Source organism: Mustela nivalis (assembly GCF_964662115.1).
Source record: "Mustela nivalis genome assembly, chromosome: 17".
Taxonomy (NCBI): Eukaryota; Metazoa; Chordata; class Mammalia; order Carnivora; family Mustelidae; genus Mustela; species Mustela nivalis.
In genome coordinates this window covers 38,018,580-38,161,521 of record NC_139036.1, presented here as the reverse complement: position 1 = coordinate 38,161,521, position 142,942 = coordinate 38,018,580, and the positions used below count along the sequence as shown (strand labels likewise).

Sequence of the window (142,942 nt, the reverse complement as noted above, 5' to 3'; positions counted from 1 at the left end):
AGGCAAAATCCCGGTCTTGCTTCTCCAGTGTGTCTCCCCCCCTGCGCCCCAGATGCACCCGCTTGAGAAGACTCTCCGCTGCCCCCCGCCAGGCAGAGGGGTGCTGCCACAGCCATAGCACCTGGCCACCAATACCTCACAGCTTAGACTCCGCCTTTTCCATTCCAGCTGGGCTCCGGATCCCCTTATGGGGGCGACGTTAGGATCCTCTTGGTCTTCTGCCACCCCACCAGCCTGGGGAGGTGGCCAGCTGCTCCTTATCACACAAGCAGATGCGGAGAGACTTGGAAAGGGTTGATAACCCACTTATTTTCTCCTGTTGCTTTGGTCATTATTAGGAATTTGTTAGGAGAGAGGGACGGGCAAAGGTATACCTTTAAGCTTATTTAATAACCTTTTTATTGTGTACTCCTATGGGCACAGGAGCTGGGCAGGCAAGTATAACTGTGATGCAGAGAAAAGGAAGAACACAACTTCTATGGGAGGCTGTTGCTTGCAGAGAAAGTATCCAGGAATATCAGGGCTGGAAGGCTTCTCTCTTACATAGATGGGAAACTAAGGCCCAAGGTCCACAAGGCTCAGGCCATCTTTAATAAGATTTATTAAGGAGAAAATAGGAGTGTTTGTTCTTAGCCTCCAATCCTAATTGAGTGAAGCAGGGAAAGGTGGAGTCTGGGGGACAGATGGGGGGGGTGGTGTCCTCCTACAAAAGGAGGGCAGGGAGCCCAAAACAGGATCCAGGACCTCGGTCCTCCCTCCCTCATGCTTGGTGATCCTTAAGATTGTCCTTTCCTCCCCAGACCAGGAAGACAGAGAAAGAGGGAGATTGGCCTGTCCTCTTCTGAGCCCAGAGCCTCACCCGGGGGGAACAACACTGAGGGACAGGAGTTCTCTAGTTCCTGTTAGTTCTGTTCCTTTAAGTTCTGGTGATGTGCTGGCCAAGTCCCTTCTCCCCTCAGTTTTGCTACCAGCGAAATGGGGTCGCTGTCCCTGCCACACTGCGTAGGCAGTGTGGATGGCCTAGGAAGATCAAAGGAGAGGAGGGCAGAGGCCAGGTTCTGTGTCTGGCTGCCCGGAAACAGGTCCCTCCCCGCCCTCCCAGGGCCGGTCCCAAAGAGGCGTCTGGAAATTGCACCGAGCCAGCCAGTCTGGGAGGGAAACAATCGGCAGCCCCGACGCCGGGATCCGCGGACACAGAGCAGCTTTGCGGACGGCGGGGGCGGGGGCCCGGGCGGAGAAGGCGCGTGTCGCACGCACTCCGGGTCCCCACGGGTGGCCGCGGCCGCCCTTCCTCCCGGCGCTCGGCTCGGCGCGCGGCCCGCACGGCCCCAAGCGGCCCGGGCGCCCGCCGGGCGTTCCCCCTCCCCCCGCCCCCCGCTGCCTGGCGTGTGGCCCGGGGGGGCCGAGCCGGTTACGTCCGGGAAGGACCAGCCGAGCAGCCGCGGGGACCCGGCGTCCGGCGGGCAGCGGTCCCCGCCCAGCTCCGGGCACGCCTCTGCGGGCGCCACGTCCCAGCGCGGGTGCGGTCCCCGGACGCGACGCCCTCTCGGGGCGGGGTGGGGGCTGAGGTTGTGGGGAGGCGGGTCCCGCGCCCGCCGCGCTCCTGTCCCCAAGAGGGGGCGCTTCCCGGACCCCCTTCACCGCCCCGACACTCGGTCAGCTGAGAGCTGGCAACTTGGGGGCCAGAAGCAAAGCCAACCGGGAAGAAGGGGCGCCGACGACCCGAGCCGGGGCGCCCTCCTCCACGGCCCCTCCGCTCGGGACGGCCGCCCCTGCCCCCGAACAAGCCAGAGCTAGCCCGTGAACTGTAGGATGACCTCCCACGCGGAGGAGGGTGGAGAGAACCTCCGGGTCTACCTTGTGGCTTGCGGGATGAGAAACCCAGGTCCCGAGAAAGGCCCTGACTTGCTCCAGGTCCCCACTCTAAGTCAGCGCCTCGCCCACGTCTGGTCGCCCAGCCCAGGGCCCTTTCTCTGACACCCCGTACCCTATTTCAAATTAAATCAAATCCACCCTTGGGCTAAGGACAGCCAGACTTTTTGCCAAGAGTGGTTTGGCTAAATTAGTGAAATGCCAGACAAAAAAAATGGAAGGTTTCTAATAAAAGCTGTCTCCCCCGGCGGGGGTGTTCTCGGCGCTCACCCACTGTCTCCAAGGATCACCTGCTCAGCCTTGACATAGGCAGGCAGCTCACTGCGGCAACACCCCCGCCCCGCCCCCCCCTCCTTTCTTGCCCCACCCCCTCCCCACACACAATGGCATTTTCTTCTCTGGTACCTGGAAGGGGCAGAAATGCCCAGCGGCCTGATATGACCCCTTGCCTGTGTGGTTTTTTTTTGTTTTTTGTTTTTATTCTTCCCCCTCCCCTTTTCTCTACCCTTAGAAACTGGCCAGGGCTGGGCAAGTGGGGATAGGAGAGGGATTTGGATCTTCTACTGTCTTATACCTCTAGCTAGGGTTCTTGCGTTCTACCCATTGCAGATCTCAAACTGTGATTACATGTAGATGTCCCTTGGTTCCCAGTCTTTACCAAGGGCTAATTTAACTATTGTCCAAACACACCAAGGCATGGTTTCAAACCACACCAAGGATGACTCTTTGCTTAAAAGTCCCACATCAAATGTAGCTCCTCCTAGATCCCAGGCCTGTCCCCCTGACTGTTCAGTGAGGAAATGGCCAGCTGCCCTGTGATGGTAGATTATAAAACTTGGCTCAGTCAAGGCTGTCTGGGTCAGGGTAACCCAGAAGTGGAACCAAGAACCCCAGCTCAAAGTCTAGATCACCTTTAACATGTGTGGGATTAAGCAAATTATTCAACCCCTCTAAGACTTTGCCTCCAACCCCACTCCCTCTTGGAGAACCACTCTGTCTTCTCACCTATTAGGAAAACAGCATCTCATCTCACAGCGTAATGACTGACCTCAAGACACTTTTGGGTTATTGATCTATACTCACAGAAGGAAGAGAGGCACTTCTGACCTCCCAGTCCTTGTCATACTTGTGTGTATAATGTATATAAAGAATTCTATGTCCCTGATACCAGTTCTGTTGAGGGTTTGGGAATCCTGGGTCTTCTGCCTCTTTGTGTATCTCAGCCATTAGGGCCCAGTCCTGGAAGAGAGACTGATGTCATCACAGACTTTTAAATAGGGAAGCCACCTTCAAGATCATGCATCCTGACCCCCCCCCTCTCTCTTTTTTTTCTTTTAAATATTTCATTTATTGGGCACCTGGGTGGCTCAGTCCCTAAGCGGCTGCCTTCGACTCAGGTCATGGATCCCTCAGTCCTGGGATCGAGCCCCGCACTGGGCTCTCTGCTCAGTGGGAAGCCTGCTTCTTCCACTCCCACTCCCCCTGCTTGTGTTCTCTCTCTTTCACTGTCTCTCTCCCTCTGTCAAATAAATAACATCTAAAAAAAAAAACCCACAAAGATTTCATTTTTTATTTGAGAGTGAGCAAGAGAAAGAGAGAGAGATCACGAGCGTGCACAAGTGGTGGGAGGGGGGATGCAGAGGCAGAGGGAGAAGTACACCCCCCACGGAGCAGGGAGCAGGGAGCCTGATACAGGACTCGAACCAGGACCCTGAGATCATGACCTGAGCCGAAGGCAGGCGCTTAACCGACTGAGTCACCCAGGCACTCCCACTTGCTCTCTCATTTTAAAGCCATTCCATAGTCATTAATATGAATATTGAGTATCTACCATGTGTTACCACTGAAGACTGTTCTCTTTGCTCAGGCTCACAGCGGGACTAGGAGACAAGTCAGACACTAGTTATAAACAGTGTGAGAAGAAGTGTGACAGTCATGTGCAGGGCATAGTCAGGACCAAGGAGGGACCAGCTCTGCTGGGGGAAGAATCCAATATACAGAGAAGGTGATAGCTGAGCTGGATTTTGAAGGACAAATGGTTGGCCCAGAAAGGTGGGTTGGGATAGAAGCTGAGTTGGGACTCCAACCCTGTTTCCTAGGCTGGCTGGTGCTCTTTCCTCGAATGGCCACTCTTTCTATCACCCTGAGACGACTCCCTAGGGAATCTGAAGACCTGAAATCCCAGCTGCCTGACTTGGGGCACCCATGCCGTAGTCTGGGAAAGGTCATGATGCTATTCAGCCTTGACCCTGCATCCATCGGCAAGACCAGACCAGCCTGGGCAACAGAGGGAGGAAATAAGAGCCAACCCATCCATCAGACAGGCCATGCCAGGCAGCAGTGAAGATTCGAATCTTTCAAATTCTTGGCATAGCCTGGAGGGAACCCAGGGTCTCATTCTGTTTTGCCTGGGCAAGGGGAGGAAGGAAAGGGAGGTTCCATTTCTTTCTCTACTCATAGGCACCAGAAGTATAGCCTGGTGAATCGAACAGTGGATTCTTGGTTGTCTGTGTGTGGCTTTTCCACCAGAGGGGAAACTGTTTCTCAGACTTCCTGGTCCTTGCCATCTGGCATGGGGTGCTCAGAGGAGGCAAGTGTTTTGGTTCAGGACAAACCCAACTCAGAATGGCAACTGGCTGGGTTAAACGTGCAATTATAGAACAAACATCCAATAAAAACTTAGTTGGAGCCGACTGCTCTTTTTGGATTAGTCTCTATATTGCTTCCCTTCCTTTAAAATATGAATGAATTGGAATTTTTACATTATTTTAAAAAAGACCGGCATATGAGCACTGGGTGTTATACGCAGCTGATGAATCACGAAACTCTACCTCTGAAACTAATAATACACTCTCTGTTAATTCATCAGTTTTAAATAAAAAAAAAAAGCCTGGAATAAGAGAAATATGCAAGCGAAAGGATGAGAGAGGAGTATTACAGGGAGGTCTTGGGACTGACTTCTTGAGGGGCAGAGCCACAGCAAGGCCGTGAACTTGCAGGCTGGTTTCATGGCCCCTTCACTCTGGGGGGAGTCAGTTTCCTTACCTAGAACATGAGAGCTGAGGACCCAGGACCCCGAGATCATGACCTGAGCCGAAGGCAGATGCTTAACCAATGGGGCCACCCAGGCGCCCCTACAGAATTCTGACTCTTGAACCTTCACCTGCCTGATTCCGTCTCTGCCGGGTGGAAAACAGTGTATCCTGGTGCCATCTCGCACATCAATCTAGAACGCCAGACTGAAGGAATATGGCCAGGGTGGAGAAGCAGAATTGTGTGCCCAGAACCCAGACCTGAGTGAGTGCTTGCAGAGTAGGGACAGGGAGGATGGTCTCAGGGACAGACAGAGGGAGGCTCTTGGCGGTGGGTGGGGGCGTGGCTAGAGGGAAGAAGGGGAGGCAGAAGAAGGACTAAGGACAGATCTGCCTGTGGCTAGTGAGGAGGCCTTGATGAAACCTGCTTTCCTGTCATTTCCACAAACTGTGGTTCAACTCATGTTCAACCCATGGGGCAGCTCTTGGGATCCACCAGAGTGGGTCCCCCACTTCTGGGAAGGGTTCAGATTTTCCCTTATTGGTGTCCTGAGCTGAAGTTCCCAGCTCTCTCTGGGACCTGTCCCCAGGATCTAAAAACTTGGATCCTAAAGAAGTGGAAAAACCCAAAACCCTTGAAAAGGGTTCTGTTCTTTCACTCAAGACAGTGGGTGTGAGTCCTAATAGACCCAACCCAAACATGTCACATCATCCCCAAATACATAATTCTGCTCATTCTCCTTGTGGTGGGGATCTGGGCAGAAAGACGGGGCTCCCCCACGACGAGGAAGGTAAATAAAGGAGTCTTAATTTGTAACCAGCTCTTGTTTGAAGTTCTAATTTTGTAGCTTGCCAGGGTGAGCATTATGTTGTGGTCTAAGATTGGCTGGCATCTTATTTGCGAACCCAAGCCGCCGTCATTCACCTTAGCCAGCCTACATTCCTGTTCTTTAAACGTTCTGTGGCTCCAGGGCTGCCCTGGACTGCCATTTTCCTAATGAGTTCGCTGGATTTTAATCTACCACCAAGATGGCCACCGGGAATGGGTGTCCTGTCACGTGGGCCCCGAGGAAGACCTCACCAAACTCAGCTGTGAAGTCGCAGCCCCAGTCAGAGAGCAGCTCGGTGCCATCCTAAAACTAATTGTCATAAAGTCACAACCAGAAAGCAAGGAAAGTCCTTTCTGCACACAGAATACCCACGGTTCTCATTTTTCAGGTCAACATGCCTGACTCCAGGGGAGTGTCCCTCAGTCCTCTGACAGGAGAATCTCGCATTTGTCTGCTTCTGGCCCCCTGATTGTGGTCACTTCACCCCTGAGGGGCTGCTGGGGACTGTGTTTCTGCATTCACCCTATGGGGACCCCTGCCCCTCTGCCCCCCTGCCCCAAATATCAACACCTATCCATTTCCCCAAGGTGCTTTGTGTGTGTGTATGGGGGGTACTTCCCAGGGAAAGTCTTTGGCTTGATCTGTGCTCACCCACTCAGGCTGGCCACATTCTGTGGTTACCATTCCTGCCACCCCACATACAACGTTACGGAACATGACTTACCTCCATTAACTCCGCGCACAGTGGGCGGCATGGAATCCTGGTCTGCGGGGTTGAGGTCCTGAATGGTTTTCTCTTGCCTGGTCTCCCATTTCCCATCAAGTCCATATTAGTGCCTACAACACAACAGGGGCCTGGGACAGGTTAGTGGTGGCCTTAAATTGGGTTCCCTGGAAACTGATTTGGGAGCTGGAGGCTTACTGGTCACCCCACTGCTCCTTTTTTTTTTTTTAAATTTTAAAGATTTTATTTATTTATTTGAGAGACAGAGGGAATGAACGAGAGAGAGAGAGAGAGAGAGAGCACAAGCCAGGGGGAGATGCAGAGGGAGAAGCACACTCCCTGTGGAGCAGGGTGCTCGATGCTGAGCTTGGTCCCAGGACTCCAGGATCATGACCCAAGCTGACAGCAGATACCTAACTGACTGAGCCACCCAGCCACCTCTCTCTCTCTCTCTCTCTCTCTCTCTTTTTTTAAACAAGCCCTCAGATAATGATGTTGGCACAGGCCCTGTCTTAGTCAGGGCTCTACTGAAGGAGACAGGAAGACAGGAGGAGGTATCTCCCTCTCTAGCTGCGCCTTTATCTTCATATCCATCTGTATCATCTATCCGGAGATTTACCACAACAATCGGCTTGCACAATTGCAGGCACCAGCCAGATGAATCCAAAGTTCAGCAGGCAGGCCCACAGGCTGAAGCTCCAAGGCAGGAGCAAGCACAGAATTTCTTCTTCTTCAGGGAAACCTCGATGTTGATCTTAAGGCCTTTCAACTGATGAGATGCGGCCCACCACATTAGCCAGGATGGTCTCCTTTACTTAAAATTAATTAACGGTGGATATTAAATCGCATCACAGCAACATCTAGATTAGCATTTGGCTGAATAAGGGCACTCTAGCCTAGCCAAGTTGGCACACAGAACTAACCATCACGGGCCCTGTGGCAGGAAGGGCAAACCCATTCTCGGAATATGTGTTGATTCCAGTCATGATTAATTGTTGCTTCATCAATTGGAAGGCATCCAATCTAATCAACTTGTCATCAAGTGGCTGGTTGATTTTTTTGAGGGATGGTGATGCCATGTTAGGGGCATGGCATTGGTCTCTGAGAGATTTGTTCGTAGTAGCAGGATGAATCTTGGGAGTGGGAGCCCTTGCTAGCTGGCCCACTTATAGCTTTCATTAGGTACTCCCGTGGGTCTCCATTCATGCACCTGTTGAGTGAGGACTGGGCTCACCAATGTCAGGGTCTGGTTTATGTTCACTGGCCCGGTATTGGGTCTACTTAGTCGTGTAAATGCATTAACCATGGAGGAAGCCCAGTGATGGGCGTTAATGTGTAACGTGAAGATCTTCACATCTCATGCCCCTTCCCACAGGCCTGCCCCCCCATTTCATTACCATCCCTCTTTGTCCCTGATCTTTCAAACTTCCTCTCTCAAGCCCATGGCCAACCAGTCAAGCCATTTGTGGCTATCCATGTCTCCAGTATATTCCTACCTTGGGCTATTTTTCTTTCCACACAGAGTCAATGCCCAGGTCCGTTGCCAAAGCTCTGCCTACTGGGAGTTTCCCTCGCTGCTGTTTTTCAGGATCGCCCAGAGTAGGACCGTTCATAGTACAGGCAATGTCTATTCCCAGCTTGCATCCCGCAAGCCCGCTGATCTGTGAACCAAGCTCTATGCTTCCCCCTCTACCTTCTAATGGTCATAAAAGACCCTCCAGCCCCACACCCTCTCCCAAATAGCCACCACACATGTGAGCTGAAGGCGAGGTACCAGTGTCAACAGTGGTGGCTTGCACGGGGTGCTGGGCCACATGCCTGTGTAGCTTGCTCCCACATCTTACCCATGTCCCCTGTTTTTGCCCAAGCGCACTCCTGGATATATAATCTTTGCATCTTAGAGTGCTGCTAGGCCCGTGTGACTTTATGCATTGGTGGGTCTGACAGCACTGAGCTCATGAGGGAAGGTTCTGGCTGCATGAACATTGATGGGCATGGTCAGGTGTTCTGTTCCTACCAGGATCCAGCAGCCTTCCAGAAGTTGTTCTGCAAAAGGTTTCTAATGATCTTACACTGATGGCACGGGCCCGTGTCTACATAATTCTCCTAACGGGGTTTGCCATAAGCTCCGCATAATTTCTTCACAGATGCCTCTAATGTCACAGCTGTAAAGCCCTCACCCGGCAAGGGGTAGGCCTGCTCGCACCATGGCCTGGACCTGCTGAAGAACCTTTCCTATTCCAGACCCCGCTCGAAGTTGGCCTCACTCTGTGCCATCAGTATCACGAGCTGAAGTAGGATGGCTCAAGTATGGAAAGATGCCTCCAAAATCCAGAAGGGCTTCGTACGCATTAAGCTTATTTTTGGGGGGTGAGAAGTGCAGGAGGAAGTAATGTGCCCTTTATTTCAGACACCCTGGATCGCTGGGCCTCTAGACATATCACTGGTCCTGCAGGTGCATAAATTTTAAGGCTTCTCACCCTCTGGAGTATACATGTCTTAGCAAAGCCTCAATGTACTTGCCGCTTCTAGCCCATTGGTCTGGTTAACATGATATCACCAAGAGTCGGTCACTTCAGTGATGCTCTCCAGAATGTCAGGTAGGTCCCTTTGTACCATATTATATCAGAGGGAAGGGGGGGGTGGCAACACAGGTAGGGGGGAGGGGGAATTAGACCATAATGTGCACGTTTATCCGTCTAAATGAATGTAAATTTTTCCTAATTCCCTTTGTCAGGGAGGGAGAAGAAAGCATTCAGTAGATCAGGGGCCATAAAGCATGTGCCCAAGGCCATGTCAATCAGCTTTAGCCAAGACACCACATCTGGCGCCCCATTTTGTTTTTTTGCTTTGGCATCCTCATTTGGTCCATTTGAGCCCCCTAGGCTCTGTCTGGTTTTTGCAGGGACAGATTGGTGAATTTAATGAGGCGATCTTGGAGACGGCCGCTCCTGACATGTTCTGTTAATTCCTTCTTTGCAGATCACTGCCCCTCCCCCACCCCCAGATCTGACCCAGCCCTTCATTATGATCCTTGAACTCACCTCCTTCTGATGCTTGCTGCCATCTGGCCTCTGTAACCTAAGGATCCCATCATCCCCATTGCTGTTGGGGAGTCTAGTCCAACCTTATACACGCTGCAGGCCTTGAACCCAACCCAGAGGCATGGCGCAGCTTCTGTCCGTATGTGGCGGCTGGGTCCTGCAACTTCACGATACGGAGTTTGGGTCCTGAGAGTCCAGTCCACGCGGTCATCTGAAGGGGGACGTTTCATAGGTAAGTACTGGAGTCTAACAGGGACCAGAGTAATGAGGCACTGGCGAGTAAAATAACCAAAAAAACAAAAACACAAAAATACAAAGAGAAATCAACAGTATCTAAGAATAGCAGATAAAAGGACCAGCCACTTCCCCTAATACTGAGATAGAGCCCTTAAGTGGGCTCCCCAGGGCTGAGACCTTTATCTCATCAAGAGGACACAGTCATGGCTCATCGAATGGCAGGAAAGTCATCTTGCTGAGCAGATGGGTCTTGTGGGAAATTTGCCCTGCAGTACTCACCAAGGTCTGCCCTCTGGGATGCCTGGTTTCCCAGGCGTAAGGAGGTCAGTCACTGGAGGCAGTCCATGCTCTAGTGTCTGAGGGGGTTGCTGGGGAAGCTGCTGGCCACTGGGTGTGTTGACGGCCTGGTCTTAGAACCAGACACTGGGGAAGCTGCCTGGGGCCACGGAAGTCAGAGGCTGGAGAGACTGCGGGAGCCTGCCAAGAGATTCACCCTAGAACCAGGAAGAGAACCCCTTTCTCCTGCAATGGATAAAAAATCAATAACTGGCCCAGGCCTTTTCTCCCTTTAGCAAGGCCAGTGCTTCCCTAGCTGGGTTGTGACTTGACCCCCATTACTGGGCTGGAGGCCAGGGGAAGGGAGGGGTCGATCCAGGGGGGTAGAGATCCACATTAGCTTTCACCAAGAGGGGGACGTTATCCTCTTGCCAGGAGGGGTGGACCACTTCTGCACTCCCAGAGGGTGAGAGGAAATCTGGAACTTACTGGACCTAGATGTCCCCAACACAAATGTCAGAGTCCCACCCCTTCCCAACCAGGGTCGGGACCTTGTCATAGTGGCTTCTCCGTGGATAAGAATTCAACGTTATCTGGAGCTCTGCTGCTTTTATAAGTAAGTCTTGGGCCTGATTTTCAGCTTTTCTGCTTGCTGGCCACAAGAGACAAGAGTTGCTTCTTATGACCCCAAGGCAGTTAGATTTCTATTGCTGCATAAAAATTACCAGAAGCCGGGGTGTCTGGGTGGCATAGTCAGTTAAGTGCCTGACTCTTGGTTTTGGCTCAGGTCAAGATCTCAGGGTGGTGGGATCAAGCCCCATGTGGGGCTCTGTGCTCAGTGCAGAGTCTGCTGGAGATTCTCTCTCTCTCTCTCTCCCCCTCTCCCTCTGCACCTCCCCCTGCTCTCCCTCTTTCGCAAATAAATAAACAAAATATTTTTTTAAAAAATTACCACTAGTGTGGTGCCTGGGTGGCTCAATGGGTTAAAGCCTCCACCTTCAGCTCAGGTCATGATCCCAGGGTCCTGGGATTGAGCCCCGCATTGGGCTCTCTGCTCAGCAGGGACCCTGTTTCCCCCTCTCTCTCTGCCTCTCTCTCTGCCTACTTGGGATCTCTGTCAAATAAATAAATAAAATCTTTTAAAAAAAATTATCACTAGCAGCTGCTTAAAACCCCATCCATTGATTATCACACAATTCTGTAGGAGTCTGGGTGGGCTGGACAGGGTTTTGCTCAGGGCATGAGGTCAGCTATGCCACGAAACACAGCATGATTGTAGGAGTAAGATTTCATCATAGTGACATGGCAGGTTTTGGGGATTAGGATATGGAATCCTGGGGGGCCACTTGCAGACTTCTGCTGATCACGTTCCTGCAGAGTCACAGCCCTCCCAAATACAAAATACGTTCACCCCTCCTCCAGGTTTCCAAGGGTCTCATCCTATTACAGCATCAATTCAAAGTCCAAAACCTCATCTAAGTATCATCAGCGACAAAGTCCAAACTTGCATGGTCCACATCAGACACAGAGGAGTTCCCTGAGTAGAACCCATTCAGAACAGCTCCTGGGCACAGTTTCTCTCCATCTATGGCCCCATGCAACCGAAGAATGAAGTTTCATGCCCCCCAACGCTACCAGCTTACAGGGCGAGACAGGCATCGAACAACAGTTATCGTTCAGTGCCAAAAGGGGGAAATGTCTCCAGTCCCAAGAAGTTTTAGAATCAAGTCAAGCAAACTCTGTTAGGGTTCAGGCCTGGGAATAATTCTTCACGGCTCAGGACTCTGCTCTTTGGGCTCTGGGGTCCGCCCTCTGAGTCACTCTTCCTTTTCCTCATGAAAGAGAGCACGTGTTTACAGAGTGTTTACCGACCTGCTTTCCATCAGTAAAATTGGGGGAAGCCAAAAGCTTCTTTCGTTTTCTGTTTCTTCCAGTCCATCCTCATGGTGTTTCTCCAGGCATAAAGTTTTCAAGAACCGGTGGGCTTTGCCTGGAATGCCCAGGGATCTGCTCTGCTCTGTTAGACCAAAGGCTCTCCCCACCGATCTTTCTGGAATGATCCCCTGTTTGACTTCTGCTGGGAAGGCTAAGGGGCCACACTCCCTAAGCTTCCTAGAGCTTCCCTGACCCCAGTTTGGTTGAGACTATGAAGCATACCCTCGATAGAGACTGAATTGTGTCCCCCTGAAATTCATATGTTGAAATCCTAGCCCTTGAGAAGGTAACTTTATTTGGAAATAGGGCTGTTGTAAAGGCAATTCTCTAAGATGAGTCAACCTGGAATAGGGTGGGCTTTTAATCCAGTATGCCTGGTGTCCTTATAAAAGTGCGACTGTTGGATACACGCACAGGGGAGCTCCACGTAGAGATGGACCAGACATGGGTGATGCTTCTACAAGCCAAGGAAAGCCAAAGATGGCCGGCAGCAGGCCAGAAGTGGAAGAGAGGCACAGGACGGATGCTTGGCTTCGGAAGGAAGCAGCCCGAGGACACTTCGATCCTGGTTTTGTGGCAGAGGCGATGCATTTTTATTACCTAAGCCGCCCAGTTTGTAGTCCTTCATTGCGGCAGCCTGGTACGCTGATGCCACCCTTGCTCTCCTGTGACTGGCCTTTGGGTCCTTCTCAAGTAGGCAGAGAGGCAGGCAGAGAGAGAGAGGAGGAAGCAGGCTCCTCGCGGAGCAGAGAGCCCAACGTGGGGCTTGATCCCAGGACCCCAGGATCATGACCCGAGCTGAAGGCAGAGGCTTTAACCCACTGAGCCACCCAGGTACCCCTTCCCCTTAGTTTCTTTCTCTCCTCTTGCACTTTAATACAAGCAGCAAAAAGAGATAGGACTTGGTCTAGAAAATCTCACTGAAAACACTCAGGTTTATTGTCTTGTAAGTTCTGTTTTCTGTATAGCTGCAAGACACAGTCCTGCTAAGCTTTCTGCCGCTACAGGACAAGAACTGCCCTTCCTTCAGTTTCAATGATATACTCCTCACCTCCTCCTGAGCCCTGGCCATCAGTGTCCTAGCGGCCAGGTTTCAGGGTGCTGCCCAGGGAACACGGTCTGCAGGACTGTAGTAGCGTCGTGGTGGGGGTGGGGTCAGTGTACCTACACTCATGGTGAGCACAGCACAGTGGCAAGACTTGTGGAATCACTGCGTTGTACACCCGAGACCAATGTAAACCGTGTGTCACCTACAATTCAGTTAAAAACACAACACAACAGAGCACCAGCCGTGGCAAAAGCCGCTGCCTCAACGCTGGGTGTGGAGTTACCCTTCAGCACACGGGGTGGAAGAGATAAGCTCATGCACGGTCATCACGGGAAGTCATGGCAGGGACTGGGGAGCCGCTGAATACATCTGCTGTTGTTTGGACAAAATAAGAATTCTTTGTATTATATATCCTGCAATCGCATTTGCCATGAAGCTTTTTCTTTTTTTTTTTTTAAAGATTTTATTTATTTGACAGACAGAGATCACAAGTAGGCAGAGAGGCGGGCAGAGAGAGGGGGGGAAGCAGGGTCCCAGCTGAGCAGAGAGCCTAATGCAGGGCTTGATCCCAGAACCCTGAGATCATGACCTGAGCCGAAGGCAGAGGTTCAACCCGCTGAGCCACCCAGGTATCCCTGCCACAAAGCTTTTTATTACACACTTTTATCAAAGATTAAAAAAAAAAAGAGCCCAGGTTTTATGGAGATTGAGCCTTTCTCTCTCTAAGGCAGCTCAGGGTCGGACTTTTCCTCCTGTTCTTCTGACCGGCAGTGTCTTTAACATACGTATTTTTACTAAGAGTCTGTCCAGAGCAATCTAGGCTTTTTCTAGAAGCTCAATTCCAGGGCCAGTCCCGTATTTTTAGATATTTTTGTCATGGCACTCTGCTTCCAAGTACCCACATCTGTTTTGCTTTTAACCGCTGTGTAACAAATATCGCAATGGATTTAAACAAGCCAACATTGACTTTCCTGTTTGTCTTTCACTGATGATTAAATACCACAGCCGTCCATTATGTTTCCTTACTCCGTGAGCCCACTCACCAATAACCTTCAGCTTCTACTGTCCTTAGAACGAGCGCTTCCCCCAACCTCCCGAAAACCTGTGGCGTCACCCTCTCCCCACACCAAGTGCCCCCCTTCTCCCAGCTCGCCACTAGTGACAGTTGGAACACTTGAATCACTCGCGCGGGAAAGCGTGTCAGTTCCACCTACCCCTGGTGATGGGGTCTTCAGCACCGGCTCCCCAGCGAGGGTCCCAAGTCCCAGTTTAGGTTCTTTTTCCCTCAGTCAATCCTGGCACCAACTCTGTCCAATCAGGCTCCTTAGGAACAGACTTGAATGCTGAGAATCAAAACCTGGAGAGTGGTCTGTGAAGTAGGCTTGGGCCAGGGTCAAGTTGGACCCAGAGGTGAACTGATTCTGAAAGGGGGAGAATTTGGATGGTGCCCCACAGCATCTGTTATGATTATTGTCTTCTGTACCTCCTAATAGCTAATATTTGTACTTCATATTGTCTATTGCTGGTTCGTAAATTACTCCCAAACTCAGGAGTGAAGAGTAGCAACCCATCATCTCATGGTTTCTGTTGGTCACGACTCTGAGCTCAGCTTAGAAGAGCATCTCTGGCTCGGGTCTCTCGTTAGGTCATCAAGCTGCTGGCTTGGGCTACAGTCACCTCTCAAGACTGCTGTGGCTAGCGAACCCACTTCCAAGCTCACTCATGTGGCTGTTGGCAGGCCTCAGAAGACCACTTCCAAGTTCACTCACGTGGTTGCTAGCAAGCTTCTGTTCCCAGCCACGTCCTCCTTAGGCGGACTGTGTTTTCATGACAGAGCCACTGGTGATTGGAACGACAGAGGCCACACCCAGTCCTTCCGTAACTAATCTTGAAAGTGACATCTGTCCCTTTGGTCATATTCTATTCTGTAGAAGCGAGTCACCGAATCCAGCCCAACCAAAGGGGAGAGGACCCCACAAGGGCATGGACATCAGGAGGTGGGGATCACTGGGGCCATCTTGGAGCTGCCTGTCACAGGCACGACCTGCCAAACACTGAGCTAAGCTGCATTGCTTCATTTAATCCTCACCATGACCTTGAGGGAGCTGCTATTAATATCCTCTTTTAGCAGATGTGGAAACAGGCTCAGAATGGTTAAACAGCTTGTTCACAGCCGCACAGATTATTGTGTGGGAGAGGAAAGATTGAGGCCCGATTTGTCTGTGAACAAGCCTGTGGTTCTCTTGTACTACAAGGTATTCCTCAATAACATCGCTGGAAGGATCTCCGGGAGGAGAGGTACCGGTCAGGGCTCTTCAGCCAGGCATCGCCTAACTCGGGAAGTTCAGCAATAAGGCTGGGAACACAGAGGAGCAGGCCAGAGGCCTGGCTGGAGGGGATCTCTGAAAATCAGTTGTGGATGTGAGGAGACCTGCCTTCCCTTCCAGTTGGCAGCTGACTCTAAGTCTGGACTGGAAACAAAGGGAGCAGGAACCTAAAAACAAATGAGCTATAACCCTTATTCAGATATGGCCAGAAAAGGTAAAGCTTCTTGCATAAGAACTATGCAAACTTATAAGCTCTTAATAACTGCTTGACCTAAATCCAAAGGCTGTTCCAAGTTATCCACTGCCGTGTAACAAACCACCCCAAATGTTAGTGGTTTACTGCAATAATAATTTACTGCTGGTGATTCTTTGGATTGGTGGGGCAGTTATTCTGCTGGTCTCACCTGGGCTCCTAAGCATGCATTAGACTGGAGGGTCAGCTAAGCTGAAGGCTCTGCGATGTCCTCACCCACGTGTCTGGTGCCTTGCCAGGGACCGCTGGCACCTCTCTCTCCACACAGGCGTCATTGAGTGGTCTAGCCTGGGCTTCTGGTCTTACTGGGCAGACATGTTCTAGGTAAATAAAGGCAGAAGTTACAAGACAGCTTGAAGCATAGGTTCCAGGCCTGGCACCCCATTTTTCCCATTCTACTGGTCAAAGCAACCACAAGACAAGCCCAGATTCGGGAGGGTGGAGAATGGCCACACTACTAACTGGGAGCTTACTGGGAGAAGTTGGGGGACACACCAAGACAGGGTGGGAACACTAGGGCGTGAGACCCATCCAGGGTCATTATTAATTCCATTTACAATGGAGGCCTTGAAAGGCAGTTCTATTTGAATCGCATTGAAGTACAGTTGACCCTTGACCCACATGGGTTTGAACTGTGAGTGTCCACACATAATGTGGATTTGGGGGAAACAGCACAGTACTGTAAAGGTATTTTCTCTTCCTTTTCTTCTTTTTTTAAGGTCTTATTTATTTGACAGATAGAGATCACAAGTAGGCAGGCAGAGAGAGAGGATGAAGCAGGCTCCCCACTGAACAAAGAGCCCGATGTGGGGCTCGACCCCAGGACCCTGGGATCATGACCTAACTGAAGGCAGAGGCTTTAACCCACTGAGCCACCCAGGCGCCCTGTATTTTCTCTTCCTTATGATTTTCTTAAAAACATTTTTTCTCTAGCTTATTTTATTGTAAGAAAACAGTAAAAATGAGTATATAAAATATGTGTGAATTGACACGTATGGGTCTGCCTTTCTGTCCACAGAAGGCTTTTAATAGAATAGTTAAGTCTGGTGCCGGTGGGGGGGGTGGAGTCCGAAGTTATACACAGGTTTGTGACTGCACCCACAACCCCCATGCTGTTCAAGGGTCAACCGTGGTCCTAGTTACCTGATTCTGGTAGTGAGTCACAAGCCCCACGAGAAAGGACTGCACTGTGCCCGCGATTTGAACCGTGTCCACTGCAGGGTGCTGGAATGAGCAGTGGGCTAAGCTGTAGGAAGCTTCAGAGCTGGGACTTAGAAATAGAAACCCGTCAGACTTAAGATGTTGGATGTTCCAGTTACAACAGATTTTGTATGTAGTGAATGCAGGCTGCCGGTTGGAATAAAACAATACACATATACACTGCCTTAGAACAGGATTCTTCAGGGTGCCTGGGTGGCTCAGTGGTTTAAGCTGCTGCCTTTGGCTCAGGTCATGATCTCAGGGTCCTGGGATCAAGTCCCGCATCGGGCTCTCTGCTCAGCAGGGAGCCTGCTTCCCTCTCTCTCTCTCTGCCTGCCTCTCCATCTACTTGTGATTTCTCTCTGTCAAATAAATAAATAAAATCTTAAAAAAAAAAAACAGGATTCTTCAGACCACAGGTAGGACTTAGGAAAGATATTTGCCTTAAATTTTTAATTCATTTATATAAATAAGCTTATAGATCTGCATATGGATTAGCTGAGTAATGAGAAGATACGTTTCTTACTGTGGGTCATAGTCAAAGTTTGAAAGTCACAGATTTAGCATCTACCTGGGGTGTATGTGTATCTAGTCTATATCCAGGGGGGAAAGGTGTGTTAACCTCACTAGTCCGCGTGATAAGATGATAAAAAGTGAGAGTGGTATTCCGTGATTTGGACCTTTCTGTTCCATTCTAAGAAGGTTTAAACAAAGGGAACTTGAGCAGTCAGAGTGCTTTCCCACATCCTTCACTCCCGGGCGGGAATCCTCAGCCTCCTCAGCCTCCTTAGCCAGAACGAAACAGGGTGGATCCCGAGCTGGAATGGCCCCGGGCTATGGCGGTAGCTCCCAGCGCCAGCCTCGCCCAGCATCTCACCACCTGACAGTGTATCAGCACAGTATTTGTTTCTTGTTGAGTTTCCTCCACTTGGGACAGAAGCTCCATGGTCTCGTTCACCGTGTGAATCCCCACTGGCCAGATCAGTGCCTGGTGCATACTAGACACTCAACAACCATTCAAACATTCGTGTGCTAAACGAATGAGGGAGTGAACAGGGGTGGGTGTAGGAAGAGAAGCCTCCGTCCCAGGGGTCCCAGGGCCATATCTTATGATCCTTGCTTTGCTTCTTTCCTTCCTTTTTTTTTTTTTTAAGATTTTTTTTTTTTTTAAATTTGTCAGAGAGAAAGAGAGAGCACAAGCAGGCAAAGGCAGAGGGAGAAGCAGACTCCCCACTGAGCAAGGAGCCTGATGTGGGACTCGATCCCAGGACTCTGGGATCATGACCTGAGCTGAAGGCAGCGGCTTAACCAACGGAGCCACCCAGGTGCCCCTGATCCTCGCTTTTCACGGAAGGTTCTCCGCTAAGCTGCTTCCACCCAGGCTTTCTGTTCTTTAGTCGTGATCTTTTCCTCAAACACTTGGATATGTTCAGATCGCGGCTCAGCTGGCCAGAGTGGCATTGCTGAAACCCACCACCATGGAGCCCAGTGGCCCCAGCTGATGAGAACCTTTCCCGTTGACTCTGGCCAGCGGCCCTGCAAACGGGTCTCCCTTCAGATAGAGGCCGTCGGCTCTGTGAGCTGGGCAGGCCCAAAGGCCACAAACAACAACAGGTCAGGACTGTTCACCTTGCAAAAAAAAAAAGGACAATTCACTGAGCAAGGAGAACTCAAAACGCTGCTGACAGAGGGTGAGAAGGAAAGGAAGAAAGACACACAACCGATATGGCTTTTTTTTTTTTTTTTTTTACTTTGAACATTAGCATTAAGTTTTGTTACCGTACACATCCAAAGGCCCAGCATGTCAGAAATAATCATGAAGTGGCACACCTTGTACCAGAGTCTCACGAGAATAAAATAGACAATGCTACATCGAGTGGTTAAAAATACACAAAAAAGTAGTTTTAACAGTCTATAAATTTTTTATACTTAAAATCATGATTGAGTTGAAATAAAAAAAAGTGCATTTCAATTGCTAAAAAAATAATATTGGTATAGTTAACACGGGGGGGAGGGGGGTAAGTCAGTACGTTGAGGGACCTGACAGGATGCTGGAAGAGATGACTCAGGGAAGCGAGGCTAGCTGGGAGATGCGGGGGCGGGGAGCTTGGTTCTGCCTCGTGGCAGCTCCCTGGGGCCAAGAGCTCTCCTTTCCCCACTATCTTCTCCATCTGCAGAGATCCTGTCTTACCTACCTGTCACCTCCCCAACTCAAAGACTCCTCTACACTTTGCAGCAAGAGAGGTACCTGCCCTATGCGAGCGTCCAACTTGACCTTCAATTGCGTCTTCACAGAGGTAGGAGAGGGACGCTGCCCCCTTCTGGACTTGACACAAGTACCCCAGCCGCGTGGCCTGAATCCTTGGGACCTAGCAGGCGGAACAGGGACCAAGCAGCTTCTGTTTTTGTCAAACTCCTTTGGACAAATGTTCAACATTCAACAACGAGCTTTGTAAACCTAACGCTAAACAATTCCTGGCAAGCAAACGGGATTTTCTTTCCTTTAAGAAATGAGGAAAAGTGCAAGTGATTTCAGTACTGTTGGGGAGAACGAAAAGAAAAATGGACAAGTTACACACCTGGCCGCCTGTTCCCTCAACCAATCACAGCTTCAGTTTTGCTCTTTGTCACGTGTGGGAGTGGGTCGGACTTGGCTGGGGCTGGGGGTGGTGGGGAAGGAGCCGGGCAGGGATCTGGTAAAGAAGCCCATTCGGGGTGCCGATGCCCCCGGCCTCTACAGGGTAAACAGTGACGATGGGGGTCTGCCCTCAGTTAGGACCAGCAGGCTCACTGTGAGGAAGATGTTGCCAGGAGTACAGCAAACCTCGTGGTCAGAGTGCCCGTGAGGGTCAGGAGCTGCAGGACAAAGTCCCGGACAGAGAGGGAACCACACACTGAATTCTAGCCTGGAGAAGCAGCTGGAGCTGGGGACCTCCCATGTGTCAGGATGCAGGGTCGGAACCCTCCCCCCCACCCCGAGGACTTGCTCCCCGGCCTACCAGACCTGCCCTGAAGCGGAGGGGAGAAGCATTTCCTCTTTCCTACTCTGGAGTCGGCCCCACTGCCTCTCCCTCTCTGAGATGTGGTCATCCCGCGCTGCTGGTGGGGTGTGTGAGAAAGAAGCAAGCAGGGCTGCCGTCCTTCTGTGCAACCGAGCCCCCAAAGGAGGGTCCTAAGCTTTCCATCTCGGGGCACTGTTGTTTAAAGCAGCTCATTAAGATGCCTTAAGATGTCACAAGGACCTGTGACCCACTCGCCTGTGTTTATTTGCATCCTGAAGGCTGAGCAACTACTGGATTTAGCAATAAGGGAAAATGTCTTAAAAACGAAGCTCAGAGCCCAGAGCCCAGAGAGGATATTCGACTTAAAAGCGGGCTCTTCCTACGGTTGAGAATAAAGAAGCTAAAGGACTTTGTTGCTCTCTTGTGGACAGAGCCAGTACTGCAGATGGAAGAGAATCACCCTGCCCGGACCCAGACGCAAAAAAAAATGCGGACTGAGACCGATGGAAGATGGAGAGGCAGTCAGCCGATTTTCAGAGGCTGCAGATCTGTCCTTTGGGATATATCTTTAGGAGTAAACACCTAAATCGTGCCACAGTCGCTTTCTTTTTCCCTTTAGAAAAAAACTAACAAGTTGGGTCATCACGCACAGAAAGGGAGTGTTAAGAGATTCTAAAAGAGTAAAATATTTCCCAACTTTCAAACAAAGTTAAGTGCAGCCTTGAGTCCTCTGCAGGATGTGATGTGACATGACATTTCTGCCCTTCTGGTCACATGGTCCCTGCTCTCCTGTGAAAGATAGGCAGGGAAGATGCCGGGTTCGCTCAGGGCGGGCAGGAGATTCAGAAACAACTGGGCTCTTTGGCACATCCGAGTCAGAGAGAGGCTCTCCGGCTGACCCAAACTAGCAAATGCAAGGAATAAACTTCCTTCTGAAGTGAAGCAAAATGCGGCTCTCGCCCCTTCTTACCCGGTTCCCATTTCCTACGTGTCCCCAAAATTGTTAAGTAGTCTGTAACATCCCTGATATCTCACCGGAGGAGCTCGAATAGTGTGAAAGGAACATGGAACTAGAAAGTGGAGGGGACGCTTCTCGGGGTCCTGTGATACTTGCACCAAGCACACCTGATCTTAGAAGACATGGAACAAGCCAACAGTCTGTCTCAGGGATGTGGCTCCCCCGAGTGTGAGGCCACCATGCCTCTCCCCAACCTGCTGAACTGCCTGTGACTTCAGGGAGAAGACACATGTTTCAAAGTAGTTACTTTAGGGAGCCAGCTCCAAGAAAAGAGGCAAACCTCTAGGTCAGTAACAGGGACCATCAAGGCAAAGGAAAGTGGAAAGGATTTAAGCCATGTAACTCTTGTTACTTATTTCTGTAGTCTGCTTTTTTTTTTTTTTTTTTTTTGCATTCTGTAGACTGGCCTTTCAGTTTCAAATGGGCAAGGAGGCCTTCGGATGTCTTGAATTTATTCATCATCAAGCATAACCCAATTCTCACAATTTTGCACTATCTCACCGATTAACGTACTGTCGCCAGGCAAAAAGGGTTAGGAATTTATTAACAGCTGCCTTCATGGACTCCCACTTTGTGTGGTTATTAGTCTTGAAAACCTGAGTATTAGTATTATTAACGTTAAGAAGAAAGGGACATGGCATTTTGGGTGAGAAAGGAACAATTATTGACTAAGACCCAAATACTCAATAGCTTTCGTTCATGTGAAGAAAAGAAAATGCAACCCAAGTTCCTCATTTTAAAGAGTTCTATTTGTTTTTAGTGTTGGAGGAGAACCAAACAGGACCAAGGAACCCACACAACACCACACACGTCAGTTCTGACTGTGAAAGATGAGCCGAGTGCTACAGTGGTTTATTGAGAAGGTGATCCTATCACACGGAGAACACGCACTGCAACCCCCTTTTTATTACATCCTTCATATATTATGTATCAATCACACTTTTAAAAATTAATGAGATGAGAACAAGTCGAAAAGAAGGTAACTGGAAGTTTCTGAGGGACAGGCGGATGAGAGAGGCAGGTCGACAACCAGTAAAGGACTTCTGATTAACCCAGAGAGCAATTTCAGACTCATCTGACTCCACTAGAATTATGGATATAATCTTCCGGAATGTTTCTGGAAGAGAGAGGGCATGCAGGAGCAGCGCAGGGCAACAGCAGCATTCGGGGTCCCTTCATCAGGAAGGGGAGGCGTTCAGGGAGACCCACCATGAGAAGAAGCTGTTCAAAAGAGGTGCTCAGTGACCTTTCATTTTTAAAGGAGCATCTCGTTTCTGATGAAAGGAAAGAGAACGAGTTGTAAGGATAAAATCTTTCATCATTAGCGATGGAGTAGGTCCAGAAATAAGATCAGAGCAAAAGCATAAAATGTCATTTAAAAGTGACATGGGAAAACAGAATGGGAATAGGTCCAGAATGCCCATCCAAGGGTCTAGCTACTTTGCAGAGCCAAACCAATGGGAATAATAAGGGAGATTTCCAATACTCAGGAGAATGAAATAATCAGAGGTAGGATTCAGACCAGGGAAAGAATGTTCTGGGATGCTGGCTTTTTGAAGGCACTCAAGAACAGAGTGAAAGACTGAGCTGCAGTGAGCTAACAGGGGGGTCGGGGAGGGGGTGGTCAGTGGGGTGGGGGGAAGTGTGGACTCATTATCTGTCACAAGGAAATAAACACAACTCCAGGAACGTTGTGACAATACATATATTATCGAGGAATACATAGAGTAACAAGGTAGTAGAAATCCACTTTATAAGTAGTTTCTTACAACAAATATAGTTTCTGCTTAGGGAATAAGAAAGAGAAGTCTGTTTTCTGGATATGCCACTCTGCGAAACAGCTGTGACTTCAAATCAAGAATTGGATAAATGGCACATTATCTGGTTCTTTAGACAAATTTACTGAAGCTAAGGCTTCAGAGTTGGGACAACCAGGGAGTTTGCTTTTCCTTTGAATCTTGCAAAACCTATCCTCTAAGACAAAAAGATCTGATCATAGAGTCTATAAAAAGTCTAGAGAGTATAAAAGTAGAGAACTATGAAAGTGGACATATTGATGGCAACTTTTATGGCTTCCATAGAAAGTGTGGGGAGGATCTCTGGTTTGCTTTATCGAGGTAGTGTCCAGGGCTGGAAGGCCATTGTCATTGAGTACACGTGCTACAGGTGACAGGAGCAGGGGAGTTCGGTTGTTCTTATTGCATAAAAATGCCACTCTCTCCAGTGGCTTAATGACCTTTCGTTCCTGAAAAGAAATGGTCTTTTGGGAAATTTCCCATCTTGGTTTAGGCAAAAAGAAATTAGAACCCAGTATCTATTTGCTCAATTTTATCGTCTGAAGGATTCCAAGGGAGCGGGTTTTTGTCACGGTAGAATAGTTGCTAAAATTCTTAAGTGAAACTTATCCCCCTTTTCAGGAGCCACTTCCTGTACCGTCTAGAACAGCACGAAAATGTTCACCATGTGGCTCATACAAGTTGTTTCTTCTATACAGTAGCTGAAACGGAAGGGTTTCCCTAACTTTTGTTTTCTCCTTTCTTCTTCCTCTTCTCTTCTATGATAACATCCCACCTACCACTCTGCTTCACTGACTGAAATCTGCAAGATGGGGAAAATAAATAACCATCGGCAACGGATTTCTATGTCTGCCTGAGCTTCTCAAAATGTAAAACCTCCAGTGATGTAAAAGAGAAACACACATATCCATTCGACAAACAGAAGAACTGAAAACAATTTCAAGAACGAGAAAATTCAAAGTCGACAAGCATCTCTTCAGTGGGCTTTTTGCCTTCAGTTAGTTTCCTAGGGACAATCAAATTACAGGGAGCCTTCTAACCACAAATGAAAAGGTACTTCCAACAAAGGTAGTTTTTAAAAAGATCGTACAACCACGGTCATGGCATGCTCAGTCATTAATTTAGACCAATTCACGTAAACGGTAGACTGTGGAAGTAAAATAACTGATTTGCAAAGATTTCTCGGAACTCCCATAAAGTCTTATGTGGAGCCTCCCTGCTTGCTAAAAAGAAAGAATCAAATCACAAATATACAGGGAAATGAAGCCACGTGCCTTTAAACTGCTCGTCTTATTTTTTTCATTTAAATTTAAAAAAAGTCTAACTCAGGATGAGCCTACCTGACTCGATTTGAGAAAGCAGCATGCAGTCTTTCGTTAAGGCTAAGGAAGAGTTTATATCTGAATGATAAATCTATGAGAAAAGACTAGAACAAGGAAAAGAAAAAAAAAAAGTAATGTCAACTCAAGAAAGTCCTTGGGGAATTTTCCTCCAGTAAGCCTTAACCCTACCAGCAATAGAAGCCTTTGAAGACAGTAAAATCAAATAATGAGAAAAGAGCCTCAATTGGATATCTATATAACGCTGAAGTGTGGCCTTGGTTTGTCTTAAAAGACAAAGGTCAGAGAAGGGCTGGGAACTCAAACCCCTCTATGGTTCTTTTTGTCATGAACAGATAGCAAGCAGGCATGAAGTTCTCAAGTCACAGGGAGCTGTGCTCACTGTCGGAGGGAACACACCAGAATGCAACTCTCATCTTAGTGAAGGACCCCAATCAGATTTCCAACCCTGAGTGTGAGTCTTAAGCACGTTCAACCTGATGCACATATATGTTTAAGGCTTAATCCTGCAGTTCTTGGGTTCAGAAACATAAATGTTGCAAATATTCTTAATGCATTTCATTATTTATATGTGATATATGACACTGATGAGGAGTCATTGTGTTCTGAGCAGTGTTCCTGAAGACCACAAACCCCAGGTCAGGGAAGGTATACCTATCTAGGGTTTAAAAAAAAAAAAATTAGAAGCTTCCACATTGTTCCACAATACATTTCACTGTGAATTGTATTATGTGATGATGCTGATTTAAAAAAATTTTTTTTGACTTTTTTTTTGCTTCTGTTAAGGGTGGTGGTGATTATTTGCTTAATACTGGTTTTCCTATGTAGTAGGCATTATCTTATGGCTATATTCACTTGGATGAAAAAATCAAATAGGACTACCTGAATTTTCCAGTGTATAATGATAGTACACTTCATAAAATAGTTGATTCAATGGTCTCAAGTCTAGAATTCAGAATTGTTGCCCCAAATGGTAAATGTATGTAGAACAAAATAAGGTACTGTAACCAATTAACAGCTTTAAAAAAACCATCTTAATATCATAGGTTTGGCCATTAAGTAATGACATGTCTACATGAAAGTGTAGATCCATCCACAAACCTGTCAATGGAGTGGGAAGGAGAGTGTGGAGGAAAGGGAGGCAACCACTTTATAATAGTCACAAACAAGAAATTAACTTTCCTTACTGGTTTGGGTACCTGGGTGTCCAAAAACCGTATACAAAGTTTTAAAATAACATTCTTTAGAAATTACATCCACAAACAGGAAGAAAAGTAGGTCTTTGGATACTTTTCTGCCTCATTCCAAAATTTTCCTATGCTCATCATAGAACGAAAGGCAATAATCAGAAGGAAAAAGTGAGGAAATCTAAAACCAAAAACCTAGTAGAGAATGTGGTATTTACAAAATAGGGTCTTGACCTCACTTGAGAGTTCCATTTTTTCCTACCACAGAGCTAGTCAGCCAGAAAAGTGCTTGAGGCATATCCGCACATTTAATATTAAAAATAAATAAAAGCCAGGGTTCTGATTTAGGCAATGATCTAAGCACCTGAGGAAAGAAAAATGAAGAAATGTCCAGATTAAAAACACAGAGGGAGGGAGGGAGGGAGGGAGAGAGGGGGGGAGAGAGAGAGAGAAAGAAAAGCAGACCCAGCTTTGGAACTCAGTTCTCTGAAATTAGAAAAACAAACCCAAAACCAAAAAACACAATTTTCAGCTATACTGACTGAGTCTAGAGAAATCGGATCAGTTAAAGATGAGCAATAGGTTAGCCCTTCTCTTCAGCCCTTCCTATACAAGCTCCTGATCAATCATGATCTCACGGAGCTTCCCAAACCTGGAAAAGTAAACCTGTCTTAGAGGCATTAGAGACGCTGCCCTCACCACCTGTGGACACTGCTGTCACATAATTATCTGCAGAGAACAGGGCAGCAAAATGCAGGAGTTTTCTTTCCCTTGCTACAATTTAAACTGTGAGAGAACAGCTCGAAGTTGTGGATACAGCCGGTGAAGAGACATATTTGAAAAGTCATAGTCAGTTTGTTCTCATCCCAACTTCTCAGCTCCTGGCAGCAACATCACGTTTGTGATTTTAGTGTACTATTTTTATCTGGCCACAACAATTCTAGAAAAACACAGCAACCTCAAAACGAGCAGTGTATCGTGAGACTTCCATTCGTCCTCGCCACAGGTAGAACACGGGCAAGGCCCGGGGACAGTGAGAAACAGACAGGACTCAGGACACACAACCCCCACTGCTTCCTCCTCCTGATGGGGAACAGCTTGACTCGGGTTTTTAAAACCTGCAAAAGCTTTGGGTGACTTCCCCGGGGAAAGAGGCGACTCCCTGCAAATCATTCCCTTTCACGTGGTGACCCCACCGAGTGAAACGCGGAGGCCGGGAAGGGGCATGTCAGCGAGCCTAACGCACTGACACTTGAGTGTGGGGCGGAGATCTGAAAGCAGAACGTCCTCGGGCAGAAACCTGGTGTCTGGAGACCCTCTCGGATACAGCTAGTCTCTGAAGCACCTTTGAGTTGTACGGATGTAAGAATAACTTTGAACTATAGAAGTTATATGCATCTTTAAGAATCACATTTTGCTGATTATAAAAATTTTTTTTCTATTTTACAACATAGGCCCAGCTACACTGAAAAAATTACACCGCTTATTGAAATACATTTCATTTTAGAAACAGACCACTAAAGAAGTCTATACAAAAACTCTAAAATAATTTCTGTAGTAAAATAAAGAGTGCGTTAGGAGAGCTACACAAAGAAGAAACTTCCCGTCTTTCTCTCTAATGCTGGATAGACTGGGAAAGACGGCCGGCTCCGTGGCGAAGCCAGCACCAAAAGCTGAAAAGAATTTGTTCGGATACACAGTGATACAATTAATGCTCTGGGTTAATCTCACAGCCTTCCCGATTAGTACAAAGGAAACCAGGCCTGTCCCCTCTTTGAGGAGAAGTCCGGGATATAAAAGCAGGCATACCTCATCAGCTGATAGGAAATTATAAAATTCCACAAGTCTGAGTATTTGAAATTTATAAAAGTCACCAGAAAATGCCAGCAAAGTGGCCTTTAGTTCGGTGGTTCCCCTGGTTTGGATGACCGTTCCCTCCGCGAGCTCCAGGTAGTCTTGGCGTTCACCCCCTTGGCGCGGCGGCTCGCCCGGACGGTGAGCGGCTCTCGGCGGAGGCCGGGGGGTCTGACAGCTCGGGAAGAGCCCGCCAGCCCCGTCTCCGCACCCGCACGCGGGCGCCCGGCTCACGGACAACGCACGCGGGGAGAAGGGCGTTAGTGATGCTGCGCTGAGCTGTTCTTCTCGGCCAGGTGCCGCAGGAAGTTGTCCTCACCCTGGCCTCTGTGATTTAAGGGCTCGCTCTTAAAGAGAGCTGGAGGCGGGGGGAGGTGGGGGACCGGAGGGATGGGGAGGTGGTGTGGGTGGTGGGGGTGGGGGTGGATGTGGAGGTGCGAGAAGGGGTGGGGGATGGGCCGCGGGGGGAGAGTGCTCACGGGAGTCATACTGATCGGAGGGGTGGGGGTGGCGGGGGTGTTCACCACAGACGGAACTGGGGTCGCCGGGGACGTCGTAAGTGGGATCTGGACAGCAGGCGGCACGTTCACGGGGCTGGTCACCCGAAAGCACTTCTCCTTGTGGGCCTTGAGCATGTTGGAGAAGCGGAACCGCTGGCCACACACGTCGCATGGATAGGGCTTCTCGCCTGTGTGAGTTCGGCGGTGCCTCTTCATGTTGGGGCGGCTGGTGAAGCTTTTGCCACAGATTTCACAGATAAAGGGTTTCTCTCCTGAGATGAACACAGACACAAAAAGATTAACATAGTGCAGGGTAATTAAGCGCTCCTTCTATTCCTCATCCTTAATGGGGAGATTAGCACTCCTCTCCCTTACGCCATGTTATAGTCCCCAAAGTGTTTCCTGAAGTTGGGAATTAACAGGTAAGATCAGATAGGAGTAAAACTCACATACAGCCTACTATGGGAGCACAGTTTAACAACAACAACAACATCAAAAAACAAAGAGGCATCTAGGTAGTGATCCTTCACATCCTACACGAAGAACCCTTCCAATCACCTTCCTGCCTTCAAGGCAGCTAAAACCGGGGGCCTGTCTCTACCTCTGAAACTTAGGCAAAGTCCATCTGTTAGCCGCTTCTGAATTCCAAATAAAAGAAGGACTGCTAGAAATGTCCTGTGGGGCAAGCAAGTCTCTTCCGGTCAACTTGCACATAAGCCTTAGCGTGTGGCATACTTTCTGGTGTTGGACTTGGATGTGCTGGACGCCTCACCTGCCACCAGGCCTCCCACACCGTGGTAGCTCCTTGTGAGAGAGCCTGTGAGCATTTCTGCAAACAAGTCCTTCATTCTGTGGGACTAGCTGGCCCATCTGAAGAGCACCCAGCATTCCAGGTGCCAGCCTACTCACTGCCCCCAAGAGATTCTGGCAATGCAACCTGTCCCCACACCACGCCTAAATGTCCACGGGTGTGGGGAGGGCGGGGACGGGGGCTGCTGGCCCTGGCTGAGAAGCAGGGGGCCAAGGAGCCACAAAAGAAACGAAATTCCAGAATTCTAAAGGCACTGAGGGAGGATATAAGGGCTTCATTTTTGGGGCTCCTAACTTTTCTTTGGACCGTGAAATGGTTCCACGGCCGGCCTGCTTCTCTACCCGGGCCACAGCGGGAAAAGAGATTTTTTTTTGTTTTTTAATTATTTTTTTATTAACCAAGCTTTTTTTTTTTCTTATTTTAAAGATTTCTTTATTTATTTGATAGACAGAGATCACAAGTAGGCAGAGAAGCAGGCAGACAGGAGGAAGCAGGCTCCCCGCCGAGCAGAGAGCCCGATGCAGGGCTCGATCCCAGGACCCTGAGATCATGACCTGAGCTGAAGGCAGAGGCTTTAACCCATTGAGCCACCCAGGTGCCCCATGAGATGGTTTTTGAACATGAACTTTATACGGAATGCTGCAGTTAGCACCTGTGTACATGTGTGTCAGGGACCACACGCCTGTACTGATTAATTCCTTTGTCAATTCTCAGTGCACGGCGCTTGTGCCTTTACCGTAGCTCCTGCTGCGAGAGGCTGTTCTCGCCCCGGCAGAGGCTCCCCATCCTTCCAACGGTACCCTCGCTCTGCTCCGTACAGTAACAGCTGCCATATGGGGAGGCTTCCTGTGTGCCTGGTACCCTTCTGCCCACTTTCCAGCTGTGAATTCTGGTGATTCTCACAGTGACAGCCCGTATGAGGCCGTTGTTCCCACTTCTATTTACTGATAGGAAACTGAGGAACGTGCCTGAGTTCTACAGCTGGAGGAGAGCTAGGATTTCAAGCTGCCGTCTCGTTCTATCCGGAACGTGCTTCTGGAACATCAAACATGGCACTTCACAACTTGATGCTTTGGGTGCCCCACATGCATGAGGGAAAATGAGATCCCTACTGTTCTCCACCCAGGGACCCCTTCATACACGCTGTACACGAGCAGAGAACACCTCTTCACCCATGTCGTGGTCCCTGTTCTCTCTGCCTTTGGAAACGGACAGCTCCCGCTGCCCTCCTTCTCTGAAAGCCAGAATTTTCCTCACTTCCTCAAGAGACTGGACTGTGCAGTCAGGAGGGATCAGTCTCGTCTGTAATCACCAATACTGGTTCCTGACATATTTCTGTTCTCTTTCAGCTTTTCTTTATTCAATCACTACCACTGCTAGGCTCTTCACTGTGATTCATACGCAACTTCCTAGATAACTTCAGAGCCCATCTGGTTTTCCACCTTTTATTTTTTTATTTTTATTTATTTTTATTTTTTTAAAAGATTTTATTTATTTATTTGACAGAGAGAAATTACAAGTACACTGAGAGGCAGGCAGAGAGAGAGAGAGAGAGAGAGAGAAGGAAGCAGGCTCCCTGCTGAGCAGAAAGCCCGATGTGGGACTCGATCCCAGGACCCTGAGATCATGACCTGAGCCGAAGGTAGCGGCTTAACCCACTGAGCCACCCAGGCGCCCCTGGTTTTCCACCTTTTTAATCTGTTTCCTCCAATTACCTAAAAACTTTGAAATCTCAGGGTGCCTGGGTGGCTCAGTGGGTTAAAGCTTCTGTCTTCAGCTCAGGTCATGGTCCCAGGGTCCTGGGATTGAGCCCCACATTGGGCTCTCTGCTCAGCAGGAGGCCTGCTTCCTCCTCTCCCTCTGCCTGCCTCTCTGCTCATTAGTGATCTCTGTCTTCTGTCAAATAAATAAAATCTTTAAAAAAAAACCCAAAACTTCATATCTCTGGTTAAGCAGAATTAATTAAGTCAATATGGTATATGAAAGCGCCATTGAAAACAGTATTACGAAGGTACAGAAATCTAACTACTAACATGAAAATCCATAATCTATTAAGCTTATAGTCTATTAAATAAAATGGGCAAGTTATGAAAATGCACACATGGTATTATCCACTTTAAGTTAAAAATAGGTATAGAAAAAACATGGAAAGAACAACAAATGTCAGTGATTCTCTCTAGGTAATGGGATGATGACTGATGTTTTAAAACCTTTTTTTAGGCTTATGTGCACTTTCTGTTTCTCTCAAATAAACACACTTTACTTGGATAATACAATGTTTTAAAAGCATACCTGTTTGACAAGCTCTCAACTCTCCTCCCCCACCCCGGGCTCTCCAGGGTTAGTACTCTTTACTTCCAACAACTATATGGAAACCGAGTCAAAGGACTCACTCTCTGAATTAGCCTAATTGGAGCAAACACTCTCACCCAACTCACTAACCACCTCTCAGCACACCAGGCCCTGCGTCCACAAACAGGATTCACTAAGCTTGCTGAAATATATGGACATTAACTCTCTGTTGCATGTTCCACCCTGGATCAAATTCAGGATCTCTCTAACCATCGCCCCGTTTGTAGTCTTCTAGGCTAATAATGATTTGCCACAGAAAGGCCAAAAACTATTAGAACCCACCTACCACAACCCATGGGTTCAAATTAAAAATGGATTTTTTTTCTATTGCTTAGTCATCTTTTATTCATTTCCTGATGTCCTACCAAATTTCCCACACTTGTTGTTCCAGACGTAAGCCTACAATCCCACTTACCTCTAACTCTCACTACTCATTCGGCCCCATCCCCTGATTGTACTAATGAGTGATGTTAAGGTCTCCTTGAGACCTCCAGGTAAGCTTACAATGAGGGTGAAACAAGGAAAAATAAAAATGTAACATTTGCAATCCATCACCTGCATGACATCCCATTTTAAGAGCTTGGAACGGGGTGGCTGGAGGATACACTAAAACTAAGTCCATCGGGGTAACTAGAAAAGGACCTCGATCACCATCAATACACCTAAGGACATGACCTAGTTGCCACATATAAAACCAAGCTGACTGTAAGAAGCAGGAGTGTAATGCGTCTGAAGAATGAACGTTACACATGAAGGCAGAGATGCTACAGGAAGACACAAAAGAACAAGAGTCTGTCCGGCTACCTAGCTGTCTTTTGCACTGTTCAAAGGAACAAGCGATCTGGCTTCCAGTCTACTCAGTAGGAATATCCTTGAGCCGCGATCAGAAATCTGTGTATGTATATATGCAGCCGAAATCTCTCTAAAGCCTTTAGCTTTAAACCCATTTTGCAAACTGCCTACTGGGTATTTCCACATGAATGTCCCATAGAGGTCTCAAAACTAGCAAGTGCAACATTAAATTCATTATCCTACTTGGCAAACCGGCTCCTCCTCCTACCGTTCTCTGTCTTGACAAATGGCATTCGAGACCCAAATCTGGGACTATCCCTTGATTCTTCCCTTTCACACCACCTTTATCTAATTAGTCCCCACACTCACCTGACCCCATGGTGTGTGTCGCTTTCACTGTACCTGCTGCCGTCACCTCAGTCCACGCCATCACCCCCATTCCCCAGATTACCGCCACGCCCACCTGACTGCTGTTGCCGTCTCTTTTCTTGCTCCCCACCTCCCGGCCCACCCTCTACCCTGCAGCCAGAGTGAACGTTCAGAATCGGGTTATAACCTGCTCAAAACCATTCAAGAACCTCCCACTATCCTTAGAATAAAGTCCAGACTTTTTTACGTGGCTTATGGGTTGTTTTGGTGACCTGGCACCTGCTTACCGCTCTCCAGTATCAGGTCTCATCGGACTTCCTGCCCAGCCACCCCCATCCACCAAAGTCTAGCCAACTTCATTTAGTTTCATGTACTTGCTCCGGGCTCTTCAGGGAAGCTTGCGTGTCTACCCAGCCTGACTGTGAGCCCTGTGAGCCTGGGGACATTTCGGTCCTGTTCACTACAAGAGCCAAATTTAGTAAGTTCTTAATGTTTACAAATCAGTATTTGTTGATTCTGAGATATACGTTCCTGGGCATACGGACATCTCTGACACGGACATCGGCCTCACACTTGATGGCATGCTGTGTTTGTTGGAGGCATTTCCTCGGCAGTGTACAAATTAGGTTTGTCTCACAAGGGATGGCTTATTGGATTTGAGGACGGATGGTACTCACCACTAAGATCACTCAAGTACTTTCCTCTGCTGTAATGCCCTGGCCCTTCCAAACTTCTGATGATAATTTAGCTTCTAACATAGATTTTTATTCAGGCAAAGAACATGATGACCAAAGAAATAAGAGTTCTGAACCATCTGCCACTCAGCCTTTCCACTGTAAATTAATCAATCAGCAATTTCATCTATATGTCATTGAGACGATTTAACACAGATCGATCCCTCTGAGCCTGATCGTTTGAGTGCACTGCCTCGTCCTGGAAGCTGAGACCCAGACTCTAGAATGGTGCGTTCTGCTCTCCCGATGTCCTGCCTATCCCTCCATTTTATGACTTGCTACGTTAAATTATGTTCAGAATCATTAAAATATGTGGTTCTGGAGTCAGGCTGCCTTGGACAAGTTATTTAATCTCTGAGCCTTAGTTTCCTCGTCTGATAAACAAAGCTCACAGCAGTAGGCAACTGCAATAAGTTGAAAATACAAGGAAAGCGCTCAGCGCAGTGTCTGGCACACAGCAGACACTCGATGCATTGTAGCGTTTCTGTGATCATGATTAGGATTATTACCACCTCTGTCCCTGTCTCTGGAGCAGAAGCTCCTCAATGGCAAAAACCAGGTCTGAATTCATCCAGGCACTTAGCGCTGTACCTGGTACGAGGAAAATCAGCAATTACTCTATGCAGAAATCACGCCACATCCACAACGTCCTGGCAAACCCTGGCTGAGTGCTGGGAAGCCTCCCTAGACAGGGTCTGCCTCACTTTTCCTTGACTGCAAAGAAACAGCCCAGTCAAGGGCAGTTCCTGCAATGGCCTTCATCACCAACAAAAATACCTAAAGGTGATTACTTCCAGCCTCAAAAGAGCTATCTCTTTTCTTCTTCAGGGCTAACCCTTCTCTTTGTATCTTCCCAAGTACTCCCGTCATCCTTCTGTAACACCAAGGGACCAGAGACCCAAAGAGGCCGCAGTGAATGGGAGAGCAGGTGTGCCCAACCCCACTGGCCAGCCACTTTCCCAATGTATCATGAGCAATATGAAAAGGCAGATGACAAACCAGGGGAAAGTACCTTAATATTGGTGTGGAACAAGGTCCAGCATATGTAACTATATGTAAGGAGGTAGTAGAAACAAAACAAACAAAAAGCCAAACACTATAATGGCAAGGTGAACACGAAACAGGCACAGGTGATTCCAGAAGGAAAATACACGGACATTCAGTAAGCGCAGGAGAGAACGTCTGATCTCACTTAGCAATGAATTAAATGCCAACGAACACAGTAAGAAACCATTTCCTACCTAGCAAGCCAGCAAGGGTATTATTTAGCATTGGAAAGGGTTGGGGAGAAGGGTGCTTTCGTGCACACCTAGCACACCTAGGATGCCTATTTTGCAATATATACCAAGTCGTAAAAATGTGCACCTCTCCTAATAATCCCATTTCCAGGAATTCATCCTAAATGAATCATCATGGATGTGTTAACCACAAAGCTATTTATCCAGTATTATTTGTAACAGAAGAAAAACTGCAAAAAAGAATCATCTGAATGTCCAGTAGAGAACTGGATTTATAAAGTGGAAAAAATGTCCTTTACTGTACAGGACTATTGTAAAGGTGACGTTGACTGTAGGAGGCAACATATGTAAAGCACTTAAGGCAGGGCCTGGCATATATGTGCATAATAAACAATGGCTATTATTACAGCAAATTTACCATAAGGAATATTATACAACCATTAAAATGATATTGCCCTTAATGACAAAATACAGTCAAAAGGAAAAGCCAGTTACAATAAAGACCCAATTTTTGTTTTATGTCTATATACATTAATAAACATTTATGTACAGTATCTATTTATATGTGTTAAGAAACTATAGAGTTTTCTTAAAATGTATGCTGTTAACAGTAATGATCTTTCAGTGATGATAATTTTTGTTATTAACTTTCGCATTTTCTAATAATATATATATTTTTAAAGATTTTATTTATTTGACAGACAGAGATCACAAGTAGGCAGAGAGATAGAGAAGAAGAGAAGCAGGCTTCCCACGGAGCGGAGAGCCCGATGCGGGGCTCGATCCCAGGACCCTGGGATCATGACCTGAGCCGAAGGCAGAGGCTTTAACCCACTGAGCCACCCAGGCACCCCTCTAATATATTTTTTAGTAAGTACGTACTACTCTCTTAATGAGAAGGGTGTTAGGAGGCTATATTTCTTTGGAAGAAATAGGAAGTATTGAGCTTGCCTCTGGTCAAAGAATATTTAACATAAAATTTTATTCAACAAACACGTCAGTCACAAGATACTCTGGTTTCACATTATGGCCATTTCAGGGTCTACAGAGAGAAGGACGAAGGGGAAGGAAGGAAGAGAAAGAAAGGCAGAAGGAGAGAAGAGAGAACCGGGAGGAAGCCGTCCAGGAGAGGCGCAGAGAAGAGGAGGGCGGGACGGGGGTGTCAGGGCTCCTTCCAATTTCCCGATGTGGCCAACATCAGGGGGCGCCCACTGCGTCCCAAGCATCATGTGTGAAAGTGACACAACTTGCCTTCAGAAAAGCTTATTTTTCACCTAGTTGCACAGTTTCCTGCTTTACAACAAAAAATCGAATCCTAAAAGTGACTCGGAACTAAGAGCCTGTCCAAGAGCCACCAAGTTTTAAGAGGAGAATTTGTTAATTACTCTGCTATATCGGGCTGTCCATCCACTTAGGCTTCCGAGTTCTCATTACCCTTTAGAGTGTAGCTGATTTCACTGAGCTCCTCTCATGACTCTTCATCTACGGGAATCCTTAAAGTCGGAGGGTGCTCTGCTCTGAATGGGAAAGAAGCCCACCAGGCAGGCACTTTTCTCTGAGCTTCAACAGAAAAATGGGAACCAGAGCGACCCAGCCAAGGCAGAGTCTTCTCACCTCTGGCTGAGCAAAGACGAGCAAGGACTAAGCACGCTCACCTCCCGTGGTTCTTTCTCGCTCTGCCACTCCGTGGACTGACACGATGTAGAATCCTGTGATTAGATTTTACTCAGAAACCTGAAAATGGGTCGTACTGTTCCATTTGTACCAAGACAGCTAAGCCCAGAACACCAAGTCAAGGCTGAGATGGAACGATGCAGTGTTTGCCTGGTGGAGGGGTGGGGTGGGGTGGGCACCAGGATTGGGGGGGGATGCTACTACTTCAGCGGGGTCCCTGCAAGCTGGGCAGCCAAATGCTTACAAAGGTCCCATCCACGCTAGGAAGCAGAACCCCCCAGAAATGAACAAAATGGTTAAAATGTGATTTAACTTCATCTGACGGGAATTGTTCTGGAAAAGTGGTAATGTGGGGGAAATCCAATCCGATCAAACTTTAAGCATACTGAGAGGGTATTCTGTTTAAAGCCGTCAGTGTCCTTCAGCTCTGAGAAGTCCAGAAGCCTTTCCTTTAAAAAATACCACATGCATCGTGCACAGTGCACATACACAAGACAAGGGGCACACAATTTTAGGAGATCCTGGGCCCTAAGAAAAGGATCCAGCGTCTTGAAGGGACCCCCCCAGTTAAAAGGCACTCACAAATAATCCTTCCTTTCTTTCTTTCTTTTTTAATGAACAGAGGGATGAAAGGCCAATTTTTCAGGCTAATCATTCTGGATTTTTATACACCAGATTTACTTCAAGTCGAATTTGCCCTTAGAACGCATGTTTGTGCTTTCCGTTTTCACGCAAACAGACTCACAGGCGATGGTGGACAAGCGCTAGAGACCCGGTGGCACCGCCCCCGGATTCTTACCAGTGTGTGTCTTCATGTGCTCGTCGAAGTACTGCTTCATGTTGAAGTCCTTGCCACACCACTGGCACATGAACTGCTTGTGGCCGATGTGGATGCTCATGTGGGAGCGCAGCTGGTACTTGTACTGGAACCTCTCGTCACAGTTCTGCATGGGACACAGCGGGGACTCCTGAGGGCCAAGCGCAGCAGCTTCCCTGGAGCCCCCCCTACAAAGCCTCCGAGATCAGGCTTCTCTTTCGTCCTTCAAACAGAACCTGCTGTGGCTGCTCTGGCTCTGCTCTCTTTCTGCCGCTCGGTTATTCGTAAAAGGGGAATTTCCCCCAATAATTAGCACTGTAGTCACACCCAACTTCTTCCGATTCCCGAGGGAAGGAGAGTAACTCCTCGTGTGTCTCTCCTGGGCTCGAGTTCGTCTGAGAGGGTTGACGGCGTGGTAACGATGACCCTCCTCTACCCGGCAGTGAGGGAACATAGGGCGCCCGGAACACGTGTCTGGAGGGCCTCATGCCTGTCCTACGCACGCCTCTCCTGCACTGCAAGCCACGAATACATGAGCTTGCCCCAGGCCTGGGGGAGCAGTGCTCCTTACCTCGCATCTGAAGGGCTTCTCTCCAGAATGCTGCAAGGAGTGCACCTTGAGAGACATGCTGCGTTTGAACGATTTTCCACAGGTTTCGCATGTAAATGGCATGTCTTTCGTGTGTGCTGCAACACAGAATGCACCGTACTCAGAATAAGGCCCCTGAAAAGCCCACGCCGGGAAAGACTCATGTCCCACTGCAGGGGACTCATGCCATCTGGACTTTCTACTCTTTAACCTGTGAGGCCTTAATAGCAACGTTCTGAAGAGAAACAGAAATAACAAGGTTGGAAAGGAACCTGTCCCGGGCCAGTCAGTGGTGCGGACGGAGGACAAGCCGCAGTTAGTTTTGACAAGTTGGAACGGGTTAAAGAAGGCCCTTCCTCAGATCCTGCCCCATCCGAAGCATAAAACACACCAAAGAACAAGGACAAATTATAGGCGTGAGAGAAAAGCAGCAGAAGAAACTTACCAACCATGTGTTTCCGCACATGAGCCATGGTATAGAATTTCTTCTCACAAATTTCACAGGAAAACTTCTTTTCTGCATATCCATGGACGATCTTGATGTGCTCATGAAGGGACCAGAGTTTCTTGAATGATTTGTTACAGGAAACACACTGAGCAGGATAAAGAGAAATAATCTTTATTTACAGGGGCTTGCAGAAAGCCGTTGCTGCCTACTGGCTGACGAAATGGGTGTGCTTGTGATTCGCGGCACGAGGCCCGAATCCAAACAGATGCCAGTCCTCCCAGGAGCCCGGATGCCAACACCAACATCTGTACATTCTATTTTCCAAGACGCATCTTTTAGAGACGCTCTGGGAGTACGAAAACAATGGCCAAAAGTAAGACAAAAAAGAAATGGCAAGTTCTGCTAATGTAAAAGACTTGATTGCTTTCATCAAATTAATAGTGTACCCGTGGAGAACTAAGTTTTGAAAAATAAATGGATTACGCAGAGCAGCTGCCTCCTACACAGGTCGTTATGCAGTTAACAGGTGTTTATCAGGGAATACAAACTAATTTTAAACAAGCACAAATAAAAGCGAGATAAAACACATATTAATGGTTATAGATCTGTGGAAGTAGAACAATATTTCTGTACGTTAAAGAATGCATTTGAAGCCTTCCTTAACATGCATTATTGAGATTTTATTATATTTTCCCATATCTAATTTACTCTATGGAACACATCCCTCTGGCAGAATTTCCTGTAACTTCTCAGCCGTCAGTGTCCTCCTCCCCTTCCCCGATAGCCAGCCCCAGATCTTCTGTCCACGCATCTACAGGAAACACACGCAACAGTGCCTAGAGTTCCTTGTATTATGAATCAGTAATAGTCTGGGATATCAGGCATAAAGTGTATCAAAATAAAGTGCTTCTGGTTAAAGCAAAATGATACTAGAAAATTCTGGGTAACCACCACCTTGGACATATTTAGGGGAACAAGTTATTCATGGGAAATAACAATCTCTGAACATCAGTCACTTCAGGAAACAAGGACTCTGAGAAGAGTGAAAAAAAAAAAAAAAATCAGCCTCTGGTTGGACCTGCTCGAGAGAACAGACCTACCCCTACCAGCAGGCAGGGTTTCAGATTTTCCTTGTTACTGGATCACCAGGATCATAAGGAGCCATATATGTATGAACAAAGCAGTATTCTTCAGGAATGTAAAGGGAGCTTTTTCAGCAGAATCCACAAAACCTGAATGTGAGCTAAAGTGCCTTATGGTGAGCAACAGTGATGAAAGTCACAGAATGAGGATGTATTAAATGTTTTCTTTCTGTAACTTAATAAAGCAAATTTAAGTTTAAAAAAACAAAAACAAAAACCAAGGCGCCTGGGTGGCTCAGCCGTTAAGCAGCTGCCTTCAGCTCAGGTCATGATCCCAGGGTCCAGGGATCAGGCCCTGTGTCCAGCTCCTTGGCCAGCGGGAAGCCTGCTTCTCTCTCTCCCACTCCCCCTGCTTGTGTTCCCTCTCTCGCTGTGTCTCTCTCTGTCAAATAAATAAATTAAGTATTTTAAAAAACAGAAAAACCCCAAAACCCCACAATATGGACATGGAGCTATCCCTCTCATCATCAGGGCCCCAATCTCACCCCTAGGGTGCAGCACTGCACCACACTCCCCTCGGACTGAACTGTCACAACCAAGTCCTAACCAAGCAAGGGAGCTGGAGTTTCTGGAGGGTCTGGGCACTTCGACTCAGCTTTTTTTTTTTTTTTTTTTTAATTACCCAGCATGTAAGAGACCAAGTCACAACTGATGAATCAAAAAGCGGTGAATTTTTAGCAAACATAATTTATACTGAAGAAATCTCTTTAAAGTAAAGCAACGATCTCAGCTGTTGATGAAAAGCGAGAGGTAAAGTCAGAAGGAAGGAGAGCACTCCAGGTCAGGCGCACTCCAAGAAACAAACCCAAACAAAACAACTGCATTTTTCAAAGGAAGTTTGGCTTAAATACGGCACAACACATGTGTATTTTACACATCTTATGGAGACAGTAACAGACTTACCTTTTATAAATATTCATTAACACGCATTCACAGGTATAAACCAACGCAGCTCAACGTAATATAATTCACTCGACATCATATAATTAACGCACCTCTTACCCTACCGCAATATAGTCCTTTTGAGACATCAGCCTGGTTTGAAAACCACATTCTGTTACCTTAATAATACTGCACAGAAGCATTACGTAACCCTAGTGCCAGGTGGGCAACATTTCCAACCAGCTCAGCCTCGGTTTAAAGTCTGCATACTCCCATGGGCTCAGCCTCTTGATAAATTTAATGTTGTCATCTCTCCACTGGTAAGAGCAACTCACTCCCGGAGATCTTCCGTTTTCACTGGTCTGAGTCATTACGGTTTTTGTCCCCAGCCGCTGCACTAGAATCTGGCGTCCTTTCAGACCTAGAAGGGGACCTCTCTCTATTCCTGACCTTCACTCAGTATCTCCCACCTCGGCACAGAAGATGCCAGAATGAACTCTATATTACACGTCTCATGACTGTGAATCTCAGTGCAAAGCCGGTGTTGACTTTACCTCCCGGGCCATCAATCACCTACGACAGACTCCCCCTTCCAATGTACCTGCGTTCCCACTAGTCCAGCGTCAGGTAAATGCAATGCTTTTGAAAGAAAACGTTAAGCCTGGGTTTTCAAAAGACCCAAAGCAGGAGCTCTGAAACAAGATAAATCGGTGACCACTGTCCCTTCAGCCTCTACGGTACTTATTCTCTTGGGCTGACGCCTGATGCGTCTGCACAGCCAGGTGCTATCCTGGGAAGTTTGCCCTCTCGGTGGTGAGACCTACCTGAATATTTTTTTCACAGTCTGTTTGCTGGTGAAGGGACAGCTCACTTTCCAGGACAAACTTCTTGCCACACTTATCACAAATCTGCATGCGCCTGTGAGTAACGTTCATGTGCTTCTCCAGGTACCAGCGCGTATTAAACACCCTGGGGCACTTCTCACAGGTCAGAGTCTCTTTCTCTTCGCACTTAGCTTTCTGGACGGGCGCTCTGGGCTCCTTGGCGGCCCGTTTCTTACGCTTGGGCGGCTCTGCGCTCTTCCTCCTCCCTCTCGTAGTCCTGGGAGTCGGGGATGCGGTCGCCGCAGCCACGGAGCCAGCCCTCCTGGTTCTCCTTTGGGTGACACTGGCCTTCTCCGCCGTCTTCTCCTTCTTCTTCTGCCTTCCGTTCTCCCCGTAGTCGTTGCTGTCATCGGTGGCCTCTTCCTCACTCTCCTCCTCCTCCTCCTCACTGCTTGTCTTAAGAACAGGAGTCTCTTTGGACTGAGAAGAGACACCCTTTTCCCCTTTAGATACATTTAATGTTTGATTATTAAGGTTTACCTCCACTATGATCTGCTCCCTTTTGTAAGAGACCTCCTCCTCCTCCTCCTCCTCCTCCTCTTCCGTGTCATCGGAATTCTCCCGGTCTTCTTTGACAGCGCGCACGTCAGACACTGCCCTTGGCTCCCTGAAATACGGCTGTTCCTCCGCTTCGTGGAGATGGGGCGTGCTCATCTTGGTGTCCACTAACACCGAGTAAGGACTTCCTGACTCCCTTTTGTACACTTTGGTGGACAGGTCAAGTTCTTGGTTGGCACCATGATAAAAGGTAGGCGGCACTGGAGCACGACGGCTGTCTTCCTGTGCCATTCCTGCTGCAGGCACGGCGCAGCTGTCCCCCGGCCCCTGCCGAGAGCTGGCTGTGTGGCTCATGGGTCAGGGGCCCGAGGGAGGACGCAGTTCAGACTGTAGAGAAATCGCTTCAAAACAGGGTAATTATTAAGATTCCAATCTTTTTCCATCCACAAAGAATCACTCAAATGGGGGAAAAAAAAAAAAAAAAGGTGTTCCTGGAGGCTGTATGCAATTCTTCCAGTGTGGCAGCACCAAAGCGTAAGTCAGAAGGTTTGGTATGACGGCAAGAGCAGAGCACTAGTGACTTTTCTTTTGAGGAGAGCTGCAGATGACTTGGACCATCTTATCTACAAAGCAAAGCAAAGAGGAAAAAAGGTCAGATACCACGATTTCCTTCCCACAGCATGCACGTACATCATTCGATACGGCTGAAAAGGGCGCGACTCTTTGCAGAGGCAATTCCTGATCCTTGCTTAAAGGGTTCAGCGCGGACCATTGTTTTACCGGGCTGCTGGTTTACTATATTCAACACCATTTTGTCAGAGTGTAGACTACAAGATAGCAGGAGTCTGTCTGTCCCGCACACTGAGCCACCCTTAGAGCCAAGCACTTCGTGGGTGTTCGGTACGAATCTGATGACAAAACGGACAGGTACTGTCCCCTGGCATTCATTATGCTAGAGGCTACAGGATGAGCTGATATGGCAGAATATGTGGTCTCTGTCCACAGGAAGTTTATAGTCTTGTCATCTAAACAGGTGTCCTAGGTGATACACGCAAGAGCTTTCCGCTGGCTGGCTTTGTTTTCAACACCAGTCACCACTGTCCACCAGTTAGGGCTCAAAGAACCAACTGGCTGTGAGCTAGGCACTGTGGACCAGGGAGACACAATAGCTAGTTGACGTAACTACAGAAGAGACAGAGACTGTCCGTGGCCTGAAGTAATGTATAATCTCGGGGGAGGTATTATTATAGATATTACTGGGTTCATCAGAGTAATTTCAAAGCTGCTAAGTATTTTTAAGTTTGTCCCATGGCTTAAAATCCACTCACTAGCCGGGGAATTCTTCATGTGTCTGTTGCACAGAAGTCTAATAAATTCTAAGAAACAGTAACCATCAGGTTGATACAGTTCCAAGAAAAATGAAACCATCCATTAAATAAAAGAGAGAGAGAGAGAGAGAGAGAGAGAGAGAAGGAAATAAAAGAGAGAGAGAGAGAGAGAGATAGAGAGAAGGGTGCCTAACTTGCTTTGTGCCGCGGCTCACATTGCTGTTTGGCCAAAGACCTCATCCCTGAGTCATGACTAGTGCTGCGAGCACCTCCCCCATCCAGCCGACAGAAGGAAGGCAACCAGCACTCACTGAGGGCCTGCCCCATGTACCAGCAGGCAAAGGGGCCTCTCCTTAGACCTATTTAACAGGTTCTTAAACTCATTTTTGATTTTATTTATTTATTTTTTACCAAAGTAATCACTAAAAAAAAAAAAAAAAAAAAAATGCAGCAAAGCGCACATCGCTGTCCAAGTCATATACCCCGCGAGGTTTGTAGCAAGAAGAGTAGCCCTCTGCCGATTCCATCCTATCTCATCCCGTGGCCCAGAGATGAAAATGTTCAACTACTTTAGTCCTCCTCCCCAGTATTTCCTCCCACTTTTTTTTTTTTTTTAAGATTTTTATTTATTTGACAGAGAGAGAGAATGTAAGAAAAAGTGCACAAACAGTGGGGAGAGGCAGAGGGAGAAGCAGACCCCCTGCTGAGCAGGGATTTCCCAATGTGGGACTCGATCCCAGGACTTTGGGATCATGACCTGAGCTGAAGGCAGAGGCTTAGCTGACTGAGCCACCCAGGCGCCCCCTCCTTCCATATTCCTAAACATGGTTATATTTCTATTTCTTGAGGTTTTTCATTTTAAGATGTTACTGCTTGTCTCCCACCAGTTTTTCTCACCTGACTGCCCCCAGTCCTCCCTCCATCCTCCTGCGATAGTTCTACCATAGCTTCTCGGTAAGTCAATACTTATTCTTACATCATGACGACTCTAACATGTGGTCCCCAAATACTTTGTCATTCCCCGTTACTATCTTCTGTTTTCTTCATCCTTATGGATTTGCCCTTTTGAAAAAATGATTTGGGGCACCTGGGTAGCTCAGTTGGTTGAGTGTCCAGCTCTTGGTTTTGGGTCGGGCCATCATCTCAGGGTCAAGAGACCAAGTATCAGGTTCCGTGCTGTTGTGGAGCCTGCTTGGGATTCTCTCTCTCTCTCTCCCTGCCACCCTTCTCCCTACTTCTACCTCTTCCTTATAAAAAATAAATTAAAAATTAAAAAAAATATATAATAGGGGTGCCTGGGTGCCTCAGTGGATTAAACGTCTGCCTTAGGTTCAGGTCATGATCTCAGGGTTGTGGGATCAACTCCACGGGGAGTCTGCTTCTCCCTCTGCCTGCTGCCCCCCCTGCCTGCATCCTCGCTTTCTGACAAATAAAATTAAAAAAAAAATTAAAAATAGAAAAATTAAGAAGTGATTTTATACTTTCATTTCAGTGAAAGTTCGGAAAGTCCTGGTGATAAACGCCGCCATGCTTTACTTGACATCTGCAGATATATTTGTACTTATTTGTATTTATAAATAAGAAACTCATGCCTCTAAGAGGCTAAATAATTTGCCCGGTATTACATATCTATTAAATGACAGAAACAGTGCCCAGCCCAGGCCTGCCTGACTCCACAGCTCATGGTCTGGCAAGGGCTACTACTCTTGCTACTCTGGCAAATGACACTCTAAAATAACTTAAACTTGGTTGTCCCTATAACCACGTATCTTTCTGCACAAATCAAAATTTCCCGCCTCACACTTTCAGTAGAAAGATCTCAGTGGCTTTCAATTCTGCTTAGCCTTATTTTTGCCTGTGCCAGAACTTCTGACCCGTGGAACTAATCTAAATTACTACAAATACCATTAAACTTACTCACATTAATTATCTCAAATTAAGCAAGGGAGGAGAGACAGTAAAATTCAATTAACCAGCAAAAGCTAGGAATTAAACAAAAAGCAGGAAGACAAAGAAAAATAACTGAGGGGAAATCCTCTGTGGTCATAATGAATGCGTTCTTCCCAAAGACCTCTGGGCTCTTAGCCTTCAGGGCACGTGGCAGGACTGCGTGTTCTGACCTGGTCCCCTCCCCGCAGCTGGGTGGGGCCACGTGACTACTTCTGGACCGGAGTACCTCCTGAGCAGGAGGGGCGCGCAGGACACGGCATTTTCTCACCAATGAGACCCTCTGGCTCTCTTCCCTCTGCGACAGGGACCACCCATCTTCAAGATGACAACTGCTGTCACTGCTCTCCACCCAGGTCCCAGAGTGACAAAAATGACCTATGGGCTATGTGCGGTACAGTGGATTTTTTTTTCTTTTTCATTTAATTTTACCCAGAGTGTGTTTTTAAAACCTCTGAGATCTTACGTTGGTTAGTACAGGCCTCTCCTAGCTGATACAGACAGAACCCAGGAGTGGGTGTTGCCTTATCCAGAAAACTCACACACATGGCAAAGGCTTAGGAGCTGGTGAAAAGGGGCCAGGAAACAGGTACAGGAGGCTAACAGGACAGCAGCGGTGAAATTCTCGGGGAGACTATCCCCTATTTCTCTCGGAAGCTAGAGAGCTCACGGCTCTAACAGGAAAACGCACTGTGACGGCAGCGTGTTGGTTACTATTGGCTGTATCTGACAAATCATTACACGAAAAGGACGAATTCAGAAAAGAACTGATCGGTCAATAATCAGGATTAAAGGAGTTCAGAAAGTTAGCGATTTGTAGAGCTTAGAAGCAGATGCTTAATAAAAATAGAGGAGGTCTGGAGCTACAAATGCTGACTAGAATTTGGTCCTGAGGCAGGACCCTGCCGAAGACGTGCTTCTGCAGAGACGGGTAAAAACCGCCCAGTGGATTAAGGCGGCACCCGGTAAAGTAGCTTTTCTCAAAAAGAGACATGAGGAGGTTCTCTCCCCAAAGCAGCTTCTTAGTGTATTTGGCTACAAAGCCCATTTCTCTAATGTGAATTAGTCCAAATGCTATTAGGAAATGGGGAAATGATGTCAGTCTAATAGTAAAGTCCCCTCCGTTAACATGTGATTTCCCCCTGCAAGTTAATATTTAGAGGGATCAAGAGAAAGCTTTCTCACAATGAACAAGACAGCCTTAGCAATACATGAAGACTGGGAGAAGAAAGCTGAACATCCTATTTCTGTACCTTCCTTTAACACAAGTAGTGGCTGGTTCACCTGCTTTGTGAACCACTGATGCAAGCCCCGGGACTGGGGAGTGGTTTGGCGCCCTAGCATCATCTAGCTAACGGGGTTCTTCATGAATATGTACATGCATACAGTACATGTGTCAGCTATCTCAGTCCTCAGCTAGACAGCACACATAGCATTACTAAGTGAAAAGTTAAAAAAAAAGTAAGAAAACATTAAAAAAAAGTTTAAAATTACTAAGTAAAAAGGGCTCGATTCACAGGGGAATTTTCTACTTAATAAGTTAGAAAATAAGACTATTCTTTCTTTTAAAAAATTTATTTCATTTTATTCTTTTTTAAATGATGCGCACATATATGCCTTCCCATATAAACCTGAGACTGGAGTCTCCCCCACTGTCACAATCGGGGAAACTCACGGAGACATCGACAAAGCACACGGTCACGATAGGACATGCATCTGTTCACTTTGAAACACACATAGGCTTTCTGCCCACATTCTGCTTTCTTCATTCCATCTTGGCACCTTTTCCCTTATCTCAGTTTTGATGATAATCTTCCTTTAATCTCCTTCCAGAAGATTTAAACTATCTCCTAAGAGCACAATTGAGTAAACTGTACAAAACCAAAAGCCCATTAGGGAAATCAGAACATTCCAGGTTTCATTATCCAACTCTTAATGTGTGCCCTCAGTTCTAACTGACTTATTACTGCTCATCTTAACTTCCTTTTTCAGAGTACTCTTTAGGTGAGTACACAGAGCTCAAAGAACCTGAAAGTGGACAGAAGCTGCAAATAAGAAATAACCCTCACTGATATCTGAAGTTGTTCAAATTCATTTCTCTTTGGTATTAAGTTCTTAGAGATCATTTTCTCCTGCTTCTTAAAATAAATTCCAAACCGAAGCAGGTCATTCCTTAGTGGCTTGCTATAATTAATGTTACAGAACTTGGGAATGTTTGTTAAGGGGTATACAAATTGAGAAGCGACAGAGCCTAGCACTCTATATGCCTGCCTGATCAGCTACTGGGAAGAAAATATAATCTTAAGAAAAAAATTAGGGGCACCTGGGTGGCTCAGTTGGTTAAGCTTCTGACTTCAGCTCAGGTCATGATCCCAGGGTTCTGGGATTGAGCCCCGCGTTGGGCTCCTTGCTGAGCAGGGAGTCTGCTTCTTCCTCTGTCCTTCCCTCTGCTCATGCTCTCTCTCTCTCTCTCTCAAATTAATAGATATAATCTTCAAAATAAATAAGTAAATCTTAAAAAAAGGAAAAAAAACTAGAAAATATAATAGCATATTATAGATAGTAGTAAAATACAACTTCCAGAAAGTGCTTCTTTCTCATGCCATTTTTTTCCCCCCAACGTGGACAAATAAGTTTACACAGTCTTCCAGAATGTGTATTTACATTTGTCTTAAAAGAAAACCAACTTTGTTCCCTGGAACATTTTAACAGTTAATTTTTGAGAAGTCCAGCAGTTTTCTTTCTATTAAAATATACCTATACATCCTCCTCGTATGTCAAGAAGACTGTATTTGGGGTGAAAGAACAGCTCTGTAAAGCGTATCACTCTGCTGCCTATGCTCATCCCACTTCCACCAGGCTGTCTGCCAAGCTCGAAATACTCGTGCACGGCCAGACTGCCCTCCTGCTGAGGGTAGAGGTTTCCAAAGTGCACAACTGTCCATGAGGATCAGGCCAGAAGTACAACTACCAAGAGAGGGAAAGGAACAAGCAGGGAAAGAGAAGTGCATATCGGCAAAAATCCCCCCAAAAAGATCTACTAGGAAGAAGGGGCAGGATGACAACTGGGTCTGTGATAATAATGGTCTGATACTTTACTCAAAGCTTTACAACTTTTGCGGAAGGCTACTCACTTCTTACTAGGAAAGTATGTTAGTGACACGTCTGCAAGTAACAACTAACCTCAGAGTCTTTGGACAGTCACATAACTATTTAACAACTACTATACACTCAAGTAAAAAAAAAAGTAGAAATCTGAAAGTTGAGAAGAGAAAAATCACACCTAGTTGGAGAAATTGGGAAAAGTCTGAAGGACGGTGTATTTCAGAAAAGCGTGAAGGACAAATGTATATATGTATATTATATTACATGTAATAAAGTAAACACACAAACAAGATAAAATAAATTAAAAATAAGTAAAAAATTTTGAAGTAGAATTAAGATAAAATCAGCACAAACCATTTTATACTAAATATTCTATCAGTACTGACAAAAACAAAAATTTAAATATCTGAATTATAATAAAAATTTTTTAAAAGATTATTTATTTGACAGAGAGATATCAGGCTTCCCACTGAGCAGGGAGCCCGATGCAGGGCTCAATCCCATGACCCTGGGATCATGACCTGAGCTGAAGGCAGATGCTTAACAACTGAGCCACACCAGCACCCTAATTTAAAAAAAATTTTTAGAAGAATGTGTTCTTTGGGGCGCCTGGGTGGCTCAGTGGGTTAAGCCTCTGCCTTCAGCTCAGGTCATGATCTTAGGGTCCTGGGATTGAGCTCCGCTGGGTTCTCTGTTCAATGGAGAGCCTGTTTCCACACACCCCCCCCTGCCGCCTGCCTCTCTGCCTACTTGTGATCTGTCAAATAAATAAATAAAATCTTTAAAAAAAAAAAGAATGTGTTCCTTATGAAATAATTATTTTACTTCTCTACCTGGTAATTAAGGGGTTTAAAACTCATATCCACACAAAAAGCTTAATTTTTTTAAAGATTTATTTGAGAGAAAGAAAGAGAGTGAGTGAATGGGGTGTGAGGGGCAGAGGGAAAATGTGAGAGAAAAATCTTCAAGCAGATTCCCTGTAGAGTGCGGAGCCTGACCTGGGGCTGGATCCCAGGATCCTGAGATCATGACCCGAGCTGAAATCAAGAGTCAACCACTTAACCAACTGAGCCACCCGGGTGCCCCTAACTTTTTTTTTTTCTTAAGATTTTATTCATTTATTAGAGAGGAGGAGAGGTAGAGCGAGAGGGAGAAGCAGACTCCCTACTGAGCAGGGAGCCGGATGCAGAACTCAGTCCCAGGACCCCAGGATCATGACCTGAGCCAGAGGCAGACACTTAACCGACTGAGCCACCAGGCACCCCTAAGTTTTTTCTTAATACAGCAGGTTCTACTTGTCTGAAATGAATGAAATCTCACTGTGTCCTTGTCTTTTTCTCAAGAAGAGCCTCTAAGAGTAAGACAACTTTCAAGACACCGACACTGGAAGTCTGACTACTTAAGATCCTAAACTGCTCCATAATTTTAACAAGTACAGTAAGAATCAATCAGACCTTTCTGATCTCGTTCTTGTATAGAAAACGAGCTATATTATTCTGGCAAAGAATGTGCGACCAAACAGTCTTAACGATGGGACCAATAACTATAGTTCATTTTCAGCCCAAGTTCTGGTAATGTCAACCCTTAAATTTTACCGATCTGTACTCAGTCTGCCAAGTTGAAAAGTGGGAGCCAAGAAAACCAACTGCCAAACCGGAAGCTCAGTAAACCGTACTCTCCGATGTGCCAAGTGCATACGGCAGTGGTGGTAATAATTTGCATTTACATGATGCCATGCAGTCTGCACAGAGCACATCTAAACATTTATTAAGTGCCTACTATGTGTTCGGAAATGTAGGAGCTGGAGCCATCAAGGTGTGCACAGGTCTAACGAGGGAGGCAGACACGAAACCAGCAATCACAGCACAGTGTAGTCAGGACCACTACTGAAGAGCACAGCCCAGGGGTGAAGGGCACACACTAGAGCCCGACCACCTGCCCTGAAAATCTGGCTCAGACACGTATCAGAGCTAGGTGGCCTTGGGCAAATTATTTAAGCTCTCTACGCCTCATTTTCTGCATCTGTAAAATGGGGATAATAATTGTGTCTGCCTCATGGTGTGTTACTGGGATTAAATGACTGATAAGTATAAATGCTCAAAAGAGCACAGTTAGGTTTCTTCATTAAACACACTTGCCTCTACATATCAGGTACAGACGCAGGGCGGAAAACAGAACGGAAGACTGGTGTAAAAGGTGGCAGAGCTATCAGAGGAAGTTTCACAGATGAGATAAAGCTGGATGGAGCTAGTTTTAAAGGACAAGCAGAAGTCAGAGAGATGGAGAAGGGAAGTAGGCAAGTTGCATGCAAGAAGCTCAACATGAAAAAGACAGGAATGAAACCACATAGGGTTTTGTATGTCTCGCTTAAGCATCACCACCCTACAAAGACTTGGGACTGTTGTTCCTATTTCAAAGCTGAGGCTCAGTTTGTTAACTTTGCCCCTGTCATTGCTGGTTAAGTGTTGGAATAAGGGCTGGAATTCTGGTTTTTTAACTCCTTGTCCTAGTTTACCAACCTTCTTCTATTGAGCTAACATAGTAAATAACAACTACTTCAAGCAATCTACTGAGGCCTTGAACAGAAAAATATCTCTAATGATACAAAGTAAAAAAATTCTAGACTAGGGTTCGAGGGTCTAAGTTAAACCTTAGCTAGTGAATGCCCACCTCCCTCCACAACGCCTGGAATGTTGGATTAATTCACATGGGGGGGGGGTGCCTGGGTGGCCCAGTTGGTTAAGCATCTGACTGTAGTTCAGCTCATGATCTCGGGGTCCTGGGATGGAGCCCTTCCTTGGGCTCCACCATCAGCAGGGACCCGGTTTGTCCCTCTGTCTTGGCCCCTGCTGTGTTCGTTCTCTCTCTCTCTCATAAATAAATAAATCTTAAATGAAATTCACATGGATACATTTCAGTTTCCAGAGTGACTCATCAGCACTTTGTGTTTCACAGTAACCAGTCTGACCAAGTAAAGATTTAAATTATGTTTCTGTTTATTTTCTTGCAACAAAATTGTTAGTTTCCAAGGAAGAAACCTAAATAAAATCTGTGGACTTTAAACTCCAGGTGTAAAGGTGCAAACACAGATACAAAATTTACCGCAAGAAAAGTTGTGTCACAAGATCAGTAGCATAAAACGTCCTTCAGTTCCAAAGGGGAGCACAAAATCAACCTGGGTTGCACTAGAAAAGCTACCAACACAACACGTGGGAGTCAACTCTACAACAAGCAAAACCTCAGACGACACACATCACTGCACCATATTTTAGATAAATATTATAAAATGTTCTCAGATGCCTATACTTTATATAGCTGAAAAATACAACTAATTTTAATGCAATCTCACCTAATACAATTTCATACAATTATTTTTTAAGCAGTCCATCTAATCCATTCTCTATAAGAAATGGAACTGAGAAATGCCTGTCACCTTCAGTTTTAGACAAAGCTATTATAAAAATAGAATTCCACTGTAGATTTTTTTTTTTTTACACATGCATTTAAATGAGACTGCCATTGTGTTTCCTCACTAATACATAGGAGAAGCTAGGAAAAAGAGGACAAAGAGGTACTCCTCCTAAGGTACTACCTAATTACCTTCAAGCATCAACAGTACCCACATTTCCATAGAAGACAATAAAAACGAATACACATTACTCATCACAGTGGCTTAAGCAACCTTAACTTTCACCCCTAATCCCCTAGGGCCAAAGAAGAAATCAAATACTTAAGTAGGCTACACTGCTGGGCCTCGATGATCATGCAGTATATTCAGAACACCTTTCCATTATTCAATTCACAAACGTCATCTACAGATAGGAGAATATAATTTAAACAAAGGAGTTCTTTTTAAAAGAGTAAGAGTTTTGCATTACTGCTCTCTTTTCCATTAAAATCTGACAAAGTCCTGGCTGCAGGAATGCTCAGATGAAATTCTGTGCCCTTAAAAACAGTCAGAACATACTCACGAGATACATAATCTTGGAAAATCTCAGTCTGGCCTTGACTGAAGTTGCTTTATGGAATGCAACTAGCTAAGGCACTAGTCTGTTTTCAGAATGGGTATCTACGTGAGTACCCTGATCATTATTTAGTGATACTTTGCTCATTAGCTTTATTAAGAAAAACCGGAGACTTAAAAGGCCTTGTGAATCTTTCTTCACACTGTGGCTACCTATAATGTAAGCCATTAGGAGAGGCCTATCTATATGGCAACTGACAAGATCATCATGAATAGGAATAAAAAAATTCATTCAGAAAGTGACAATAACTGAGAAAGGCCCTCATTACATTCTTATATTTTACAGAAATAAAAATCACAAATATTTCAGACATGTAAACAACATCAGGATGCTATAATTTACATATTAGACCTACCAAAAGACAGTTACTGTTTTCTTGGAGGGTCCCTGGGTGGCTCATCAGTTAAGCTTCTGACTTTCACTCAGGTCATGATCCCAGGGTCTTGGAACCGAACCCCAAGTCTGGCTCCCTGCTAAGAAGAAGTCTGCTTCTCCTTCTCCCTCTGTCTCTCCTGCTCATGCCCTCGCGCTCTCTCAAATAAATAAAATCTTAAAAAAAAAATTAACACTTGGGAAAAAAGTTTAACTAAGAGAGTCTTCAACCAGCAAAAATATGTGACAGCAGATGAGAAAGTTTAAACCAAACCATAACCCACCCAAAACATGGTCAATGGGAAAGAACAAATGCTAACATACCGCCCGCCTTTTCCTTCCCATAAGTCTGTTATGTTACTCTTTTTAGCAGCAATTCTTGAACTTTTGAGAATCTTTGGAAAATTAAAAATCTTCTCCCCCAGAAAAATGAACACACAAAATTTTACATGCAATTTCAAGGAGTTTGCCTATTTCCAAAAACCCATCCATGGAACCTTTAGGGATCCCAAAACCCCAAGCTAAGACCTCATATCAGAGAGCAGATTTTGCTCTTCCTTATTTGTAATGTATATTTAGAAGAAGTATATAAACTAAGTTTTTCTCCTCTTCCTAACCTCCTTCCTCTCAATCTCTACAGCTCATCCATGATCACAAGTGAATTAACAGTTAAATGAGAAAACAGTGATGAATAACATTATGTAAAATAAAAGATCTTGTATGAACCCCAATATGCTAATTAACCAGGTATAAGACTTTGGACAAAGCAATTGATTTCACCTAGTTTCCCCCTGTAAAACTAGAATAACAGTACCCACATTGGGTACTGTTATAATCTGATAACAGATCTGATATAATCTGATAACAGGCAAAGCTTCCAGTAGTTGGGGGAAGGGTTCACTGCTGGCTCCTTTCTCCTTCTTGTTTGAGAAACTCTTTCTTAAAGAAGTTACAAATTATGGGTGGCAAAGCAGAGATTAATGTAATTTTAGGGTTTGTTGCACCCATTTTTCCATAGTGAACATGACGTAATGAAGATGAAAAAAGGCCAAAGATAGGGAAGGGAAAGTAAGTTTGAAAAATGAAATGGGCAGGGCCATCCAATTGGCTCAGTCCCTTAAATGTCCAACTCTGGATTTCAGCTCAGGTCATGCATGATCTCAGGGTTTTGAGATCAAGCCCTGCACTGGGCTCTGCACTGAGCATGAAGCCTGATTAATATTCTCTCTCTCCCTCTCCCTCTGTCCCCCATTCACTCTTTCTCTTTCCTGCCCTATAAATAAATATATAGAATGAAATGGGCTAAACAGACACACGAAAAGATGCTCAACATCACTCATCATCAGGGAAATGCAAATCAAAACCACAATGAGAGATCACCTCACACCTGTCAAAAGCACTAAAATTAAAAACACAGGAAACAACAAGTGATGGCGGCGATGTGGAGAGAAAGGAACCGTTGTGCACTGCTGATGGGAATATGAACTGGTGCAGCCGCTGTGGAAAACAGTGTGACAGTTCCTCAAAAAGTTAAACATAGAGTTACCATATGACCTAGCAATTTCACTCTTAGGTACAGTCAAGAGAACTGAAAATCAATGTTCATACAAAAACTTGCATATAAATGTTCATAGCATTACTCATAATGGCTCCAAATGGAATGCATGAGTAAAATGTGTATCCATACAACAGAATATTATCAAAAAAAGGAATGAAGTACGGGTACAAAGTACAACATGGGTGAATCCTGAAAACATTATGCTAAATGAGAAAAGCCAGACCCAAAAGCCTACATGTTGTATGCTTCCATTTCTATGAAACGGTCACAAATAAGCAAATGCATGGAGACAGGGGTAGGCAGGAGAGGACGGCTAATGGATTCCAGGTTTCTTTTCGGGGGAATAAACATGTTTGGAATTAGACACTGGTGATGGTTGCACAACCTTGTGAATATACAAAAACTACAGAACTGTACACTTTGAAAATGCGAGTTTTGTGGTAGATGAATTCTATCTCAAAAAAAAAAAAAACACACACACACAAAAAAAACAGAGAAAACAAAATAGGCCATCCGGACACTAACAGTCTCAAGGTGGTCTGAAAAAATAAGATTATCTGAAAATTATGATAGTTTACATAAAAATGGTATTACTGGATGGTGAGGCAGGCCAGAAACTCAGACCTGGGCTCTAATAGCAGGGATACAGTGACACTAAGCCAAATGGCGACTGTGCTCCACATGGCAAGCCAGGCTCCATCCCCTTGCCAGCCCTGGGTTTCTGCACCCATACAGTTCAGGGGCTCCCTTCCAGCACTGACATTTACAGTTTGTGTTATTTGTTTTCATTCTTTTGCCGAAATCACCTGCTCACCTACTGCCACGCAGTCCATCCCAACCTTTTCTTTTCATTTTTTTTTCTTCCCAATCTTTTCAACAAGAGAGGGCTGTCATACACTCCCCTCTCCACCCCTGGCTTCCCTGCACATTCCCAGGGAGCACTGCTTTTAAAATATTGTCTCAGAATTTGCATTTAGATCATACTTTTTTATTTCTTACTAACCAAATATTAAAAAAAAACACAAAAAACAGCCATCTAACTTTTTGGTTAGACTGTCCAGCTTTGCCATAATTTCGATTTGATTTTTGAACATTAAAATGAGCTTATTGGGGTGCCTGGGCAGCTCAGTCAGTTAAGTGTCTGCCTCTGGCTTAGGTCATGATCTCAGGGTCCTGGGATTGAGCCCTGTGTAGGGCTCTCTGCTCAGCGGGGAGCCTGCTTCTCCCTCTCCCTTTTCCCCTCCCGCACTCGTGCTTGCTCTGTCTCTCAAATAAATAAATAAAATCTTTAAAATCAGCTTATGAATCTCAGGTTGGGGATGCCTGGATTAAGGGAATATATTATGTATGGTCTTGAAATAAATATGATACAAATGAGAACAAGCCCACAACCTTACCCATGGTATAGGTCAGGTTTTTCCAGAAACAGTTTTTCCAGAACTGGGTCCACCACACTTTCTCCGGGGGTAGAGACATGACCACACTTAACACCATTCCTTGGACGATTCTATTCAGTCCTTTGCCTTAGTAAGAAAGCATTTAAGGCAAGATGCCCAACAGGATGTGGAAGAAATCCATGAAGCCTCAGATACTGGCCAATATCCATTACTGCCTTTTCCTTTTTTTAATGGTCCTTTTTTTTTTTTTAAACATACCTTGCAAGCTGAAAGAAATACGACCAGGTGACCATGCCACAACTACATCAAAATTAAAGGCAAAAGCGATGGCACTGAGCACAACTTTACTCAGTAGAGGTGCTCCACACTGGATACTGGCAAATGGACCCAATGTCTCCCTTTTGGAAACAGAGCTGAGCACAGAGAAGTGGGTGGCTAGGGCTGGGGCTGTGACGCTCACCGCACTGCGTTAGTTATGAATCTCACACGACCGTACATCCAGCATCTCACAGTCTTGGAAGTGACTGGACTCTGTTCACTAACCCTGTTATTCAAACACAAGGTTTAGTTACGAAAGCCCAGATCTCTTTTCCTCCAAACAGAGAAATAGCCTTTGATTTTTTTCTGATTATAAAGGTGACATTTACAGTTAAAAGGGGTTTATACAGTAAGCATTTTTAGAGACTTATTTATTTATTTCGGAGAAAGAGAAAGAGTCAAGGGAGGAGGGAGAGGGAGAGAGTCTCATGCAGACTCAGCACTGACCATGGAGCTCCATGCAGAGCTTGATCTCATGACCCTGAGATCATGACCTGAGCCAAAACCAAGAGTCGATGTTTAACTGAATGTGCCACCCAGGGGACCCCATGAAGCATTTTCTGTCTGATTCTCACACTCTACTTTTTATTCATAAGCTTTGACTATCACCTACATACAAAGCACCAAGAATCTAATATAAGAAGATATTAACTACTCATTCCTTCAAATAATTACTGTGTTGGCCTTAATCTTCACAATCTTAAAATGTGTTTGGAGAGCAAGCAACAATGCAGAAAAAATAAGTCACAATTGCCAAATAAAACAAATGCTATTTCTTTTAAAGGTGCCATACGATTATTTAAAAGGACAAGAAGGATGTTGGATGCACAGACTATGGAAGGCCCTGTGCAGGGCATGAGAACTGAGCTAGGTCCTGACAAATGGGAAGAATGTGAAAAGGCAGAGAGGAAATTAAAAGGCAGGTGGAGGAGAGGACTGTGTGAGTGAAGCTGCCATCAGGAATAAGCGGAATATATTCTGGGGAGTGATCAACACAAAGGCCTAGCCAAAGGAGTCCGGCCAGGGATTAGGAGGCGATAGCCTTGTAAATACAGAGTAGGGACAGAAAATGGAGGGCTCTTACAGGGTGCCTGGGTGGCTCAGTGGGTTAAGCCGCTGCCTTTGGCTCAGGTCATGATCTCGGGGTCCTGGGATCAAGCCCCGCATCGGGCTCTCTGCTCAGCAGGGAGCCTGCTTCCCCCTCTGTCTGCCTCTCTGCCTAACCTGTGATCTTTCTCTGTCAAATAAATAAATAAATAATAATCTTTTTAAAAAAAAAAAAAAAAAAAAAGGAGGGCTCTGATTGCAAGGCTGAGAAAAACACACAACACCAAAGGCAGATGGGCAAAAAAGGAGAAGTCAACAGAATTTGCTTATTAGATGTGATGGATAAAGAAAAAACTAGAACAAAGATGATATATACAATTTGAATTTCCATTCCTACAGCTAAGAGGAAAACACAGGTAGGAGAGGAGAAATGAAAAATATAAATAAGACAATCAGCCTCAAATTCAAAGAGAACATCTCTTTCGCACAGTGGCTAGAGAAGCCTTTTGCTAAATACTGCTAAAATTCCTTTACAGTGACAACCACTGCCGAAAAATTAAGGTCAAACCTCCTTCAAGGTTAGACCCCTCACCTTACCTCTCTACTCTCATGTCCTTCCACATCTCCCCACAAACCCTATGTACCAGTTTTAGGGTCTACTCAGAGTTCTCTGGGCATCCTAGAATTTCTCTATGCTGGCCATTAGTGTATCCTGCCCCATCAGCCAAGAATGCCCTTATCTCCCTCCCCAACAAGTGAACCTAATTTTTCACTATTCAGTTCAAACACTACTTATTTCTTCCTGAAATTCCCAGCCCTATTACTTCTCCTGTATTTGTAACTACTACCTCTAGTATCATTATTCATTCTATTTTGTATAACAATTGTTTACATGTCCATATTCCCATTGCCAGTGATTGGTGTAGAGGCAGGCCCAGGACCAAGTTTTGGTTAGTGAAATTTACATGGAAGTCAGCTGGGAGGCTCCTGAGAGAGACTTCCAAACTCTTAAAAGGCAAAAGAAAGCAATAACAACCCCCCGCTGGATGCCCTCTTGTCTGGATATGATGCCTAGATTGGAGGCGCCATCTTGCACACAGGATGGGAGATGGCCAAAGGATAAAGTAGACATCTCCAAGACGGCAGAGGAGAAAGGTGGAAAGAACGTGGGCCCTCGATGATGTCACTAAACCAGACTTTAACCAATCCTAGACTGAGGCTTCTTGCTACTTGTAATGACACATTTTCTCTATTTTGAGATTATTTTGAATTGGATTTTCTATCAGTTGAAAAATGAAAGCCTCCTACTTGATACAGTCACATTTAAGATGCAAACTAGACATCTAAGTACAGCTGTCAAGTTATCAGTTGGCTAGAAGAGTGTGGAGATCAAGGGGAAGTCAGGCCTGGAGGTGAATATTTGGGAGACAGCAGCATACGGAAAGAATTTAAATTTGGGGGCTGGGACAACAGGGTAAGTAAAGAAGACAAAGCTCTGGGGCACCCTCAGGGCAGAGGAGGCCGCCAACAAAGAGAAGAGAAATGAACACAGAGGAAAAAGGAAACACTAAACTGCGGAGCACAGAAGGCAGGATATAAACACCTTTTCTCAAGAAAGAAGAACTGGTCAGCTGTAGCAAATGCTGCACAGCGCTGAGTAAGACAGAGAAAACTGACCACTGAATTCAGTGGCTTAGTCGCTCCCTCACCTGCAGTCCCCTTTGTCCTTCGGGAAGCCTCGTGTTCCCTGGAAAACCAGCAGTCTTGAGTTAATTACAATACTGGCTCAGGGCTCAGGTTTGGGCTGGGTTCTGGAGCTCTCATTCCCCAGCGGGGGTGTGACCAGGAGGGAATGGAAGCTAAGGAAAAGAAGCCAGAGGAGTCGGAGTCAAAAGAAGGAAAAGGTCTCAGTTTGGTTTTTGAGAGATGGGAGAGACTTTGAGTGTGTTTGAATGCTTGTGGGAAGGAACACCTCTTGGCACAAAGAATCCATCAAAAGAAAACATTCTGCAGTTCATTAGAGTGGGAGGTTAGTTCGTCAGGCTTTTAAAAAATTGTTTTTCAGAGGAAAGGTATGATAAAGCCACAATCTTTAGCTCCACCTCATTTCAGAACCCAAAGGGAAAAAAAAAAGGATGTTACAAAAAGTAGTGATAGTAAATAGTAAATGAAAAGCGCCTAATTTTCTCTTGGTTATACTATAAAGATGGTCCTAACATTAAAACACAAACTCTAAGTACTAAACCACAAAGGTATCAAAAGCAAAGGAAATTTGTTACAGAGCTACCTAAAACCATTTGGCATACCGTCCTAAAACACTGTCCGTCTTCGATACTTTCTCAAATCTTAAGAATTTTTTTCTTTGGGTCTTACTGAAGAAACGTGTTGTCTGGAGATAAGCTTTCTATATACACTTGTGTATAACAACCACATAAGAAAATATTAAAACATTTTTATGTTCACTTCAGGAAATTCTTAAATTTAAAACCACTCCAAGTTAAAATATGACCACTTCAAAGAATATGGGATAATCTCAAAGTTAAGACCAAAACAGCTTTTGATACAAACCACTGCATGTTACAGAAACAGTAACCTAGTTTCATTTTGAGTGTAGTGTTTGTTGCCCTCAAGGGACAGGCAACTTTCGAGCAAGTTTTTTTCATTAAATGCCAGATAACAGGTAAAGCATAGGGGGGACAATTTCAATACATCTTCATGCGACAACTCATCTTAACTCTTCAGGTTAAGTAAAGATATGTCCAATCGTTATGAACATACACACACCCCATACCAACAAACCTCCGTTAGTTACTGGTGACATAACACTAAAATTTTAACTCCAGGCTAACCTACAGAACATGTAGCAATTTAACAATTTGCTTGTTAGGAGGGGGGAAAAAAACCCAAAAAACAAAAACACGCTCAGCATCACACAAAATTATTCTCAGCTATTTGCTTCCTGGCCCAAGAGCTGGTTAGTAATAACCTGAGTAGGAAAAGCTGATGGAAGATGTTCAAATCCAAGTTATTTTTCCCACACAGAATTCTTAATTGCCTTTTCCCAAAATAATGGTTCTCTATATTGAATTGTCAATGACTGTGCATGTTTCAGTAAGACAAAAATCCCAAACATCCAGGTTTCTGGATGGACAACCTGTTTTAAGATACTATCTGTGGGGTGCCTGGGTGGCTCAGTGGGTTAAGCTGCTGCATTTGGTAAAGGTCATGATCTCAGAGCCCTGGGATCAAGCCCCGCATCGGACTCTCTGCTCATCAGGGAGTCTGTTTTCTCTTCTCTCTCTGCCTACTTGTGATCTCTCTCTCTCTGTAAAATAAATAAATAAAATCTTAAAAAAAAAAAAAAGACACTATCTGCTCATAAGCTTCAGAGAAGTTACTTTTAAGGTATGAAATAAGTTAATTAGTAACAATACACACTTTGGAGATTTATATTTTAACTGCACTGGAGTGTCTAAAAAAATGAGCCTATGAACAGCAAAGGCACCGAGCTCAAGAGGAAGTGAACAGACTCTTGGCTTGTAGACAAATGAGTAGGTGGAGGAAACATTTATGTGGGGAGGATGATTTTTATATAATGTTTCTTAATCTAAGGAAAACCACAGCTCTTCACAATATATGTGCTATAAATAGACGTAATAAAAAACCTGAACAAATATTTATTTGCTCACTTTTGTTTTCTAAATAACTTTTGACATTACTCGAATCCAATGAGTGGTCAAGATCACCAAGCCAACATGACCAAGCAGGTTGCCCAGTCAGAGGCCTGAGGACATACGACTAAATTTAATTCCCCTTCATCTATTTATGTTGGAGAAAACATTTCAGTCAGCAACATGGACTCTGACTCCACATATACTGCCCTTAACCACAATCAAATAATTTTCACAGTAGTTCACATCAATGCAAATATTCTATCCCTACTTTTGGCAATTTCTTTAAGAAATGTGGCTAGAGTGATCAAAGCTAGTACTGATCACAGAAACATTGTTCAAGCAATCACTCCCTCCTTCCTCAGCTCCTCCCCCAGAAGAAACCACATTTATCTAAGAGTCACAAAGTTCCTGTCAGATAAGTACTAGTCTCTTTTATAAATGGAGGAAACTAAGGCCCACTGGGTAAAAGGTGAGTCAGAGGGATTCTGAAAGAGTGAGAAGTAGTTCAATATGTAACTTCTCTGTTCTTTTCTCCCTTAAAATCCAACCAGAAGACAGATGACTTTTTTTTTAAGATTTTATTTACTTATTTATTTGTCAGAGAGAGAGAGAAGGAGAACACAAGCAGGCAGAGGCAGAGAGAGAAGCAGCTCCCCGCTGAGCAAGGAGCCCGATGTGGAACTCAATCCCAGGACCCTGGAATCATGACCCGAGCCGAAGGCAGCGGCTTAACCAACTGAGCCACCCAGGCATCCCGACCTTTTTTTTTTTTTTTTAAGTGGAGTGGAGAGGTGGTGGTAAGGAGATTACCTAGATTTTCTCATATTTTTATAATGAACATGTATTATTTCTATAATAAACAAAACATCTAATTCTAAACTAAAAAAATTGATGAAAATGATTTCATCATATTCCTTCAGATTCAATATACAGGATCATTTAGATGCAAGGGTTAATGAAAGTTGGGAAAACGTGCAATCATAATTTAACTAAGCACAAAAAACACCTAAAATCTACACCAAGCCTCCAAGTATCAGCAGGCTTTTAGTAACAGTCAACCATTACTTACTGAGCACCGACAATACATGAGGTACCACAGACATTACTGTGGATGTAACAGATATGATCCCTGGTCTCAGGAAACTTAAGGATATCGTCAATTAGTTTATAAGTAGGGTGAGCTTATGTTCTACTTTGCTGGGCAAAGTCCTGAATTATACCTGATTCTTCCAAAGTAATTACTAATAATGCCCCTCTCACATATCTCCCAGTCTGCACAATAAATTATATGATTACCTACTTATGCAAAAACAAATTACTTTTCCCACAGGGTACCATGTTCGTAAAATGTTTATCATTTCAAGATTTTATCTTTCTTTTTAAATTCATTTTATTCCTGGGATGCTTGGGTGGCTCTGAGCTCATGTCATGATCCCAGGGTCCTGGAATTGAGACCCACGCGGGGCTTCCTGCTCAGCAGAGCCACTCCCCCTGCTTGCGTTGTCTCTATCATTCTAACAAGGAAATAAAATCTTTTAAAAAATAAAATAAATAAAATAAATATATTCATTTTATTTCTTATGACACATTAAATTTTCTTTTTTTAAAAAGATTTTATTTATTTATTTGACAGAGAGAGAGACCACAAGTAGGCAGAGCAGCAAGTAGAGATAGAGGAGGAAGCAGGCTCCCTGCTGAGCAGAGAACCCAATGCAGGGCTCGATCCCAGGACCCTGAGATCATGACCTGGGCCAAAGGCAGAGGCCCAACCTACTGAGCCACCCAGGCACCCCTATTAAATTTTCTTAAATTAGGGCACCTGAGTGGCTCAGTGGGTTGGGGCCTCTGACTTCGACTCGGGTCATGGTTCCAGGGTTCTGGGATAGAGCCCTGTATCAGACTCTCTGCTCGGCGGGGAGCCTGCTTCCCCCCTCTTTCTCTGCCTGCCTCTCTGCCCACTTGTGATCTCTGTCAAATAAATAAATAAAATCATTTTAAAAAAATCTTAAATTATAAAAAGTTATGGGGTGCCTGGGTGGCTCAGCCATTAAGCATCTGCCTTCAGCTCAGGTCATGATCCCAGGGTCCTGGGATCAAGCCCTGCATTGGGCTGCTTGCTCAGCGGGAGCCTGCTTCCTCCTCTTCACTCCTCCTGCTTGTGTTCCCTCTCTCCCTGTTCGCTGTGTCTCTCTGTCAAAAAAGTAAATAAAATCTTAAAATTATAAAAAGTTATTTATTTTAAACATATACCTCACTTTGCTATATGTACCTGTTTGTTATACAATGAAATCAAAGTTTTGCTATAATAAAGTAAGAGGAAATCAAAATCTGATTTTATCACATCAAAAATGTACACAAATAAATCAAATGAATAAAAAAAAAAAACCCAAACTTTTAAGACTATGAACCCCTGAGGGCAGGTAGTTCTTTTCAAAATATTACTTCAACATTCTAACCTATGTTTAGCTCAATACTGAGAACTTTTCAGATATTTCCTATTACAAGGAAAGAGGACAGAAAATGTCTAAAATGAGTCTGGAACATCTTGTCATAATGGAAAGCAAGGAAGCTATCAAAGACAGGAGCTGTTTCAAAAGACTCAGGGGATGCCTGGGTGGTTCAGATGGTTGAGTGGTTGAGCATCTGACTCTTGATCTCAGCTCAGGTCTTGATCTCAGGGTGGTTGAGTTCAAGTCCCATGTTGGGCTCCATACTGGGCATGGAGACAACTTAAAAAATAATAAAAAATAAAATAAAATGCAACTCTGTGACATTGAACATTAAAAAACAAAACACAACAAAAAGCTTGTAGTTCTAATGGGGTGCCTGGGTGGCTCAGTGGGTTAAAGCCTCTGCCTTTGGCTCGGGTCATGATCCTGGGGTCCTGGGATGGAGCCCCACATCGGGCTCTCTGCTCAGCAGGGAGCCTGCTTCCTCCTCTCTCTCTGTCTGCCTCTCTGCCTACTTGTAATCTCTGTCTGTCAAATAAAATAAATAAAATCTTTAAAAAAAAAAGCTTGTAGCTCTAAAAACTAATTTATAAAAAATAAAAGGGACTGGGGAACATGTTAAATAACCCCACCTCAGTCTGCAAAATCCAGACTGAGAAATTATACAACAAATGATCCAGATTCTTCAACTAAAACTGTAAGGGAAAAAACGAGAGAGAGAGAGAGAGAGAGAGAGAGAACAAAGGAAGGAGCATCTATAAGATTAAAGAGACTTAACAGACATATTAACTAATCACTCTTCTTTGGACCCCAATTCAACATCCTAGCCAGTGTCTGTTAAAAAAAAAAAAAAAGATTGAAAAAACAATTATGAGTTCACTGGGAAACATAAACACTGACTGAATACTTAATGATGTTCAGGAAGTTGTTTAGTGTAATAATGGTATGGCAGTTGTCTTATAAAGAAAGAATTCTTATATTTATAAATAATATGCTATGATGTCTAGAATGTTTTTTAAGTAATTTCTACACCAAACATGGGGCTAGAGCTCACAAACCAGAGATCATGAGTCAGATGCTCTACCAACTAAGCCAGGCAGCTATGTGCTCCTAGAATTGCTTCCAAGTAATTGGAAAGGTGAGTACAGTGAGGGTGGCTATATATGAAATAGACTGGCCATGGGAAATGGGCATATTAGGTTTGTCACACTTTGTATTTTTTATATTTGAGAATTTTTATAATATAAAAAGGTTTTCTTTTTCAAAAGCAGCATTATCTCCTTTGAGAGACCAAAAACAGTACCATAATTTAGAAACATAATAGGACCCTAACCTGAGAAAAAAATATTGTACAACCAGAATTAAATCTAAATTAATTTTTGGTATGACGAAGGAAGTGGGGAGCACATAAAATATAGTGCGAAAATCCCTTCATACTGCCTATTTTATACAACTTAAATTCCTCTCTCTCAAAACTAATGCAGGCAATATGATATATTTCTGATTTAATTTAAACCCAAATATGCTCGTACATAATGATCAAAAGTAAAGGAAAAATCGGGGCACCTGGGTGGCTCAGTGGGTTAAGGCCTCTGCCTTCGGCTCAGGTCATAATCCCAGGGTCCTGGGATCGAGTCCCACATTGGGCTCTCTGCTCAGCAGGGAGCCTGCTTCCCCCTCTCTCTCCCTGCCTGCCTCTCTGCCTACTTGTGACCTCTGTCAAATAAATAAAATAAAGGAAGGGATGCTTGGGTGGCTCAGTTGGTTAAGCAGCTGCCTTCGGCTCGGGTCATGATCCCAGGGTCCTGGGATCGAGTCCCACATCGGGCTCCTTGCTCGGCAGGGAGCCTGCTTCTCCCTCTGCCTCTGCCTGTCTGCCTGTCTGTCTGTCTGTGCTCGCTCGCTCTCTCTCCCTCTGTCTCTGACAAATAAATAAAATCTTTAAAAAATAAAATAAAATAAAGGAAAAATAAAACATGTTAGAAGTAAGACATTTTACCTAGGAAGGTCATTGCTCAGTCAAGATTAGAATCCAACCTTCTAGACAGTAGCCACCACCGCATCTTGCTTTTAATTTGTCAAGGACAGAACAATAAAACCAAGCCAAAACCTTGGTCTTTATGTGTAACTAAGCATATCCGGCTGTAGGTGAGGCTGTAGATCTATATGGCTCAAGGGCACAGCCAGTGTTCCCGCAGGAACTGGCACTGAGGCCGCTCTGTGTGTGTTCTCAAGCTGGTACCCTCGACAGCGGTTCTGCCACCTCTGTATGAACAGGTCCACCTAAGAGACTTATGCAAACACAGTACACACGTTTACAGACACACAGGTGCGAGAAGACGATCGTTTTAGATGGTTTTCTATCTCTGCCACACCGTGAGATGACCACGATTCCCTTTTTATTCAGTCCGTGCTGCCGCGTCACCGTGAGCACAACGGTTTGAAGCATTTCACTGCACAAAAATTGAACGTCAGCACAGGTGATAACCACAGCTCTCACTGTTAAATAGAAAATCACCTTCTTCCCTTCCTGGTTTGCTCCCTCCATCCTAAGTCAGCAATTTTCATGTATCCTCAGTTCTAAGCCACATATTCTATTGTTTCTAAAACAAGACTGCTACACATTTCCCCTCAGTTCTAAGATGCTATTAAGTTTTTATTTTATGGTCAAGTCTGAGAAGATCCAGACAAATTTGCTCTAGTCTCTCTGACTGAGGCTCTAAACTTCTGCTCATTTTTGGCTGTTCCCTCTACCTTGCCCCATGATGTAAGGAACCAGTAAGTCCTAGGTTTACAAATTGCCCTGTCTTCCCTGTCCCAATGGCTAACACAACCTCCCAGTCCAGGCCCTGATCACCTCATACACAGGTTAGAACAATCTCTGATTCCCTCTTTTAAATTACTTTACACAGAAATCTTCTAAACTGCATTTCCCTAAAGAATGTGGATCACATAATTTCCTAGCTACAAAACCTTTATTGGTTTCTAAAGCCTTGGAAGAAAATACAGCTCCTCAGCAGAGCATTCCAAAAGCCCTCCACCATCTGAGCCCCACTTTTTTAGTGTTGGCTCCCAAAGGCCGCCTCTCCTACCTAACCTCCTTATGCTATTTTTCAAATACACCTTGATTTTTTCCACCTCTAAACCTTTGACTATGTCATCCTTTCCTTCTGCCTAAAACACTGCTCCACGCCATTCAATTATAAAATCCTAGCCATCTTTCAAGACCTGGCTCAAATGCACCTTCCTCTTGAAGCTTTTCTTGACCACGTTTTTGTTTCCTAGAATGCTTAAGAGGACTTTTTGGTTGTTTAGGAAAAAAAAAGTGGCATGTTAATGAGTTAAATGACTTAAAGAGTTCCACTTATTCTGGGGGGAAAGTGATTTTTAAAAACCCACATCTGTTTGATGTTGCCAATTCCTTCCTCCTCTTCCATAGCTTCAAGGAACAATTCAAATTAGTATCATGAGCTGAGATGCCATGGTTTGCCTTAGGGGGGATTCTGCGCATTAGCAAGTGTGGAGTAAAAGATACCCACGTATTTCCCTATCTATAATAGTATTCTGCCTCAAGGCCAGCACCTTTTCCTCAAGAAAAGCCAGTCATCGCAGAGTGTGTGAAACCATCCGGCATAGTAAACTGGTGACTATCACTTGCGATTAACAGACAAGTTAATTTCCTTATAGACAAAAGATGGCTCCGTCTCATCTCCTGTGCTCTGGGAGACAGCAGCTCGTAAGTATACCAGAATGCATAGTTCCACTGTGAATGAGCTACACTCCTCCACATTATAGATCGTGTTTTTATATGGAACACAGAGGGGTAGGGAAAAAACCTTTAAGCATACCCTAAAATGGCCTTGGGCAGAACTGTCTGAAAATGCCAAAAGATAACTTTCAAGGCATCAATGTTAAAGAGAACTGAAATTTATCTGAGTGGATATCAGATGCATTATATATGACGCATACCATGTACGACTCAAATTAATCTATGAATAGATATTTGAGCTCATTTAAGCATAGAGTTTACGAGACTGACACGCTACCTACTGCGCTAACGAGGCACCTAAGCATAGGGTTTAAAAACCTGATTTAGGATGTTTCGAAATTGAAAAGGGATATTAGTTGAAAACCTAGTGAAATCTGAATTAACTCTGGAGTTGACAGTAATATACCAATCGTGCTTCCTCAGTTTATGTAATATTTTAACATGGTTAGGTAAGAATTTAACAATTGGGAACTGGATGAGGGGTATACAAATATTCTTTCTGCAACTTTTCTGTCAACCTCAAGCTATCCCAAAATTTAAAACTTATTTTAAAAAATTTAAAGAGGGGCACCTGACAGACTCAGTGCATGCCTGACCTTGGGGTTGTGAGTTCAATCCCCACGCTGGGTATAGAGATTATTTAAAAATAAAATCTAAAAAATTTTAAAAGAGACTTATTGGGATTACAAAAATTGAGTTATAACCACCTTAATTAAGATTGTCTTTGGGTGGGGGGCGCCTGGGTGGCTCAGTGGGTTAAAGCCTCTGCCTTTGGCTCAGGTCATGATCCCAGTGTCCTGGGATTGAGCCCCCCATCGGGCTCTCTGCTCTGCCGGGAGCCTGCTTCCTCCTCTCTCTCTGCCTGCCTCTCTGCCTACTTGTGATCTCTGTCTGTCAAATAAATAAAATCTTAAAAAAAAAAAAAAAGATTGTCTTTGGGGCACATGGGTGGCTCAGTCATTAAGTTGCTGCCTTCAGCTCAGGTCATGATCCCAGGGTCTTGGGATCGAGGCCCACATTGGGCTCCCTGCTCAGCGGGAAGCCTGCTTCTCCCTCTCCCACTCTGCCTGCTTGTGTTCCTTCTCTCTCTGTGTCTCTGTCAGATAAATAAATAAAATCTTAAAAAGAAAAGATTATCTTTGAATATAAAAAAGCATATTGCTTTATCTGTTTATTTTTCTCCAAAGTGAGGTTTTTTAAAAACTGACTTTGCCTTTTTAAGCTTTGATATTTCTAAACATTCTCAGGTTTACTTGGTAAAGACTATCCATTAGCAAATGGGCTGGGTTTTTTCAACAGGATCCATGTACAAACATGCGTACACACATTTTGTGGCTTGAATCCCAAACCGGCTAATGCCAGGGGAGCCTGACTGATGTGTGACATTACTGGGCACAGCCAATTACCAAAGTACGGTGTAATCTTCCTTAGAGGGGGTCAGTGCTATTTTCCTAAGTGTGAAGTGTGCATACTTTTGGACCCAGCCATCCAAGAATTCACCATTAGAAGATAATGCCACAAGCATAAAAAGTTGTATATACAAGGGCAATCGCTGTAGCATTATTTATTATAACAAAAAACATGAAGCCTAAGTAATGGTATGCACAGACACTGGCATACTACGTAGCCATCCAAATTATGATAGAGATTTATATTAATTAACACGAAAATAAGTCCACATCAGAAAAAAAAAGACTAAAGGGCAGGATCATGCCATCTCATTAATGTAGAAGCTATGACTTTACAGTACACATATGTACAGTCACACCTAGAGACATCCTAGGATGGGGTGAGGGTAGGGAAGGAGATTCTTTCTTTACACTTTTCTGTAATCCTTAAATAACTGTAAATAAGCATGTATAATTTTTTTTAGAAAAATAATAAGCCTATTCTTTTTTATGCTATATAGAAGCAATTTGTCTCATACTCAAAAAAGTCATTAAGGGCAAGTTCCTAAATATGTAATCTTTTAAAAAAAATGATCCCCCATTCATGACAGGAAATGGCAAAATATTTGTGATTAAACCTTATAAACTGTAACCTCAGAAAGCTGAGAAAGTTATATTATAACGTCAGACATTAGCCAAAAGATTATAGGTTGTCAGTGCTAACAGTTAACATTAGCTATGTAATTTTTGCTTCTAGATGTGACACACACCATCACAATATTATGTTTAGCTCCAAAAGACAAAACTATAGTTATAAATATCAAGTAATTTCATACGGATTCCATTTATAAATATGTATACTGCTTCTAGTGTTTTTACTTTAGCTCAGAAGATCAGTCAAGAGACTTTTGGTACATAAGCAAACATAAATCTGTCCTCTTGCCAAGGATTTCTCTTTCCACATCAACGAATTTAGGAATTGCAGGAGAACTCACAGCACATTCAGTACTCCCTATTATATGAGAGACGAGGAAACAAGAAGCTCAGAAAAGTTATAGGGCTCCTTTAAAGTCAATAGCTAGTTGCCAGCCGAGCTGGTCCTACCACCCAGATTCTGGTCATATGAGGCCCAAAATGAATTATTTCTATACACCTGTTAGAATGGCTAAAATTAAAAAAAAGAAAAATACCAACAATATCAGGCACTGACAAAGATCCAGAACAACTGGAACTTTCATATGTTTCCGGTGTCAATGCAAAAGAACACATGGCTCTGGAAATCAGATCGACCCACACAGTATGACCCAGAGGGGCCGTTCCCTGGGAGTCACCCTAGAGATATGAAAACTCACCATTCATCCCGAAACCTGTCCGTGAATATGTATGGATAGGTTCCATTTCCAAAAATGGAAATAATCCAAATGTCCTTCAAAAGGTGAATGGAAAAACAATCTGTGATCCATTCACATCAATGGAATATTACTTGGCAATAAAAAAGGAACAGCTGAGACACACAAAAACTGGGATGTATCTCAAAGGCATTATGCCAAAAGAAATCAGTCTCAAAGGTTACATATGGTATGATCCCATTTATAGAACATTCTTCAGAAGAGAAAAGGATAGGGATTAGCAAGAGGTCATGGTGGGGGCCGGGGGGCAGAGCAGTGTCTGAAGGCCAAGGTGCTGCAGCAGGGAGCGTTTTCAGGTGACAGAATTGTTCTGTATCCTGACTGTGGTGGAGGTTACATGAATCTCTAATATGTACGGGTATTCACATAATGGTACACACCACAATGTCAATTTTACTGTACCTTACTTTGAAAGTTAAAACAAGGGACTTATTCAGTCTCTGGTTTCTAAAAGCCAGAAATACTAGGCGCCTGGGTGGTTCAGTTGTTAAGCAGCTGTCTTTGGCTCAGGTCATGATCCTGGGGTCCTGGGATCGAGCCCCCCATCAGGCTCCCCACTTGGCAGGGAGTCTGCCTCTCCCTCTTCCACTCCTCCTGCTTGTGTTCCCTCTCTCATTGTGTCTCTGTCAAATAAATAAATAAAATCTTAAAAAAAAAAATTAAAGCCAGAAATACTTATGGGTTTTTAAATTCTATTTTTAAACTTCAGGGTTTTGTTTTTTTTTAAGATTTGTATTTATTTATTTGACAGACAGAGATTACAAGTAGGCAGAGCAGCAGGCAGAGAGAGAGGGGAAGCAGGCTCCCCATTGAGCAGAGAGCCCGATATGGGGCTTGATCCCAGGACCCTGAGATCATGACCCGAGCCTAAGGCAAAGGCTTTAAACCCACTGAGCCACCCAGGTGCCCCAGTTTTTGTTTTTGTTTTTTTTAAGATTTATTTTTTTGAGAGAAAGAGTGTGTACATGTGCAAGTGAGCAGGAGGAAGGGGCAGAAGGAGAGGGAGAGAGAATCTTCAAGCAGACACCGCACTGTGTCAGAGTCTGACATGGGGCTCGATCCCACAACCCTGAGATCATGACGAAGTGAAATCAAGAGTCAGACATTTAAATGAGACTGAGCTGCCCAGATACCTCTAAACTTCAGTTTTTAATCAGCAAAACAGAATGTTTTAACAGGCCCTTTCTCATAAAATCTCACTGCCAAGAAAAGAACATATTTAACTTGGCAAGTTACATAACCTCACTTTGTCTCAATTTCCCTGCTGGTAAAATGGAGTAATAATAATATACTACCTCAAAGGGTTATATGAGGATTAAATAGCAAATGCTTTGCAAAGGTTGATGAATAACAAAAATACAGACAGTATATATAACTCTGGAGACAGAAATCAAAGACAGTGTCAACCAAGTGACTTTAAAGTGTTATCCTTCTGGAGAACTAGGTTCCGATGAGTGCTTTTCTGACAGAGCTGTCTCTGAATGTAGTCCAACCCTGGAACTGGATTTTTACAGAGAAGTGAACACTCACTGCTGAGTCCTTGGGAGATTTTTATTCTGTAACCATTCTACATAAGCAAATTATTGTCTAAACCAGCTCTGTGTTAAAGAAAGTCATGTTATGGAGTTAAAAAAAAAATCTTTCCACATATTCGTTAATCTCCTCAGCTCCATTTAACTTAATAAATAACAGGTAGACCGTGTGTATGTGTGTGTGTGTGTGTGTGTGTGTGTGTGTGTCTGTCTATTAAGCAACAGCAGGTGTAGTCTGTCTGTCTGTCTGTCTATTAAGCAGCAGCAGGTGTACTACCTCTTGGAATACCATAGCTTAAAACACTAGGCAAAATGAGGATCCAACCATAACCCTTCTAGAGTTTTTGGTCTTTAAGAATTGCCTTTCCAGAATCCATCAAAATCCTTGAGGAGAACACAGGCAGCAACCTCTTTGACCTCAGCCGCAGCAACATCTTCCTAGGAACATTGCCAAACTCAAGGGAAGCAAGGGCAAAAATGAACTATTGGGATTTCATCAAGATCAAAAGCTTTTGCACAGCAAAGGAAACAGTTAACAAAATCAAAAGACAACCGACAGAATGGGAGAAGATATTCGCAAACGACATATCAGATAAAGGACTAGTTCCAAAATCTATAAAGAACTTAGCAAACTCAACACCCAAAGAACAAATAATCCAATCAAGAAATGGGCAGAGGACATGAACAGACATTTCTGCAAAGAAGACATCCAGATGGCCAACAGACACATGAAAAAGTGCTCCATATCACTCGGCACCAGGGAAATACAAATCAAAACCACAATGAGATATCACCTCACACCAGTCAGAATGGCTAAAATCAACAAGTCAGGAAATGACAGATGCTGGGAAGGATGTGGAGAAAGGGGAACCCTCCTACGCTGTTGGTGGGAATGCAAGCTGGTGCAACCACTCTGGAAAACAGCATGGAGGTTCCTCAAAATGTTGAAAATAGAACTGCCCTATGACCCAGCAATTGCACTACTGGGTATTTACCCTAAAGATACAAAGGGGCACGTGCACCCGAATGTTTATAGCAGCTATGTCCACAATAGCCAAACTATGGAAAGAACCTAGATGTCCATCAACAGATGAATAGATAAAGAAGATGTGGTATATATACACAATAGAATACTATGCAGCCATCAAAAGAAATGAAATCTTGCCATTTGCGACAACATGGATGGAACTAGAGCGTATCATGCTTAGTGAAATAAGTCCAGCAGAGAAAGACAACTATCATATGATCTCCCTGATATGAGGAAGTGGTGATGCAACATGGGGGCTTAAGTGGGTAGGAGAAGAATCAATGAAACAAGATGGGATTGGGAGGGAGACAAACCCTAAGTGACTCTTAATCTCACAAAACAATCTGATGGTTGCTGGGGGGAGGGGTGTTGGGAGAAGGGGCGTGGGGTTATGGACATTGGGGAGGGTATGTGCTTTGGTGAGTGCTGTGAAATGTGTAAACCTGGTGATTCACAGACCTGTACCCCTGGGGATAAAAATATATGTTTATAAAAAATAAAAAATTAAAAAAAAAAAAAAAAAGAATTGCCTTTCCAGGGGCGCCTGGGTGGTTCAGTGGGTTAAAGCCTCTGCCTTAGGCTCAGGTCATGATCCCAGGGTCCTGGGATCGAGCCCCACATTGGGCTCTCTGCTCTGCGGGGAGCCTGCTTCCTTTTCTCTCTCTCTGCCTGCCTGCCTCTCTGCCTACTTGTGATCTTTGTCTGTCAAATAAATAAATAAAATCTTTAGAAAAAAAAAAAAAAGAATTGCCTTTCTAGGGGCATCTGGGTGGCTCAGTGGGTTAAAGCCTCTGCCTTAGGCTCGGGTCATGATCCCAGGGTCCTGGGATCAAGCCGCACATTGGGCTCTCTGCTCAGCAGAGAGCCTGCTTCCCCTTCGCTCTCTCTGCCAACCTGTGATCTTTGTCAAATAAATAAATTTTTAAAAAATCTTTAAAAAAAATTACTTTCTACATGGAATAAGGTCATAAATAAAATGGTTTTCTCCATGCCACATTACTTGGATTTCTACTTCAAACTTATACCTCTAAGCATGGCTTTTAATTTTAGCACTCTCCCAACCCCCATTTAATCTAGTAAGTCTCCGCTTAGGATCGACTTCAAGAAAATAATTTTTGCTAAGCACAAAAGGGTGATTTTCACATAGGGTGATTTTCAAACTGCCTGACCCACCCCAGTTTTGAGAAATGAATTGGAATAAAAAAACAACAGACTGCCTCACAACCAGTAAGGGTAAGTACTGTTTTCTGAAGGTTTTGTTTCAGTTGTGGGTGGGGTATGAATATGAGAACACATAGGACCACACGTGCACTGCTGCTTACTGGGGGTCATGGTCAAAAAAGTTTAAGAAAGAGTGCTATAGGGAATTCAGTAAACAGTTCTGGAGTGAGAAGAGTCCAATTCTGCACTCTCTGGCTTCTGTGGACAAGTCTTTCAGTGCTCACTGCAGCACCTGGCCTTAGAGACAGAAGTCATCTTCAAAGAAAAAGAAAATCTAACTTTCCATTTGAATTGATGAAAAGGTTGGAGACTGGGAGGCGGAACAAACTGTCTTTTGGATATTGTTGTAATACCTACAAGGTGGAATAGATGCCTAAGTGTTTACGTTCTTTTTTTTTTTTTTTTTAAGATTTTATTTATTTGAGAGAGAGCACATGCATGCGGGGGGGGGGGCAGGGCAGGGGAGGGGCAGAGGAAGAAGGGGAGAAAGAATCTCTGCTCACCACCTAAGTCAAAACCAAGAGCTGGAGACTTAACCGACTGAGTAACCCAGGTGCCCCAGAATTCTATACATTCTTTACCATAACCTAACAGGAAGAAACTAGCCATCTGAAAGCAGAAAATTGTTTACTATGCATGTATTTTCCAAATTTAATTTAAACATTGGGTCCCTTTCCAATATTAAGTTTAACTTAACACAGTATACAAGATTTAAATATATTTTATGTCAAACAACCAAGTATTTTCTTTTAGAGCAGAACAAGATACACTTTAAAATGTATCTGCTTTTGAAAAAGAAGTCGGGGTGCTGGGTGGCTCAGTCATTAAGGGTCTACCTTCAGCTTAGGTCATGATGGCAGGGTCCTGGGATCAAGCCTCATATCCCACTCCCTGCTCAGCAGGGAGCCTGCTTCTCCCTCTCCCACTCCCCCTGCTTCTGTTCCCTCTCTCCCTATCTCTCTCTGTCATAAATAAATAAAATTTTTTTTTAAAAAGAAGTCTTCACACTGTGTAATATATACAAAGACTTTTTCTCTTTGTGAAAAATCTTATAGATAAGAACTATCTTCCAAAACAATCTGGTTTTACCCATTAGGAGACTATAAATAGCCTATTTTCTTTTTTAAGATTTTATTTATTTATTTGACAGAGATTACAAGTAGGCAGAGAGGCAGGCAGAGAGAGGAGGAAGCAGGCTCCCTGCTGAGCAGAGAGCCCTATGTGGGGCTTGATCCCAGGACCCCAGGAAACTGGGATCATGACCTGAGCTGAAGACAGAGGCTTTAATCCACTGAGCCACCCAGGTGCCCCAAATAAATAGCCTATTTTCTTAAAAGATGACTAGGAGCACCTGGCTGGCTCATTCAATAGGGCATGTGATTCTTAGACTTGGGGTCATGAATTCGAGGCCCAGGTTGGGGGTAAACCTTATTTAAGAATAGTAAAAAATTGGGGCACCTGGGTGGCTCAGTGAGTTAAAGCCTCTGCCTTAGGCTTGGGTCATAATCCCAGGGTCCTGGGATTAAGCTCTGCATTGGGCTCTCTGTTCAACGGGGAGCATGCTTCCCCCTCTCTCTCTGCCTGCTGCTCTGCCTACTTGTAATCTCAGTCAAATAAATAAATAACATCTTTAAAAAAAAAAATAGTAAATTTTTAAGGTGACTTATTCACTAAAACTTATACTCAAATCAGTTTTCATATTTAAAACCTTATTACAATTTAGGCAATTTCCTAGCATATCTCTTCTCTACACTAGATAAGCTAAATAGGACTTTCGTGTGCTAAATCTAACAAAGTCAATGCTAAAATTGCTCCCTGCCTTGTAGCATCACCTCAGCGAGTGAGTTGTGTAGAGCAGGGGTTCTCAACCTCAGCACAGCTGACATTTGGGAGCAGACCACTCTTTGTTGTGAGGGGCTGTGCTGTGCCCTGTAGGATGGTCCACAGCCTCTCTGGCCTCCACCCTCTGGATGCCAGTAGTACCCCCCAGGTTTACTTGTGGCAGAGATCTCTCCAGCCATCACCCAACATCTCCTGGAGGCAAAATTGCCCTTGGCTGAGAACCACTGCTTTACAGGTTTGTATTTTAATCATTATTTCCATGTTTGGACAAGAGAGAGAAAATGACAATAGTGCAATTACAGCAAAAAAATGTAACCAAGTGCACTTTTCAACAGAAACATGGCGCCCCAGCAGGGATTATGGGCGAGGCCCAGGTGGCCATCAGAAGCACCTACCCCACCCCCTACCCCCCACACCCCCACAGGGCTTTGGGGGCAGGCCCACTGCACTTCACAACATTCCAAACCAGGTTAACTATACTGAAGTACGTTTCTCCTGTTGCTATTTGTTTAAAACCTTGGGTTTCCAAAAAGTTTAAATGTATCACAGTTATAAAAATATTAAATAAACATTTTAAATAATTAACAATGCAAGAAGGATTATTACGTCATTATTATGAAATGAGGCAATGAAAGAAATATTTAGCAGTTAAAAGACAAATCTTTCAAGAGATGTAACTATTTTTAAGACATATTCTGTCATATTTAACCCCTCTTTAAGAATAAAAGTATATAGGGTTTACTCTCAGGTAGATTTGGGGATTCTCTTAATATTGTAAAAATCCAAGCTAGGCCTTTGAGAATGTACTTTAAAAAAAAAAAAAGTTCGAAATTATTTTGCTCCACTAAATATTTCAATATTTAACTTAAAATAGGACATTATAATTTTCCTATGGATAGCTGAAGGATGCTTTTTTAATGAAAAAATTATTTAGTGGGTATACACTGGATCAAAGATTTTAAGTACAGGGCGCCTGGCTGGCTCAGTGGGTTAAGCCTCTGCTGCTCAGGTCATGATCTCAGGGTTCTAGGATTAAGCCCCACATCTGCATCATCTCTCTGCTCAGCAGGGAGCCTACTTCCCCCCTCTCTCTTTGCCTACTTGTGATCTCTGTCAAACAAATAAAAAAAATCTTTAAAAAGAAATTTAAGTACAGAAAAAAATATAGTGAACAGAGCACCACTACTCATAACAGCCAAAACCAGAAATATGTCCATCAAAGGTAGAATGGACAAATAAATTATAATATATTCATACAACTAAATATTACATGAGGAAAAACTAATTGTTGTGACACATGAAAACATGAGTGAATTTTATAAACATAATTTTGAGCTAAGGACACTATACACACATGAGTACACACTGTATTTCACCTATGTACAGCTTAGAGATTTTCCACAGCAATACACAGAGTTTCCTCATTCTTTTTTGCAGCTGAAAAATATATTCTATTGCATGAATATACCCTAATTTATTTACCAAGTCTCCACTGACAGACATTTAGGTTTTACCCAAACTTTTGCTGAGTTTATTTAGATGAATTTGTATGCTAGAAAGAAAACCGTAGAGTTCTCTATAAGGAGGATCTTTTAGGCAAGGTAACTTCAAATCCCAGCTCTAAGAGTATATTAATACAGGAAAAGTCTCTGGGCAGCTGTGTCACAGTCTTAAGAGGAACTGGGGAAAAAACATAGACTTACCTCTACAACTAAGATCACATACACTCTCCTCTTCCCCTCATAACAAAAAAACAAGCAAACCAAAAAACCCTCAAAAAACCCCACACCTCACCATATGTTTCAATGTTCACAGGCCACAGATAATACTTTAGAGACATTAAAATGATACTTGTGAAAGGATGAAAACAATTCATAAGGGCCTAGTTAAAATCTCTTTTTGTAGGCCACACAGAGTAATTAAGAAATCATACTCCAGGGGTGCCTGGGTGGCTCAGTGGGTTAAAGCCTCTGCCTTCAGCTCAGGTCATGATCCTGGGGTCCTGGGATGGAGCCCCACATCGGGCTCTCTGCTCAGCAGGGAGCCTGCTTCTCCCCCCTCTCTGCCTGCTTGTGATTTCTGTCAAATAAATAAATAAAATCTTAAAAAAAAAAAAATCATACTCCATCGAATCTCCAAAACTGAATCAAAAAGCTGAAAAGTCTAAATTCCAAAGCAGTTAAAGACTCTATCCTTCACTAGCATTAAAAACAAAAGGAAGGGGCGCCTGGGTGGCTCAGTGGGTTAAGCCGCTGCCTTCGGCTCAGGTCATGATCTCAGAGTCCTGGGATCGAGTCCCGCATCCGGCTCTCTGCTCAGCGGAGAGCCTGCTTCCCTCTCTCTCTCTCTGCCTGCCTCTCCATCTACTTGTGATTTCTCTCTGTCAAATAAATAAATAAAATCTTAATAAATAAATAAATAAATAAATAAATAAAAACAAAAGGAATCACCCAACACTGTCTTTGTGAAATCCAGCTAAGAGTAAGAGCCCTCTGGTACCACACACATAGCAAGACCAAGAAATCAGGCTCTGGGGTCATACTCCCACCATGCCTCTTCCTCTTTCTGCTCCCTTCCAACAATCCCTTCTCGCCACACACTGATTGGTTTATCAAGAAACTGACAGAAGCAACTATAGCTTGGCTAGGCCTTTGACTCTACTACACCAGAAAAAATAATAGTTTAAAAAAAAAAGTTTCTCCTCCCCAGAAGAAGTTTACTTAGCAAAATGTCTTAAGAGTTGAGAAAAAAAATATGTAACTCGATCATCTCAATTTCATTTGTTTAGTCAGTCTGGGCTCACATAGCATAAGTGCTCTTATTATTATTATTATTATACATCTGGCTGAGATTAAATTTTTTCAAGTGTTCTGCAAAATCTAAGGCAAGTCTAAGACCATTATTTGCCAATCCCTCTTTATCAGCAATCCAATACTAGTGACTGATTTCATTGATGGGAAAGCCTTACATGGCTCAGTAATAAAGAAAATAAGGATTAGCAGGGTCCCTTGAGGTAAAGCCTAATGCATTACCGATGTGTCTACCTTATCAGAAAAGTCTCGAGGTAACTCTTGTGGGTTTACAGACTTATCACAATGGTATCCTGCAAAAATGACAGAATAATTTAATTCTACATAAGCCAAGAGATTCTATTTTAAAAGCTCTATGCACTGAATAGAATCTACTTTCCAAAGGACTCCATCTCTTAAACTAGGTTTTAAAGAGAAAAAAAAAAGTCATATTTTAGCATAAGGTTACCTTTCGGCCTAAAAACAAGGCTAGGGATACACACCCACAATCTGTAGGTATAGACCTAAAGTGGAGAGTCGATAAAATGTGACAGGTAGGGGGACTTGACTTTTCTTTCCTTCACCCACCAAAGCAAAAATGCCTAAGGCACTCAAACTTATAACCCAAATAACAGTTTATGATCAAAACCTCAGATGAGCAATGGGAATTCTTTAGGAGAAAATGTTCATAAGTGGTTTTTTTTTTTTTAAATCAAACATAACTGCTATATAAACAAACAGATTAACTAAAATAAGCCTCTGATGTCTTCACGATTCTGTCAAGCACTTTATGGCTTGCATTAACCATGAAAATTTACACAAGACTTTGCACGTGATTCAACTCTGGACACAGAACTCATTGAGACACGTTAATGTCCTAAGACACCCCTTTCACCACACAAGCTCTGAAGAGGCTTAAAACAAGCACAGCCTGTGGGTAGCACTGCAGAATTTGGGGCCAAGTTTTGTCGTCTTCACCATGTTCAGCCAGCCATAGAGCAACAAATCAAAGTTCCATTAAGCACACTGCACCTGCAAGGCTTAGGTATGCTCCAAGTCAAATATTTGCCATTTTTTCATCCCAAATCTGCACAAATGAAAGTATGCAGATCTTCGCACCAGGCCTCTTGCCAGCCAAAATGATCTCTCTTCCCTGCATCTGCTGTGTCCTAGCATTTACTGAGTCCTTACTAAGGACATGGACATGCGGCAGGAACTGTGCTAGCAGCTTGCATATCTCAGCTCTACCCCTTAAAACAAATCCCATCCTATTGCTGAGGAAACTGAGGCCAGAGAGGTCAAGGTGATTAGCCCCATGCCGCAAAGCTGGTAACTGGTGGAGCTGATTCAAATCCTGTCCTGCCCGGCCCCAAAGGACCATCTCCCCGATCTTCCTTCAGCTAAATTCACTACCTGCAGCATAGTTTCCCTCTATGAAAGTAAATTCAAAAATTCAAGTGCTGTCAGACATGGTGACAGTAGGGGTGCCTGGGTGGCTCAGTGGGTTAAAGCCTCTGCCTTCCAGCTCCGGCTCTGGTCATGATCTCAGGGTCCCAGGATCAAGCCCTGCATCCGGCTCTCTGCTCAGCGGGAAGCCTGCTTCCCCCACCCCCGTCCCCGCCCCCCCCCTTCTGCCTACTTGTGATCTCTGCCTGTCAAATAAATATAATCTTTAAAAAAGGAAAAGAAAAGAAAAGTAATGGTGACAGTAGCTGAGAAGAAGACCATACCTACAGCTGGAGCACAAGATCCAAGAGTTCCCCACAAGGAAACGCCTTCACCGCCTGTAACATACCTAGGTCCAGAGGCTATGGCTCAAAATGTAAGAGACTCCACAGGGGTTTTTGTTGTTGTTGCTATTGGCGGTCTCTCCACTGACTTTTTACAACAAGGGAAATGAAACTCAAGGGTATATTCACATTTTTTGTGAAATTACCTAAAACCCTTGAGTAAAGGGTGATTTTTTTTTTTTTTTTTTAACAGTTCACTTTTACAGTTTACTGCTTTGCTAGGCTCCGGACACTTTCAAACGCAAAAGCGCATCAGCAGCATTACTAATCAACTTTCTTCTACAGACTTGAAAAGTATTTTCTTACCATGCTACAAGATTACTTCCCATACTTTGAGCAGAAATGGAAACAGCTCTGGACGTCACGAATCAGATCTGGAGGCCACAGTTGCAGAAAGGAGGTAGGTGCTGTTTCCCCTGAGTAGGAGCCGCTGATCTGAAACCTCCTAAGGGAAGGGTGTCTGAGGAAGAGTGTTGAAGAAACTAAAGCAAGCTGTTTGTATTAATGAGGGAGCTGCTGGCACTACTGCTTCTTAAGTGTTTCTCTGCCGTGCAATTGTTTCCCGGCTTCCAAGCTCTGAATCTGGCAGACAGAATGCTGTTCTCACAACCTTACGTGTTCTGCGATCAGCTGCTCCGTGGTGTGTGGGTGTTTAACTAGGTAAGTGACTGGTAAGAAGAGGTTCTGCAATTTTAAATCAAGGAAGCACACCATCCCCTGAGATTTTAGTGATCTGTCACTATAGGACGACGCTGACAAAGTAACATTATTTGTAACTTTGAAATGGTTTGGGGTTAGGATAGGCAAATAATTTCCAACAGTAATGATCTAGGCGTGACACGAACAAAAAATATAACCTGTAATCCAAGCCACTTCAAGCATGTTTATTAGATAATAAAAAATGCAATATTTGCCATCTCAGCATGCTTTCAAACTTCACAGGGTACACTGCATAATTATTAGAATAGATGCTGTTCTTCAGGCGTGTGGAACAGGTTCTGTGCAAGATTCCAAAGCCCCCTGCCTTCCAAACCTTCCAAAGAAATGTTAAAACCATGAATTGCTTAGCCTCTCAGAACCCCAAAAATGTAAAAAGGAAAGAAAGAAAGAAAGAAAGAAAGAAAGAAAGAAAGAAAGAAAGAGTGTCGAAGGATTTCTTCCTTAAGTAAAAAATGTCAGAACTGTAAGCTCCTGGAGACCTGGGGACTATGTTTTTTTAATGTCACTGCCCATCACAACACTATCACAAGTAGAATAAATCCCCCTTGGTTGAAATATAGTCAAAAGGGCAAAGCTGGATCCAGAATGATTTAGAAAGAATAGCTGATATTTACCCCCTGCTTGTTGATAGAAAAGTGCAACGTTCATCCCTTGTTCTAAATTCTAAACACGGAGACTGAATTCCATAACTGCAACCAAGATCCTTCCATTAAAACAAAATTTTAAAATCGATGATTCTGGTGGCAATGTCATCCTGAATTATGACATGAAATCATATCTAATAAAGTCAAAAAAATCTGCACGGAGCAGGTGCTTTATTATGGGAAAGATAAAGCCTTCTTTTAAGATATCAAATCAACCTCCATAAGCACATCGTGGACAGGCATCATGAAACAGACCACTGACTTTGCTTTTGAAATTTGCTACCTTTAGAAAACAGGGCAAGGAACGTACATCATCAACTGGTCAAATTCAGACAAATTATCTTGACTCCAGTCTGAACTTTTTCTGAAATGCTCTCACACATCTCCTTTTTACAGGAAAACAGGGAATAATACCTTACAGACCCCTAACCCGCTGTAATCAAAGAACAAAACACAAGGATACACACACATCATCTACTTTGTTGCTCAGGACCAAAGTACTGTAATGTCAATCCTTAAGAAACAAAACAAAACACAAAACTCAAGTTCCTTTCACTTTTGCATAATACAGATCTCAACCTGACCGTCCCAGGACTAGCTTCAAGAGGACTGTAATGCACACAAAAATTAGGAGTGTCTCTTTCACCAAGAAGAGGACCCTGAAGGCTTCCATGATCCCAAAGAAAGGTTAAGAACCACTGAAGAAGACATTTCCGGAATTGCTAAAACTCAGAAGTGAACATTTTAAACAAAATTATACTAAAGGAATTATCTATCTGAATGCATGGGCACAGTCCCCACACAGGCAACCAAGCTGCCTGCCAGTACTGACCATCTCTGTGCAGCTGACCCCTCTCAAATAAGCCCTAGGCGGGAACATCCCCCCCCCCCCCCCCCCCCCCGGCATTCAGCCTGCACACACATGCCAGCCCCAGCAGCTCTTCATTCCTTAAGCATACACATGTTGTCAACAAAGCATGTGCTAGTTGTCATTCCCAGAACAATACAGGCCTGGCCATCTCTGGAAAAAAAAAATACACATTCTTCCCCAAACATGACCCTATTTATTTACTGTCTTGACGACGATCTTAAATACGGAGACAAAATAAATGAAATGCATCTAATCAACTGAGGGGAAAAAAGCATCACTCAGGTGTTGCTGAGGGTACACAGGCGATGCAGATCAGGAAAACACTAGGATAACGATGCTTGAACATGGGGACAATCAAAGACACACTCACGCAGGAACATCCTGAGGCCATGGTTGTGGAAAGAACCCTTCTCCAAAAGCAAAAGCACATTCCTTTGATTGGCACAAGCCCTTCCTGACAATGGATCCGCAATGACAGGGGCTGCTCTGGCAATCAGGAAGTGTGTGTGTGTGTGTGTGTGTGTGTGTGTGTGTGTATGTTGTGGGGGAGGGATGTACTAAATGTGATCAAAGACTGGTCCTCTTCAAAGAAGAACATATGGGATCTCAAATCGTCAAGACAGACTTCGAGGGTGAGGCAGGGGCATTTATCATTTCTACAGAAGACATCCCTCGACAATGAGCATGTTATGTGCAGATGTAACGGGGGTGTCACTACCATTAGTGTCTCCCATCTAAGAATCTTAAGTAGAGGCTGATTGGAGGGGAGGAGGGGGTGGGGGTGGAGAAAGGTCTGCATTACCCTCTGGGGTGAGTGTCGGACCGGTATACACCGATGCATTTTATCTCGGGCGGCACAATACTCCCAGGGGTTGGAGGTCTGGGCGCAACCGCAGGGCCGGGGAGGCAACGGGTGCAAGCTGCCAGCTGCAGGGCAGGGGAATGCTCGCAGGAGGACCGGTGCAAATCTCCCTCGGCCCGCTAACCCAGGCAACCCCAGCTTCCCCTCGGGCCTCTGGGCGAGCGGGCTCTCTGCAAAACTGGAGCCCGGCCCGGGTCCGGGAGCGAGGGGACGAAGGAGCAGAAGCGGGCGCCCCCGACCCGAGCTCGCGACCAGGGGAGCGCAGTGCCCCGGGCCTCCCCGCCAGATGGGGGCTGCTCCGGCCTAGTGCACGCAGCTGCCTCGGCGAAGGGTTAACCCGGCGCCCGAACCCCGGCCGGCCCGGCGGGCGGCGGAGGAAGGGCTGCTGCAAGGGGCGCAGCCGCGACTGTGGCGTGTGCGTGGGGGGCAGGGGCCCCTACTCACCCTGGCCGGCCGCCTCCGCCTCCGCCGCCCCGACCGCCGCCTCGGCGGTCCATCCCTGCGGCGGGGGGCCTGTAGCCGCGGCGCTCGAGTAACAACCGCCGGCCGGGCCGGCCCCTCCCCCCCGCCCAACGTCTGTCCTCAGGGCCGCTCCACAGACCCGGCCTCGGCCGCCGCCGCCGCCGCCGCCGCCGCCGCAGCGCTACGTGGCCGCCGCTCCGACGTCTCGCGACTCCCTTCCGAGCGCGCGAGGGCGAGCGGGGCCGGCGGGGCGGGCGGCGCGCGGGGAGGGAGGCAGGGGAGGGGGTGTGCGTGTGTGGTTGTGTGTGCGGAGCCGGGGGCAGGGAGGGAAAGCGAGCGGCGGCGAGAGCGCGCGCGCGCCCGCGTCCCGTCCCTCGCCCGCCTTCCCCCCCCCCCCCCGCCCAACGGGGAGCCGACACCTCCCTCCGCCCGCCCCCCTGGCATCCCGGCCGCTGGGCGCGGCGGCGCGCATGCGCAGCCCCTGGGGCCGGCCCTGGCGCACCTTTTCTCCCCCGCTGCCACAATGTGAGCGCCCTGCCGCCCAGATAACCGCCGACTCCCGCTCCACCCCCGCCCTCCCCCACTCCGCCCACTGCTGAGCGCCCAGGTAAAGGCGTGGACTGCGCGTGCGCACCGCTCTCCCTGGGTCTGGGGGCGTGGTTGCTGAAAGGAAGCCAGAACGCAGAGTGGGAGGGAGCTGGGGGCGGAGGGTGTGAGCCTCCCCGAAGTAGGGGCGGGTTAGGATTAAGGAAAGGTAAAAGTGGAGAAAGGGGGCCGAAATAGGAAAGTGGGACCAAGTGAGATTTAGAAGTAAAGGAGCCTTTGGCTTATGAAATAAAATGTTTTAAGAAATCTTGACTGTAGCTTCTGTTTCTGGAGGGTAGGGTGAGTGACAGAGGACAGAAATAAAGGAGACAAAATATAAGCAGTAGCGGTCATTCACCAGATAAATGGGACAGCTAAGAAAACCTGGGGAAATTTAGAGATTGCCGGAACGGTCAGAAAAACAAATTTAGAGCCGCGTTTGTTCTGTAGCCAGGAATAGGGAAGGTGATGTGTGTGTGCTTGAGACACCGAATTGCTGTAAGAAAGGAAGCCTCCATTGAAAGTATTACAGCAATATGACTAATTAGCTATTAATCATTAATATAATTAATGGTACTATTAGCTAACAAGGTAGCATTTATGTGAGTTCCGAGCCAAGAGAGGGTGTCCGTAATTGTAAGTGCTTGGCTTTCGGAGAAGGAAGTGAGGCAGGCAAGGTAAAGACCTGGGGAAGAGAGGACCCAAGACAGTAACTTGGAGGGTCAGGATGACCCTTTCCCACCAGAAACCAAACTTCCCCGATGTTAAATCTTATCTCCATTGGAACTCCTCATCTTCCTTCCATTATGAAAAACACACTTAATAAATATCTTTGCATTAAGACCTACCTCTTGACCCATTTTCAATGCAACTACTTCTCTCCCAAATAACCATTTCTTCCTTTGCCCCCCTACCCCCCGAAAAAAAAAATCCCTATAGCAAGTAAAATGACCTGAATCTGGGATAGGGTTAGGGGAGAGATTGAAACTTGATACACAAAAGTGTTCCAGGGCTAGCTCTGTCCTTGGCCCCTTTTCTGAAAACAGATGCTTGGTCTTTATTATCCTTGGACTCCACACTCCAGGGAGTGTAATTTGGCACCTTTGGGTTGTGTTCCTCAGTAGTGAGCGCCTTCGGTGGATAAACACTAAAAACAACATCATAATACAGCAGGTAGAGAGAAAATCTTCAGGCAGAGCAGGAGGAAATACGCATGTATAAATAATAAAAGGAAACACTTAGGGGCACCTGGTTGGCCTAGTTGGTGGGGCATGTGACTCTTGATCTCAGGTTTGTAAATTTGAGCCCACTTTGGGTGTAGAGATTATTAAATAAATAAGTAAAATAAAATCTTAAAAAAAAAAAAAAGGACTTAGATTTAATGCAAGAAAGAACTTGGCCTCCACAGGGGCTGATGAGCTCAGAACATCCAACTGAGATGTCTAGTGTTGCCCTTCTAGGACATTTAATCCATTCCCTACTCTGCCTGTCAGGGCAATCCAGCTTAGAAGACCGCAGTGCATAGCAATGGCTAAAGAAGCAACGTAACCTTCCAATTGTCTGTGACTCTCCACCCACAGGCCAGTCCCCCAAAGGGGTCCTAGTAATTAGAATAGCAATATTATTACCTTCTACTCGAGGAGTGCTTTATGGTTTCTGAAGGGAGATTATGTCCATTATCTCATGAGATCCTGTCTATGAGGCAGGCAATACAGGTATTATTACAGTGAAGGAAATTTGGACCAAGGAATATTTAATGGCCCAGTCAATCACTCAACCCAGAAAACAATGGAGGGTTTGACTCTGAAAGACTGCTACATATTCCTGTGGGTAAAAATAGGTAGCCTTGGCACGTGATAGAGAATAATTTTAATGGACAATTCTATCTATACCTGTGTCTCCTCTCTTCTACGTGTATTCCCGCTTTTCTTCTCTTCAGGACCCTAGAGTTGGCCCCTGTGTTTCTGAAGCCTTGGTGACCAGTACTTTGGAAGCCTTTGGGGCCACAGGGCTGGCAAGGAGAACCCAGTTGCTCTGCTCTCTCTTAATTTTTCCCTTTCATATATCTACCCGCAGCAGGTAGCTGCCAAACAGTGTCCTCTGTCAACGTGTCACAAGAAGAAGGCATCTGCTCTCAGCCAGACTGCTAAGCCCATCCCCCCTTCTTCAGCGGCTGACACTACAGCCGACAGTCAATGCAAGCACCATTTAGTACCCACATCTGGCCTCCCTGGAAGATCAGGCTTCTGTCATCCTGGTTTCCTGGCCGTGGATAGTTCTTCACTGACTTCTTCATTAAGGCAGTGGACAAAACCCAGAAGAGCCATTTTTTAAAAAAAAGATTTTATTTATTTATTTAACAGAGAGAGAGAGAGAGCATGAGCTAGGGGGAGTGGCAGAGAGAGAAGGAGAAACAGACTCCTCATTGAGCAAGGAACCCAACATAGGGCCTGATCCAGGAATCCTGTGATTGTGACCTGAGCTGATGGCAGCTGCATAACTGACTGAGCCACCCAGGCACCCCATAAAAGCCAATTTAAAAAAAAAAGGTTTAGTAGACACAGACACACACACACACACACACACACACACACACACACATGAATATTACTCAGCCATAAAAAAGGATGAGATCTTGCCATTTACAACAAGGAGGGACCTAGAGTATTATGCCAAATGAACTAAGAGAAAAACAAATACCATATGATATCTGTTAGAAGTGGAATCTAAAAAAACAAATGAACAAACAAAAAGCAGAATCAGACCTACAAATGCAGAGAACAAAGTGAAGGTTGCTGGAGGGGAAGAAAGGTGAGGTTGGAAAAAATGGGGTGGGGGGAGTGGGAGGTACAGGCTTCTAGTCATAGAATGAATAAGTCACAGGAATAAAAGGCACAGTGGAGGGAATATAGTCAATGCTATCGTAATGGGGGCACCTGGATGGCTCAGTGGGTTGAGCCTCTGTCTTCTGCTCGGGTCATGATCTCGGGGTCCTGGGATCAAGCCCTGCATCTGGCTCTCTGCTCAGTGGGGAGCCTGCTTCCCCTTCTCTCTCTCTGCCTACTTATGATCTCTGTCAAATAAATGAAATTTTTTAAAAAAATGATATCATAACAGGATTGTATGGTGACAGGTGATAGCTACACTCATGGTGAGTACAGGATAAGGTAGAGGGCAGCTGAACCTCTGTTTTTTACACCTGGAACTAATGAAACACCGTTTGCCAATTATGCTCAAATAAACAAAGACATAATTTTAGTACAGTTCTGCACACTTTGACAGTTCTGAAAACCTTCAGAGATGTCATTGAAACAGCAAACAGACATATCTGGTTCCTAAACGGCCTTCTGCAAGCTCCCAGTTCACTGCATTTCCACACTCCCCAAGCTTCCAAGAACATACCCGCAGTCACCGCTAGTTCTTAAGATCTCTACTTACATAGGGGCGGTGGCTGGGGCTCCCTGTCCCCTTATTAATAAGACCCAGTCCTAGCACATCAGACTTGCGGCTAGGGCCCTGGTCATGGGCTCCGAGGTTCTCATAGTTGCCGTGCTGCAACCTTTGCTCATTCCCTTCACATTTTAGACTCTGTAAAAAGATGGGATTATCTGGCTCTTACAGCCTCCCAGATCCAATACCTAGGATTCTATTCTAGAAAGTTGACTTTGTTCGCTAATGTCTTACAATGCCATTCCTTCGCTAAGAATCACTATCCAGTTCCTATCTCCGAGCCCTTTCTACAAGAAACTGCCCCCTTCACAGAATGGATAAAGCTGGCCTGGGCTCTCCTGTTTTATTCACTTCTCTAAGTGATGGTGTTTACAGACAGTTCAGAAAGCTGGACTTTTGGCTTTTCTGCCATAGGGCTTGCATGCATATGTTTATGTTTATGCCCAGTATTAAAGGGATATGGGTCAAGGGCACTTTGACTCCTTGCCCCCTCACCTCCCACCACACCTGCTTGAATTCTAGTGAAGAGGTGAAATAAATGCCAGGATGTCTTGGAAGAAAAAGAAAGGACACCCTAAAAGGCCAGACCCATGAATGCGGCTGTTTTGTGCTGGGGATAGAGGTGAGGGAGGCTATGGGAAGAGACAGTGTCCCTTCAGGCAAAGCTTAGTTCAGCTGCAGCATGACCTGGGGCCATCATTTGACTCACAGTCCCCCAGCTAGGGTCTCTATATGCCAAAATGCATTTTATAATTATTTTTACAATATATAGATATTTATAAGATTTTATTTTTTATTCATTTGTCAGAGAGAATGCATATGCGCAAGAGACTGCATAAGCAGGGGGAGAAGCAGGCTCCCCACTGAACAAGGACCCCAATTTGGGCCTTGATCCCAGGACGCTGGGATCGTGACCTGAGCCAAAGGCAGATGCCCAATGGACTGAGCCACCCAGGCGCCCCCACCCCCCGCCCTGGAGATCTGGATGTTAAGGATCACATGGCCAGAACTTGGGTCTCTAAGATCCAAGCTCCGGACTTTGTGACACTGTGCTGCGGTCCTTTGCTGGATGCCATACAAAGCAAATTAAACAGATGTGGTCTCTGCTCTCTGGAAGTTTGGACTTAAATGGACAGCCACAGTTCTGGCAAACATAACAGGGCAAAGTGATTCACAATCAGTTCCCAATAAATAAATGAGTTGAGTAGATAAGGAAAGCTAGGTTTACTGGGTCTACTAATTTTTTTAAGGCAATATATTTTTTGAAGATTTTATTTACTTATTTGGGAGAGAAAGAGAGCACAAGCAGGGGGAGCAGGACATAGGACTCGATCCCAGGAGCCTGGGATCATGACCTGAGCCTGACCTGAAGGCAGACACTTAACCAGCTGAGCCACCCAGGCACCCCAGGGAGAGGGCACTATTAATGAGGCTAAGGTCTTCAGCCAGTCCCACCTCTGCCTACTTGCTTTGCACATGGAAAAACACTGTAGCTGTGCTGCGCGCTCTTTCACTATTTTGGCTCCCTGTCTTCAAAGTTGTGTCAATGTTCCTGGAAACATCTACCAAGTGTCACCCAAGAGGGAATCAAGAACCATCATTATGAAATCATCTCTGCCCTTAAGTGACATCTTCAACCCTTTTCCTAATAGCAAACCGTTGCAAAAGCTTCCATTCAACCTGCCTCTACCACCTCTGCTGATGGGAAAAGGACAGATGGATTCAGTGTCTATCCTACCCATAGAGAGCCTGAGATTCATCCTTATCCATACAAGACAGCAGGTTAGGACAGACAGCACAGAGGTGGATTTGGAATTTGGGGGACATTAGTACTATTCCAGAAAAGCTAGGCCACCGCCCCACCTGCAACAGCTTAGCTTCCGAGTAGCTAGGCAAAGGCAGAGAGGACCCTGGGGTTAGGGATGTGGGCAGCGGAGGGCAGCTTCACCCAGCAGAACTTCCTTCTATCCCAACTATGGCAGGCCGATACCTCCTCTGGGGGTTCTGCCTCAGGGTCTTTCGCCAGCAGAGTGATCTAAGGCTGTTAAGTCTGAATTGTATTTGAGTCTTTAAAGAGGCTCACGGATTCATCTAGGCAGCATGCTTGATTGTTGTCTGTAATTGATGTGACATATACCCCAGAGGCATGCACCGTGGTCCAACTGAAGAGATAGTTTTTCAAAAATTGGAATTAATTAATTAAAGAAGGCAGCTCTACATGGGCTGTGAGTTAGTGCCAAACTCCGTAACCCTAAACCAGCCAACCCACCCAACCGGCCTCACCACTCCAGGAGCAATCCTGAGGTTCTCAGGGAAGTGGGACGGGGGACCCAGGAGGCAGTGCAGGAGACAAGGGCTCCAAGGGGGATTTTTTTTTTTTTTTTTTTGCGGGGTTGGGGGGTTGTGCATGTGTGTGTGGTGGGGGAGTCAGGGGACACTCTCCTAACTTTCAGAATCCCCCAGAATCTTGGCTCTTGAGAACTGCTTGGGTGCCAAAATAAGTGTGTTGGGCAGGGGTAGGCAACTGCGGGAAAGGGAAGGCAAGGTCCAAGGAGGTATGCAAGACTATGGGGAGGGGCCGTCAAGGGGCAAGAGGGTGTTCGGGGCTGAGGTGGGATGGGAGGAGGAGCTGTTGTCCACAGCAGAAGCAAGAGGGACCTGCTCAGGTGAGGACCTCAAAGACTGGGGGTGGAGAGGACCCTGTGGGTGGAGCTCAGAGGAGGTGGAGCCCGCATGTGGGGGCGGGAACATGGCCCTGTGGGCCTCTGGCATTCAGAGGAGGCATTAATTAAACCCCTGACCTGAGGGGTGCTTAACAAAGCTGTGGCAGCTTTTCATACGGGTTGAGTTAATAACAATAATAACAATAATAATAACAATTAACGATAATGAGACCTTATCTGCAGCAAGTTATTCTTAGAGCTTTGTAGGCATTAAGTCATTAATTCCCCTGGCCCCTCGGGCCACCTTTTTCTAGAAGTAATGGGAGTGCAAGAGGACACAGGTGATCCTTGTGCCTTTCTGCCCGTTGCTATTGGCTGGATGGGTTAGTTCATTTAAAAATCCAGGGTTCTTTAAATAAAATCTTAAAAAAAAAAAAAAAAAAAAAGGGGCGCCTGGGTGGCTCAGTGGGTTAAGCTGCTGCCTTCAGCTCAGGTCATGATCTCAAGGTCCTGGGATCGAGTCCCGCATCGGGCTCTCTGCTCAGCAGGGAGCCTGCTTCCTTCTCTCTCTCTCTGCCTGCCTCTCAGTGTACTTGTAATTTCTCTCTGTCAAATAAATAAATAAAATCTTAAAAAAAAAAAAAATCCAGGGTTCTTAAGGACTTCATAATCTGGGGCGCCTGGGTGGCTCAGTGGGTTAAGACCTCTGCCTTCCGCTCAGGTCATGATCCCAGGGTCCTGGGATCTGAGCCCTGCATCAGGCTCTCTGCTCAGCAGGAAGTCTGCTTCCCATCCTCTCTCTCTGCCTGCTTTTGCCTACTTGTGATCTCTGTCAAATAAATAAATAAAATCTTTTAAAAAGGGGGGGGGCTTCATAAACTGTTACAAGCTCTTGCATTTATTTAGAAATGATGTGTAAATGGGATGAGTACAAAAATGTAGAACTCAGTCTCCACAAATGCCTAAACAACTTTGATGTGAAAACTCAAGCCCCACCCTAGAGCACCAGGTCAAGTGTGTCACAATGGAGACGGACTTGGAAGTGACCAGTGACCACCTGTGAAGCCCTAACTAGTGGCGAGGCTGAGCCTCGGTTGCAAACAAGGTGAATTGGAGGACTTGGGGTGGCTACCTGCCGCAGACCAAGGAGGGAAATTTAGAGCAAAAACTCAAGGCTAGTTAACAGAGGGGGCTTATTCTATGTTAGGGGAATCACGTGGGGTGGAGCCTGGGATCCAAAGCCTTGAGAAAACTTGAGTGCCAACAATGACCAGCCTTGTCGATTTCAACGGTTGTTTCATTTTCTGTATTTCACATAACAGTGAGTACTACAAAGTGTATGCACCTAGTCCAAAGACATGCTTTCATTTGCATCCCGTAGACCGTGAGAGCCATCATCCTTATCCTGGTCAAGATCAAAGACAATTAGAGCGTGCCTTGTGTAGTATGTTTTTAAACAAAAAATCTCAATATACTTAAACAGGGTATTCTGGCAGTCCTTAGGTCATAGTGGTGGCATGATTCTCCCCATGAATAAAGGAGGCACGTGAGATCCAGAGCAAGAGCTAAGCTTGGATCTGAATCTCAGAGTTGAGCAGCAGCAGAAGACTCTGTCATGGTTTAGGACAGTGACCAACCCTCACTCTCCTGACCCTTGCTATCCTTCCAGAATCATGGCCTTCCTGTCCTTCTCTGAGTCACTGCAGAAAAAGTCACCCGTGAGAAGGTACTAGAACTTTCAGAACTTCGTAGACTGCATCAAAGAATATGCAGTAAAGTGTCACACACTGAAGCTGGGAACAGAATGTTCTGGTTAATAAAAGAATCTGGTTAACACAGTAGTACTAAACATTTAGTACTAAATACTAAAATTATTCATTGTTTATTTGAAATTCAGATGCACTGATTGTCTTGTATTTTATCTGGCAAGCCTACTTGTAGGTTGACTGCTAGGAGATTCGTATTCACTCTTTCGGAATTTCTTAGAGAAAAAAGCGACGGGGAGGAGAGGCATACTTTGAGAACTTCAGGTTTATTGGTTCTGGCAAATGGGAACAGAGAAGATGGCCAAAATGTATTGAAGGAATCAAGTGACCCAGAACCAGGTGCCCACCAACTCTGATAAGCACAGTCATCAACATACAGGGTACATGGATACAAATGTCACCAAGTCTTTCACTGGCTCCCACATCAAACTAAATGGTTATTTCACCATCTCACAGAAGAAGCTTAAGACAAACCATTGTCTACTCCTTAGTATTATCCAACATCCAGACAGAATCCCACCTTATAACTGGAACAGATCAGGGCAGTCTCCTTCCCTCATTTCTTTATGCCAAAAGAGAGGAGGAAGAAAAATGCCCCACAGAGAAATGTGCCATTTGGAGGAACTGCCTGTTTCCTCTGGACCAGAGAATCCTCTGGTGCTCAGGTACCCCCTTCCCTATCTCACTGATGGTCCTGGGGGAAATGGGCCCCTAGGGGGCTAGGTTTTGCTCTTCCTCATGACGTGGACTGTGAATGGCGTTTTCTTGATCAGGTCTCTATGCTTAACACTTATGGAGTACCAAGATGTTCCCGATTCATTGAGTGCTTTCCGCTATCCTGTTTCACTTCTGTTGTCCCGTATAATCCTCCCAACCGCTATTTGGGGTAGGTAGCTCCTTTTTACAGATGAGAAAACCAAGGCAGAGAGAAATGAAGTGGAAATGATCCAAGGTTACAGAGCTCTTTCATGGTGGGCTCAGCATTGAACCCAGGTTTAGACCCCTAAGCCTGCTGTTTTAACCATGACTCTACACTGCCTAACACCCTAATACAGTCACACCAGCCTTCTGCTCAGAGCTCTTCAATGGTTTCTGCAGTAAGCAAACAATGGCCCCTGAAAGATGTCCATATTCTAAAGATGTCCACATCCTAATTCCTAACACCTGTGACTTTGCAGCTGAGATCGAGGTAAGGATCCTGAGATGCAGACTGTATCCTTGATTATCCAGTGTAATCATGAAGGTCCTTAGAAGAGAGAGACGGGAGCGCAGGAGGCAGAGAGGGAGACGTGCCATGGAAGCAAGGGCCGGGAAGCTGTGAGCACTTGCTCTAAGGATGGGAGAGGAATGTGAGTCAAGGAGTGTGGACAGCCTCGAGCAATGAGTAGGCAAAGAACTGATCTCCCCTAGAGCCTCCAGAAGGAACAAAAGCTGCGGACACCTTGATTTTGGCTCCACAAAACCTCTGACCTCCAGAACTGTAGCATAATAAATCTGTGTTGTTGAAGCCATTGTATGGCTGGTAAAGCGTTATAGCAGCCGTAGAGTAGAACAGGAATACAGCTCCCCATGACTTACAGGGAAATTGGATCGGCTCTGCAAGGCGTTCAAAGGGGCTTGAGGGGCGCCTGGGTGGCTCAGTGGGTTAAAGCCTCTGCCTTCGGCTCAGGTCATGGTCTCAGGGTCCTGGGATCGAGTCCTGCATCAGGCTCTCTGCTCAGCGGGGAGCTTGCTTCCCTTCCTCTCTCTCTGCCTGCCTCTCTGCCTACTTGTGATCTCTCTCTGTCAAATAAATAAATAAAATATTTTTAAAAAGGGGGGGGCTTGAGTTATCAGCCCCGGTCCCCACTCCCACCCACATGGCCTGCCAGGCTTGACAGGTTGAACTTCTCCAGGATCTTCAAGGGGCCAGGGCCTCTCTCACTCCCGTGCATTCGCACGTGCTATTTCTTCCACCTGGATCACAGACTCCTCACTTGTTTGTCTGGCAAAGTTCTCATCCTTTCTGTCTCAGCTCAAACAATACCTCCTCTGTGAAGCCTTTCCTGGGGCTCCTTTCTTGCATTTCATATGCACTCCCATTAAAGGACCTGTCTGTCCCCGTCCTGGACTATAAGCTATTTGAGGGCACAGGACCTCTCTTCTCGCCTTCTATCTCCCTTTGCACCCAGCACAGTCCTTGGCATGTGAAATAAAGGACCCCGGAGACTAGAGCTCTTACCCAGACTTGTGCCCTGGACGTAATGCAACCCCTCCAGCCCCACCTCTCCTTGGATAACAAGCATTGGGAGAACCTTCCCTCCTACCCCCCCCATCTCCTCCCCTTTTCTCCCTTCCCCCTTCCTAGTGAGAGATGAAGACAAAGGAAATCAGGCATGGCACTGTTTCATGTTCAAAAAAGAAGGTACAAATCAAAGTTTTGTCACAGTCCCATGGTATCTACTGTGTACCATGCTTCTTCTCTGGGTCTCGGTTTCTTCAGCTGGGAAATGAGTCTAGAGACAAGATACACAGAAACAGGAGCTGTGCTGGTTTTGAACCCCATTGTATCCCCGCTACCCCCGCAACCCCGACCCCCGTGCTTAGCACTGCTCTTTACTCTCAAGTGAGTTCTCCGGTGTTGGGTGCTGAAGATCTTGGGGGAGACTTTCCCACATTCTTAGGGTTTGTGGTTTCTAATAGGCACGCTGACGTTAGGTATCATCTTGAGCAAAGGTTTCCCCACAGTCACTGCATTCATGGGACTGAGTTCCAGAATACTGAGTCAGATGTGTCTTCCGAGCCTCCAAACTCACCTGAGGGCTCTCCCATGGACACATCAGACACGGAGTTTCTTTCCAGTAGGAATTCTCTGATGTTGTATAAGATGGTTACTCCACCCAAAGAAAGACTTACTCATGTTTATAACACTTACGAATTTTTTCCCCCTGTATGAATTCTCTGATGTTTAATGAGAAGTAAAAGGCAAATGGAGGTCTCAGTAAAGGTCTATTATGTACCCGGCCCTGTGCTCAGTGTGCCAAAGGAGTCCAACACATACAGAACGGCCTCTGCCCTCTAGAAGTTTGCAACCTGGTTGAGAAGACAAGATTCTTGTGTATGGAACAGTGGGGAAGCAGGGGACTGGGCCGCTGTGTGATCAACACCAAGCTGCATAGTTTAATGGGAATTAAAGGAAATGTCAGAGAAAGAAGCATTCCACCAGAGATTAGGGAAAGGTGGCATCAAAGATGCTATGCTTTAGCTCCACCTGAAAGGAGAGCAGAGCTGAGGCTGCAGGACAGAATAGGAATGTGTTTGGGATGTGGCTCTAAAGAGATAAGCTCCTCATCTAGGAGCTCACTGGTTTAGATTTTGGAAGAGAGAGGAACAGAGAGGGAGGGAGGGAGAAGGGGGGGGGGAGAAAGGAAAAGAAAAAAGAAAGGAAAGGAAGGAAACTCTTCGCAGTATCGTGAGTCGCCCCTCCCTTTCAGAAACCCCCACAGACTTAGGGCAGCAGCCTTTGAAAATTTTCTTTCTTGGGGCACCTGGGTGGCTCAGATGGTTAAGCAGCTGCCTCATGGTCTCTCCCCAGGTCATGATCTAAGGGTCCTGGGGTGGAGCCCTGCATTGGGCTCCCTGCTGGGCAGGAAGCCTGCTTCCCCCTCTCTGCCTGCCTCTGCCTACTTGTGATCTCTCTCTCTCTGTCAAATAAATAAATAAAAGTTTCAAAAAATTTTTTTTTCTTTATCTAATGTGTTTCTCATTTTATTGCTCCAGCCACTTTCACTTTTACCAGGCACACCCAAGAAGGAACCCTCGAACACCACAATTCTTATGCACAGCCCCATCCCCCACTCACCCCCCACCCCCCAGCATTCCTAGGGCCCATTTCAGAGTTCCTTGATCATGCACATCACCCCACGGCCAGTGACAGAGGCGTCAAGTGGGGAGAGAAGGGCACCCACCCGTGTGCCCCAGGCAAGCACCCACCCCCCGCAAACCCTCCCTACCCTCGAAATCAACTCTGCCCGGGATGCTGACACTTGGAAAGAAGGAGAGAAAGAAGGAGAGTCATTGGATCCAAAGGCCTTTTACTTATGTCGGTTTTACAGAGGATTTTCGGGAGCCTGGGGAGTAGGGAGCTCTTTATGACTTGTCCTTGTTTTCTACATTCTGCAGAGGGCAGCCCACGAGCAAGGGGGTGGAATCTGCAGCGTCTGTCTCGTCTGCGTTAGACAGTTGGAAGACGTTTCTCCCAATTATAGTGGTTAAACACTGACTCAACAGCCCACAGCCTCAGGAGGTGTCCGAGCCTTCATTCACCGACAAGTCTCAAAATGAGACACGACAGCACCACCTGTCAGGGGCAGTGCCGTCAGAGACCAGAGGAGGGAGAGTGGATTTCACAGGCAGCAAGGTGGCAGCTTTCTGGAGGGATCTGACCACTCCTGGCAGGGAGGCGACATTGTGAAGGGGCTCCTCACTAAAAATGGGTTTGTTTGTATGTGGAATTCTTAGGCTCTTGTTCCGACCCTGCTTCCTGCCTCACTTCCCTAGGAGACGGAATTTGGAATTCGGGAAGGGAGGGACCTCACCTCTGGGGGGTGGGGGGGGGCACAGAATGGGGGCTGGCGCCTTTAGGGTCTTACCATGTGGACATCCTGTGGGACTCTTGTCCCCGCCTCCTCAGCAAGATACAATCCGCTCTGTGGGGAATCCAAGCAGGAAGTCAAAGAGATCTAAGAAGCCACAGTGGAAGGACAGCCCAGGCTCTCGGCCCCGGGTGGCCGTCCAGTCTGACCACACACCACACTCTACTTTCATCACTGGTGTCTGTCCTCCCTGCGAGTTCATGGGCTCCCCCAGGGCAGGAGGCATGTCTGTCCTCGTGGCCATCGGAGCCGGCTCAGTACCTGTCACAGTGCCGGGTACACAGCCACGGTTCAGTAAATGTTTGTTCAATAAATCAACAATCAACCTTGAACTTGGAAGGGATTCCCTTAAAGAGCGCCTCGCTCTTGTTCAGAAGCAGAGCGACACGCAAACACTGGTGTGCTGGGGATGAGAAGGGACGCTGTTGGGTAATAATAATAATGATGATATGATGATGATGATGATGATGATGATAGTTAGAAACACTCAGGTAGCCCTTGGAAAATAGCCGAAAAGTTCCAATTGTATCTGCTAAGCAACAGGGAAATGAGTGCAAGGTCTTCAGGTCACCCCCAGGAGCCGGTGAGTGGGTGGAGGCTTAACAGGCTGCGTTTGATCTGGAAGACTGGAGGGTCACCAAAGAACAGTGCTTCTTGGAGTGGCTTGGTCACTATGGCAAGCTCCAGAGGTGACTTTCATGGCCAGAGGCGGAATGTTTCAGCGGGGTGGCCGTCAGGATGAGCGCTACTCCTGTGTGAGCTCAGGGAGGTGGTGGTTGAAGCAGGAGCCGAAGCCAGCACGGTCACGGCCAAGAACGGCCAAGGAGGAAGCAGACGCCTCAGGATTCTGGTGTCCTATTGCATGGAGTGGGGGTGAAGCCAAAAGGGAAAATTTGTCTTTTTCCAGAGAGAGCTTCCTGAGGACAGAGGCCATCATGGTTTTGTTTTTGTTTTTGTTTCTTGTTCTTTTTTTTAATGTTTATTTGTTTATTCATCTCTGCACCTAGCTTGGGACTCCAACTCACAACCCTGAGATCAAGAGTCACACACACTTCCAACTGAGCCAGCCAGGTGTCCCTGATAGAGGTCTTATGTATCTACACCCGTAGCTCCAAGAAAAGGGCCTTACACGCAGTACCTGCTAAATGAACATTTGAAAAAGGTGAGCTTGGCTGGTTGGCCGACTCTGGGAGGCCTGAGAGCACGTGGAGGCCATCGGAGTTCTCTTGCCTATCTTTCTCCAAGTGCCTTGGTCTATTCTTCTAAGCCATCCCTCCTCTGTTTTAAACCAGACAATGGGGGCACCTGGGCAGCTCAGTGGGTTAAAGCATCTGCCTTCAGCTTGGGTCATGATCTCAGGGTCCTGGGATTGAGCCCCGCATCAGGCTCTCTGCTTAGCAGGGAGCCTGCTTCCCTTCCTCTCTCTGCCTGCTTCTCTGCCACTTGTGATCTCTATCAAATAAATAAAATCTTAAAAAAAAAAAAACCAAACAAACCAAAAACCAAACAAATGAACAACAACAAAAAAAACCATACGATGTTCCCAAAGATTGTTACACTCTAGGTGGACCCGAAGTAGTAGAGAGGGCGATTCTAGCCCCTACAAGGCTGGGTCTCAACCTGCAGCTTTGCGGGCCACGCCCTCCCTTCTCCTGGGGCTCCCATGGCTAGACTGGGTCCTTGCAGATTGTGGGGTCCTGCTCAGTTCCCCATCCTAGCATCTTGACAAGCAGCAGCATGTCACCATGGAGCCTCCTTGTGTTAACAAATGCAAACACACACACACACACACACACACACACACACACACACACCACTTTCCTTGTCTCTGAGTCACTGTCTGTCCCTCTGCCTCTAGCCTACGATCTTTACAAGACTCTTCCTCTCCCGGGATGCTGTGCTGACTGTGGCCTCTGATGCGAGAGAGCTGGGCGTTCTGCACGTCTGCAGAGCTGGCCTCCCTCAGGGGCTTGGGCAAGATCCGCCCATATGGCAGGACCTTCCAGGGAGACGCGAAACCAAGAACCTGACCTCATGATGCCCGCAGCGTCTGGCAAGCAGGGCACCAGCTCTGCTGTCCTGGCCACAGTCCAATTCTCTCTTCTAGAATCCACACCTTCCCTGGGTCTCCTCCAGGCTGACAAGATCTGCCTCAGTTGGGGAAGGATAAGCCTGGCCTAGTGGTAGCAGATGGGAGGGGGAGGGAGGGTCTCTACTCTAGGACCTAGGTCGAATCATTCCTCAACTCCGTGCCTCAGTTTCCCCCTTGAGAAATTCTGACCGTGCTCCTAGGGTTAGGAAGCTGCTCAGCACTAGAAAGTTCCCTGAGCTCACGGGGTAAGAAACCTATAGTCTGGCTGCGTTTTCTTGCAGCCAGGAGCCGCCCACCGTGCCCTGCCCCAGGAGGCCTCCCTGGTTGGTGGGGCCGGACCAGCAAGGCAGGGTCCTGCAGGATGAAAGCTCAGAGAAGCCAGAGCAGGAATAATAATGATAATCATCAGTGGTGGCGTCTTAACCCTCCAGGAATGCAAGGCCCCACGCCCTGTGCGCCTCACACCCCAGGACACTCGAAGGGCTCCTCTCCCTTCATTTTATTGCAACGATCCCACAGTCTGCCATTCCCAGCCCAACCCTTCTGGGTTCCCAAGAAGTGCAGTCCAGCCACCGGCTCATCCACCACCCAGGTTCCATGGGAAGATTCGGCTCAACATGACCCAAGCCAACGGCAGGACAGAACGCCCAGCTCCCTGGAAACTCGGGCTCCAGGCTTTCCCAGAGAAGCCGCCTGCCCGCACCTGGCCTGGAGCACTTTCCCACAGAGCCATCTGGGTCTGGTCACCGTGGGGCCCAGGAGCATTGCCTGTGTCAATACAACTCTGACTTCAAGGCCCGGCTGGCCCACAGACTGACTCGCCGTAGGACCGTGGGCGAGTTTGGTGTTTTTTCTGACTTCTTTGGGTTTGCTGCCTCACCTGCCCCCAAACTTTTGGAGACTCCCCATTGCTCACTGAAGATAAACTCTGGATCTCACAGTCTAGCGTGTGGCTGTTTAAAATCTGGTTCTTATCCAATTTTCCAGCCCCGCTCTTCTTCTTTATCCTCTAGACGCTGGCCGGAAGTAACCACTCACTGTTGGTCATACGTAGCCCATGCTTTTTCATGCGTCGCTCCAGTCCTGCTTGGGAAATATCATGTCCTTCATCTACACCTGGCCAGCCCATCCTAGCCTTCAAAGCCCCAGCCAGAGTTCATTGCCAGCGTAGGTATGCTTGACCCTCGTCCCACCACGGAATGTTGGTTCCTCTTTGGGTAAAGCTCTCGAGTTCTGGGAGCCACCTCCTGTGGGGCTTGCTTTCTTATCTTTATTTTTTGTTTTGTTTTTAAAGATTTAGTTATCTGTTTAAAAGACAGAGTGAGAGAGAGAGAGAGCAGGGAAGGGGCAGAGGGAGAGGGAGAGAGAAACCCCAGCAGACTCCAAGCTAAGTAAAGGGCTGGACGCAGGGCCCAATCCCATGACCCCAAGATCCCACAACCTGAGCAGAAACCAAAAGTTGGCCGCCCAACCAACTGTGCCATCCAGGAGCCCTGCTTGCGTGGATCATCTCTGTGCTCAAGTCTCATTCATCTGCCTGTCCCCATCTGCCTAGTACAACGCCTTGTGCACGAGGAACGTGCTCAGTAAGTGTGGGACATAAATTATAGCCCAAAATCATCCCCACCCTCTACAATTCCCCACACAATTGTGCTTTGAAAAAATAAAAATAAGGGGCGCCTGGGTGGCTCAGGGGGTTAAGCCCTTGCCTTCAGCTCAGGTCATGGTCTCAGGGTCCTGGCATCAAGCCCTGCATTGGACTCTCTGCTCAGCAGGGAGCCTGCTGCCCGCCACTCCCCCCTCCCCGCCTGTCTCTCTGTCTACTTGTGATGTCTGTCAAATAAATAAATAAAATATAAAAAAAAATAAAAACAATTATTTTAATGACTGTTTCAATCTCCTTACTGGTTATGGGTCTGTTCAGGCTTTCTATTTCTTCCTGGTTCAGTTGTGGTAGTTTATATGTTTCTAGGAATGCATCCATTTCACAATTATTTTAATATAAAAGTTTATGCTTGTACTTCTGCCCTCTCAGCATCCTCGCTAGTGGGGAGCGGGCCCCTGGGTCTCCCGTAAAGGTATTGGTTCCTTGGCTTTGACTCCTGGGCTGACCCGTGGGATGCTTTCCCCGAGCAGTTGTGGGTCCAGTGTGACCTCGAACCTTTCCTAGTAGGAGGTGAGCCCTTCCCTCCTTGGAGAAGGGCAGTCCCACCCTCTGGGGGCTTCCGTTTTTCAAAGCCCCAGCGATGTCCATGCCCCAAAGGACTTTTACACCAGAAGGCCCCCTGGGGTCATAAGGTGAAAGAGATTGAATGATGTGGGATGTGTTTAGAAACCTCTCACCTGGGTCCTTAGTAGAACCCTCAGAGCGGTGTTCAACCCGGCCTGTTCTTGTTGTTAATAATAGTAACGTGACTTCAGTAACGCCTGAATGCTTTTCTACTGAATGCTTTTCTCCAGGGAGCTTGACTAATCTTCTCCTCCAGAAGGAAGAGAGGGACCCAGGCAATGAAAGAGAGGTGAGCCATTGCGGCCATGCTTTGAATAGAAGCATTCCTTGTTCTAAGAGGTAAATGCAATCTGTAGTATGACAGGTGTATGAAACTGATCGAGTAGGAGACCAGTGCGTGCCCTGGGACCCGAAAGCTCTGCCTTCAGGAACGCTTGCCCACATCAAACGATGCACAAGTGACAACTCCCGTGCCATCAGTGCTCATCAGTGACGGGATTTGAGCATTGAACCCCGAATACGCATGCCGTGACATGGATCTCAAGACAGTGTAAACTTGGGGTGAGGTTCGTTTTCAACCATGGTAGAAGGGTAAGCTCATATTTCTTTTATTCTTTTTTGTTTGTTTTGTTTTAAAGTAAGCTCCATGCCCTCTGTGGGGCCTGAACTCACAACCCCAAGATCAAGAGTCACATATGTTACTGACTGAGCCGGCCAGGTGTCCTGGTTACTTCCCGTTTCAATATAATTGATAATTACAAATGAATGACAAAAGAGTTCTTTGTGGCTCTCTTCATGTTAGACCTGATCAGACTGTAGACATTTTCACCTCGTGATGGGGCTTAAAAAAGAGCTCAGGGGCTCCTGGGTGGCTCAGTGGGTTAAAGCCTCTGCCGTTGGCTCAGGTCATGATCCCGGGGTCCTGGGATCAAGCCTCGCGTCGGGCTTCCTGCTCAGTGGGGAACCTGCTTCCCTCTCTCTCTGCCTGCCTCTCTGCCTATTTGTGATCTCTGTCTGTCAAATAAATAAATAAATAAATAAATAAATAAATAAATAAATAAAAAGCTCATCTGAGAAGCTGCAGCCATGTTATTTTCTCCTGTGCCGAATTAGGAATTTTGCTCTGGGGTGTCTTTGCAGGAATTTCTCTCTCTCTCTCTCTCTATTTTTTTTTTTTAAAGATTCATCCATTTGTTTGGGAGAAAGAGTGAGTAGGGGAAGGGGCAGAGAGAGGGAGCGAAGCAGATACCCTGTGGACTGGGGAGTCCTACACGATGTGAGGTTCAATCTCACAGCCCCACCCCACCACAAGATCACGACTGTGGCCTGAGCCGAAATCAAGAGTCAGCCGCTCAACGGACTGAGCCACCCAGGCACCTGCAGGAATCTTTTTCACCCCCACCTGCCCCCGCATCCAGTTTTGGGGAAGTTGATTCCGTTCAAGTTAGATAACAGAATCCATAACGTCACTTAACCAGGTAACGTAAACTGTGAGCCTCTGCGGTTTTCCAGCTGTGATCTGTAAACGTGGAGAGAGCCTTGTCCTCCGTGCTCCCATGCTTCCCCCAGGAGCTCCCATGCTTCCCCCAGGAGCCCCCATGTGGCACACAATGGCCCTCCGCTCCCCTCCAGCCCCGTGTTGGAATCACAGTGAAGTTGTTGCCTTGACTCAGTCTGAGCAGGGGCTCTTCTGCCATCCCACCTCCTTTCCATCAGCGCACGCGCCAGTTCAGCCATCTCCAGCGCCCTCCTGGCTCTCTCAGCCCACCTCAAGGTCACTTCCAAAGCCTTCTTTGTAAAGTCCACTTCTCTCGCTTTATTCCCAAGGTCCATTAAGGGCCCCATGAAATGCTCCGTTGTACAGACGAGAAACCGCAAACCCGATCCGTGGCTGAGCACCCTGACCCCTGCTAGGGCCATTTCAGCCTCCCGCCACGCTCTTCCCTTCTTTCACTCTCCACATCTCTGCCGGAGAAATCTGCCAGACACACAAGCCTGATTGGGGTCTCCCCTCTTCCTAGCCTCTCCATTTGCCACATGCCTATAGGGGAAAGTGTGAACTCTCGGCTTAACCCTACAGACCTTTCCAGACTGGTCACCCCTAGCCAACCACCCAGGAGTGGCCGAGGCCCGTGTTCACTCTTACTCAGCAATTCACGTTCTTTCTGCTCTGCCTGCTGAATTCTGTCACTTAACCTCCAAGACCAGCAGCCTGGCACCTTCCAAACACCGAAGTGTTTGAAAATTATTGCATCTCTCCACACCGTAGTGCCTGGAAGGAAACTCCCTAAGCCGACATGTGATGGTTGAGTTGCTTGTATCCTCCCCTTGATGCTGGTTCTTGAACACTTGGGCACAAATGTTATTTCTCTCTCTACCTTCCTCTTCCTGCTCCCTCCTTGCCCGGTGTGGTGGCAGACTCTCTGGGAAGGGCTGTCCCACGGACCTGCGGTGTCAGGCCTTTCTTCCCCATTGTCACCTGCACTACTCCCCCCTTAACACTTAAAGTGATTACTAGGCACCGGGTATGGCTCTAGCCGTCTTGGGTATATCAGCTGACCCCATGCTGACCATAGCGCCGTGTAATGTGGGCACTTCTGGCGTGTCCATTTTATAGATGAGCAAACTGATGTCTGGGGAAGCCTCCTGACAGGCCTAGGTCACGCAGCTAGTCGAGGGCACAGCTAGAAGTCACACTCTGCCTCCCGGATCCGGAGCTCTGATCGTGACCTCTACGGCACCGGCAGTGCCCCATACTTCACTGACCTTCACCCCTCTCCCTTCCCTCCACAAGAGTGGCTGCTGTTCCCAAGCCCAGTGGAACAACCTTCCACCCTGCACAAGGCTGAGGGACTCGTGACCCAGATGGCTCTCTCCCCTGGACAAATGACAGGCACAACTGTGTCCCCGTTGTTCTTCTTCTTCTTCTTTTTTTTTTTTTTAAAGATTTTATTTATTTATTTGACAGACAGAGGTCACAAATAGGCAGAGAGGCAGGCAGAGAGAGAAAGAGAAGGGGAAGCAGGCCCCCGGCTGAGCAGAGAGCCCAACATGGGGCTTGATCCTAGGACTCTGGGATCATGACCTGAGCCAAAGGCAGAGGCTTTAACCCACTGAGCCACCCAGGCGCCCCCCACCCTGTTGTTCTTGCCAGGTGGGGGTTGGGGGTAGCTCTCTGCCTGCTCACTCCATTCCTGGGCCAAGGCTCTTTGCTGGGAGATCTGAAAACTGGCATCAGTGGGACTATCACTCTTCTGGGAGGGGCTGCCTGAAGCACACCCTCAACCCTGTCCCCTGCCCACTGGCCCCTCGGGCACCTGGAGGGCATTCCCCACCTTTCTACCCAATTGGCTTGGGCCATTAATAACAGCTCATTCTCCTCTGGGGCTCTTTGTCTCTTCTGCCTTGCCTCCCCACGCTTCCTTCCTGTTCTTCTTTCTCTTTACAACAAGAGTGGGTATTTTTAACCTGAGGTTTTCACTCACCTCTCACTGTCCAGCTAGGACTGGGCAGGGCTGCGGGCATGCTGGAGGGCTGAGAGCGGCATGCCAGCCTCGGAGGCCACCGCTGTGTCCCTCACCACTGGCTCCAGCCTTAGCCCCCACCCTCCCTTCTGGTAAGCTCTCCCTCCTCCGCTGGGGGAGTAAACATCCCCCACACTGGCTGTGGGTTGAAGCCTTGGGAACTGTACAGGACACATGGGGAGCTGAGCTTAGCCCTGGGGGAGGCAGTGAAGACCATCTGTGGAGCCAGGTGAAGTTCAAGAGTGCCAGAGCCTCACACATCCCCAGAAGGGCCACCAGGGCCATCTCTGAGGCCATCTGTGTGACCCACATTCCTGATGCCCTTTAAGGCTCTAGGGGGACTTCTGGGGAATTCTCTCATCCTGGGAGATGCAGCTCAGAGAGCTCCCCTCACCGCTGCTCCCCCCCCCACCCCCCAATGCCCTCTTCAAAACTTCTGGAAGGTCTCTGCTACCAGGAAACCCTTTGTGCTCCTAGCTCTCTGACCTCAGCCCCCAGCCCAGCCTCCCAGCTACTCTCCACTCAGTCCTCACCTGCTGGTCTCCAGGCCCCACCCTGTCTCATGTCTCATGATTCTCTGCACCCCAGGAGCTCAACAGAGAAATTTTGTTTGAAGCCTCAGCAACTGCAAAATGGGGAGATAACTGGCCTTTCAAGGTTCTGTTGTAATTGTTGCTTGTTTTGAAGTTCGGTTTCTGTGCCCGGCTTTCTCCAAAAAGAGAACAGTGGCAACTAAACAAGTTGGTGTCAGAGATTTTTTTTTTCATTTGTTTTAAAGCAACTGACGGTGACTCACTGCGGCCTGCTGGGCCCAGGGCTAATGTTCTCCAAAGAAAGTAAGCCATAGTCTTAATGACAGCCCCGGGCACTGCCGTGGCCTACTGCAAGCTCTGAGTCACTGCCAAGGAGCAAGGGCCTTGTTTTTCTGTCGACCGTGTTTTAAAATTCCTTAAAAAATGAGCCCCCCTGTATAACGTACTACGGATTAAAAAGCAGGGAACAGATTTTCCACGCGGACCAGAGGGCCTTGAGGACTCGCCGATGAGACAGAATATCAGTCCCTCTCATCTCCTGCCTCCACCCTGGCCACACCTCTGTTTCACGCTCTGGTGATTGTGGCCACCCCGGAGCAACTGTCCCAAGGTCCCAAGGAGCGATGCCTCCTGGCCGCACCATGAGGGTTGCAACATTGTGGCTGCAACATTGCTCCGTCTCCTTTGTCCTGGCCCTCCTTTATGAGTTGGTCAGTCATTCAGTCTACACACCTTTTTCAGGTGTCCCCCTTGGGCAGAAAGAGCCATGCTGGGTGGGTAGGAGGAGGTGGCAAAAGGAAGTAGGTCAGTTTTCTCCAGGGAGAAAACTCTCCCACCACAAGCACCTAGAGAGCCCCGTACTAGGCATCTCAGAATTAACAGGAGGAGAGGGAGACAAACATGGTGGAATTTATCAGAAAAAGGCTTCCCGAAGGGGAGAGAGCTGAGCTTAACTTTGGCCATCGATGAAGCTGTCCCAGTTGGGCAAATGGGTGCACAGAGATGGGGAGCCCATCTTGGCAGGAGGACCCATGATTCCCCAGCCACCTCTGCCAGGAAGCTGCCTTGGGAATCCTGAGCAGCCCCTTCCCCTCCAGGCTAACAGGCGATAAGGACGGGGGACCAGCCCCAGCAAGGAGGAAGTGGACTGGCTTCCTGTTTGTTTGTGAATCTCAGAGCAGCCCGTGTAGCCACGAACACCAGCTGAGCTGAGCAACCTTGGCCCAAGCTGAGGGTGCCAGGGAGCCCCTCCACCCATTCAGCCAGCCCTCAACCAGCCGGGAGATGTGTCCTGGGGTGGCCATGCTCAGCTGGCTGGCCCCGTAGCAGTCATGCCAGCTTGGCAGGGACAGGAGGTGAAGTAATGACTTCCTTAAAAAAGCCAGAGTCACGCATTCATAACACGAAGCCTCTGCGCGGCTTGCAGGGGGGAGGGGGCTCAAGCACTGCCTTTCCCTGACCCCAAAGCTTATTTCCTAGGATCCTAGGCACAACTCTCTTGCTCTCTACAGAAATCCTGTTCGGAGATCACTGATCACTAGGTCATTTAAAAGAAATCAGGCAGCATGCACTGTGGTTTTGTTTGCAACAGCAAAATACTTGCAAACCACCACCAAGTCCTCCGCAAACCAACTGGTGACAACAAAACATGATAGATCCGTACAGAGAAAAATGCCGTAGCAGAAGAAGGGGGCGGCTTAGTAGATGCTGCTGTGGCAAGAATGCATGATTTTTCGTGTCTGGAAAGAAATTGAAGCAACCTGACAGTGGTTATTTTGAGGGAGAGGAACTGGGAGAAAAGTGGTAGGAAGGTTTCACTCTGCATTAGTTATCTTTTGGGACTGTTTGCCTTTTTTAGTAAGGTTTATATATTTCAAAAATATTATCTGCGGAGAATGGAATTCTGCTCCATTCCGTCTTCTTCCTTACATGTCTCTGGATCCTTTAAAATAAAAAGCATCGGGGTGCCTGGCTGGTTCTGTCACAAGAGCATGCAAAATCTTCATCTCTGGGTTGTGAGTTCGAGCCCCATGTTGGGTAGACCGATTACTTTAAACAAAACAAAACAGGGGTACCTGGGTGGCTCAGGTCATGATCTCAGGGTTCTGGGATCGAGCCCCGTGTCGGGCTCTCTGCCTAGCAGAGAGCCTGCTTCACCCCAACCCTCTCTGCCTGCCTCTCTGCCTACTTATGATCTCTTTCTCTGTCAAATAAATAAATAAATAAAATCTTTTAAAAAACCCCACAAACTTAAAAAATGGCATTGAACCACTAAGGGTTATTTTTAAGGCAATATAAAGAATCAGGCAGTGTGCATTTATAAGATGAAGCTGGTGGGTTAGAGACTCTCCAGGAAAATTTATGGGAGAGGACGGGAAAACGCTTTGTTTTAAGATCTGTACGCATCAGTAAGGGACAGCATGGCTGGTTCTTCATTCCACTCCGTGGATTCCTTACGGCAAACGTTTGAGCTGTCTGTGGCTTCCTTCCAAACACCTCCACTCCCACTTTCGTTCCCCATTCCATGGCCTCATCATTTTGCTTTTGACCCAAACCAAACAATAAGGAAGAGAAATCTGAAGGGAAGAAGAAAAACAATAGAAGGTACTTTGATACCCATGACACGATCACCTGTCATTTGGACCAACTTGTAAGAGCTTCTGTATAAAGGACCTGTGTCTGATTTGTCTTCTCATCCCAGGACCGTGCACAGTGGGTACCCGACAATCATTAGTGGGTGAATGCATGGAGCAACTTGTGGAAATGGTACTTGTCCTCTACTGTTTGCTCCTCCTTAGGTGTGCTTTGAGAAATTGGAAGGAAACTCCTGGAGTCTCAGAAAGAGATTCTGACATCTCCTTTGAGTTTCATTAGTTCATTAACAACTGCGGGAGCTCCCCAGATGGACCTCCGGCTGCCAAAGCCTGAGTACCCAGCTCCCCAGGAGCCTCCCGGGTCTAAGAAAGAAGTAAAGCTGAGCTGGGTGGCAATCTCCCACCTGGCAAAGAGGGGTAGCACCCGTTTGGCTGGTGGTTGGGGCAGGACACTTGGTATATTTACAGCCATAGATGCCCCAGGGTTTCTATATCCAGAAGTTGTCTACAAAGGGTCACCTCGACCTACTTACTTGTCCTCAGGGCTGGCGCTGACAACCTGCTAGTCCTTCCCTGAGATCTTTTTCTGAACATCCTGTACTCACCGGGGTAGCCTGGCACCTGCGGGAGCAGGCAGGCTGCTGCCATCTAGTGGAGAAGAGAGACCACTGCCTACCCAGGCTGGCCTGAAACCCAAGGGTAATGGAAGGAACCTCTGGCAACCGGGATTACGGCTTTCAAACTTTTGCAGCCATGGAGTCCTTCCTTCAAATGACAGCAATGGCCAGGGTCTTCATGTTGGACTGATCAATTCACTACTCTGGCTGCAGCAGGGGAAGGAGGGACTCAGAGCCCCACTGGACCTGAGGGACACTCCCCCCTGAGCTCAGTTGGCATATGGCTAATGGACTTCTGCTATCATTGTAAGGATCCTTGGGGATATGAAGCGACCTGTGCAAACAGTGGCATGGGAAGGCTAGAACACAGAGTCCTTGTACAAAATGCACTTGGGCATTGGCCCAGTCAACTTGTACAAACATGGTACAAACATGGGCTGGACACAGCTTGTGCTGAGTGCTCAGTCAAAACATCTATTCCAAGACATCTGGGTTCCTGGGGAGGAGAAGCCCTGAACCCTACTCCTCCTGCATCTTTTTGTTTGAATCAAATCAGAGTCGGACCCATCATGGTCCCTATGTTCCCTTCTCGATAGCCAGCATGCAATCAGGGGCACAGAGATGCCCATTGCTATCTCAGGATGCCAAAGAAGTTTCCGGGTCTCTGACACTGGAAGACGCAGCCAGTCCCACAGAACACAAATAGGGAACAAGAATATTTTGAGCATCTACTGTGCGCTGAGGCCTGCATTTTCACATTTGCTCATTGACTCCTCAACAACGCTGTGATGTGGATATTTATTTCCAGGTTTTAAAAAAAATATTTTACTTATTTTTTTTAATTTTTAAATTTTTAAAAAAATTTATTATTTTTTTTAAATTATTTAACAGACAGAGATCACAAGTAGGTGGAGAAGCAGGCAGAGAGAGAGAGAGAGGGAGAAGCAGGCTCCCTGCTCAGCAGAGAGCCCGATGTGGGGCTCGATCTCAGGACCCTGGGACCATGACCTGGGCCGAAGGCAGAGACTTAACCCACTGAGCCACCCAGGCGCCCCTACTTATTTATTTTTTAAGTAATCTCTACACCCAATGTGGGGCTCAAACTCACGACCTTGAGATCCAGAGTTGGATGCTCCAGGCATCTGGGTGACTCAGTTGGTTAAGGGTCCAACTCTTAGCTCAGGTCTTGATCTCAGGGTTATGAGTTCAAGCCCCGCATTGGGCTTCATGTGCCAAAAAAAAAAAAATTAAAAAAAAAAAAGTGTCGCGTGCTATCTACCGACTGGGCTAGCCAGGCACTCCCATTTCCTCAGTTTTTTTTTTTTTTTTTTGCTAAGAGAAAAAAAGAATGCTTGAAGTATTTAAGTAATTTACCGAATGTCTCCCAACCTAATAAATGGCAGAATCAGACTCCAATCCCAAATCTTTCTAATTCTAGAACCCGTTTGTTTCCAATAAATGGAGTTGCTTTCTGGAGCAAGAAATTTGGGAAGTCCAGCCCAGCCCAGACTTGCCTTGGGTCAGGGCCTCCCAAAAGGGAAGACATTGTCTCTGTCCCTCATCTACGAGAGTCTAGACAGGGAAGAAAGTATGCTTGGGGAAGTGATGAAGACTTCACACGCGCTCACTCACCTGTGAGTGCAAGGAAAGATTTCTATGACACGGAGCCTCAGATCTAAGACTGGCAAACTAGAGATGGGATGAAAGCAGCCCTGGTCAGAGGGTCAGGAGGCCTGCACTCCACCCCTGGCTTTGTCACCCGCATCCTGTGGGACGTAGAGCAAGTCCCCTCTCCCTCCTCACCTCGAGGAAGGGTTTGTTCCTGAGGATGTGAAAGTCTCTTGCTCAGTTTTCTCCTGTTGTGATTTCGGCAGGGGCGGAGTCAGACAAGGAAGGAGCCCTGAAGGAAGTGAGTTTTGGACAGGATCTTGAAGAAGGGAGGGTTGGAGGAGGGAAATGCTCACACTGAGAGGTTGACAAAGGCAAGCAGGGACAAGAGGCAGTGGCTAGCGAGAGGCGGCAAGCTCCTGCTGTTGAATGCTTGGGAGAATTTCGGCCTGGCACAATCCACACTGAACAGCATCTGTAGCTCTTTTATCCAGGTTATCCAGGACCGATGTGGTCCTTTTTAAAAAATATTTTGTTTACTTATTTGAGAGACCATGTGTGGGTGCATGGGCAGGGGAGGGGCAGAGGCAGAGGGAGAAGCAGACTCCCCGCTGAGCAGGGACTGCCCCCCACCCTCCCGCCACGAGGAGCTCCATCCCAGGACCCTGGGATCATGACCTGAGCCAAAAGCAGACACTTAACCAGTGGAGCCACCCTGGTGTCCCCAGGATAGAGGTGGTATTTTTTTTTTAATTTTTATTTTTTAAAGAGTTTATTTATTTATTTGACAGACAGAGATCACAAGTAGGCAGAGAGGCAGGCAGAGAGAGAGGAGGAAGCAGGCTCCCCACTGAGCAGAGAGCCTGATGCGAGGCTCGATCCCAGGACCCTGGGATCATGACCTGAGCCGAAGGCAGAGGCTTAACCCACTGAGCCACCCAGGCGCCCCGATAGATGTGGTCTTAACCAAGAGACTTCTCCACCCAGGGGCTAAAACTCCCAGAGTCTCCTGTTTCTGGGAGTCTTCGAGCACTGGGCTCCCTTTCTTAGCTGTGGCCTCTCCTTGCTTTGGAAGGACGGTCCAGCAGCAAAACCCACCTGGAGGGCAAAAGGGTGGAAAGGAAGTGCTTTTACCCCAGATCTGGAGATCCTCGAAACTCTAGGGGACCGTCAGGTCCTTCCTAATTCCCATCTGTTTGCTACTGCCATTCATTCCCACCTCCTATCTAGTTCAGAAACATGTGCAAACCACGGAGATCAGTGGGCATCATAAATCTGTGTGCCAGGGGGACACAGTGGGCATCATAAATCTGTGTGCAAGAGGGACAAGAGGCTAGCCCACTGTGTGCCTCTTGTCACTCTGTTTTCCAGATTGCCAAAGCCTCAGCCTTGTCACGAGAAGGAACTCTGGTGACAATTACACTGTATCAGACTTAAAGCCCTCAGCCTGCTTGGTGCCTGAGACTTCCAAATTCCGGGCTTCTTCCTCTTCTCCAAGACTATCCAATCCCCTGAGTCAGGGCTGTGCAAACTTGTCCTGCAAAGTGGGGGGAAGAGTGAATACTTTTGGCTCTGCAGGCCATGAGGGGGTCTGCTGGAACTCTCCAACCCTGCTGCTGAAGGGTAATGGGCATAGCTATGTTCCAACAACACTTGACTTGTGGACACTGAAGTTTGAATTTCACCTAATTTTCATGAGTCACCAAATTGTCTTTCTTTTTTGATTCCCCCCAACCATTCAGAAGCATAAATACTACTGTTAGCTTGTAAGCTATACAGTTGCGCTGTTCTCAGCCAGTGGGCCCGTGGGCCGGGGGACCAGACCCCTGAGGTGGTTCAGCCAAAATCAGGTGGCCCGAGCCTTTGTTCGATCCTGGCCTTTGTGGCTAATCTGGATGGCTGGGCTTACACTTCAGGGGTGACAACAGCTTTCAGCTCCCCCAAAGTGGCCTTGTCCTTTTGGCTTTTCTCTCTCTTCCAAGGTAGCTTGATTGGAGGGTGCTAGAAAGATCCCCTCCTCTCCGTCCACCCAGGGTTCCATGCAAAAGAGGTTCTCTTTCACCTATAAGTGGTTTCCCTGAGCCAGTACATTTCCATGTTCTCGCTTCCAGCTCTGGGCACCCGGCCTTGCCCAAGCATCCCGGCTTCTACCAGCTCGGGCAGGCCTCATGGCTCTTTCCTTGTTGAATTCTCAATCCCCGTGTTGCCGGCATCCAGAGCCCGTGTTCTTCTTATAAAGCGAGACTTTATATGCTTGGAAAGCTGGGGCAAATCGGCCACAGACGAATTCCTTTAGAGGAGGGACTTTAAGTTGGGTCCAAACCAGGGAGAAGGACTGGGACTCATGGAGGGAGAGAGAAAGAAGTTCAAGACAGAAGCAGGAGGCACTGAGCTGCAGGCAGGCGACGGCAAGGGCAGAGTCCCACATGGAGGCCATCTGAAGCAAGAGAGTGAGGGCACTGTGACGTCGGGCTAGGGGGCACATCAGTGGAGGGGTTGGGCTGCTCCATCCTGAGCCTTGGATCCAGAGGAGCTTGCAGTAACTTCATGTGATGTTGCAGGGGGAGAGCTCAGGGGCCCGGCTTTTGACCCTCCGTCCCAATCTTGGTCCCGTGTTGTCTATAGCTCTTCATCTGGTCCTTCAACAAACACTCAGGAACTCCCACGGGGAGCAGGGACCTTTGACTGGGGGGAAAGATTGGGCAGTGGTTGGGGGAAAGAAGAGGAAGGGGGAATGCTTAATCATGAAAAGGTCCTGCCCTTTTTAAACGTAGAGTAGGACAGAGAACACACACCACACACTACAACCTGACGCAGAGAGTGTTAAATGCCTCATGGGTATGTGGATAGGAACCCTGGCAAGTCAAGGTCAAGAATAGGGGGCAGAGGTGACTTTGCAGATGTCCTGTGGAAGAGAAAGTCCTGGATGGTGGGGATATCTGGACCCGTGAAATGTGGGGGGAGGGCTCTCCGTTTGAGATGACACTGAGCAAAGAGGGTGCAGGGAAAGCATGGGCCAGTGTAGACAAGAACTCAATCTGTGTTTTCACTGGGGGAGGGGTGTTACTGGCGTTTCTTTGGAGGCAATTCTTTATTAGGAGTCTGTCCCATACAAAGTAGGTCTTGTAGCATTCCTGCCACCCTCCTTCCCCAAAACCACTAGGTGCTGGCGTTCTCAACACTCCCCACTCCACTGGAGCCACTAAGTTGGTTTGTGAAGGCAAGTAGGAAACTATGAACTTGAACTAGAAAGGTAGTCCGTGGTTAGCAGGACCAGGGAGGGCCTTGAATGCCAGGATAAGAACTTGCACTTTATGAAGTGAGCAAGGAGTCACCACTGAAGGTTTTCCAGTAGGGAGGAGAGAAGGTCTCCTTTAGAAGAATGAAGTTTAGGGGTGGCTGGGTGGCTCAGTCATTAAGCATCTGCCTTTGGCTCAGGTCATGATCCCAGAGTCCTGGGATCGAGCCCCGAGTTGGGCTCCCTGCTCAGTGGGAAGCCTACTTTCCTTCTCCCAACCCCCCTGCTTGTGTTTCTGCTCTTGCTGTTTCTCTCTGTCAAATAAATAAAGACAATTTTAAAAAAGAAAAATGCAGTTTGGAACAATGTGCAGGATGAATGGAAGGCCTAAGAAAGGCAGGGAAATCTGTTATAACCTCTTAGGACCTTTTCACCCAAGTTATCTTTAATCAGGGTGGGCTGTTTAGCTCACAATTATTGGTGGATGTCAAAGGTCAAGGGAAAAAAAAAGAAAAAAAAGGGTAAGGAGACATCCTAATGGCACGTCCCCCCTGCCCATCGCTGAAGTGGCCTATTAGAATAGCACTTGCTAAATGAGGATTTGACTACTATTCCATTGCCTCTTCCTGTCTTTAGGATCAACCCACCTGGGCATGCCCACAGTGCAACTCCTCCTCCCTTGGTCCACACTGGCAGAGTTTGTGTCAAACTAGCAGAAGGAAGGAAAAAACAACCCTTTGAGAATTCTTCTCTCCCTGCCTATTCAGGGTCCACTGCCGCCTTAGTAAGCAAGGACCTCTCAGTGCCAGAACAAGGAGGCAATTCAGCCTGACCCAAGGAGAGAGGGAGGACAGCACTCCCTAACTCTGGCCCTTCCCTGGCTGGGACAGGACATGGCTTTTGATCCAAGGCCCAGAGAATCCCAAGCTGATAAAGGCCCATTGTGGCAGCTTCTGGAGAAACCCAGAGGCCATCAGGGGGCTCCCGGACTAAGGAGCCAGTTAACATCACTTGAGCATTTGTGGAAAGAATGACTTGGCAGAAGTCAAGGCAGAATGAGGCCCCTGGGCTGCCAGCGGCCTCCTCCGTCCACAGGCCAAACCAGCAGGAACCTGTCTGCAGCTAGAAGAGCTGGCCTGGAGGCGGAGGGGACCCACAAGCTGTGGAGGGCTCCCCTGCAGACACCTGGAGGAAGAAACCCAATCTCCCACCAAATGCAAGAAACACAACTGCTCTTTTTATAAAGTGCCTGGAGGTGGTGGGGAGGATCTGCTGCCCTGCCCCTTGCTGCCCTCTCCCCCATCCCCCAAAAGGGGCGTCCACAGCAATAAACAGCAGGAAAGGAGGAAGCCTTTCTGGAAGTTATTTAGGAATTCGGCTCTCTGCTCGGGGTTGTGACCTGCTTGGAGGGCAGGTACCTCATTTGCAGGCCTCACTAATCTTACAGCAAGAAGCAAGTAGGAAGAGACACCCAGAGACAAAGGGTGCCAGGGCAGGTGAGGGAGTTGGGCCAGACGAGGGTTCATGGGTGTCAAGCAGGACCAGGCTTTGGGGGGAGGGTTAGCTAGGCCCATTGCACTTTCGGAGTGCTCCGGGGGAATGGGAAGGGACTGGACCCCCACTCGAAAGCCCTGGGAGGGGAGCAGGTGCAGGAATGACCACTGACTACTGACCGCCGGCCCCCCCCTCAGGGAGAGGGAATGTGAATTCAGGTCAGAGACCCGGCAGCAGAGTCCTCTTAAAAGACCGCTGTCCTTGGCCAGGTGGGGAACCCAGGGATTAAACTGAGCACAGGGTTAAAGTGTCCACTGAGTGCTCACTGCACTGTGGTTTCTGTCTTGCTCCTGGAGGGATTTTTGGTGGGAGACTGGTCCATTTCTCAGTGGTGGGTCTGCTTTCCCTCCCCATCATCCAAAATGCACCAAGTTCGCCCCCTCAAATGCTAAGTCATTTCTAAAACAAGGCAAAACAAAGTAAGCCATATAAACCCACCACAGACACCTGAGGCCATTTACGGAACATTGAACTTGTGGGCAGTGAACTGCACGTGTACCCCGTGCCGCTTGCCCCTTCCTGCGAGGGGGAAGGCACAGTGGTCCCAAAAGCCACACACAGTGGAAATTTATTTCAGGCTGGGGAGGATCTAGAACACAGCACAAAGCTAGATTTTCTAAAACCAAACCATTCTCTGCCTTGCTGGAGATTGTCCCAGCTGGCGATGCAAACATGTGCACGTGGAAACTGCTAGAATGCTCTGTTCTGAGCCCACGGCTCCCACAAACAAAAAAGCAAACCCAGAAGACTGAGCTAGAAGGTTCTGGGTGTCATTTATTGACTGCAGTTTACACACATTTGTTTTCTTCCCATGACATTTCCTTCCGAGCACACAGAGCCTCCTGGAAGCGCGGTCTCTGAAGGAGGGAGCCAGGAACGCAGAACGCACACGTCTTTGGCAGGCGTGTTCAGACTCGGCAGGATGTGATCCTTCAAGCTGGAATTCCGTCGGGTGTTCTGAGACTCCAAGGTTGGGGGTGGAGAGGAAGTCTTCAACAGGACTCACGTCTCTGTCCAGGCCTGCTCGCTCGCTCTCCAAGTCCATCCTGGCGGCCGGCCCCTGGTTGGGGAGTGCGTCAGGGCCACCCACCTTCCCAAGGGCAGAGTCTCGGGTCTGTGCCCTGCTGTTCACACCTGCTTCCACTGGCCCCGTGGTTAAAGAGAATCAGCCTTCTGGTAAGACAGATGACTTCCTCTCTGACCCTGCCCGTCAGCTCTTCAGCTGGGTCTGTGGAGAAACCGCTGGGAAACATGGAGACCTGTGCTCTCCGTACAGCTGCGTGTGCCAACTTCCTCACATCTCGCCTAAAGGACAGACTGGCGGCTCCCAGTGCTCCCGGCCCACGACACCGCAGCCCAGCCGATCTCCTGCCGACCACCGCCGGTGCCTAGGTCCGAGCGCCAGCGGGCCCCAGGCTGCATAGGCACTTGGCAACTTGGGGGAGGGAGGTGGATCAAAAAGTGGATAGAAATGGGAAGAATGAAAAAGCTTCATCTGATAATTAGAGATCTGAAGTGATTTCACTTTTATTTCCTTCACTTTAAGCCAATCATGAAATTTCACAGTGATTTCTGGGGCGGGGGCAGAGGGACGGCGGTGCGGAGAGTGCTCAGGGCTGGGCCCCAGGTGGCCGGGCCTCACTGGGGCAGCTGCAGGAGCACGGACTGCCCAGCTGGCAGGTAGGTGATGTTTCGGGAGCGCGAGAGCTGGTATGCGATGTCCTCTGCGGCCTCCAGCTTGCGCAGCTCGATGAGGCCATCGCCTGCAGTGGCGAGCGAGTTGGCAATCAGCTCGGCGGCCTTGGAGTCGCCCTCGGCAGAGATAATGGCCGCCTTCTTCTGCTGCTCAGCCTAAGACAGTGGAGGTAGGGGGAGACCAAGATCACACTTTAGGGTGCTGCCTGCCATCCAGCAGCCTTGGAAGGACCAGGCTACAGGCCCTCATTGGCTCCCGCAGGAACTCTGGAATCTACCTTCATCTCCACCGGACAGGCTCAACAAACACTACCCACCCAACCCTCCTCTCTCCTGCAGCACACTGCCCACTTCTCGTCCTCCTGGTGACACATCTCTGTCGGCTGCGTAACTGTCTTATTTCAAAGTCCTTGTTAACGTGAACAGCAATCCTGCCCAGCCGCCTTACTCTGAGCTAGGAGGATCCAAACCAAGGAAAACAGGAGAGAGAGAAAAGATAGAAGCCAACCTCAGGCTCGCCTGTCCCTCCTGTCCCAAGTCCAGGAGACATTCCTTTAACACACCTAAGGAAACAGCAGCTGAGCAGGAGCTGCAGGCACATGGGACGCCCCACCCGTGAGCTGCCCCTGGGCTAAGCTGGTTCCTGACTAGGAACCCTGGTGACAGAATGAGATCTCTAGGCTCTCCCTGCCCGCATCAACAGGATGATCTCCTTATGTGTGATGCACAACTCAGTCATGGGAGGAAGGTACCAACAAATGTTAACTGAGCATCTACTAAGTATTCCCAAGTAAGATCTTTGACACGTTCTAGGCTCTGGAGATGGCGAGCAGGGGGATGTGGGGGAAGCAAGGAAGTCCCAGCCGACAAAGAGTTTACCTTCCCTAAAATTAAATGCTGGCCGCCCATATATCGCTCTTTTCTCTGCTTTAGAGGACCAAGGGTTCTTGGATGAGAACTAACCCAAGAAAAACTAGCAGTGGGAAGAGGGAACAACAAAAAATAACACTTTTGCAAAGACCAGAAGACCAGGCTGCTGTGCAAATACAGCGTGTCCCAGCACGCTCCACCACATCTGGATGGATTTAGGGCTTGAAAAAACCTAGTGACGATAGTGCATCTGGCACAACGTTTGATCCTTTTTGCTGTCAGCTTTCACTGCATGACCATGGTTAAAAATGACTTTGCAGGGAAGCTGAAAATATTCCAGGAGAAAACATTTTTATTTGCAGGAGAGTGTTTTTGATCTTAGGGAAGTGGAAGAAAAATGACCCTTCGGTGATTTCGGAACGTAACTCCACATATTCCTGACTAGCCCCCAAAGACTCTGGAACCAATTGCAGGAGGACGGTTCCTTCAATCCCCTTCCGATGATCCCGGAAGGACAGATGACAGATGATAGATTTCCAGGCCACCCAGCAAACAGGGAGGCTGAGCACAGGAGAGAGGGGAGAGAGGCTCCTGCCATCTGGTTGAATGCTCACCTTTTCCACCACAAATCTGGCCCTTTCTGCTTCCTGCTGAGCCACCTGTTTGGCTTCCACCGCTTCTGTGAACTCCTTCCCGAAGGTCAGATGCGTCTAAGGGGAGAGAGCGCGCGCGCGAGATGAGGCGGTGTAATTGCTCCGGCAGCGCCGCCGTGAGGCCCCCTGACCCCCTGGCCTTGGGAAGGAAGAGGCTGGGAATGGCTCTAGCAGCTGGAGGCCTCTGGAGGCCAGAACACCCTTCCACCTCCACATCCGTGTCCAGACTGAGCTCACACCCCAGAAGCCTGGGCTGCCTCCACAGTGCCTGCAAGTCACTCTGTCGCCTGTGGCATGGAGCACTCAGGCAGAAAATGGCCCGTGGGCCCCAGAAGGTACCTGCTCAACTGACCACCTCCCCAGGGGAAGAGACTGTGGGTTCTCGGACCCCCACCTCCAACTAGGGCTCATCCAAGGTCCTTCGATGGCCTGTTCTGAGCCCTCAGAGAGGCCAGATGGAAAACTGAGCCCCTGAGAGGGAAGGATGCAGCTGGTTCTCAGGGATTCAAGGGCGTGATGTTCTCTGCTTATGGCTTAACCAGTCCACTCCCTTCTCACGGCAGCCCCACCGCGAAACAGGAAGAGGACACGGGACAGTGGAACGCAAATCCTGGTATTATTCCCCATGTGTGAGCGCTTCTGGTAAAGGGTTTAAGAGAGAAGGCAGGGAAAGCTATTGCTTAGGGTGAGGGTTTACAACTCTGACTACCCACAGACCTTCCCCACTGACACATTATCACTGAGACTTGGCTGAGGCAATGGTGTGCAGTGACAGCGGAAATGGGACAGAACTCAACTCCTGATGCCTGGTCTAGAGCAACTTACTCCTTTATCCAACTTTACATTAAAAAGGAAGAAATGCAGGGAAGGTGACACTGGTTTTGCTATCAAAATCTATTTGCCTCCTCTCTTCCCCGACCCTCCCAAACTCGGCTTTAGAAAAAAAACAACATAAGCCGCCCCAAAACTTCTCCTCAGGAGTCAATCCTAGTCCCACTGTCTTCCACAACTTTTTACATGCCTCGCTCTTAAACTGCAGCTGTTGTAGCTCGCCTGTTCCATTTCTGGACTCGGGTTCAAAGTCTGGGGAGGAAAATATAGTCCTGAGAAATGAAAAATGAGATGCGTAATTATGGAATAAAGTTTCTTTCTCAAAAGGCCAGGTGAGGGCAGCAAATTCCCCATGAAATCTAATTTTCTTCTCACACCTCTTAGATACGGTTTCTTGCGGTCAGCCCACATTTCCCCAGAATGGAGTATGTGGTTAAAGCCTAGCGAAATGCCAAGCTTCTCCTCAGGTTTTTACTTAGGGTTTTCTCACAGCCGAGGTGTTCGGGTTCACAGCCTGAAGAACTGCTCGCCCGGGAGATGAGCGGCTGCAGCCTGGCCTCCTGCCAGTAGAGGGAGCCCGGAGGCCCTTCTGCCGCCCGCGACTACCACAAGGTAGACCTGGGTGGGCATTGGGTGTCTGGATGCCCTGGAGCTCGGCTGTTTAAACAGCTGCACAGATGTTGGGGGGGGAATGGTACCTTTCCCCGGCGATGCACAGGAGAGCGAACAGGAAACACCCCACCTTGCTATCCGAACAAATCACTCCAAGTGATTTTTCCCAGAAAATCTAGAAACACGACCCCTTCCCCTCCCTCCTTGATCTGAAACGCTATCCTGCCTGTACTGTGTTCTGTCTGAGTTACGGCATTCAATGTCCTATAAATACACACACTATACAGTCTCCGGAGGCTACCTCACACCTCAGAAATGTCCCTTGCCCCCCACACCAGGCGTTGGGGAGCAGAACCACTCATTCACACTCTATCACCTTTCACCGGGGGTTCCCAGAACTCACTTCACTGAGTTTCAGACCCTGAGTGTCAGGAAATTCCCGAGGGTCAGGCTGGAGGTCTGCACTGGGGACAAAGACTCTCTGAGCCCTCTCTAGCCTCATTAGGTGGTTTCTTCTTACATCAAACGGGGCTAGCCAGACACTGCTTCCTAGGAAGCTCCGGGGAACACTCACAGCGTTGGGAAGGTGGAAAATCTAGTGCTTAGGGATCCTAGGTTGGGTAGGGCTGTAAGTCAGAAGAAAAATGGGTGTGGCAGAGGAGAGCAAAAGAACCCTCATTTGCAAACAAAGCCGAGAAGACTGCCTGAGAGTCAAGAAGGTTCTGCATTTTCGAGCCTCACATCTAGGGAAGTGAAAGGCCGCACCAAGAGCGTCCACCCAGAAATGGAGCCAAGCCCCCCAACAAGAACCGCAGCCCCTTTTCCCACAGGCTCCCCGCGGAGATTACCAAGGACACGTCGTCCAGGATGAGCCCGAAGGTTGCTGCTCGCTCTGTAAGGTCATCGCTCACCTGCCTGGACACCAGCTCTCTCTGAGTGATCAGTTCGCCAGCATCAAAGCGAGCCTGGGTCCAAAGAAGGGCAGAGAAGCTGGTCAAGAGGACGACGAAGCAGAGGCCACGAGAACTACTGGCCAGTGCCACTCTCCTCCTGCCCCCTCGCCATCTATTGGGGGCCGGGCTCCAGGCCGCAGCCCGGTCACTCACCACAACGGACTTGAGGATCTCCGTGGTGATGGACGGCAGCACGCGCTCATCGTAGTCCTCCCCAATGCTGGTGAAGATGCGGGGAAGCTGGCTGGCAACGGGCCGGAAGAGGATGCGCAGGGTGATGTTGACGTTCTGTAAATCTGAGGGCGGGGGCAGACACTGGAGTTACAAGTAACAACCACAGTGGCCTTCTAGAGGACCTCTCCTATCCTCAATCTGCTGTGATTTGTAAGTAAAGTTGCTGCTGTTAAGATCCTAGAGGGCAGGAGCCCTGGGCATAGCTTCCTCGGTACAGAACCCAGCCGAGCAGCAGAGGTAGAAATTCCTAAAGGCTTGTGGTGATGATAGCTTTTTGTTAAATACCCAATGCCCTCTGATAGACGCAGTCCAGCTTCCGTGTCTGAGAGCTAGCTACCACATGGTGTTTGAAACAGCAAATGTTCTAAGGAAACAGGCCAATGGCAAGAATTTTCTGGTGAAGACTCCAAGGCCCCTGTCAGGAGGATGCCTTGGAGGTCATCACAGGTCCAGCGGAAACAGTCCACTCTGGCTGGACCAGCCATCGGAAGGCCTGGGCTGCCATCCTACCTTGCTGTTTGCGAATGATGTGACCTCAATGAGCCTCAACCGATCTCGGCCTATTTCCGTGCCTGTCAGAATGGGGGTGATTCCATCTGCCTTCCTGGAACGTCTCGGGAAGTGAAGGAGGACCGTGTCAAACGCGCAACAGCTAGAAGGGGCCGTCAGATTCTTCTGGAGCCTGCCTCTCATGACTTGGCCCAGGCAAAGGAGCGGAGGGCACATGACAGGAGTTACAACCTCCCCGCCACGAGGCAGGCCTGCCTGAGGCTGAAGTGTGGTCAGTGTTTGCAGTTGTCCATGACAGAGACCAAGTGCCTACGGGCTAGTCCCGAATCAGGCAGCAGAGAAGCAGGAAATGCACGCCCGCTAGTTCCCAATCTCTGGAACTGCCTACCAACAGTTCTGAAGATAAGTAACGTATCCTTATAAGGGCTGTACAACAGCAGAGAAAGCACCACTAAAGAGGAGGGAAGCTTAGAACTACGCTCCTAAGTTAAAATTTTATTTTTCTCGATTAACCCCACCTTTGAGCTCCTGTGGGAGGCCAGCCAGACCCTTGACCGGCCAGGTTGCTCAACGCCGGCTTACCCCTCCCCGCCTCTGCCTGAGCCGCAGGGCTGTCCCAGCCCAAATCCAGTTCCTCCCAGGTGCCTGCGCAGCTACCCGTGGGGCTGGTCATTCTCTTCTCTGCTCCCCTCCGCCGCACACCCTTGACTCTAGGACTCCTCACGCTCACTCTAACTATGCATTCATGTCTACGGCCCTAGGGGGACTGAGCTCCCTGAGGCCCCCGCTTCAGGTATCTTTGAACCGCCCTCCTTCCCTGCAACCCAACACAAAACCTGACGGTCTCAGTAAGCACACATCTGTCGGGGAACAGCCCTGAAGGCATCAAATGTTCCCGAGATAATAAACCAACATCCACACAACCCTTGCCTCTTGCAGCACAGTCACTGCTGGGCCACTGCCTGCTATGTGCATTTCTCTCTGCACGCTGGTAGGAGACTGGCTCCCTGGCAATCCAGTGGCACGTCAGCCAAGGGTCTGCTCTCAGGGACTCAGGCCACTGCCTATAAGATAACAGTGCAAGGGGCCCTAGGGTGGTGCAGTCCTGTGAGTGACTTGATTTCGGCTCAGGTCATGATCTCAGGGTCCTGGGATGGAGCGCTGGCTTGGGATCCATGCTGGGCATGGAGCCTGCTTAAGATTCTCTCTCTCCCTCTCTTAAAAAAAAAAAAAATAGCTGTAAGTGACAGTGTGAGGCCAGCACTGCTGGCAACAGAGGCCTCAGAAAACAAGGCAAAGGGTAAGTGGGCTGTGAAGGCGCACAGAAGGGCTGTAGCCCAGTTACACAGTCACTGCGGGGAATGCGAAACGGGAAGGGACAACCGAGGGAGCAAAGGCACTTTTAGATTTAAAACTGGAGCACTGGGGCACCTGGGTGGCTCAGTGAGATAAAGCCTCTCCTTCAGCTCAGGTCATGGTCTCGGGGTCTTGGGATCAAGCCCCACATCAGACTCTGCTCAGCGGGGAGCCTGCTTCCCCTCTCTCTCTGCCTGCCTCTCTGCCTACTTGTGATCTCTGTCAAATAAATAAATAAAATCTTTAAAAAAAGAAAAAAAAAAACTGGAGCACTACACAACTTTTGAAATAGACCTTCGTGTATTTCTCTAAATCCGTACAGCTGTCTGTGTGTCCACCTTGGGTACATATTTCTATGAATCTACGTTAAAATTCTCCAGAAAAAATATGCAAGGAATTCTTATTAGGGGAGGGTCAGCTTCCTCGGAATCCTACAGCAACCCTCCCACACACCCTCCTTTATGTGGCCCACAGGCAAGACTCACCTTTGCTACCAGTGATCACTGGCACATTACGTGGTCGAGAGCGGCAATCAAAGATAATAGGCTTCTGTACCCAGGGGATGAGAAAGTGAGTCCCTTCTCCCACCACAATGTCCTGGACTCCACGGAACCGGTCAAAGATGACAGCTCTGTGCCCAGCATCCACTAGGAACGAACGATAATGACAAGTCAGCAAAATCTCTTCAGGGGGGGCACCTGAGTCGCTCCGTCATTAAGCATCTGCCTTCGGCTCAGGTCATGATCCCAGGGTCCTGGGATTAAGTCTTGATCAGGCTCCCTGCTCAGGAGATAGTCTGTTTCTCCCTCTACCGTTCCCCCACTGCTTGTGATCTCTCTCTCTCAAATAAATAAAATCTTAAAAAAAAAAAAAAAAGAAAAGAAAACTAAAAATCCCTTCACCTTTTAACCAAAAGGCTATCTGTGAAAGTACCTTGGTGCTTTCTGTTATTAAGTCTCCCCTCTCCTGCTCTGTCCTCCCACACTTGTGGGCCCTAGCAGCTTCTAAATAGCCACAGAACTCAGCAGTCCCCTCCCATTCTAGGGTCTTCCCAAGGACTCTGGTAAGAGGAGCTGTTCTTCAGCATCTTTTCTCTCTGAAACAACTTGATGCTGATTTTCTGATTAACTATCCCATCCCCCAACACATGTTCAGGAAATCGCCACCCAAAACTTCTTCCTAAAACTCACCCAGGTCTTCACTGTTACTACATTCCATCCTAGTTCCAATTTAAGCCAGTGTTCCCAGAAGCAGCGCCCTAACTGTGGAAATCCTAAAATTTGGAAGATCCTGCTCTTTCCAAGAACTTGGTTTCTCTCAGGTTTTAAGGGTTAACAGAGCTGTTCTTTTGATTCAAAAGGAAATCAGTGCCAGTAATTACGGTCTAGTTGTGCGGAGTGGCTAAAAGATCAGAGCACAGAGCTGTGCCGTTTAAACCAAGTAAGCTTTCCTCGTCAGGGGCTCTCTGTCTCTGCCTTACTGGACTTTAAAGTTGCTCCAAATATGTTCACTCTCAATGCAATCCTCCTCCTGCCAGTCACACATGAGGTAGGTCCATTTATTGCTGCTTTCCAACCATGAGAGCCAGAGACTACCAGAGTTGGAAGATAAACCAGTTCAGTCCTACCGCTCATTCAGAGAAGCAGTTGAGACCTCCGGAGGGGGAAATAGCTTGCCTAAGGTCACACAAGAAAGTTGGAAGGAACGTCAGCTTAAGCCACTGCCACGCTGTTAAAAGCTGGGCAATGCACCTTGAAGATATTTTGTCTGGAATGACCCACGTGCAGCAGAGCAAAAGCTCCTGCTTGGGTAAAGGCACCAGAGCTAAAGCCCTTGCTGAGTTACTCCACACAGAGGCAGAAGGGAACAGATGAGCTCTCCTTCGCAGCTAGCCAGTGAGATCCCTGACACAAGGGAAGTTGCGGCTTCCCTTCAAACCAACAAGAGCAACAGGGAATGTTTCATTAACAAGCAGGCTGGGAGGCTCTTTGGGAAGAAAGGCTCTGAGAGAACCTATGGCTACAAGGAATGACAGAGGCCCGACTGACAAGGCAACCATATGGTGTGGGATGGCAGCAGGTGACCCTTTTGGTCACAAACACATTCACAGACAGTGGCTGCCACCAGGAGTGTTGCATGGGCTGTGCAAACCAATGGGAATCCTCCAGCAAAGGGCAGTGACCCACTACCCCAGTGCCTCACCATTATACAAGGCAGAGTTCACTACTCCTCCTGCAACAGCTAAGGCAAGGCCAAACTTGCCGATGGACTCAAACACCTTGGCAGCCATGTCTCCTTCGGCTGGACCCACTCACACCTATGGGAATAAAAACAAAACAAAACAAAACAACTCGATCCCAAAATTCAAAGAGAAAGCCTTCTCTGAGAAAACATATTCACTTCTCACGCTGGCTATTTCTTTCCCCACTTGTGAGAGCTCTAAATCATGCAATGAAGGACCCCTCATAAGTAACTTTACAGCCTGGAAAAGTGTAGTATCGATTCTTCTGCTTTTCAAAATTTTCCACTTCTTTCTTCTTTTCCTACCACTAAGGAAAAGCGGTCTGGGGCACCTAATTCAGTAATGGGAATGAGGCATGGGCTGGATATCCACAGAGAACTCCGCACCACACTAAACCACCCTTCCATTTGCTGGACAAGCAGGACCCCAAGATGAAGGCTGTGTGGTTGGTTCTGAACAATTCTGGTTTGGGAAAGTAACTCAAAGAATGCGCTACATGGTGATTCCAACAGCAAAAATAACACTAACAGCTAGCTTTTATTCCAGGAGGCAATCCTCTAAGGGTAATTACTTAATCCTCACACCAACCCCTAAGAAGCAGGTTCTTACAGGGGAGGAAACTGAGGCACACAGCAAGGTTACAAGAAAAGCCAAAGACCACACAGCCATTCCATGGTGGAAGCAGGATTAGAACCTGGAGGTCCAAGTCTAGCAGGAACGATTTAACTCCTCACCGGAGCGGTTCTCCACCATCAGCTATTAAGAATAACCAGTTATTATGGAAGCAGGCGGTGGGCGACATCCTGGGACCAAGATATCAGAAGAACCAAAGGGGCAAACAGGCTCTCTCCACAGCTGCACTGCAAAGGAGAACCCTGGAAGAGGTGGGAGGGCGGGGCTGAGGCGGGGGGGGGGGCGGGAGCACCACTGACCTAACTAGAACCTACTCCCGCACTGAACTTTTTAATGCCCCGCCCCAGCGTCGTCTCCCCTTGAAATCTTCCCTTCTTCCCTCCCAGATCCGAGGCTTCCGTGATCTCTCCCGGTGCACTTCAGCGTTCCTTACCCGAGGCCGGGGCACACAGTCCGGACCCCTCAGTCTTTCCATTTCCAATAGCTTCTGGATTATTCCTCACCCCGCCCCCATACACACCTTCCTTACTCGAAGCAACCCCAGGCTCGTCCCGGGCTCACCGCCTCTCCCCCTCCGACGCGAGGCAGACCAACGCACACACCCCACCCGCCCAAATTGCGAATGGGAACACAGAAGGGATCTGCAGAGACGCCGGACGTCGGTCCGAACCTTCCCTCGATTCTCACCTGCTTCCACTCTGACCTCCACATGAATTCCCCAGCCACACATACCACGCATGCGCTGGGCCAGCTCCTTCTCTTCCCCGCCCCCTTCCAAGATTCGAGCCTCCGATTGGTGAGAAGGAGCGCTGTGCATTCTGGGAAGGGTGGCTTGTGGCCTTATCCTTGCTCCCGGCTCTTCGCAAATGAACTACAATTCCCAAAAAGCCATTCAGTGCCTGGCCCGCGCTGAAAAGCCTTTCCTCTTTGGTGGGAACTGACGAAGGGTTGTCGCAAAGCCTATTGGGGGTTGTAGTGCCTTGGGGTTAAATACACGTGCGGGTCCTGAATAGGTGTTGGACCCTGCCAGGAGGTGGGCCATAGGGCTTCCGTAAAGAGTGGCTGGTGGTGACAGGGATGGGCCGGGCCAAGATTACGGCTGATGAAGGGAGATAGGTGGGCACCCTGGAGAAAGTTGTGGGGAGGTAACTGGTGGGCTGAGAGACCTTGAAAGGAGCAGATAGGGCCATCTTTCCAAAGCCCTGTCAGGAAATAGGAGTCCTGAGTCTTGGACATTGATTGCCAGAGCCAGAAAGAATCTTAGAAACCATCTGGACTAGAAAAAGAGGGCTAGAGAGGGGAAGGGATTCATTCACGCCTATGCACCAATTGCGCAATTTCTCTGGGCTTAGAGTCTGTGTCCCCTGGACATGCACGCGCACACACAAACTTATTCGGAAGAGTGGCAAGAATAATACAAAGAACACATTATCTCCTTTACTCAAATACGTCTATGGCTAACATTTTGCTCCATCTGCTTTATCATTTGTTTTCTCCCTCTCATCCCATCTTCTCTCTCTGTATTTTTCTAAGAATAGGGGCACCCTCTTATATAACTTAAGTTTATCCCCTGCATTCCAATTTTATCCACTGACCCAATAATGAACTTTATAGCAATCTCCACACACTCCCACCCCCATACAGGATGCAGTCTAATATTAGGTACTGTATTTATTTCTCATGTCTCTTTAATCTCCTTTAATCTGAAAATTGTCCTCAGCCTTCCTTGTATTACATTAAAACAAACAAAAGGCGTATTTCTCATTTTGCTTTTGTCTGATGTTTCTTCATGATTCCATACAGGTTTTGAGTTTTTAACTGGATTACTACCCAAGTGGTATATGGACACTTAATTTTAACAAAACTAGATCCATTTCTGGATTCTAGTAGGACTGGATTTTTGCAGCTTCTTTTTCCTGCTTTTCCTCTCTTCTCTGCCCCTTTCTTTGGCTCCACTTGGTGCAGTCAAATGACCAGAGATAGCCACAGTGGCATCCTTCGGATGGTATGAGTCTGCCCTAACCAACCACAGTTTTTCCCTCTGAATTCCAGAATGCAAGCTCTATGATAGCTGAAGGTTTAGCTAGCTGTCTTCAATGCTCTGTTCCCGGAACATGCAACAGTGCTTGGCATCTGGAGGGTCACTGTCTTGGAGAGAAACCTGCCACTGGATGAGCATTCAAGCCCATGAAGCTTCTGATCAACTCTTCTGTGCTTGAGTTACTTGGGATATTAGTGAGATGTAGGAGCAGAAGGCAAGCTGAAGACAAAGCAGAAGCGGACACCCCACAACCTCCCTGCCACCTCCACTCCTGGGTTGACATGTGTGACATTCTTCCAGGAATCGTTGGACTGTCTTAATGTTAATGCCTTGCTGGAGGGGAAAACAGCCTTAACTTGAAAATGGCAAGGCCACAGGTATCTTATAGGTCCTCTTTAGTATATGAAAGTTCTTTTGAAACCTCCCTTTTTCCTTACCTCCCCCAATATTCATATATATAAAAATAATCAGCCACGCCTCACAACCCCAGGGCAGCAGCTCTGTCTGCCCACGGTTGCTGTTCTGTCCTTTAATAACCCACCATTTTGCACCAAAAACGCCTCAAGAATTCTTTCTTGGTCTTAGGCTCCCAACCTCACCTATATTCCAAAACCACATCATTAGTTAGAACAAAGTCTAAGTTGCTGTGTTAAGGAGTCACCCCCCCCCCAAATACAGTGAGTGGACTAAAGAAGTTAGAAGTTAATTTCTCTTTGCTCCATGGGCCATTCACGGGCCTAGTTTCCTTTCATCTCATGGGTTGGCCATCCCCTAAAAGATTGTCTTTACCTAACCTAACTGGGCCATCTGTGTTGCAGCCAGCAGGAAGGGAAAACAGGAAATTTAGGACAGTAGTTTTGTTGTTAAGCAAACGAGCCAGAAGAAGCACATATAAATTGTATTCTATTTTATTGATGAAAACTTGGTTACGTGACCTCATCTAGTCACAAAAGGGGCTGGAAAATGTATTCTTTAGTTGGGTAGCCAAGAAGACAGGAAGAAAGGATTTGAGGGCTAACCAGCAGTTCTGAGTACCTTACTCTCAAACAGAACATTCAGAAAGTGACGTAAGTCCAAATTTGAGAAAAGCCATAACATGAGAGAGAAAATCCAGACACAAACAGCTAAGAAAAAGAACACAAAAGCCGCACAAAGAAAATAGTTGGCAGAATCATAGACAAAGCAAGGAGCATGAAAATGCTAAACAACATAACCCTAGGAGGGAAAGATCCAACTATCCACGAACCTAGAACAAGATGCTATTAAGTAAGATAGGTAGAGATGAAAGGCTGAATGTTTTCCCCCTCAGAGTCAAGAACAAGGCAAAGCTGCCCACTCTCACCATTTCTAACCAACATTAGGAGGTCTTAGCCAGTATAAGAGCCTACAATAGACAAGAGAAATAAATAGGAAACTTTCTGCGTGGTCACTGAGGCCCGAGGGCCATGTGAAGCCCCATTGCAGGGCAGGCAATGCTGGGTGGCAATGTCCATAGGCCACCCACTGGGCTCTTTGAGGTACAACACCAGCCTATGAAATGAAGGTGAATGAAGGTCATCTTGATGTTTTCCAGAAACATTTCAGAAGACAGCTGTGATCAAACCAGGAGGAACACGGCTGCATGTAACAAGCGAATACCAGTGGTTACGAGCCAATGAATGTTCAAGTCCCCACCTATTGTGGTTAAAAATTCTTCACTGCAAAAAAAAACGCCCCCAAAATAAAAAACAACAACAACAACAAACTTTATTGCCTCAAAAGCTTGCAGCTGGAAGGAAAAATGAGAATTGGTCAAGAAGACCTGAACTGAAGCAGATGATGAAAATGAACATTTTATTTAACATTGGTCACCTCACAGTTTAAGTTATGTAGGAAAATACATGTTTGAATACTTCTAATGGTTGGGCAGTAAAGTCTGTTATCTTTTTTAAGCTTTTATTTTATCTATTTATTTTTTAAAGATTTATTTATTTGACATAGAGACAGAGAGAGAGGGAACACTAGCAGAGGGAGGGGCAGAGGGAGAGGGAGAGGGAGAAGCAGGCTCCCTGCTGAGCAAGGAGCCTGAGAAGGGGCTTGATCCCAGGACCCTAGAATCGTGATCTGACATGAAGGCAGACAGTTAGCCACCTGAACCACCCAGGTGCCCCTGTTATCTTTAAAAATATTTTTTAAAAAGCATAAGAAATAACATGGAGGAGATGGGGAGATGGAGAGGAGAAGGGAGTTGGGGGAAATTGGAGGGAGAGATGAACCATGGATGAGGGAGAGATGAACTATGGACTCTGAAAAACAATCTGAGGGTTTTGAAGGGGTGGGGGGTAGGAAGTCGGGTGAGCCTGGTGGTGGGTATTATGGAGGGCGTGTGTTGCATGGAGCACTGGGTGTGGTGCATAAACAATGAATTCTGGTACACTGAAAAGAAATTTTTAAAAAAAGCGGATGAAATATTATACAGAAAAAAAACACATATAAATCTGATTGTGTGTTATAGGAAGAGGAAGACTTGAATAAACAGTGGTTCCTAGGACAAAAGAAAATATTTTTATCTTTTTAAATTTATTTTATTTTTAAAGATTTTATTTATTTATTTATTTATTTGACAGATCACAAGTAGGCAGAGAGGCAGGAAGAGAGAAAGAGGAGGAAGCAGGCTCCCCGCTGAGCAGAGAGCCCGATGTGGGGCTCGATCCCAGGACCCTGGGATCACGACCAGAGCTGAAGGCAGAGGCTTTAACCCACTGAGCCACCCAGGAGCCCCAGAAGAAAATATTTTTTAAAAAAGAAAAAGAAATAGGCATTTAGACTGGGAAAGAAGAAACAAAACTGTATTGTGTATGAAGAAAATCCTTAAAAATGATTTAAAAAAAACTATTAGAACAAAACAAAACAAAACAAGCCTACTGGAACTAATAAGTGCGTTTAGCAAGGATGCAGGCCAAAATGTCAATTTATAAAAATCAACAATAAACGTTTGGAAATTGAAAGTTAAAAATACCATTTATGATAGCATCAAAACCATGAAATACTTAGGGATGAATTTAATGACACCTGTGCAATAAAGACTACAAACATTGGGGTATGTGGATGGCTCAACTCTTGAACCCAGCTTAGGTCTTGAACTCAAGGTTTCGAGCTCAAGCACCATGTTTGGCTCCATGCTGCACTTGGATCCTGCTTCAAACAAACAAACAAACAAACATACAAACACTAACTACAAACATTGCTGAGAGAAATGAAAGAAGACTGAAATAAGTGGAAAAATAGACACCATATTCATTGAAGAGAAAATTCAATATTGTTACAATGTCAATTCTCTCCACACTGGTCTATAGATTCAAAGCAATCTTAACCAAAATTTCACCAAGCTTTCTTTTATAGATGTCGACAAGTTAACTCTAGAATTTAGATGGAATTGCAGAATTGAATCAAAACAATTTTGAAAAAGAGAACAAGGTTGAAAGGTTTAGTGTACTTGAAGGATGTGTTCACTCATCCATAAAACTACAATAATCTGGAGTGTTGGTATTGGTTCTCAGAACAGAACAGAGAATCCAGCAATAAACCTGCACATCTGTGTCAATTGATTTTTGACAGAGCTAACAATGTTATCCAATGGCGAATAGATAGTCTTTTCAGAAAATGGCACTGGAGTAACCGATCATCTGTATTTGAGGAAAATAAAGTATTTGACCCTTATCTTATACAATACACAAACATTAGCCTGAAGCAGATCACAGACCCAAACATAAAAGCTAAAACCATCAACTGGGGCGCCAGTTTGGCTCATTCGGTAGAGCATGCGACTCTTGATCTAGGGGTTGTGAGTTCAGTCCCCATGTTGGGTGTAGAGCCTACTAAAAAGTAATAATAATAAAATAAAACTATTCAAATTCTAGGAGAAAAGCAAGAGAAAATCTTCATGACTATGGTAAAAATTTCTTACGTAGAACACAGAAACACAAACCGTAGATCTTAAAAAAAATGTGGTAAGTAGGAATTGCAGAAAATGAGAACAGAGAAAGCAGGTGATCAAATAAGTAATATCATGAACTTAAGGACATGAACATAAGATTAAAAGATCATTCCCGGGTGCCTGGGTGGCTCAGTGGGTTAGGTGTCTGCCTTCAGCTTGGGTCATGCTCTCAGGATCCTGGGATCGAAACCCACATTGTGATCCCTGCCCACAGGGAGCCTGCTTCTCCCTCTACTCCCTGCTCATGTTCTCTCTCGCTCACTCTCTCTTTCTCAAATAAAGAAATAAAATCTTAAAAAAAAAAAAAAGGTCATTCCAAGTATAACTTAATGAATGAGAAAGGCTGATGCCAAAACTCACCATCCTGAACTCTCAGAACAACGAGGACAAAAAGATTTTGAATGCCCACAAGGAGGAAAGAACCAGAGTCAGGATGACCCGGACATCTTACCAGCCCCACTGGAACTTAGATACGAAGAAGCAATGCTTTCAAATTCTAAGGAAAACTGCCTCGCTACCTAGTTTTGTATACCCACCCAAATGATCAAGTGAGATGCTAAAATCAAGACATTTTCAGAATACAAGGTCCCTAAGAATTTACCTTCCATGCATTATTTCTCAGGAAGTTACTTAAGGATGAGATGCAGCAGAAAAAAGAGAGAGCAAAAAACTAAAGATAAGACATAGGATTCAGGAAGTGGATGATCCAAACATGAGAGAGGCAAAAAGAGGGCTTAGAGGACCCTAGAAATCACCCAGACCAGATGGGAACAGAAGGAAACAGGGTTCCAGGAGGGAAAGAAAGAAAGAAAAAAAAATTTTGTTAGAAAATACTGACAATTTTGGGGCGCCTGGGTGGCTCAGTGGGTTAAGCCGCTGCCTTCGGCTCAGGTCATGATCTCAGGATCCTGGGATCGAGTCCCGCATCAGGCTCTGTGCTCAGCAGGGAGTCTGCTTCCTCCTCTCTCTCTCTGCCTGCCTCTCTGCCTACTTGTGATCTCTCTCTGTCAAATAAATAAATAAATAATCTTTTAAAAAAAAAAGACTTTAAAAAAAATACTGACAATTTCAATTACTGTTGGAAAATGTGAGGAATAATTAGCAACAAGTACATAGAGAAGTAAGCATAACTTATTTATTTTTTTAAAGAGTTTAAAGAGTAGCATGTTCCATGTACTGTGCCAGCCAGGTGCCCCAGTAAGCACATTTTAAAAAAGAGAGACAGGGGTGCCTGGGTGGCTCAGTCGTTAAGCATCTGCCTTCGGCTCAGGTCCTGATCCCAGGGTCCTGGGACTGAGCCCCTCATCAGGCTCCTTGCTCGGTGGGAAGTCTGATTCTCTCTCTCCTACTCCCCCTGCTTGTGTTCCCTCTCTCACTGTGTCTCTCTCTATTAAATAAATGAGTAAAATCTTTAAAAAAAAAAACTTTAAAAAAATAAAAAAGAGACACAAATATAATTCCAGGAGAAGTGGAGTTATTTAAGATAGGAAATAGTATCATAGTATACTACGTGACTCAGTTATGAATAACATTTTCACAGTCATAATAATGTAAGTACTTAATGATCTCATAAAATATAAGATGGCAGCTCTAGGGAAAGATGGTGTGTACGTGAGTGAACTAAATCTCCATCTTTCATTCCAGGAAGACAGCAAGTAATATTTACAGCCAAAAACTTACAGTTGAATAAAGCATGTGACTTAGAAACAATGGAGAGAAATACCAAGAGAAATAGATAAAAAAAAAAATTGCAAGTGTTGGCCTCTGGGGAGCAGGAATTTGGGTGAAAAGAGGAATGGGAACTTCTGGTTGTCTTTTTAAGCCTCCTGGAACTCTGAGTTCTTTAACTGTATGCATATGTATCTTTGATAAAAAATAAAAAAAGAGACGGAAGATAACTTAAAGGAGGAAGTGGATACATGAGCATACCAGAACATACAGCAGAAGTTAGCTCCCTGAACTGCTACAAATAATTAAGATGATGAAGGCCATGATAATGAGGCAGTGTAAGCAGACATCTATTCTTCCTAGGCAGAAACACAACCAACTTTTTTTTTTTTAAGATTTTTTTATGATTTGGGGGAAGGGGCAGAGGGAGGGAATCTTAAGCAGACTCCCCACAGAGCATGGAGCCCCACACAGGGCTTGATCTCAAGACTCTTAGATCATGACCTGAGCCGAAATCAAAGTCAGATGCTTAACCAACTGAGCAACCCAGGCAACCCCAGAAACACAACCGGCATTTAGCCAGAGGGAGATGTCTCTCTTTTGTATAATATTTCATTTTTTTCAAAGGATTTTATTTATTTATTTGACAGAGACAGTGAGAGAGGGAACACCAGCAGAGGAGCAGCAGAGGGAGAGGAAGAAGCAGACTTCCCACCAAGCAGGGAGGCTTGATCCCAGGACCCTGGGGCCATGACCTGAGCCAAAGGCAGATGCTTAACGACTGAGCCACCCAGGTGCTCTGATATTTAATTTTTGAATCAGAAAATGGAAAAATGTATTCACGGTAGAAAAAAGGAAAAATGAAAAGCATACAAAAGCAAATAAAAACCACCTCTAACTTCAACATCCACTGAATAATTGCTGTTAGAATTTTGGTCTTTCTTTCATTTTTAATGTAGGAATAATCAGAATCAGGGTAATATGCACCTTTGTGTCTTGCTTTTTTTCTGAATTAGGTCAGACCCTAAGGAAATGAAGGTGAAGTAAGCATGGCTCTCACCCTTGAGGGGCTCTTAGTCTGGTGGAAAGCCTTTGCATCGGCAGCCATGGAAACACATCCATCATGACCCAAGACTCTGGCCTGGAGAAGACAGTGTCTTGCTGGGGTCAAGCCTCAAGAACGAATCCTACAGGGGCAGGCAGAGTATCTGTTGGGGACTGATAACTGGTACTGGGCCCATTTTGGAGATTGCTCAGAAGGAATTGAGTCCCCCCGCAGAAGTCCAACTCCCAACTGACCTGGGACCAGGAACAGTGCTCTTTATGGCCGCTAGGAGGAGCCAGCGTCCTCAAGCTGACTACAGGGTGGTGCTCTCTAGGGATGGGGAAAGATGGCATCAGGGGTCTTCAGGCCTCTCCCAAACACCTCTCCTTTGACCCTGGGCTAGCTCTTTCTCTGTCACACACATGGTTGTAGTGGGGAGTGGGGTTCCAGGTTCTATGAAAATAGGCAGCTTGTGCATAAATCAAAACCGATCAACACTACAACTTCCCAACCCAGATTATGAGCAACATAGGGGGGCAGTTTTAGCCAGGGCATTCTGCTCCATCCCGGCCTCAATTTCCCCATCTGCGAGATGATCTCTGAGGTCCCACGCTTCATTTAAAGCAAGGATTCCATAGCCATGGGGATCCTGCAGTTTTCGGGTTCCCAGCACTGGCCTCTCCCCTCTCCTGCCTCCCCCATGGCCCTTCACGGACCTGCAAGGTGCGCCCCAGCCCTTCCCACTGCCAAGCTACCTGTCCCCTTTACTGCCCCCCACCCCAATTTAGGGACATTCCACTGTGTGTAGAGGTAAGAAGTAGAGTCTCCGGGAGACTGGTGACCTCTATCAAGATCAATGCTCTTGGTATCGCCTGGGCCTCTCAATCCATAGTTCACTCCAAGGTACAGACAGGGTTCCCAGCTTCTTAAGCAGGCTCTCTGCCTGCACATCTCTCAGGCACCTGCACCCTAGCACACAGTCCGACTCTAGACTGCTCTTCTGCTTGGGCATTCATGTCAGGGGTAGCCCCAGCACCCTCCCAGTGAGCCAAGACTGAGGTCGGGGTATTAACAACCATCCCTACCATCTCACACTTCTGCCTCCCTATCACGTGACCCAAAGTCCGGCCACTCTTACCTTACCTTGGGTGTCCACTTCTCGCTCTCTGGCTGCTCCTGCCCTAGTTCAGGGCGGCATCATTTCTTTCCGGAACTAGTTGGTCTCTCTGACTCCAGTCTGTTCTCTCTCCAATCTATCACCCATCTGTGCTGCTACCAGAGAGCTCTCTCTAAAACACTAATCTGATTATGCACATCTCTGCCTCAAAATCTTGGCTGTAGCCTTGTGGCCGAAAGATAAATCCGAAGTCCTAATGAGGCTTCCAAGTGCATTCATGGTCCAACCCTTGTTTCCCGGTCCAAGCTCACCTCCCAGCATGCTCCTTGGTCCACCCATGCCACCCTTTCCCCACCATGTCCCCGATCAGCCCATGTTCGTTCAGGGTCATTGCCTTTGCAGACATGGTCCCCTCAGCCAAGAATCCTGACCCTGAGTTTTGCTTGGTGAACTTGGACTTCTCCTTGAAAACAGAGCTCAAGGCTGTGAAGCCTTTCCCAAGTATCCCATCATACTTCTCTCCATTCCTATTATCTCCCCTGCTAGGCTGTAAGCCCCTGTTGCGATCTTGTCTCCATATCTGATCAGTGCTTGATGGGTGGTAGGATGCAACGCAAGCGTTTGAATGCATAGCCTGGGAAACTGCACGCTGGGTTGAAATCTTCCCTTTTGCTCTGCTGGAGCCCACTGAGCCGGAGAAAGGCCAGAGTGGCAGGAGATGGGTGGGGACAGTGGGGGAGACCAGACCAGCTGAGGCCTTGCAAACCAAAATAAGGAGGTTGGCTTCTTCTTCTTTTTTTTTTTTTTCCTTTACTGGATCTCAGGTACCCAGATTTAATCAATGAGCTTATACCTCGGAGGCAGAGGAGGGCTATCATCGCCCTCGTCACTGCCATTGCCCTAGGACCATGTTCTCGGTCTCTCCCTTTACACACGGTGAGAACCCCCAAACACGTATCTCGTGCAGATCTTCCGGCTACCTCTACTTATGGGAGAGTTAGGCTTGCATTCTTGGAGGAATGAGAAGTCTTTGGAGGCTTTTAAGCCAGGGAGTGACATAATATGATTTTCATTTTATAAAGATTGCTGTGTCTGCCATGTGGAGAATGCGTTGCAGGGGGCAAAGTGCGGCTGGGAGACCAGACAGAGGCTACTGAAGAGGCACAGATGAGAGATGGGGTGAGCGGGAGGGCTGGTGGTGGAGAGAGAGGAACTGGATAAGTGGTATAGGCTCTGGAGGGAGAGCAGACCATCTTGGCCGGTGCGAGTGATGTGCAGATCAAGAAAGAAAAAGATCGAAGCAATGAAGATTCCAGAATTTCTATATAGATGGGCTTGGGGGGCAGTCATTGGGTCAGAAGAGGGGTCGGGGAAATTGCTAGAAGCTGTGTGCATAGCAAGCACACTGTTTTTATTTAGAGTGCATTTTTTACGGAGCAGGCAAAGAGGGATGCTTCTGGGCATCATGGAGGGGGAGGGTTTGTCCCTCCAAACCACTCAAACATGACCACAGGCCACAGGTCCTTTGCACAGAAGGCTCTTGCTTTGCTGGGGGCCTTGCTGGAGAGATAACTTCTGGCCCTCTCCCTACCATCACTTGCTTCCATACCCTTAACTTGCTTTGTTGTACTTATCCAAGTGTTGGCCTAGTTCCCTGGGGCAGCTCCCTTCTAGAGCTTTCTCTAGAAAGCTCCAGGGAGCTTGGCAGGTTTTGATGGAGAGAGAAGAGCTGAGAACAGAGCCCTTGTGAGGGGGAGGCTGAACCCCAGAGTGGGAGAAACATGAAGGCCTTAGACTTTCAGGCTGGAAGAAATCTGGGACCCAGGAGGTGGTAGCGTCCCCTACCCTTAGTTTCTCCTCCTCCCCCAGCTCAGCCAGCTGCTGGAGAGGGAAGCTGGGGAGGAAGGAGGCCGGGTGATTAAGAGCTCCGGTTGTCAGGGCTGGGGCCAGAGGGCACGCCCCCTGGGTGACATTTTCTCGCATTGTGTCCTCTGAACAAAAACGAGTCTTATTTGAGGAGTTGGAGGGGGGCGGGGGCGGGGGGTCTAGGCGGCGGAGTGGAATCGTGGCTCCAGGGAACAGTGATTACTCATCAAAGGCCAGAGCAGCCCTCGTCTTTGTGTGCCCTCCGCAGCCCGCCCGTGCCTGGCCACGGGCCCCTAGCCCTAGACTGCCCCCCACCCTTCCCAGCGACCCGCTCTCCCCAAGAGCGGGGCTCTAGTGGGGGAGGGGCAGGATCGTGTGTGGGCAAAGGACTGCAACAGACCCAGTGGGGGGAAGGGGAGACCAGGGCGGGCTTCCTGGAGGAGGAGAAGCGGAAGGACAATGGTTGTGAGCTATGGGGGTTAAATGGAGACAAGGGGGTGAGTGCAGGGGAGGAGGAGGGGACAGAACCTCTAAGGTGTCAACTCAGCCCCCGGATGCAGAGTCCTGGAGGGGTTTTGGAAGGGGGGCTGCTTCCTGCTAGGACGGCTATTTTGGGGCCTGAATCAAATCAAATCCGCCGCAGCCCCCAGAGCCCCCAGCAGCTGCGTAGAACAGCTGTCCAGGCCGAGGGCGCAGAGCGGCTGGGACCTCGCTTCCTGCCCCCCACTGATCTCTCCGGGCTGCCTGGGGGGTGTGGGCTGCAAGGGAAGGGGGAAGAGGAGGGGAAAGGCTTTGGTGTGGAGTCAGAAACCTGGGCTAAAGTCTTGTGCCCTTTCTTCTCTTGAGCTATGTTACCTGGGGGCAGAGACAGCTTCTCTGGGCCAGGTTTTGAGGGGCTCCAGATAAACGGGTAGGAGACTGATGAAGTCCCAGAACCTAAGTCAGGTTCGGTGGGGTGAGGAGGTTCGGAGCCGACGACTAAAGAAAGAATTCTTAAGACGTTGTTGGTGCAATCAAGACCATTCCTGAAGCTCTTTCCTATACCCTCACCCTCTTTTGAGCCCTTACTAGGTTATGTCCCCAGGCCCAGAGAGTCCCTGCCGCAGGTCCCTGCCCAGCCCCACCCTCCCCTGCTCCAGGAAGCCCTCCCAGTCTTCTCTTTGAGGGGTGGGCCCTTTCCTCATCTGTTCCTCCTCCTCAAAGCCTATTCACCGGGTTGCCTCGGTCTCTGTTCTTGGGGGGGGGGTGAGAAGGCATGAACCCCGAGTGGACAAATTCCCCCCCAGCCAGACTGACCCTTTCTTCAGTGAGGGGGGTGCTCCCAGAGTTGGGGGAAGATTTAGCTAGGAAGGGAACTAGGATTGAGTCTCTGATTACATTACGGCTCCCAGGGAGACTGTGGACACATCTCCTTCTCTCCAGCTCAGCTCTCTGAGGGCAGGGCAGGGCGCTCTGTCTTCCAACAGATCTGGCTCTGATTTTTCCTCTAGCTGAATTTCCCACCTTTCTACTTGGGGTCAGCCTGCAGGCATGGGAGCGTTGGCACTCCAGGAGACAGGTAACGTGCCCATTCCGGCTCCTGCTTGCACTGAGGGGAGCCCCGTGCGTGCAGGCCAACCAGAACATTAGAACCAGGGAATATCAGGGAGCTTGGGGAGAGCACTGGCCCCCTCCCCCAGGAAGCCTTCCTGAGGCAGGCGGGAAGGAGAACCTCTCTTTCTCTTTGGTCTACTCTGGCTCTAGGCCAGGCAGTGTCCACAAGTGTGACCAAGACTGGGGGTGTACCCTAGGGCAGTTCTGTTTCTCAGGTCACAAGTCGATGACAGGGTCCCTCGTGCCCATCTTGTGCAGAAAGAACCCCATTGTCCTGGGGGCATAGCTGAGGGGTGAGTTCAGAGCCCAATGATGGTCGGTTGACCACTGGGCTGGTCCCGGGCTTTCTGACCACAGCAGGAGGGAGACAGGAAAAATCGCCCGGCTGCTTGTTGGGGAAAGGGCTTGGCACAGCTACCCAGCCTGAGCCAGAAGCCCAGACAGACATGGGCATCCTCATAGAGGCCCATCCACGCCCAGGCACGTGAGTGCGCAACACACACCTGCCCTGGGGACAGCCCCAAACTGATGACAGCTCCTGGCTCTTCCGCATTCCTGCTGGCAGGTGTTCCACTCTTTCCTCCCCAGAGCTAGTGAGGCAGAATCTCCCCACCTTCCGGGGCTCCGGACATAGCGCCAGCAAGGGGAAGCAGGGTGGTGACACCTGTCCTTGGGGGCAGGGGCAGCCCCTGGAGTCCTGCCCACACAGGGGATGAGAGCCCAGGGCGCTCTGATCTCCTGTGCCTGCTGAGTTTGTGGTGGGGGCTGCCAAGGTAAACAGAGGCTGGCAAACCAGGTCTTTTGGCCAGGTTTGCGTTCCTAAACATGTTTCTAGATCTGGGTCCTCTCTTTCTTCCAGAACGCCCTGCCCTACTGAGATTCTCTCCCCTCACTGAGCGCCTCGCCTTATGGAACCACTGGGTCTCCCTGAAGTCTCTTTCCTCACTGAATTCCTCCCCTCTGCCAACCCCAACTCTGAGACCCCTCTCTGGGAGAGCAGCATTCTTTCCTTCTCATCTCTGCAGGCCCCAGAGGGTCTCATCTACAATATGGACCCTATAGATGGTGCCAAGACATGTTACACTGGTCTGCCTGTGCCCAACGCCCCCAACCACACACACACACATAAACACGCGCGCGCGCGCGCACGCACACACACACACACACACAGAGCACCCACCACCACCACCACCACCATGAGGACCCAGGCTGGGAAGGCTCATCTGTGCTTTTGTACATTGGGAAGATTCAGTCACCAGCATTTCAGCAGGCCAGATCATCTGCTTCAAGCCGACCAGAGACTAGAGAGACGTGAATGACCGGGGGTAGTCTAGGAACCAAATCCTCGCTTTAATTGATTTGGGTTGAACTTGATTTGGGCCCTGGATCTGGATGTTGTGGGGTTTTATGATTCACCTGCTGGATCGTTCACACAAATTCCTTTCCCCTGAAAGCCTCCTGAAGTGAGGGGCCCATCCCCCACCCCTACCTTCTCCCATACAGGAATGGCTCACCCCAGAGTGGCCAGGCCTTGGTGCTCAGGAAGTCCCTGGACTCTGGATCTCAGCTCTTCCTGCGGGGGCGGAAGTGAGGCAGGGATCACGGAGTGTGGAGTTCAGGGAGGGAGGAAAGAGCGAGATGCAAAGAAAACCAGAGAAAAAGACAGAAAGCCCCAGAGGAGAGCACCAGAGACAGAGATGAGAGGGAGGGGAAGGAAAGAAAGAAGAAAAACTGAGCAGAGGGATGGGATGGGGGTGTAGGGGGAATGGAGGCTGAGGGAAGAATGTGCAGCTGAGAGATGGGAGGGAGGAAGCGATCTGCGCACCCCCTCCCTCCGTCAGCCCCCACTCGGTGCCAGGCAAAGCTCCAGACACAAATGCATCCCACTGGGTGTCTGGCACCTAACTGCTCTGAGGTCCTCCTGGGCTCATCCAGGCAAGGGTGTCAGGGGACCCATCACCCATCACCCTGACACAAGCGAGGACCCCATGCTGTGAGCCCCACCCAGAGGAGGATCCTGGGAATCCAAAAGAAGAAGGCAGATCTGCCCCACTGTGCCCAGGGGGCTCAGCCCCTCTGTCTCTTGGAGCCCCCTCCCCATACCAGGACTGCACTAACCACTAGGATCCCAGGCCTGTTGGCGGGGACAGAGCCACCCTCCACCCCCTTCCGCCAGCGACTATTTGCTGACTGTCTCTTTCATGTCGCTAATCGCCCAGCCCCATCTAATTGGTAATTAGCCTTGAGAGCCCAGCCTGTGCTTGGCTAATTGCTGTTTGTCTCACCCTCATCTCCGGCAGCGGAGCTGTGCCAACACCACCGCCTGGGCTCTATCCGGGTTGCTGGCATCCCTGCCAGCCTGGCGGGAGGCGGGGAGCGGTTTCGGTAGCCCCACCCTGCTCTACTCCGGGGTGGGGAACTGGCTGCAGGGTACAGCCTCTCCCGGCAGCAATCTCTGCCCCCAGAATGCTCCCCAGCAGTCCTCCAGGCAGCTGCCTCGGAGTGCTCCCCAACAGTCCTCCAGCTTTGCATCCATAGTCCACACTCAGTTATAGAAGCAGACAGCTCTGAGCAAGCCATGTCTCTGCTCTGGAATGGAGTCTGGGAGGGCTTCAGGCTCTGGGAGAGTAGCAGAACTGGGACCTGGGGCATACCTAGGATTTAACCATCAGAGAAGGGAGAGAAGATGTTCCAGGTGGAGGGACAGACAGGGGGCTGCCTGTAAAAGAAGGCTCCAAGCCAGAGCTGCACAAAGGCTGTTCGAGGACCTAGAGGTGGTTGACCTCGTGTGACCGGAGGGTCTGGCATGGGGAAGAGGAGTCTGGAGAGGCGGGTGGGGGTTGGATGGTGGAGGACTGGATTTGGGTGCTAGGCTATGGAGTTGGGTTTTCCGCTCTGGGCAATGGGAGCCATGGAAGGCTTTTGAGCTGAAGAGAGGCATGAACTGATCTGCTCTGAGAGGTCAACAAGGTTTGCTGAGAGGAGAGACTGGAACAGGGAGGGCACCACGGCTTTGATGCTGGAGTAGAGAAGAGGGGGAGGAGTAGAGAGTTATTTGGGGATGACTTTTGGATGGATTAGAAGCAGGAGTCATCGATGGGGACCCTGGGCTACGATGACCCACAAAGGGTCATCTCCTTCCTCGGTAGCCCTGTTGGGGAGCAGGGTGAGATGCATCTCAGATGTTTCCCATGACTCGCAATCCCTTGGGGACTTCTTTTTGAGACCTAACCCTTCCAATCATTTTTGGAGCCTCTTAAGGAGATGGTCTTAAGGAGATAGCATTATCATGAAAACCGGCATCAACTGGGCCCTGATCACGGGCCGGTTGCCGAGTGCCCATTTCTCAGTTTACCTTATTTCATGCTCCGATAATTCCAGGAGAAAGTCACTACGACTGTCTTCATTTTGGGGATGACGAAATTGTGACTTGAAGAGATGAAGCCACTTGCTCCGGGCCCTGCAGCTAGCGAACGGCCCAGGCTGGATGTGGACTGGGGCCCCACTGCTCAGCCAGAACTTTCAAGTTGGCTCGAGAGTAGCTTCCACCGTTGTGTGACAGCTACTCTGGGCTAAGGTCTGCTTTATTGATTCACGTATCTGAATCAAAATAGCACCGACCAGCTTGCCTCTTCCACCTGGAATCCTTTTCCCGTTCAACACTGTCCATGTCCCGCTCAGCCTTTTAAACCCAAGGCAAAGCCTGCTGCTTTTAGGAGGTCACCCTGGATTTTGTAAGCCTTCTCCACACATTGGAAATAATCTGTCGGTTGTCCTTGATCTTGAACCTCATGGTAGCACTTCTCTACTCTGCCCCCCCAACCCCCAGAGTCCCCTAGATGGGGCAGTCCTGCCCTGTACGAGGCCCCATACCTGTTGTTCACTTTGCTCTGGATCTTTCCCTTCCCATTGCATAGTGGGAGTCCCAGACTCCTGGGTCCTCTTGGGGCCACCTCCTCCACCACCCCAGCCTGCCACCATGCCCCAGCTAAGTAAGTGCCCAGCTAAGTAAGGGCTGTGTGCTGAATGACACTGGCCCGCCTGAATGCGGGAGGCACCTCTCCATCACCACCCTCGCCCCAGCAGCTCCTGGAGGTTCCCCAAACTCAAGCTCACCCCTCATACAAAGAGCTTTTCCTTTGTCCAAGACAGCCAGAGGCCTGAGGGAGTTAGCTGTACACTGGAGCTCCCCAAAATGATGGGGGGCTACTGGGAATATTGCTTTGGAAAGGACCACATGTGATTTGATGAGTGAGTCCTGGCGTTTTTATTGAAACCATCAGTGACATCTTGTGCTCTCCTTGAAGGCCTTTATTCCCTCCAGCAGTGCTGGCTTCGTGCCCCAGGAGGAAAAAAATGCACTAGTGCTTTCCACCCAGCCTGAAGGGGCTTTGGTAGAAGCTCGAGGAGCTGCAGTAAAGGCATATGAGCCCATGGTCCTTGGCCCCTAAGTGGGCCCCAGACCAAAGCAACCTAAAAACCATGGATTGGAGACCACACTGAAAGCATGATCCTGGGGAAAGATCCAGAACAGTGTCCTCTGCCGTGATGGGGAGAGGTTGTGGGGGCCTTGGAGGTGCCTTGGGAACCGCTGAGGGGGGTGGATGGGTCTCATCCTTCTTAGTCTTCCCCAGAAGCGTTCTTCCCTTCCTGGCTCTCAGAGTCGTGGTGGACATGGGCTCTGCAACTAAGTTGCCTGGGTCCGGCTGGCTCCACCCCTTACTGCCTGTGTGACCCCTGATGGCTTTCCTAACCTCTCTGTGCCTCATCTCCCCACCTGAGATATAGGGGTGACGATCACGATCGCATCTCTTTCGCCAGGGGCTATGATGGTTTCGACACCCCTGGTATGCTGCCCGACTCTCAGTAGGACTTCCTGACATGAACTTGCATTATTTTTACCATTTGTTTTGGCATTTAAGAAAAAAATTCTCTCTAGCCTCTCTGCCAGGCCTAGGGAACAGCTTGGCACAAGGCAGACAAGGGCAGAGGTTGTCCTAATATCTGTCCCACTTCCTGGAAAGCCTTCTTTCCGGCCAGCCCAAGCTCTGGGCAGAGAGGCAGAGAAGAGCCAGGTGTCCCATGGATTAATCCTTCCGGGAGACCCCTCGGCCTTCCCACCTCTGAGAACATTAGGCCTTTGAGACATGGCCCCAGCCTGCTCCCAACCCTCCCGGCCTGACAATGGGGGCCTCAGAGGGGATGGGTGGCAGGACACAGCCCCCTCTGTGAACTGAAGCTGACCGCCAGGCTGGTTGAGCCTCAGAGGACACATTCCTCAAGGGGCAGGGAAGGACGAAGGGAGGAGGCTGTGCGCTGGCCCCTCGGCCTGGCCCTGACCCGAGGAGTGGTTGTTGCTGGGGGCTTGGACAAAGGTCCCCTCTTCCTGCTCTCTGTCCTCTTGGTGCCCACCAGGGAATGGTGCCAACAAGGATCTGTCCCAGGGCCAAGGAGGAAGACAGGAGGCTGGTGTGCGGCAGGGGTCACCTCCAGGTTAGAAGAGAGCACCCACAGGGGTGTGGCCGGGAGGTGAACATGGGCCAGGCAGCCATCCAGGCATCCTGGCCTCCTCCCCTGCTTTCTCAATCCTCAGCCTCTGGACCATCTCTTGGACATCACTTCCATCATTCTCAAACTTCTCCTCTCTCCCTCTGGTCTTTCGGAATAATCAAGGGGTTGGCTTCCCTTGGCTCCGCTGTGTTTTAGC

At 47.2% G+C, this 142,942-nt stretch overlaps 2 protein-coding genes and 1 long non-coding RNA gene across 7 annotated transcripts; all 3 read right to left on the bottom strand.

Moving 5' to 3' along the window:
• Positions 1 to 21,525: 21,525 nt before the first annotated feature.
• ZNF652 (zinc finger protein 652) lies at positions 21,526 to 82,641 on the bottom strand. Of its 3 annotated transcripts, XM_082704764.1 has the most exons (7): positions 82,235 to 82,641; positions 40,688 to 41,328; positions 40,148 to 40,603; positions 37,297 to 37,444; positions 36,834 to 36,949; positions 36,245 to 36,389; positions 21,526 to 27,747 (listed from the first exon to the last, which is right to left on the bottom strand). In XM_082704764.1, exons 2-7 carry the CDS (start codon positions 41,057 to 41,059, stop codon positions 27,236 to 27,238), a joined length of 1,749 nt encoding a protein of 582 aa, XP_082560890.1. In that variant the 5' UTR covers positions 41,060 to 41,328; positions 82,235 to 82,641; the 3' UTR covers positions 21,526 to 27,235. The 3 variants fall into 3 exon arrangements, with proteins under 3 accessions (XP_082560890.1, XP_082560888.1, XP_082560889.1); XM_082704762.1 differs by having other exon boundaries at positions 40,148 to 41,328; XM_082704763.1 differs by lacking the exon at positions 82,235 to 82,641 and adding an exon at positions 81,731 to 82,228 and having other exon boundaries at positions 40,148 to 41,328.
• A 12,143-nt stretch (positions 82,642 to 94,784) lies between these two features.
• LOC309851431 lies at positions 94,785 to 95,609 on the bottom strand. Its single transcript, XR_014304776.1, has 2 exons — positions 95,348 to 95,609; positions 94,785 to 95,055 (listed from the first exon to the last, which is right to left on the bottom strand). It is a non-coding gene; the product is annotated as an uncharacterized lncRNA (long non-coding RNA).
• Positions 95,610 to 114,842: 19,233 nt separating this feature from the next.
• PHB1 (prohibitin 1) lies at positions 114,843 to 124,712 on the bottom strand. 3 transcript variants are annotated; one of them, XM_082704723.1, is made up of 7 exons: positions 124,617 to 124,712; positions 123,257 to 123,371; positions 121,540 to 121,701; positions 119,108 to 119,250; positions 118,850 to 118,966; positions 116,520 to 116,615; positions 114,843 to 115,191 (listed from the first exon to the last, which is right to left on the bottom strand). In XM_082704723.1, the coding sequence occupies exons 2-7, from the start codon at positions 123,342 to 123,344 to the stop codon at positions 114,979 to 114,981; spliced, it is 819 nt and encodes a 272-aa protein (XP_082560849.1). In that variant the 5' UTR covers positions 123,345 to 123,371; positions 124,617 to 124,712; the 3' UTR covers positions 114,843 to 114,978. The 3 variants fall into 3 exon arrangements, with proteins under 3 accessions (XP_082560849.1, XP_082560850.1, XP_082560851.1); XM_082704724.1 differs by having other exon boundaries at positions 124,363 to 124,636; XM_082704725.1 differs by lacking the exon at positions 123,257 to 123,371 and having other exon boundaries at positions 124,617 to 124,707.
• Between the last annotated feature and the right edge of the window lie 18,230 nt (positions 124,713 to 142,942).

Bases quoted from the DNA above. Each gene is read 5' to 3' on its own strand.
- PHB1 (XM_082704723.1), bottom strand. From the start codon at position 123,344: ATGGCTGCCAAGGTGTTTGAGTCCATCGGCAAGTTTGGCCTTGCCTTA. The intron at 118,967-119,107 runs GTGAGTGACCGG...CTTTGGACCCAG, and splicing joins AGATCCTCAAGTCCGTTGTG to GCTCGCTTTGATGCTGGCGA. The intron at 116,616-118,849 runs GTAATCTCCGCG...CTCTCCCCTTAG, and splicing joins TCCTGGACGACGTGTCCTTG to ACGCATCTGACCTTCGGGAA.
- ZNF652 (XM_082704762.1), bottom strand. From the start codon at position 41,059: ATGAGCCACACAGCCAGCTCTCGGCAGGGGCCGGGGGACAGCTGCGCC. The intron at 36,390-36,833 runs GTAAGGAGCACT...TGTCCCATGCAG, and splicing joins AGAAGCCCTTCAGATGCGAG to AACTGTGACGAGAGGTTCCA. The intron at 27,748-36,244 runs GTAAGAATCCGG...TGTTCATCTCAG, and splicing joins GCACATGAAGACACACACTG to GAGAGAAACCCTTTATCTGT.